The sequence below is a fragment of the Vulpes vulpes genome, chromosome 8 (assembly GCF_048418805.1).
Source record: "Vulpes vulpes isolate BD-2025 chromosome 8, VulVul3, whole genome shotgun sequence".
Lineage (NCBI taxonomy): Eukaryota > Metazoa > Chordata > Mammalia > Carnivora > Canidae > Vulpes > Vulpes vulpes.
This window is the reverse complement of record NC_132787.1, coordinates 55,466,331-55,588,226: the sequence shown is the minus strand read 5'-3', so window position 1 is coordinate 55,588,226 and position 121,896 is coordinate 55,466,331. Positions and strand designations below refer to the sequence as shown.

Genomic DNA, 121,896 nt, shown 5'->3' with positions numbered 1-121,896 from the left:
TTAAAAATAGACCTGCCCTACGACACAGCAACTGCACTGCTGGGGATTTACCCCAAAGATACAGATGCAATGAAACGCCGGGACACCGCACCCTGATGTTTCTAGCAGCAATGTCCACAATAGCCAAACTGTGGAAGGAGCCTTGGTGTCCATCGAAAGATGAATGGATAAAGAAGATGTGGTCTATGTATAACTGGAATATTACTCAGCTATTAGAAACGACAAATACCCACCATTTGCTTTGAACTGGAGGGTATTATGCTGAGTGAAGTAAGTCAATCGGACAAGGACAAACATCATATGGTCTCATTCATTTGGGGAATATAAAAAATAGTGAAAGGGAATAAAGGGGAAAGGAGAAAAAATGAGTGGGAAATATCAGAAAGGGATACAGAACCTGAGAGACTCCTAACTCTGGGAAACGAACTAGGGGTGGTGGAAGGGGAGATGGGCAGGGGGTGTGGGTGACTAGGTGATGGGCACTGAGGGGGGCACTTGATGGGATAAGCACTGGGTGTTATGCTATATGTTGGCAAATTGAACTCCAATAATAAAAAAAAAAAATCACCTTTTGAGGGGCACCCGGGTGGCTCAGTGGCTGAGCATCTGTCTTTGGCTCAGGTTTTGATCTCAGGGTCCTGGGATGGAGTCCCACATCAGGCTCCCCATGGGGAGGCTGATTCTCCTTCTGCCTCTCTCTGTGTGTCTCTCATGAATAAATAAATAAATCTCAAAATAAATAAATAAAATCACCTTTTGAGATGAGCCACAAGTTAGATTTCTCTCTGATTCTTCATCTTGATGAAAAGATTGTGCTGAGGCCTGTAAATGGTAGGTGGAAAGGAGTGAAAAGACATCTAGGTTCTTATTTTAGCTCATTTATCAACTTCTGAGATCACTGACACATCTCTCAATCATGGGTGTGGATTTTGCATTCGATGAACTCTCAAGTCACTTGCAAAGATAACATGAACAGGATGGTCTCAAGTCCACCCTCACATGTGAGGGCTTTGTTCTTTGGAAGTCATCACAAGTCTCCTAGTTTTTCTCCTCAGAATTCTTTCTATGGTACCCTTAGTTCTATGGACAGCAGATGCAACAAGTGGATAAATACAAAACAAAACAACAACAAAAAAAACTCACAAACAATTGGTTTGATAGATCCATCTTTAATTTTGTCATTTTCCAGTTTTCTTACTATGGTTCCTTTTAAAGGAAAAAAAAAAAAGAAGAAGCCTTGGAAAAAATATGCCAAAAGAGGCCCTAGGACTATACATACCACATTCCAAGAAAAGATCCAAAAAAGGATTTGTACCTGGAGTGGATTCTGGGATGCAGTGTTTTGTGTATTTATATCTGTTATGATAAAAGGACTACTCTGCTTTTTTCTCTAAAGATACATGAAGAAAAATTCTTTGTGGGATGCCTGGGTGGCTCAGTCAGTTAAGCATAGGACTCATGATCTCAGGGTTGTTGGATCGAGCCTTGCATGGGGCTCTGTGCTCAGAAGGGAGCCTGCTTGAGATTCTCTCCTTCTCCCTCTCCTTCTACCCCTCCCCCCGCTCTCTCTCCTTAAAATAAATGAATAAATCTTTAAAAAAAATTAATTTTCCCCACATACTAGTCTCTTATGTATAAAAGTTGATCATGGTACCCACTGACCAAAACAAAACAAAACAAAACAAAACAAAAAAACTTATAAGCAACTTCTCTTACAAAATCAAGCTTGCTAACAGGTCCTGGTGTGGTAAGTCAGGATTGTCATTTCCATATTCAGGAAGTGCAAAGAAGCTAGGTTCTAGAGAGTGACTCGTTATTACTCAGAAAGGCTGAGGTAGAGGGAAGGTGAGAAGCTTCCACTCATCAGGAAAATCTGATGTGTCAGGCCTCACTACTATTGTAGGCTGGTAAAATATACTTTGTGAAGTGTCTCTGCCTCAAGCATAGGACACAGAACTTAGGACCTGCCTTAGAAATCCTAAAGGAGCAAATACGACCAAGGTTGGCAAAATCCGTATTTAAAGCAGGCGGCTATTGGTTGAGTTACTGATATAAACAGTGTCCATAGTTCAGGACTTATATTTCGAGTATTCACCTTCAAAATAAGAATGTTTGGAGTCTCATACATATTGCCTTTTACGGTTCTGTGCTGATGAAAAAGACACTGCTCTTTAAGGAGTGAAAGTTTTAATCTTGGACTTGCTTCTTACTGAGTGATACTGCACACCCTAAGGCACTCTCTGAGCCTCGCTTTCCTCAGGGCAGGGGTGGAAAATGGCAAAGTCCCCTCATATATTTCCCAAGGGTTGGTGATGTTGAACTAGAGGCAGAGGCAAAGAAGTACTTATTGCAAACAGAATCCAGGAACCTGGGTTCTAATATGTCAATCGATTTGAAATAATCAACCGTCTCAGAAGACTATATCATGTATTTCTGAATTGAACAAAACAATACATATTGGGACAGTCAGTATGGTCTTGTTGGGAACAAGTAAAGCAGCTTAAATGCATTTAGGCAGGTACTATCTCAGTGACAAAGGAACTATAATAATCAACTTATTTTTATAAGTTGATTTCAATACAAATTGGTCCAAATGGCATCCCAAGGATTAGAAGTCTAAGAATCTCCGTCTTACTTTTTAAGAGGGTTGGGACAGAGGGGCACCTGGCCGGCTCAGTCAGTGGAGCAGGAGAGTTTGAACCACTGCTCACCTCAATCACATTCATATACCTAAATTCAGGGTAAGGAGTGTGCCTCAAATAATTGAGGATTCAGATAGTCATGGCTTCTCTCTATTTCTGGCCACAGCATTTTGCTGATGGGATTTAGAACACCATTCTATTTGAAGGTTACAAATCCTTATTTATCAAATGAAGCCAATAACCAGGTGAAAATTAAATGTCCCCAAGCCATCATTTTTCATTTGTGAGGAAGGCTGCCTTTATTGGAGTGCACAGGCCATAAGTCATAAAAGCCTTGCTTCCTACAGAAGCCCCACCAATTTCTTCACCTCCTGGCACACAGGATGGGCTAATTCCCTGGCTTTTGCTGATCCAACCTGTAAGACCTTCTCTAAGTGGCCCCTGTCTGTCTTAAGTTTTTCAATTTCACTCTTAATCGGAGCAAATTTCTGAATCACGGCATCGGCCACCAGCAGCTTGTAGCGAGCAGTGTCCAGGCCTGCGCTGTGCTGGAGTGCTTCCTCCACAGGGACACCGACCACTGCTGCGTGAATGGCCACCAGGTTAGAGACCCCGGCTCGCCGGGCTGGCTCATAGGTCACCTCTGATGTGAAGTCTGTCACAGCCTTGCGGAATTTCTGCACGATCTCCTCTGGACTGTCTGTTATCCTGACGGTGGCCAGTTTATCAGGGTCCGATTTTGACATCTTGGCAGAAGGGTCACGGAGAGATTTCACCTTCTTCATGGATGCTAGGGAAAGATGCCAACATACACACACCAAAACCCAAACCAGAAGACAATTACAAAATAAGAAAACATCACACCAGGAATGTCAGGGTCTAGATCTTAAAAAGTGTCAAGAGGACCACGTGACTTTATTATTATAAATGAGTATGGCGGGGATCCCTGGGTGGCTCAGGAGTTTAGCGCCTGTCTTTGGCCCAGGGCGGGATCCTAGAGCCCCGGGATCGAGTCCCACATCAGGCTCCCAGCATGGAGCCTGCTTCTCCCTCTGCTGTGTCTCTGCCTCTCTATTTATGTCTATCATAAATAAATAAAATATAAAAAATTAAATAAATAAATGAGTATGGCTGACACAAAGTGTTACACAAATAGCAGTGTTCAACACAGTGATTTGGCAAACTTTTACATTATACTATGTTCACAAGTGTGTAACTACCACACTAAGTGTGTCCCCTACAACAATACTGCCATATCTGACTATGTTCCTCATACTGTGTCTTTCTTCTCTGTGACTTCTTCATTCCATAACTGGAAGTCCATACTTCCCCCTTCCCTTCATCCATTTTGCCTAGCTCCTTTTTCTTTCCCTCGGTATTTATAAGTCTGATGTTGCTTTTTGTTTATTCTTTTTTTTTTTTTTAAGATTCCATTTATGAATGAAATCATATGGTATTTGGCTTTCTCGGTCTGACTTATCTCACTTAGCATGAGACCCTCTAGGTTCACCCACATTGTCTCATATGACACAATTTCATCCTTTTTTATGGTCATGCAGCATCCATTACATATAAATACCACATCTCCCTATGCATCACCCAATGATGGGCACTTGGGTTCCTTCCATGTCTTGGCTATTATAAATAATGCTGCAGTAAACACAGGGGTGCATATATCTTTTTGAATTAGTGTTTTCGTTTTCTTTGCATAAATACCCAAGAGTGTAATTATTGAATCATATGATATTTCTATTTTTAATTTTTTGAGGAACCTCCACACTGTTTTCCACCATGGCTGCACCAGTTTGCATTCCCGCCATTAGGGCACAAAGGTTCCTTTCTCTCCACATCCTCACCAACACTTGTTATTTCTTGCTACATGACTTTATTATTTTTATCTGATTATATATATAAATAGCAAATACCCCCTGTGAAAAATTCAAGCCATATATATATATATATATATATGCATGAAAATAAAGATCACCTGAAATATGTAATAAAACTGTTAACATTTGATTGATCACATTTTCATGCATCTTTTAATGCTTATATGAACATAAAATTTATAATCTTCACAAATGAAATCGTATCAATCATACTGTATTAGCCATGCATGCCTTTTTAAAAAGTCTGGTCTATTTCTTTCCTCTTCCTCTCTCTTTCCTCTCTGCTCATCCCTATTAGCTAATTACCCTCTGCCCACAACCACTGCCCTTCCTGCCCCTAACAAATTTTAACAATCTGTGGCAATCCCTTCATTTCTTTATCCACAGTTGTATAAGTATACAGTAACACACGCACATGCACACACACAGAAGTGACTTGGTTATTGCTGTGATAGAATCAAGATGTTAAGCTGTGCTTTATAAATCAGTGTTATTAATAATTGCCTATTTTATGGCCATTGCAGAAACATATCAAGTTGAAATAGGTAAAATACTAATAGGCAAAAACATTAAAATATTACTTATGCTAAAAGAGGCTTGATTTTCAAAGCAAGGAAGTCCTATTTTTTGTTTGTGTGAACCACTGGAATAGCTTAGAAATTTATACTTGCCTTATGCTGCTGAACTGTTACTGGTCCAGTATCAGTTATACTGGATCCAGTATACTGTTCTACTCCTATAAAATGCTGTCAGCTTATTAAAGATGGACAGGGCTTAGGCTCAGTGATCTCTGCCCCTGCCACAAATCTACATTGCTACCAAAATGTTGATACAGATGCACAGATTCTTTCCTCAAGAAGATTCCAAACTAGTATAGCCTCATAGATGCTGGTGAGGTTTCTGATCCAGTGGGGGGATTGTCTATTTCATCAATGTTGTGCATTTAAGAAGGAAGAGTGTGAGAATGATCAATTCCCTCTTGTTTTTTCTAGCTCATTATTCAGCAGTTTCTCTCTCTTATGGTTTTCTTTTCTTGTGAAGGTCAACTGGCTTTGGAATCAGAAGAGCTTTGCCACTAACTTGATATATGACTTAGATGCAAAATTAGCCTTGCCAAGTTTTAGTTTCCCCATTCATAATATAGGGAAGGATATATATATAGAGAGAACATATAATCCATTATAAAGTATTATATATCTTAATATATTAATATATGACATGAAATAGTCATACATTAATTTATTAATATATAATCAAAGTAAAGTATAACATAATTTGCTAAATATATATAATTGGTAAATTATATAATGATTTATAATGAAAATGATTATTCATTTTTAATCTTTCTCATATATACATTTCAATATAAAGTATTATATAATTTACCAAATATATATGTATATATATAGGTATTATGTAATTTAGTGATTTCAACTATTTTTCATTGTTAGTCTTTCCCATATGTTTCAATATAAAGTATTGTATAATTTATATATTATGTAACTTAATGAATTTGATTATTTTTCATTTTTAGTCTTTCCCATACTTTTCAAATTTTTTTGGCCATTTTATTCAATAATCTAACATGGTCTACCTGTCCCACAGTATAGAGAAAGATGAGAGATTCTAGTTCCAGATCCTGAAGCCTGTTCACAAGAAAGCCAAGTTTGGTCCCAAGGACATTGCAAGCCTCAGTCCATTATCCAATCCAGTCCTGTCTTGGAAACCTAGCCTGATTCAAGAGTCCTATGTTTGTTACTTACTTAGAATGGACCTGGGCACGGGGAAGACCTCTCCATACTTCTTATTAAACCCTTGTGCTAGATCTTGAACGAGCTCCATGTGCTGGACTTGATCCTCCCCAACAGGAACGTGTGTGGACCTTTAATAAAAGACAGAAAAACTCAGCAAGGCTTCTGCTTATACTGAAATGATATTGCAAGCAGCTGCATTTCCTGTGCCTATTTCACTGTTGGTGTTCAACAAATGTTCACCAACTAGAGAGGGGATGTTGAGACCCAAGTCTTTATCTATGTATCAGACAAATGCCAAAGAGACATTTGTCTACTGTAGTTCTGTTTCTTCCATAGCAGAGGAATACAGCCATCAACACCAATGTGACAGGATCTTGCTGGGAGGGAGGAATGGTATCTTAAATAGCATATGCTCTAAGCATAATTGTATTTTAAAACCACTCTTCATTCCCTTACCCAGTCAGTACATATTATTCTAGCCTTGACCAGATGCTTTTTACTTCAGAGCTTGTGCTCACACTTGAAAGCCACTCCACCCCACTCTTCAAATAAAAGATGGCAGAAAGTTCTTCAGGCAAGAGTTTTTTCCTCCCTGTCATACAGGGAGTAACAAGATCTTTTTGGAATATGCTCCTTCGTCTTCCAGTACGTGGCAATCACAGCACAATTAATATGCTGCAGGGAATTTAAAAGAAATGAACATATCTATTGGTACAATGTAGACAGATCTCAAAAACAATGTTGAATGAAAAAAATCAAGTTGTAGAAAGCATGTAGAGTACACTGCCACATAAATCTGAAAAGTATGTATGAAAATATATTGTTTACAGCTGCATATATAAATATCATAACATACTGGAAACTCCTCCACAAATCCATGACTGTAGCTGCCTCCAGAAGAGGAGGGAAGGGAATAGGTCAGGGAAAAAGAACAAAAGAGACCTGAATTTTCTCCTATAATATTTTATTGAAAGATAAATATGTGAGACAAAAACATCAGAACATGGGAGCTTTATTTATAGTTATTTTATTTTATTTTTTTTTTATTTATTTATGATAGTCACAGAGAGAGAGAGAGAGAGAGAGGCAGAGACACAGGCAGAGGGAGAAGCAGGCTCCATGCACCGGGAGCCCGATGTGGGATTCGATCCCGGGTCTCCAGGATCGCGCCCTGGGCCAAAGGCAGGCGCCAAACCGCTGCGCCACCCAGGGATCCCTATTTATAGTTATTTTAATCCCACATATAAAAGTTGCAGTGTTGGATCACTATGAGATATATCAAACAAGGGTAGAATTAACCATTACAGAGAAGTCTTTTTTTTTTTTTTAATATTTTATTTATTTATTCATGAGAGACACAGAGAAAGTGGCAGAGACTAGGCAGAGGGAGAAGCAGGCTCCATGCAGGGAGCCTGATGTGGGACTCTATCCCAGGACTGGGGGATCATGCCCTGAGCCAAAGGTAGACGCTCAACCACTGAGCCACCCAGGAGTCCCTGCAGAGAAGTCTTGAAGAGAAAAACTTTATTACTGGGGAGAGAGATAGTTGTATATTGTGAGTGGAAAAATAACAGCTTTTCGAAACAGCCCCAGAAAAGGACAATTATTATTATTATTATTTTGTTATAGAGAGGAAAACCTTCTACCCCAGTGGTTAAGTAGTGGTTCTCAAAAAACCAGTGGAGATCTTATTTCCCCTCTGGATTACTATCTGCAGGCTACTGGTCAACTTAATAAAGCTGCCTACATATAGACTAGCTATTTTTTTTTAAGATTTTATTTATCTATTCATGAGAGACAGATAGATAGAGAGTGAGAGAGAGAGAGAGAGAGAGGCAGGGACACAGGCAGAGGGAGAAGCAGGCTCCATACAGGGAGCCCGACATGGGACTCGATCCTAGATCTCCGGGATCTGCCCTGGGCTGAAGGCAGCGCTAAACCGCTGAGCCACCTGAGCTGCCCGAGACTAGGTATTTTAATATAGTAAAACACTGCAGAACATTTTGAAAAAACTTGCAATATCCTTCATTATTTTGCAATTATTTTTATTTTTGCAAAGTGCTTTCCAATCTTTGTTCTTGTCTATGTGGATGCTTATTTTTACTAACTGCAGTATAATATGCATACCATCTTTTATGTTAACATGTTTCCCATGTTTCTATGTGGTCTTCATAGCTTCTATGTGAACTTTCTAATAGCTGCACAAGAACATCCCTGTCCTATAGTTTCAGAAGCATAAGGAATTTATATGATTTTATTGCAGATTCTTTTGAATATCATATAGGGGGGAATTTTGACTCAAGTGAAACAAGTAAAAAAAAATATTTTTTACAATAACCCAGAAATCCTGTGGAGATGAATCTGGTGAATGCACGTTTGGTACTTTCTGGTCAAAAGCAGGTTATAATTATTAGCTAATGAAACTAATATTTGTGTTCTAAAATAATTCTGACTATATTTCCAAAAGAAATGCTGATAAATGTTTAAGTTTAGAGTAAGCAATAGGTTTGAAAGCAACTCTTTGACACTTTTGCATGGAAGTAGCACATTTTATCTATTTAAAAAAAAAACTCTGAACACTAGTAATGTCCCTGCTGTGTGTGTGTGTGTGTGAGAGAGAGAGAGAGAGAGAGAAAGAGAAAAAGAAGAGAAAGAGAAAGAAAGAGAAAGAGAAAGAGAAAGAGAGAGCGATGCAGTATAGCATTCATTTAAGAGCACAGGCTTTGGAGATAGGCTTTATTTTATTTATTTATTTATTTATTTATTTATTTATTTATTTTAAACTCAGATGATATTTTATTTTTTTAATAATAAATTTATTTTTTATTGGTGTTCAATTTGCCAACATACAGAATAACACCCAGTGCTCATCCCGTCAAGTGCTCCCCTCAGTGCCCGTCACCCATTCACCCCCACCCCCTGCCCTCCTCCGCTTCCACCCCCCCTAGTTCATTTTCCAGAGTTAGGAGTCTTCATGTTCTGTCTCCCTTTCTGATATTTCCTACCCATTTCTTCTCCCTTCCCTTCTATTCCCTTTCGTGGGGATAGGCTTTAAATCCTGACTCTACCACTTTCGCTTTGTGTGACTTTGGGTAACTTAAATTGGGAATATTTACCCCATATTGTTGCTGTGGAGATGAAATGAGACAATTCATGTATAGTGCTTAGCACGGTATCTAAAATCTGGTAAGCTTTCAAATTATGGTAGCTATGTAGGGAATATAATTCTAAAACGGTATATTATACTTCAGAAATGTGTTCAAAAGGCACCTGGGTGGCCCAGTCAGTTAAGCATCCAATCTTTTTTTTTTTTTTTTTTTTTAAGATTTATTTATTTATTTGAGAGTAAGAGAGGGCACGAGCATGAGCAGGAGATGGGCAAAAGGAGAGAATCTTCAAGCAGACGCTCCACTGAACAAGGAGCCCAAGGCAGGGCTCAACCTCATGACCTGACCTGAAACCAAGAATGGAGACCTAACCAACAGCCACCTGGGTACCCCAAGCATCTGACTCTTGATCTCAGCTCAGGTCTTGATCTCAGGGTTGTGAGTTCAGGTCAAAAAAAAAAAAAGGGTGCATAAGATGCAATGTCCATGCAACTAGAGATTCACTCATTACCTGACTCTGATTCCAACTTCTCTGTAGCTTGGCCCCAAAGAGGAACAGTTTGTGGGGGGTGGGGGAAGCCCACGATCATCTATTTGGCAAAGTGGAAAATTAAGACCTGATGAATATTTATTTACTTATGTGTAAATTTACTCTTACAAGAGAGTAAAAAAGAAACAGAATCAACAGAGAGCAATATGTTGGCTTATTTTTCCCCTTCTGTCCCTTAAATGTTAATATTTCTAAAAACATCGGCTCTCTGGTTCTCTCCCACCACTGGAGTGCTCATCAGCTTTCATATGGGGATCTACATGTCCCTTCCCCTCTGATGATCCTAGGGCTCTGTCTCTAGCTCTGCTAACTCTCTGAAGGGTTAGGACTGTATCTCTGCTTTCCTGCTAAATATTGGAATTAGATATCCCCTATTTACTCCCAAACTCAACAGTGAAGAATCAACATTCTGGGTTGGAACTGTAATCCGAGATAATCTATCTCAATTTCTTACTAAAATACCATGAAGACAAAGAAAATATAAACAACTGAAAACTAGAAGCAAGAGTCAAAACTAATGACGCAATTTGAGAACTTTTTGTGAACTGTAAAGATCAGCAGAGCTGAATGAAAAGAACCGCTGGTTGAGCTTCTTGTATTGTGGAGTTAGAGCAAGTGCCCCTGTTGCTGGAAACCTATCCCAGCTGGAGATGAGGGCACATCCCAGCAGCCAGGGTCCCTCCAAGTGGCCAGGGTGACACTGACCCTTCTCTCTTCATCAGCCTAATTCTTTAGACATTGGTTCCTGGCAACAGAAGGTAGCCACACAGGCATTGGAAGCAGCAGAGGCTGGTCACGGGGCATACCATCCTCACAAGAATGGGAACAAGAGCTCTGTAAAAGCAGGGACTTGTTTGTCTTGTCCACTACCCTATCTACGACCTAGAACATATTCTGGCTCGGGATGGATGACACTAAAGGAATAGGTGTCAAACGAAAAAGCAAAGTGTGGAAGGTGAGGGCCTGAGCAGGATGCGACGATGACATGGGAGCAGGGTAATCCGGTGACTGCTCTTTATCATGTAATACCTCTGTTCTGAGAGTGAGAGAGCCAGACAGGTAGCAGGAGAAATACCTCAGACCAGTGGTCCTAACCTAGCTGACTGGTACCTGCACTTGGACACACCACTCTGCCCTCCTGGTAGATTCTGGGCAGGGACTTCAACTAGTATAAGTAGACAGAAGGTGCACACAAAGGCATTTCGCAGATTCTGTCTACTGGCAGAATAATGATTTGAAAACTGTTTGCTTGTTCCAATATGGATTTTAAAAACCCAACATAAAAAATGAAGCAAACAGGTAAAAGAACCCAATATGGGGCCGATGAAAAAATACTGTGAAACAAAGGAAGGGGAACTTTACCCTTTAGACTCTGAGGAAGATCAGGCACCTATAAAAGTTCATTTTACAGGAACCTGAATGTTTTGTTTTGTATTTTAAAGAAAATTGCTTGGTTACCTCAATAGGATTCAAAAAGGCATGGCTGTCACAAAAGAAAAGCAAGAAGCCGCAAAATGGAGAAAAACATAGTTGGTGACAGAAAACTGATAAAATGAAAAGAAAGTGAGTCGAGGAAATAAAGAAAACCAAACACAAAATAGAAGAATCAGGAGCAGTAAGGAGTGAAATCCAAGGGACAGGTCATATTAGTGATGTGGGTGAGAAACTTGAAGCTCTTCAAGAGCTCCGGTGGGAGGGAAAAAAAGAGAGAAATGCAACAAGCAAATGTCAGGTGGGATGACCTGTCCTCTGCTGGAAGCCAGGAGGCCTGTGGAATAGAAGCAACAACCTAAACATGAAGGGAACTCAATGGAATTGAAAAAAATGAGTAGGTAAACAAAATGGAGTATATACACTGAAGAGGCACAACATATTTCAGGAGAAAACACTAGACTCACAACAGAACATGATCCAGGGAAATCTCTGAATTACAAAGTTAAAGAAAAAGCCCTATATACACAGTCAGAAAATAAAAGCAAAAATAAAAAAAATCAGGTTAATTAAAACGGAACAATGTTTACAAGGGTTGGTAGAAAAAGGTATTGAAAACCTAGCCAAGCTGTCTTTTTCTGTGTGAAATATAAAAATGATGATGAGGGACACCTCAGTGGCTCTGCTGAGCATCTGCCTTTGGCTCAGGGTGTGATTCTGGGGTCCTGGGATCGAGTCCTGCAACAGGCTCCCTGCAGGGAGCCTGCTTCTCCCTCTGCCTGTGTCTCTGCCTTTCTCTGTGTGTCTCTCATGAATAAATAAAATCTTTTAAGAAAATCAAAATGCGGGATCCCTGGGTGGCTCAGCAGTTTGGCACCTGCCTTTGGCCCAGGACGCCATCCTGGAGTCCCGGGATCGAGTCCCACTTCGGGCTCCTGGCATGGAGCCTGTTTCTCCCTCCTCCTGTGTCTCTGCCTCTCTGTCTCTCTCTCTCTCTCTATCATAAATAAATAAATAAATAAATAAACAAACAAACAAATAAATAAATAAATAAATAAATCTTTAAAAAAAATCAAAATGAGGAGCACAGTCCAGTGGCCAATAGCATTTGAACACTTTCCTCATGATATACATTTTGCTAAGCATATTTTATGCATTATTATTGTACTTAATCCTTTTTTACAGATGAGGCAGGTTGAACAGAAAGAAATTCTCAGGTATGCAAAGGACTAGAAAAAATTCTGAATCAAATCTAAGGCTCCAAGAACTCAAAAGCAGAGATGCAGAAGAATAAAGACTTGCTGTAAACACTAAAAACATAAAGTCTAAATTTAGGTTACAATCTGCAATAGAAAATAATGTAATCTAAAATCGATCCATTTATAACAAGAGTCTGTTGAAAATCCCAGGTTAGCTAACAGAATCAAAAAGGATTGTGAGTGTGTCTAAAGACTGAGAGTCTAAAAGTATGATTGATAACCCCTTGTACCACGTGATAATCATTTTTTACCTGGAATGATTAACAAAAGACTCGAATATTTTTGCGAAGTGAGAGACAAGCAGACAATGGCCCAATAAGATACGACCACAAAACTTGATCCAAACCTCTGGAGCCTCCAGCCCAGGAAGCCAACTACCACTTCTGCAACAACTGGCCCAGAATGCTCAAGACTCCATTCATGAGTGCCAATGCCGTGACTCTTTGTCCTCACTTCCTCCAACTCAGGACCAACCAGGGAATGTCAACCATACTCCTCAAACTAATCACAGAAGAGGCCCGCTTCTAGTTAGCCAGCCTCTAGCTTCCCTGTGGCAACAACCTCAAATCAGAGCACTCCTGAATCTTCCTTTTCATCACTACAAAGCCTCTCTGCCTTCAAGTCTCTGTGACATGGGAAATGCAAGTCTCTGTGACATGGTGGAGGTTTCCTTGAGATAGCAAGCTCTGAATAAATAGCCTCAATGGCTGGTCTTTGTTTAAAGATGATCACCACTGAAATTAAAAACAGAAAGCAAAAAAAAAAAAAAAAAAAAAAACAGAAAGCACACCTTCTGAATCATTGGAATAGGTAAAAAGAAAGAAAACTCAATAGATACAGCATTACACAGAAAACAAGGAATCAAGAAAAATAGTAAATATTTAATGATACAGAAAAATGTAAGACAAAAACACTAGGATATAATTTTAGGGGGGAAATACATATAACCTATACTCACACAGAAGGAGAAGCCATGGTGGTTAGAGCAGGACTCATGTCAGGCAGTTCTAGGGTCAGATTCCTGCTCTGCCACATACCAGGTGCATGTTCCTGGACAAGTCATTTAACATCTTATGATAGTTTTTCCCTTTTAAAAGAAATTGCCTACTCCTGGAGTTGTTTGAAGAGAGAATATAATAATGCATGCAAAATTTGGAGTCAAGAGCCTTGTACATGGATTGCAAATAAGAGATATTAGCTTAAAAAATTGATTTGAAGGAAATGAACTAAGATGGTGTTAATAAGATCAGAAATAGAAGTGATTTTTAATTTTTTCTTATTAAATGTAAGAAAGAACGCTGAAACTGCATTAGAACATTGAAATGAACCAGTGATAAACTATTGACTCTCCTGCTGCTAGACTATAAAGACAGAAAGTGAAATCCTGTATCCTGGAGAGCATACAGGGTAAACATCTAAGGCGGAGTTTGGCTCTGTTGAACACAGAGCCAACTTTTCTCTATTCTACTAGAATGTTCCTCCCTTAGCTCCTGCAGCCTGACTCCTTTGTTTCTGGTCTAGACTCAAATATTACTTCCTTAGAGAAGCCTTCTCCAAGCATACTCTTCAAAGTTGGTTTCTCCCTCTTATTCTTTCCCTATTTTTTGATTTTTTTTCCCCTAAGTATTCTCTACCCACAACGTGGGGCTTGAACTCACAACCCCAAGATCAAGAGTTGCATGCTCTTCTGACTAGGGGCCCCTCGCTTTTATTCTTTTCCACATATCCTATTTATTTTCTTTATAATATTAATCCTAATCTAATCATTTTATTGTATTTGTTTATTTAATTGTATGTTGTTTTCCCTACTGCTAAAAAATAAGTTTTTGAGAGCTTGTCTGTTATGTTTTTCAATATATTTCTAATACCTACTAGAGTTGCCTGGCATGTATGAAGAGCTCATTCATTGAGTAAGTAATCACTTCTTGACCTTTTGGCTAAGATCAAGTGTAAATATTTATAGAATAAATGAATGATCTTAAGAGGAGGACACTACAACCCATGTAGAGAAAAATAATAATAAAATCAGTTAGTCATCAGTATAGAAGATAAGAGCACGGACTCAGAAGTCAGACTACCTGAGTTTATATCACAGCTCTACCAGCTACGAGGTCAGTTACCTGAGCCAAGCTTCCTACTTTCCCGAGCCTCTGTCTGTAATTGGGGGGTCATGATGGTGCTTACCTCATGATTGTTTTGAAGATTAAATGAGATAACCAAGCATAGTACTTGACAGCAAAGCTCAATATACATAAGGTATTGATATAATATATATTCATTAATACCTGACCTGATATGGACAAAATGGTAAAAAAGTGATATTATCAGGGACATCAATGTGAGGTACATTATGACTTTTTTCAAATCAGGATCATTTTCCTTTTTTGATAGGTGATTGGTACCACAAATATAAATACTAATATATAATCTCAGAGATAGTGGCAGATATGGGGTAGTGATCCTGATATAGATAGAACACATTTTTGACGGTTCACATATCTGATTAGAAATAGCACATCAAATAGAAATCCCCAAATAGAAATAGCACTTCATAGAGATTCTGAGAACCACTTTCATGTAAGACGAACAGAGACAGAATAACGAATGGAAAAGCAAAGTGTAGGGGCCATGACAATAGATCAGGAAGTGGTTTCTCTTCATCTAAGGTCATACATGGATTTAGGAAATTCAACATAATAAGGCCTCTCTTCCACACAGCCTGATCAGGAATTCACTGGCTTCATAAGTGGTAAAACCAAAAATATTCCTTTTTATGTTTCCCTCAGTGCCCATAAGCCCACATGCGCTCATTTCTGAGGTATAGGTGCAAAACCCACCTTTCTAAGTCTCTCTCCTTTGACTGGACTTTGCTACTCCTGCCTTGTGATTCTAGTGAGGCTGACGTGCAGAGGTCACTTTGATTCCCCCAAACCAAATTAGCCAACAGGGCAGGTTAAAAAGCAATTACAGTAGCCCATAGGAAATCACAATGGACTGCAGCTAACACAGAAAAAACAATTACCATAATCAATACACTTTAGGCACATCAAAATGAATATTTCCACATGTCAAAATGGTTCCAGATTCACAAAGCAACCAAACTAAACAGAAAACACATTTAGTTTTCATAATGACTCTGCGTGCGTCTTTGTTTTCTGTGAAATCCTTGCCTCTCTTCTTACAGTTCTGTGAGGTTTTGCTTTTTTTAAAAAAAGGGATTAAAACATTTTAATTTTTTTCACCTGGTCTTATTGCTCCACTTGGCTTTTTCATCTGATTTTAGTTTGTTTGTTTCTAGTCTTTCCTCCCTCTGCTCCTGCTGCTCTTTTCACCTCCTATAATTTATCTTGGCCCCTACTTCTCATCCACTGAGTTTACACTTTACATGAATTCAACCTGTCTTTGATTCTGCTCACTTATGGGCCTTATTCTCTTCACATTTTCAACCTCTCTCCTCATCGTCTTCCTTTCACTTCAAATAATTTAGAGCCACTCTTTTAAAATTTATACCCTACATAATGATATCCATATTAATATCTTCTCTTTTTCCCCATTTTCTTTTTTTTAATTTTTTCTCTCCTTTCTTTCTCTTCTTTCTTTTTTCTTATCCACTGTGCTTCTTCCTTAGACACAACTTAAAACAAAAGCCTTTCATACTTGTGTTATAACTTCTGTCACATAATAATGGCCTCTGATCTTCTTCTTTGGTGACTAACTCATTTTTTTCTTCTGCTTGGTTCCTTGTATCCACGTTTACTTGGGATCCACCCCAGTCTCCGGCAGAATTAGTGTCCAGATGAATAATCATCACCTACATATATATCTGCTTACACTCATCGGTTCTCTTATTTTTCCCCCTACTTTGGCTGTGTTTGTGAGTTTTCAGTGCTGCCTTTAACCAGCTTGGATGGAGTGGAGTTTGGTGTCATTTTTCATTTCATGAAGGGTGAATTCACTGTCACTGGCTGCTTATTAGATATGCTGTAACGACTCTCTAATTTAGGAATTGTTTCCTGAACACCTATGATGTGCATGACCTGGTGCTGGGTCCTGTGAGAGATACAGTGATGGTTTTTACCCTCTAGGGAGTTATAGCCTCCAAGAGGAGAGAAAACACCATAGAAAGCTATAAATTCTTCTGGCTAATCCTCTTTCAGTGTTCCTGATCTCCATGAATGGCAACACCATCAATTCACCTGCATAAGTCTGAAATGTGGGGTCACCTGAGACCTCCTTCTCATACCCATCCAATTCATTATCGAACTCTATCCATTTCAGCTCCTGAAGTCTCCTACATTTGCCTACTGTCATCATCTTCGCTAACTCCATCATGGTCCAAGCAGACCAGTGAAAGAACCTCTGAATAGACTGCCCCAGTTGCTCTTGTCCCCCTGCAAGTCATTTTCAATATTTTAATCAGTCACTTTTAAACATATAAATCGGGTCATCTCACTCTGCCCTGAAAATCACAAAGAGCTTCCCATTGCTTTCAGGAGGGTGTTCTGGATTATCTGTTGACATCTCAGCACCATCCTCTCTTGTCTATGCTATTTCTTGATTTCCAGGGGTTAGCAGCTTGGAAACCACATTTCCATAGGCTTCTGGTTTACTGCAGCACTTGCCCCAGAGCTGGAAAGTGAAAGAGAAAGGGAAGACACTACGGTTTGGCAGTTATTGGTGAGTACGTGGATGGCGGCAGATGGCTGGAATGAGGTTTGGCCAGCAGCTTTCAGAATCTCATAAAAATTTGGTACAGATTGGCCTCACAGAGAAAGGATGTAATTCAAGAACCAGAGGTCTCATTTGGGATACATGTGGTATAGCAACGGCACCTATGGGGGCAGTCTGTGTCAGTATTAGGAACTGATTATCTCAATTGTCCTCAATGAATGGTCTGGTCCTCAGACATTACGGCTGACTTCCCTCTTCTCTGGAATTACCAAGTATGAAGTTCTCTCTATACTCTGTTTTCGGTTGGCTTTGGTTCTGCTTACTCACAGTTCCTGAGGTCTCTTTTGCTTTCGCTGTCCTCTTGCCCCTTCCCATAGTTCTCCATTTGAGTTCTCAAGAAAGAGAAAATGACTAGCCCAGGTAATCGCTCCCATCTCTACTTGAGCAGACTTAGTGGTACCTCTCTAAAACTTCATTTCTTTATCTGCAAAATGGGGATTATATCACTTACCTATCTTGCAAAGCTGTTCAAAGAATTGGAACAGATAATGTGTGTGTAGCAGCTAGTGTGCGGCACTGGCAACTAATGCTCATCTCACATTAATTCTTTCATTCTCTTTGCCAGAAGTCCATGCATAGTAGTGCTTTTCTCTGGATTAGCAGCATTATAGGTACTTAACATGTATTTGCTGTATGTTAATAAAAACTGTGTGTATGTGTAAAGAGAGAGAAAGTGAGAGAGAAACATTTACTTAATATATAGCCAGCCAGGTATTTAAAGTTGGATATTCAAAAAAATAATGCAGATGTAAAATAAAAACTTGGAGCAAATGCTACTGTTGAGTATGTTATCTCTTTTCAAATATCTGCTATTTTATTATCTTCTCAAGTTTAAGATGGCTCCAGCTTTCCATTCCTGGGTTTCATACCAAGTTCTACCAAAACAATGAAATAAATCTTTCATACATCTATCTGGAAGGCTCCTTACATTCCCTTCCTTCATGTTTATTCTCTAGCCCACCATGTACCATTTATTCTAATGCTGATTTTGACAAAAGAAGCATGAAATCTATACATGCTTTGCATCAACATTTCATGAAGAGGCCACATATAGATGTGCCAGAGGGAGAAAATATGAATGTTTTTTAAATCCATCTAAGTTGCTCTTTTGTATCTATTTATATTTATGAGTAATATTCACACACATTCTGGCTATGACCTTTTCCAAAATCCAGAACTATCTAAAACAAGACCAAACGAAAAATACTCCAAGTGCTTGAGCTGTGTTATAGGGAAAACAATGGTACAGGCTAAAAATCAGACCTGGGTTTGAGTCCTACCTCTGCTACTTATTATGAAGCAGTTAGACATTTCTAAGCTTGGGAGGAAGCATAGTGAAACAGATAAGAATGCAGGTTTGCAGGATAAATGCTGCAGTAAACCAGAACTGATTTTACTATACTTGTCTGCATGCTTTTTAGTGATCCAAATTACATGAATGCCCAGGAAATGTGAGATACATGTGGTATGGCAACAGCACCTATGGGGGCAGTCTGAAGGTGGAGGGCAGGAGGAAAGAACCCAAAGGATCAGAGCCTATGAGTTAGAGCATGTGTAGTCAGTGGCAAGAGGTCTGGCCTAAGACAAGATAGAGCCAAATATAGGGCTGCTTCTCTTGAAAAGGAGCATGTAGTTATCTGTTCCATGTAGTGATTATGACATTGCAGGTAAACAGTTGCTAGGCTAAGGTAGAAGCAGTCGTCTTGAATGTACATAATTACCTGGTTTTAATACTTTAAATAACTTTTCTCTGTTTAACAAATTATTTGTAAAATATCAGAAACCTAATGGGGATAGATAACAATCTGCTACCATAGACTTCCTTTCACAAAATAGGAAAAAGAAAGGTATTTCATGGCATTTTTAGTATATTTGCTAACCACCAAGTGGATCAGTAAGAGTTAAAGAAGGAATATTAATAGTATGAGAATTTCTTTGCTTTCTGGGAGTTGGCTAGGGGATAACTGAGGTTGGAAAGACACTTCTTATCCTTGAGAGCATAAACTAACTGTGAGACCTGCTGATGTCAGGGCAGAGTGAGTCAGGAAGCTACTTAATGTTCTTCCGGTTTACGAGCCACATTTGAAATAATTACTATTTTCTGTATGAGAAGACATTCACAACCTCAGGCCTGGCTTGAAAACAGACAGAATATGTGTCAGATTTGGGGATCTGGAGCTACTTTTGCCAATGCCAGCCTTTTATCTTTTTTTTTTTTTAATTTTTTTTTATTTATTTATGATAGTCAGAGAAAGAGACAGAGAGGCAGAGACACAGGCAGAGGGAGAAGCAGGCTCCATGCACCGGGAGCCCGATGTGGGATTCGATCCTGGGTCGCCAGGATCGCGCCCTGGGCCAAAGGCAGGCGCCAAACCGCTGCGCCACCCAGGGATCCCTAATGCCAGCCTTTTAAAATGTTGCTTGTGCTCTCGAAACATTTATATTGAGCAATGCTAGGTGATAACAATTCGTACATAATTTAATAACCCCTTGAGCTATGTCCCATTAGCTCCTACTTTATAGATAAAAGAAACTGTAGGATTTTACTATTCTGCCAATTGTATCTTGGGCAATTGCTAAAAAAGAAATTCGTCATCACTGTTGCACATATGATCTTGTATTGTCTTGGTTGTCTATGTGATGATCTTGCCCCCTAACGTAAATACTGGCTCCTTAAGGAAGGTCAGCACAGGCCTCAGGAGACCATAACCATACTCTGATGCTCCAATGTCCACTGACTGGCTGTGCAGCTTTGGGTAAATTGCTTACCCTCACTGGGCTGTGTGTAAAGGTAGGGGATTGAAGGAGAGCCCCAGCAAAGTACCTCCCCACTCTGTGCTCCATGGTATCACAAAGAGGGCAATCACTCGCTCAATTTTAGTCTTTTTCATGACCCTGAGCTTAGAGGACTCTTGCATTACAGCTCTTGGAACTGTTAAGAAAATCTGCTGTGCTCATGTGCCTCTGTATCCTGGTGCTAAAAAACCTCAGCCTTTGCTTCTATAAAGAAGTCCCCCTTGAAAGTGGAATTTGACATAAGACTATGATCATTAAAGACAATCATCACCAGTCAAGACTAAGTGACAGCTCAGCTCCCAGTCACAGCACTGCCTGGCTCATATTTCATTTTAATCTTTTAATAATCTTGTGCAGGATAATTATTATTCCCATTTTACAGCTGAGAAAACATGCTACTTTGCTGGGAAATATATGAGACCTTTTTTTCTTACTTTTTACAAAGACTTTTTTTTTTTTTTTAGATTTTTATTTATTTATGAGAGACACAGAGAGAGAGAGAGGCAGAGACACAGGCAGAGGGAGAGGCAGGCTCCCTGCGGGGAGCCCAATGTGGGACTGGATCCCAGGACCCTGGGATCATGACCTGAGCCGAAGGCAGATGCTCAACTGCTGAGCCACCCAGGCGTCCCTATATGAGACCTTTATTAGTCTTTCATTTGCTACTCTGGAGAAAAGTGTCACAGATTTCCCAGGATAAGTCAAAAGTTACTTAACTATAAGTAATAAATGCTGCTAGGAATCCAGCACTCAAGTTAATACAACAAACAACACACAATCCTTATGTATGTGTTTTAATCAGACTTAAAGATAGTCTACGTGTATTAAAGGGCATTCCTGATTTCTGAAGCTAAGCAGTTGTTCTTCTGGCTGTTTCCATCATAATGGCACAAGGACTCTGGGTTTATACAAGGTATATGGTTATCTCCATGCTATTATCATATTTACATGCAAAGAATTCTAGTTTTCCTAGAGAAGAATAGCTTTCACAGGGTCAAGGCTTTTTGGGAAAAACAGACTGACATAGTTTCTCCTTTTCCTCAGAAGCCTTCATAGCAGCAAGGTTCAGCTATGCGCACATATTAACTGAGAAACTTTATCTCTAGAAGGCCAACTAAGGGTACCAAGGGAGGTGATATGGGGATGGCAGGGAAGAACTGGGAAAGGGATGGGATCAGAAGCCCCAGCCAGCAGTACACAGAGGGCAGGCCTCAGCATCCTCTGGTTGCAGGATTTGAAACCTGTAAAGGACAGCATTGGCTGATGAGATGGATTATGGGTCCAGGAAGAGTAGGGCATCCTATATCATGTGGAAAAACTTGCTCTCTACTGCTGATCCAATATAGTAGCCACCAGTCCCAGGTGGCTATTTCCATTTAAATGATTAAATACAATTTAAAATTCAGTTCTTCTGTCAACATGGCTAGCAGCTAAGGTCTTGGGAAGCACAGATTCATTTCCATAATTGCAGGCAAGTATCTAGTAAATAGCCTTGCTTTAGAATCTAGATTATATGAGAAATCAGCACTTAAAGGCCTTAAAGTTTATTCCCAGGGAAGTCTACATTACATAGTGGTTAAGAGTACAAAAACTTTCTACGCTCAAATCCTAAGTCCAAGCTTTGCTAGCTACGTGTGACCTTGGGCAAGTTGCTAACCACTCTGTGCCTTAATTTTCTCATCTGTAAAGTGGGCGTTATAACCGTTCAACTTTTACAAAGCTGTTGTGAAGGTTAAATGGGCTAATGTCTGTCAGGCACTTATAACAATTTTCAACACATAGTAAGTGCTATGTACATGATAGTCCTTAATGTTACTAGTTTCACAGTAAAACATACTTCTATAATTTTGTGCCTGTGACTGGGTAATAGATGCAAGCTGATTCACACAATCTTTTCCATATCCCCCTTCCTCACGAACCAAATCTTTTGGGGATAGGTTCAAAAGCTCTCTTGCCAGCACAAGTACATATAAGACCAGGGGTGCACTGTGCTTCTTACTTGTATAACAGGATGTCCGCTGCCTGGAGCACTGGGTATGTGAGCAGGCCCACAGTTCCACCATGCTTCTGTGTGGCAATCTTTGCCTGTGTGGTGAAAAGAAAGGAGGGAAAGAAATCCTACATGAACATAATTATACTGTTAAATTAGGAAATCTTTAAAGCAAGCCAAGAATAGTCTGAAGCTACTGTACTTCCATTATATCTCAGTTCAGTTCCTTCTAGCAACACTAAAAGCCATGTGGCTGGCTTGGCTTCATGACACAGGCTCAGGCAGGGATGAAGGAAATCCACTTCACCATAGCCCCTGTAATAGATCCTGCACTGCCACCATTTCTTATTCATTTAATTAAAGCAAGGATAGAAAGGTCTCTAGGTTCCAAATCAGATAAACTTCATATTTCACAGGTAAGGTTAGAAAATGTAATGAAATTAGATTTCTCACAAATTAATTAATTTGATAAGTTAACATCAAATGCCATATTGTTATATCTGTGGAAACCTCCCAGAAAGTCTCCCACTGTGCTACTGACAAAAATGTAATGGCTCCCCAAAATCACGCTTAAAAAAACAAAAAACCAAAAGTCATGGCACTTAAAAAATGAAATTAAGGGAAATTGTAACCTAACCAATTATGAATCTGTTTTGACTTGCAGGTGCTGACAACAGAGGGGGTAAAGTGATTCCTGTGAACAGGACAAGTTATACAGACTAAAATATTTCCTTAATGGGGAAGCCTATAGTAACACCAGAGATGATACTAGAAGTGTTTAATTAATGGATGCCAACTACAAGCTTCAAGTATGTACCCCCAAACATAAGCCCTAGTGATGTCAATTCTCTGCCACAGCTAAGCATTGCTAACAGGTAATTTGGCTCTCTGGGTAGAACTACTTATTAGGGAATACTGTGTGCCATTCACTGGTCATTGCTTCCAAGGCCTAAGCATATGATCTCTTGGAAACTGATAAATGGTTATTTGGGTGTGCAGATATTCATTTAGTTAATATGAATCACCTCCCTGAGGTCTATTTCTGAATGAACTGAACAACTAAATATATAAACTTGGATGGTTCTGAGGACCACATTCATGGGCTCACAACTCGGGCTCCCCAACCAGCATGCAGATACACCCTTTGAGTCTGGCTCTGAAAAGCAAGTTTCTCTCTTTAACCAGCTTAATGTCAATGTCCCATAATTTAGGCACACACTTAACTCTTCTGGTAACTTCAAGTAGTTTGGGGCTTATAGCAACAAATGCTATAGGCTACTCCAAGGAAATGTGGAAGTTTGAACATATAATTCCTTCACTACATCTCTTCATTGTAATGTCCATGATATAGCCCAGTTTGCAATGATCACTGGATAAAGATAATATAAGTTTAATCTGGAAATGAGCAAATGGGAAAAGAACCCAATTTTTAAAAACTGCTACTGCATTTGATTTATAGTCTTTTTATATTAGAATACTGGGCTTTGAAATTGCAAAGGAAGGGGGAAGATGGGAAAGCATTATTATTTACTGAGTGCCTGTGATATGCCCCAGAGGCCTTCCACCTGTGTTACCACTGTGACCTCAGCAGCCCTGACCACCTTTCTACCCTACAATTCCCCCTAGTCAACACCAAGCTAGGTGCTCTTAGACCTTCCTACAGTACTAGCACCCCTCTCTCTGATCACTCCTTACACTCTTGGATTGCTGGTGTAATTGCCTCTGCCAAAAGAGACTACAAGCTTCATGAAAGTAGCTGGGCCCATCTGTCCTGGTCACTGCTGTAGCTCCAGCACTGGTGTGGTATGAGACTTGCAGGAAGCATCACCAGTATTTGTTAGTGAAGGAATGACCAGAGAAGGCAGTAACATGCTCTGGGATAAGGCTGCCATTTGAAATCCATGTTTTTCCCACAAATATCACAGTAGGTGCCTGGGTGGCTCAGTGTCTTGGTTTTGGCTTAGGTCATGATCTCAGATCTGCTATGGAATCCTGCTTTAGCTCTGTGCTCAGTGGGGAGTCTGCTTCTCTCTCTCTCTGCCCCTCCCCCTGCTCACACTTCTATCTAAAAAATAAATAAATAATTCTCTCTTTTTCAAAAAGATTTTATTTATTTATTCATGAGAGACAGAGAGACAGAGAGACAGAGAGACAGAGAGAGAGAGAGAGGCAGAGACACAGGCAGAGGGAGAAGCAGGCTCCATGCAGAGAGCCTGATGTGGGACCTGATCCTGGGACCCTGGGATCACGACCTGAGCTGAAGGCAGATGCTCAACTACTGAGCCACCCAGGCATCCCGATAAATAAATAATACTTAAAAAAAAATTATAGGCTGGTGGGAATGCTTCTCCTGAATATAGGTTTCCCCTGCTACCTGAAAGTTCTCATTATGCCACTTTGCTTTTCTGAAAGACCTATGCTAGTACCTGCTTTTGCTAACTGAGAGAAACCAGAGGAGTATTTTCGCCTTTATGAAATGGTACTTGCTTCTTGGCTCTGCTCCGTTTCGGCTTATGGAAGGTTTCATAGGGATATTCTAGTTTTGGATAGTGGGAACAACCTGAGTCAGTGCATTCTCTAGTCATGTGTTATCAGTAGGTACTCAGACACAATTTTAAAGTGGGAACATTTCCCCTTAAATCAACATTTGGTTCTTATGAAAAGGATTTCCGTATTCACCTTTCTTGGCTAAAACCAAAACATGGTAGAGAACATTACAAAATTTTGCATCCAATTCCTGGCTGGTAATGATTCTGTAGCATTACCACTTAACCTCTTAGACACAGTCACTTTTCTTTTTCCATTTTTAGAATTCTTTAATTATTTAATTAATTATTTATTAAAATTTATTTAAATTCAATTTGCCAACATATAGTATAACATCTGGCGCTCATCTCAGCATGAGACACAGTCACTTTAAAGCTCTGTTTCTCTCTGCAATGGATATGGAGACTTCTGAACCAGATTTTGGAGAAGACAACGGCCCTGAACATATGCCGGAAAGAAGTTTGAAACCAAAATTCAGTGTTGACGCACTTAGGAGCTACCTACCCTCAGGTCATCCAATTGCAAAAATAAATGGAAGAGAAGTACTATGAATTATCCAATTTATCTTTGTCAGTTGAGCTTCCTAGAAAAAGTACAGCCTTAATTTTTCTGTGGGTTTGAACTGTTGCCTGGACTCAACCTGTTTAAATGTTAAACAAAATATGTTGTTCCTTCTTCCCACAGTGAAAACATTTGAGCCTTACTGCTGGCTCATGACAGTGGCGATGGCAGGCAGTAATCCAGAAATTGTGATTGTTTGTTAATTATAAGTGGTAGTTCCAAAGTCATTAATAAATCTGTGCAAAGGTCATTCTGATTCAACCTCCACAGATAAAATCAAACAGTTAATAATTTGGATATTTTTATTCTGTTTTTAAGTTGGAATCCTGGAGAACCAACCCTCTTGCTTTCCACTTCATGCACTGAGGTAGAGAGGTTAAGATGCTGTCCTAGCCACTGGTGAATAACAGACTGGGGAGGCCAGTAAACTCAGGATTCCCAGAGCAGAACACAAAAACAAACAGAAGAAAAAAACAGTTGTAATGGGGGACTTTGTTTTTGTTTTTTGTTTTTTAAATTTAAATTCAATTTGTCAACATATAGTATAACACCCAGTGCTCATCGTAATGGGGACTTTGAACTGCTTTTTGTTTATTAATCAGATCACTGGCATTTACCTTCCACTGGTGTAAATGCTGTAACCGGGGAAGTCTGACCATGCAGGTAAGGATCCAGCTTAACTGTGTGTGTTCGGACACCTAGAGAAATAAAACAGGACATTAGCAAAGGTGGTCAATGTTTTCTTGACCAAAGAAAGAGGCAATACAAAACAAACAACAGGTATTACCTCAAGTGGCTGAAAATACCTTAAACAAGGTAATTAAAAAAAAAAAAAAAAGACAAGCAAAAGGGACTGATTCATTAATGCACAGGATTTTAGATGAGGAAGAAATTTTTAAAACAATACAATTACTGTTCTAGTGCTTAAATCTTCTTCATAATATCCCAGACTCTGCTTCAATATCCTCAGGGAAAGGAGCTCATTGTGTCCTAAGGCATCCATGGAAAGGTAGTGGCTTTAAAGTTAATGATTGAATCTTTTAGACCTGGAGTAATTTTAAATTTAGGAATTGCTTTATCATCCCAAAGGGTGATATTTTAAAGTTTCTATTTCTTCCTTCCTTTTTCTTTTTTCTTTCTTCCCTATTTCCCCCTCTCATCATGATCATTGACTTCCTTCTTTCTTCACTTCTTTTTAAAAAGAGGTCTAGTCAACAGAAAATATAACTTTTTCTCAATTTTTTTTAATCAAATTTAATCAAGTAACCAAACCTGGCAACAGATGGGATGATTCTTGGGTCCAGGCCAGGTTAGAACTGATGACCTAGAATTTAAGGCCTATATATCGCATTTCTGGACTCTGGGGATCCCAAGCCCTTCATCCATTGTGGCTTTTTTTGTGTGTGTCCATATGATTTCCTTAAAATGCAGAGACTGTTGCCAACTCTGAAAAATGGCCCCAAATGTGTTTTTTTGTGGGTTTTGCAAAGGGAACATAAAGGAACAGAGAGCCGAGTCAGCCCAGGCCTATTTTACTAGCAAGGAATCACCATCTGGTGTCAGATAGTTTCTCATTTTTTTCCTTGAGTCATGGAGAGGGAAGAGTTGTTTTTCACATGTTTGACAAGGAATTGCTTTTAAAGTTTTGCAAGTCGCTGGGCTGAATCCGTCATCTTTCTTCCAAGAGGCATTTGGGTTTCATTGAGAGCAGCACTGTCCATGCAAATTGCTAGCTGCTGCTGTAAACAAACAGCTATCAGACAAAAACAGTAACCCTGGATGGAAGCAAGAAGATTATAGTTGCTTCCAATCAAGCAAAACACGTTCGCATTAGAACTAATAAAACAAGAGTTTTGTTTTTTGTTTTTTGTTTTTTTTTTTTTTTGGCATGAAGAAGTAGGAGAAAACTTTTTCTTCTTCTTTACTGAAGTAGGGAAAGAGATGAAAATACAGAAAATAACCATGTATATATAGAAAGATACAAGGTGACTTCTTTCCTTCAACTCAGGCTTCAACACTCAGTTTTGGTGATATGCAAAAGCTACCATCATGCCTTCCTGAAATCAAGTATTTTCCGTGGAGTAGCTTTTTATTTGAACATATGGAATGAAACTTATTTAATCTTCTGCAGAGCCCTTCCTGGCATTTCTAAGTAAGGGGGCATAAAATTAATCCAAATGATTCTTATACAGAAAAAGGTAAAAAGACAAAGGCAATTTTCATAATTTATCATTAATAATTACATAAGAAGGGAAGTTTTAAAGTTTTAAGTATACTTCAGGATTTGGCTCTCTTAATTTATCCATATTCATGACAACTGCTTGGAAAGGTTCAGATTTCTATCTGGGGAAAAGTGAAAATGGTATCTAAATATAGTAATTCCTACTAAATGTTGCAAAACAAACACAAAAACCAGATGATCCATTTTAGCCACAGGAAAAAAAAAAGCATGGAACACAGAAGGTGGCTTGTTGACCACCCACAAACAAGTTAGCAGTGATTAAAGATTCTGACCCCCTAACTGTACCAAGTAAAGACATACACATCCTTCAGTTGCAGGCAGTTTTGCCTGGTTTGTTCACTGCAGTAAAACAAAGTCTGGCACACTGTGCTCAATAAATATTTGCTGAATGTATGAACAATGGCAAGGGCTACAGGAAGAAAGGTAAGGACCAAAAAGAATCCCTTTGATTTAGCAATAGATTAAAAAAAAAGATTTTATTTATTTATTTGAGAGAGAGAGAGAGAGAGAGAGCACAAGCAGGGGGTGAGGAGGGGCAGTGGGAGAAGCAGACTTCTTGCTGATCAGGGAGCCCAACGAGGGGCTCAATCCCAGGACCCTGGGATCATGACCAGAGCTGAAGGCAGACACTTAACCGACTGAGCCACCCAGGTGCCCCAGCAACAGATTTATTGGTGATCCAGGCAAAGCAGTTTCAGGAGAGGGACTGGGATGGAAGCTAAATTATAGAGGGGTGGGTTGAAGTGTGACAAGGAGGCAGGATACAAAGACAGAGACACAAGAAATACAGCAGAGCATTTCAGAGCTCTACCTTTGAAACAAGGCTGCCTGGATCTGAATGCTAGCTCAGCCATCACCGTGCTGGGTGACCCTTGTAAGTAACTTCATCATGCTGTGCCTCAGTTTCCTTATTTATAAAATGAATACTATAAAACAATACTATTCACCTGACAGTGCTTAGAACAGTACCCCTAGCCCACAGCAAGCATTCAGTAAATGATGGTTGTTATTATAAATAACTTTTAGAAACATTTCTGTTTTAACTTTCTATTTTGAGATAATTGTAGATTCACATATAGCTGAAAGAAATAACACAGTGTAACCCAATATACCTTCACCCAATTTCCCTCCAATGGCAACATCTGCATAACTATACTACAATATCACAACCAGGAAATTGAACTGGATACAATCCATCTACCCTATTTAGATTTCACCAGTATTTCATGCACTCATTATGTAGGTATATTTAGTTCCATGCAATTTTATCACATTTGTAAGATTATTTCTTTTTTTCAGGAAGGAGAGACATGGGAATAACTAGGAGGGATTAGAGAATTTAAAAAAAAAAAAAACTTATTTTGTTTTTTAAGGTGGGATAGATCTACTTTCTATGAAATGTCTTCCACTAAAGCAAGGGGAGGCGAAATAAATACAGCAAGGATTTATCTTATGGGATGGGAGTGGAGAGCAGAAAGTTAGAGAATATCACATCTAATAGGCTCTGTCATCTCTGAAAATAAAAGGTGGGTGAATTGAAACAAATGGGATGAGAAATATACTCAATGGAATTGCTGGGTTTGAGAGCAAAGAACAAAAAATCCTCTGGAATAGAATTATGTAAGGCTCGATGTTTTGTGGATGAAAAAGGACAGTTGTTCAAAAAATACACTCTTGGGAAAGCACTGCAGTTCTTCAAGGTAGACTAAAATGTTCTCCATAAATCATAGGTTTTTAAAAAAAATTTTCAGAAAAAATTAAATCAGTCGATTGTATTTGATTTCCTTGAGTCAGTAAAAAAATCTTAACGGGATCCAAGAAGTACTAGACATAAAGCAAAAAATATTGAAAAATTAAATTACATCAAATTTAAAAGAACTTGTCTTTATCAAACACTACCATTTAAAGAAGAAAAGGGCAAATCACAGTGTGGAAGGAGTTTTTTAAACCTATACAGAAAATATTGGTACACAGAATATGTAAAAAATTCCTACAAATTGAGGCACCTGGGTGACTCAGTCAGTTAAGTGTCTGACTTCAGCTCAGGTCATGATCTGGGGGTCCTGGGATCGAGCCCCATGTGGGGCCTCATGTGAAGCCTCATGTAGAGCCCCATGTCACACTCTGTGCTCAGTGGGGAGTCTGCTTGTCTCTCCCTTTCTCCCAGCTTATGCTCTCTCTCTCTCAAATAAATAAAATCTTTAAGAAAAAAAAGAGAAGGCCTACAAACTGATTAGAAAACAGCAGATAATACTATGAAAATGAGCCAAATGCATTAAGCTCAAATTAAATTCATAATATGACACCATACATACTCATAAGGATGATTAAAATGAAAAAATTAAATAATACCAAGTATGCCAAGGATACTGAGTAAATATAATGGTTATACACTAATGTGGGAATGTAAATTGGTATACCAATGTTGAAAACTGACTGTATCCACTAACATTTAACATTCATACAACAAATGACCCAGGTGTTCTATTTCTAGGTATATATCTTTTAAAAAATGTGCATATGCACCAAGATATATGTGCAAGAATGCATTGTAACAACCCCAAATTGTAAGCGATCCAAATGTCCACCTACATAGACTAGATAAATTGTGGTATATTCATACAATGGAATACTATAGCAATGAGGATGGATGAACATTCAACAATGCAAATGAATTTCATAAACATAATATTGAGTGAAAGAAGCCAGACACAAAAAATTATATACTAAATAATTCAAATTATACCAAGTTTAAAGACAGTTTATCTTGGCGGAGGGACAGTTAGTGACCAGAAAGAGGCATGAAGAACATTCTGGGTATAAGTTCATGGGTGTGTTCAGTTTGTGAATGTAGATAAAAGGCTAGGAAATCTAACTACATTTGGTCTCAAATAAGATAAAATTTTTTGGTGTTAAAACAAGGTAGAGGGCCTTCTGGAATGGCAGAGTAACAACCTCTGAAAATTGCTCCTTCATTAAAGTAATGAAAAATTGTCAAAGTCAATTTTTACAGAACTCTGGAAAATTGACCAAAGGCCTGGAATAATGTAAAGAGTACTGATTTAAGAAAAATATCTGAATCTCAGTAAAAACGGAGTTTTGTGGCATTTTAATTCACCCTATTCTCATCATTCTTGCTCCATGTCTATGGTAGCTATGAAAACCAGCAGCATCATAGCCACTGGAAGGGGAAGACTGGGTTTGGCACTTCTCAAATAGACAATTGTCATTTACAGAGAATTGTCACTACTTGAGCTGTCTGACAGCTCCGTGGAAAGAGCCCATTTGCAGGCATTGTTGTTATTCGACCTCACTTGAGAGCTCACTCAGTGGGAAAAACCCTACCCATAAGACATTTTCCAGACATAATCAGCAGCAACGGTTTAATATTGCAGTTGCCTGAGGTACTGATACCAGGAGGGGAAAATAAGGGACTAGCCAAAAACTTATAGGAAAAAGCTGGGAAATAATATGCCCATTGGGTACTTTGGAAAGACTCAACATATTCGTGGGCATTTAAAAGGACACATGCTCATGCAGGGCTATGCACATATCCAGGAGAGACCTGAGGAGACCCTAATCTTTCACCTCTGGCTCACCTGGAGGCCCTGTGTAAACCCCTCAGCAAAGGGTCAAAAATACAGGATCGAGGCATTTGTAAATGTCTGTTCAATTATTACCCGAATACTAAGCTAACCCAACAGAAATTGCAGTGGCCAGACGTGACAGTGAAGACAGACTTTACAGAATTGCTGCAAAAAAGTCACCAAACAGCAATGACAAAAATGAACTGTAAGTGTGTGGGGGAATTTTACTAGTGAATTCTAAGAAACACTTAAAAAAATAGGGGCACCTGTGTGGCCCAGTGGTTGAGCATCTGCCTTTGGCTCAGGCCATGATCCCAGGGTCCTGGGATCGAGTTCCACGTTGGTCTCCCCACAGGGAGCCTGCTTCTCCCTCTGCCTATGTCTCTGCTGCTCTCTGTGTGTCTCTCATGAAAAAGTTAAAAAAAAAAAAATCTTTAAATAAATAAATAAATACCAATTCTTCACAGTCTCTTCCAGAAAATAAAAAAAGGAAGGCATGCTTCCCTACTCATTCTAAGAGGCCAGTATTACCTTGATACAAAAACCAGGCAAAGGCATGACAACAAGACAACTACAGACCAATACCCTTTATGAACATTGATACAAAAATCCTTAACAAAATACTAATAAACCAAATGTAGCAACATATACAAAGAATTATACAACATGATCAAATGGGATTTATTTCAGAAATGTTAAGCTTGGTTTAACATCCAAAAATCAGTCACTGCAATACTACAGTAATCTAATAATGCACTACTGGTATAAGATAGAATATATAGATCAAAAGAATAGAACTGAGTGTCCAGAAATAAATCCATTCATCTACAGTCAATTGGTTTTCACCAAGGGTGCCAAGACAAATGTGGTGGAATAAGTGAATTATCTACACACACATATTTACATGCAGAAAAGTGATGTTGGACCCCAACTTCTCACAAAAAAAGTTAAAAAGTAACTCAAAATGGATAAACATAAACGTAACATGAAGTATTACATAAATGTAACAGCCAAAACTACAAAATGCTTAGAAAAAAACATAGTAGTAAATCTCCATGACTTTGGGCTGAGCAAAAAGGTTAGATAGGACACCAAAACACAAGCAACAAAAGAAAAAAATAAACAAATTGGACTTCATCAAAATGAAAAACTTATGTTTTGAAGGACACCATTAAGAAAGTGAAAGGCAATTCACAAAATGGAAGAAGATATTTGCAAATCATGTATCTCATAAGGGAATTGTATCCTGAATATATATATAAAAAAAGGTTTTTTTATAACTCAACAATTAAAGAGAAATAAAGCCAATTTAAAAATGAGGAAAGGGGGCAGCCCCGGTGGCTTAGCGGTTTAGCGCTGCCTTCAGCCCAGGGTGTGATCCTGGAGACCGGGGATGGAGTCCCACGTCGGGCTCCCTGCATGAGGCCTGCTTCTCCCTCTGCTTGTGTGTGTCTCTGTCTCACTCTCTCATTCTCTGTGTCTCTAATAAATAAATAAAATCTTAAAAAAAAATAAAAATAAAAATGAGCAAAGGATTTAAAAAGACATTTCTTTAAAGAAGATATACAAATAGCCAATAAGCATATGAAAAGATGTTCAACATCATTAGTCGTTAAGAAAATATAAATCAAAACCACATTGAGATCCCATTTCACACTCACTAGAGTAGTTAAAACAACAACAACAAAAAGATAGACAGTAACAACTTTTGGGAAGGGAATGAAGAACTCAGAATCCCTATACATTGGTGGTGGAACCCTCAACACAGTGACACAGCTACTTTAAAAACAATTTAACAGTCTCTCAAAATGTTAAATACAGAGTTACCATATGACCTTCACTCCTGGTGTATACAAGATAATGCAAATGTTCATGGCAGCATGATTCATAATAGCTAAAAAGTGGAAACCACCCAAATGTCTGTTGATGAATGAATGAACAAAATGTGGTATATCCGTACCATGGAATATTATTCAACAATAAAAATGAATAAAGTACTGATAATGCTAAAACGTGGATAAACATTGAAAATGTTATACTAAATGAAAGAAGCCAATCACAAAAGAACACAGCTATATGATTCCATTTGTTTGAAATGTTCAGAAAAGGCAGATCCACAGGGGGCAAAGTAGATTAGTGCTTGCCAGGGAGTGGGTAGAGGGGGCAATGGACACAGGATTTCTTTTTGGAGTGACAAAGTGTTCTAAAATTGATTGTGGTGACAGATGTACCACTCTGTGAATATACTAAAAGCCAGTAAATTCATACTTTAAATGAATAAATTTATGCTATATCTTAATAAACAGTTTCAATAACTGTGCAGGTGCAGTTCATCACAACTATCCCACGAGGCATCAGCAGTTAATTATTCTGTGGCCATAAAGGTAAGATCTTTACAGGAATCTAGATTTTCTGATCTTTAGCATGATCTCTATTTTCCTCCATAAGGGGATATGTGGTCCTCAAATCAAAGTCAACTTTAGCATGATCTCTATTTTCCTCCATAAGGGGATATGTGGTCCTCAAATCAAAGTCAACTCCAGGTTTCTTTCAAAAACGGTTAGTGGGAAGAATGGGTTCTCATCAGTGAAGAAAGACAAAGATACCAGAGCTGCCATGGTGTTTGATGAGACACCCTTCTCACTTCAGCCCATTCCAATCAGGTGTTCATGTCTACCATTCCACTACAACCGCTCCCCACTGCCAGCAAGAGTAGTGGCTAGGATAAACCATTAATATTATATTGATATTAATATATTAATGTTGTCTTAATATTGCAGACACCCAGGTTTTTGTCCTTGATTTCTTACTTCTTTTCTTTTCTACACTCACTTTTTTTTTGCAATTTCATCTCATATCATGGCTTTAGATGCAATCATTGTTTTAAATACAATCTATAGAACTGATGACTTTTAATTTATAACTCCAGCCAGATCTCTTTGCTGAAGTCCAGACTCATATATCCACTATCTATTGAGTGTCTTTATGTGGATATCTAGTGGACACCTCAAACTTAAACATCCAAAGTTGAATTCCCACTCCTCCACCCTGAGCTTGCTCTGTCCACAGTTGTCGTCTCTGTTGGTTGCAACCCCATCCTTGTAGTTACTTGGGCAAAAATCTTGGAGACATCCTCATGCCTCTTTTTCTCTCACACTCCACGTTTAATCCATCTGCAAATCTTGTTAATTCTACCTTCAAAAGATAATTAGAATCTTACCACAATTTACCACTTCCACTGGCACTCTGGCCCAGGCACCATCAACTCTCATCTGGATTACTAAAATAACTTGCTAACTAGTCTCCCTGCTTTCACCCGAGTTCTCATACAATCCATTCTCAACATAGCAGCTGAAGTGATCCTTTTAAAACATAGATCTCTGTTCATAACCATGCACTTGTCATTTCCTCTCAGTAAACTCAAACTCCTTACAATGGCCTATTAGACCAGGCACAAACATCTCTTCCCCTTCTACCCTGTAACATCTGTGATTCCAATCCTCTACCCTTTCCCCTTTGCTCCCTCTTCTCCAACCATGCTGGCCTCCTTTTGTTCCCTGAACACATTGGGTATGTTCCCACTTTAGGGGCTTTGCACTTTTCTGTGATAGGAATTCTCTTTCCCCAGATATCGACATGACTAATCTTTCATCTTAAGTCTTTGCTCAAATACTATCTTAAAGGGGCTTATCCAGACCACACTGTTTAAAATAACATGTTTCCCGCAATGCCACTCCTAATATATTTCATTTTTTTCTGTACAACCTATCACCTTCTAATATATCTTATATTTGGCTAATTTATTATAATTATTATTTATATCATGTCACCCCAACAAAACATAAGTACCATGATGACAAAGATTTTTTTGTCTATTTTCTTCACTGATACAATATGAGAACCCAGCAGAAAAACCAAGACACAGTAAATGCTCAATAAATATTTGTTAAATGAATGCATGAATGAAATTAAAGATTTATTAATGTGGAAATGTCTAAATAAAGTGTGGCACATTTATATAATAACAGTATACAGCACATACAAGAAATGAACTAGATTTATATGTATAAACACGAGATCATGAAAACACACTGCTGTATGAAAAAAGAAAATTGCTAAAAAAAAAAAAGAAAATTGCTAAAAGGTACTTACATAATTTTTTAAAACCACACAAATACAAATATTATATTGTTCATGAAATTATATGTGAAGACAAGTATGAAAAGTTGGCTAGATTGATATACACCAAATCCATGATTTTGGTTGCCTGGGGAGAAAGAAAAGGGACAAAGGCAGGAGTGGTACAGGAGTAGGCAAGGGGAAGTATTAAAGGGGCCCTCACCTTTGTAATTTTTTTTTTAATATAAGAAAATTAGGCAAATATGACAAAATGTTAACAATATTCACCCTTGCTGTTGGAAACATGAATGTTTGTTAATTATTCTCTGTATTTTGCTGCATTTAATTTTTTTCAAAAATATCTAATTAACAAAAAGAGTATGGAATACCATAATTCCCAAAATTATAGCTGCTAGATATCAATCAAACTCATTCAAGCAATTTGCTGGTTCAGTAAATACTGGATCAATGTCTAAGATATTCTCAGTGTCCCTTACAATTTTACTATTTCCCATATAAATATCTTCCCAAGAATCAGGTTCTATAAATTTTGGTTAGAACACTTAGAAGACTATTCAGATTCACAAATTCCTACTTATCATATCCTCTTGAAAAGAGCAATTTCATGCTGAGTTATTTTTATTGGACTCTTATCATCCCCATGGCAAATCCCCTTAACAGAACCTTGTTTGGGGATCTAATCCTAATTAAAAGAATTATGTTATCAATTAGAAACTCCCACTTACTCTTTTCTACTGTCACTATGTTTGCAATGAACACCTCTGTGTACACATTTGAAACTCCAGGTATATAGAAATACTATATACTTTTCTATACTTTTCTTAGCCCAATGCTTCTAAAGCTAAGTAAGTAGTTTCTGTCAACCTGCTGTTGAGTTAAAAGTCACCCCCATCAAATTCTATTGCTTATTGTGTATATGTGTGTACATATTTTTTTACATCTATTGCATTATATTAGCTATTTTTAGGCTATGCTGAGTAACAAATAATCCCAAATATAAATGGTTTATAGCAATGGCTTCTTTTTCATACACATTACATATTGGTAGCTATAGGCTGGCTGTGGGTTTTTTTTAAAGATTATATTTATTTTTTCATGAGAAAGACAGAGACACAGGCAGAGGGAGAAGCAGGCTCCCTGTGGGGAGAGCCTGATGCGGGATGCGGGACTCGACTCCAGGACCCCAGGATCACAACCTGAGCCAAAGGCAGACACACAACCACTGAGCCACCCAGGCGTCCCTATAACTGTTTTATACACCTTCTCATTCCAAGATCCAAACTCCCTACCTGGAACATACCATTCTTAAGCTAGAGGAGAATAGCAGGAGAGTTAGAACAAACATGGAATTGTTTTTAAAGATTCTGCTTAGGTATCATGTGTGAAATGCCCACTCACTTTCCACTGGCTAAATCAAGTCATGGGTGAGTCAGATGGCAGTGGATGAGAATAATCTTTACATATGGAGGTTAGCAAACTCCTGCTCAAAGGTCAAGTCTGGCCTATGGATTGCTTTTGTTCAGCCCATATCTTTTACATTTTTTTTTTATTTATTTATGATAGTCACACAGAGAGAGAGAGGCAGAGACATAGGCAGAGGGAGAAGCAGGCTCCATGCACCGGGAGCCCGATGTGGGATTCGATCCCGGGTCTCCAGGATCGTGCCCTGGGCCAAAGGCAGGCGCCGAACCGCTGCGCCACCCAGGGATCCCTATCTTTTACATTTTTAAAGGGTGTCAAATAAAATAGAGAGAAGGGGGAAAGAGAGAAGGAGAAGGCAAAAGAGGAGGATTTAAAGGAGAAGAGGTGGTGGTGATGCCAGTGGGGACAGAGACTGTGTGTGGCCTGCAAAACCTAAAATATTTACTGTCTATATCTTTAACAAAAAGTTGCTTGATCCCTGTTCTTACAGGAAATTAACATGGATAATTAAAATAATAACAATCTACTATAAGCAACTTCCCAAATTAGCTACCTGAGGAAGGATAAGAGAGCTAACCTGCACAGAACTTCATGGCAGACAGTTTAATTTTTTTTTTCGTAAAATCTTTTTTTTTTTTTAAAGTAAGCCTCTATTTTAAATTTCCATGTGAGTATATCTGATAGCCCCAGGAATTTAGGTACAAAAAAATAATGGAGGTTTTGGGGACTATATCAAAATTAAAACCTTTTTTTCATCAAGAATACAAAATATAAAGGCAAACTACAAAATGGGAGAAAATAACTCCTACCACTCAAACAAACAAACAATATGATTTTGAAAATGGGCAACTTGCATAGACATTTCTCCAATGAAGATACTCAAAGAGCGAACAAACATATTGAAAGATGCTGAACAGCACAGCACTAATCTTTACAGAAATGTGAATTAAAACCAAAATGAAATATCACCTCATATTCATTAGGATGGCTGCTATCAAAAACAACCCCCTCAAAAAACCATAGAAAATAACAAGTATTGGTGAGATAGAGAAATTGGAGCCCTTGTACACTGTTGGTAACAAAGCAAAATGGTCCAATTTCATGGAAAAGAGGAAGGAGTTCCTCAAAAAATTACAAACACAATTATATATGATCAAGCAATACTTCTAGGTATATATACAAAAGAATTCAAAACGGTCTCAAAGAGATACTTGTACACTCATACTCACAGCAGCATTGTCCATAACAGCAAAAAAGTGGAAGTGACCCAAATGTCCTTTAACAAATGGATAAACAAAATGTGGTATAAACATATAATGGAATATTATTTAGTCTTAAAAATAAAAGCAATTCTGACACATGCTACAACATAGATGAACTTGAGGACATTATGCTGAGTGAAATAAGCCAGTCATAAAAGACAAATACTATATGATTTTACCTATATGAATTACCTGGAACAGTCAGACTCATAGAAACATAGAAGTGGGGGCAGGGACTGGGGGAGGAGGGGAATGGGAAGTTGTATAATGGGTATAGAGTTTTCGATTTCTACGATAAAAAGTTCTGGAAGTTGGTTGCACAATAATGGGAATATATCTAACACTTTTGAATGGTACACTTAAAAATGGTTAAGATGGTCATTTTTTAAAAAAGATTTGATGTATTTATTCATGAGAAACACAGAGAGAGGTGCAGAGATACAGGCAGAGGGAGAAACAGGCTCCCTGCAAGGAGCCTGATGTGGGATTTGATCCCAGGACCCCAGGATCATGACTGGAGCCAAAGGCAGACGCTCAACCACTGAGCCACTTAGGTGCCCCAAGATGGTCAATTTTATGTGATGTGTATTTTAACACAATTTTTAAAAAACATTATGTAAAGAAAAAAATACAGATTAAACATATTTCTCAAGTTAGGAAAAAATGGCTAATTTTATGTTATGTGAATCTCCCCTCAAATTAATTTTTTTAAAGATTTTATTTATTTATTTATTTATTTATTCATTCATTCATTCATTCATTCATTCATTCATTCATGAGAGGCACAGAGAGAGGCAGAGACACAGGCAGAGGAAGAAGCAGGCTCCATGCAGGGAGCCCGATGTGGGACTCGATCCTGGGACTCCAGGAACACACCCTGTGGCAAAGGCAGACACTCAACTGCTGAGCCACCCAGGCATCCCAAGATTTTATTTATTTATTTGAGAGAGAAAGAGCAGAGCTAGAGAGAGAGAGCATGAGTTGGGAGGAGGGGCAGAGGGAGAGCGAGAAGCGAACTCTCTACTGAGCAGGGAGTCTGATGATATGGGGCTTGATCCCAGGACCCAAGGCAGATGCTTGACCAACTGAGCCACTCAGGTGCCCCAAACTCAAATTGTTTGAAGAAATCAGGTGGAGGAGCTGGTCAGAGCTAAAAAGGAAAGCTCTGGCTTCAGATATGTTGAAGTTAAGATTTGGAAAAGATACCCAGATAGAGATGTCTAGAAGGTAGCTAGAAGTACAAGTCTAGAATTAAGGAGAAAGGTTGGAGCTAGTGACCAAAATGGGAGAGAAAGTGGCTAAAAGTTTTGGAAGGAGGTAAGACTTCAGGAAGGTGGAATATATATATAGGGAGATATTTGTATCTGTCACTATCAGAGGAGTAGAAGAAAAATATGTTACTGCCGTATCACTGGACTTAAAAGAAAATCCTAAAAGGAAGAAGTGGTCAGTATACCAATGCATCAGAGAAGTAAAGAAGCATAATAATTAAGAAAAGACTAAGCCCAGATAAGAGATCACATTGCGCTTCATTAAAAACACAAATGCTGAATTGTGTTCTTAATCCTGTGATATAAAACAAAGAAATAGAAAATATGTTTGTAGGGATGCCTGGCTGGTTCAGTCCATGGAGCATGCTCCTCTTGACCTCAGAGTTGTAAGTTTGAGCCCCATTGTGGGGTGTACAGATTACTTAAAAATAAAATCTTAAGGGATCCCTGGGTGGCGCAGCGGTTTGGCGCCTGCCTTTGGCCCAGGGCGCGATCCTGGAGACCCGGGATCGAATCCCACATCGGGCTCCCGGTGCATGGAGCCTGCTTCTCCCTCTGCCTGTGTCTCTGCCTCTCTCTCTCTCTCTATGTGACTATCATAAGTAAATAAAAATTTTAAAAAAATAAAATAAAATAAAATAAAATAAAATCTTAAGGGACGCCTGGGTGGCTCAGTGGTTGGGCATCTGCCTTTAGCTCAGGGCGTGATCGTGGGGTCCCAGGACCGAGTCCCATATTGGGCTCCTTGCATGGAGCCTGCTTCTCCTGTCTCTGCCTCTCTCTGTCTCTCTCTGTGTCTCTCATGAATAAGTAAATAGAATCTTAAAAAAACAAAAATAAAAGTAAAATCTTAAAAAGAAAAAGAAAATATGTTTGTAAAAGATGGCTCTCCCTAGGTATTTTTTGTTTGTTTTGATTTGAGTAAATAATGTTCAGACAAGGAAAAACATTAATTTCAAAACAAACAAAAATAATGAAAATCTTACATAAGATGGTTTTCATATTCTTATCTTAAGCTCTTTTTAATGCTTGGCTAAAATTTCCTGATATTTTTGGCACTTAAAATCCTTTCAATCTAATTCAAAGCACTGTCCTAAGCAAATTGCTCTCTTTCATACTTTCCTTGGAGTGGGGTCAACAGTTGGAACACTTGGTTTTACAGTGTTTCTGACTGGTTTAAAATCCATAACAATCGAAGAATCACAGGGAATGTGTTACATCAACAAATCAAGTGATTAGTTTACTCAATTTGAGAGTGGTTTGCTTCTTGGTTTCACTGCAAACAGATGACTTAAAGATCAGATGCGATTTTTCAGGCCGTATCTATTTTGCCTGTGTCATTTTAATTGTCTGAATGACAGCTACATTGAAATCTCTATAGTGTTTCTACACAATTCCATAGGCTTTGGAGCAGTATTGTGTGCAGTGGGGTAGGGCAAGAGAAAAGGCTAACATTTGTGGATATTATACATTATATTATTTAAATATCCCTGTTATAGACATTAAAAGCGGGGTTCAGAGAACTTGCCCAGTGTGTGACAACAAGAGGTTGCAGTGAGATTCAGGCCAACTATATCTGGCTGCAAAACCTGTACTTTTCCCACTATTGCTATGATAGCAAAGCAGAACTCTTCTTGAAAGTGCAATTAAGATACGACTTAATCCTGTGGTCCAGGATGGAGGTAGGGAAACTACTATAACTCGCTCATCAAGTCGCATAGGACTATAGATGCGACTATAGTTTCTACTAGCACTAGTAGAAACTTCTTAGGGAAAGAAACACATGAGGAGATTGATTATATAATGATTTCCCTAACTTCTCTTTATTATTTATGCCATGAGCCATTCAGATCCCTTTTCCTCTCCGTAGAAACTCTGAAGGCAATGCAAATTTTATAAATTTCTCCTCAGGTCCATTAATCCACAGGAATATTTGTTGCTTCCTTTGTCTTCTTCAGAATTTTTTAAATTTATTTTTTAAGTAATCTCTACACCCAATGTGGGGCTCAAACTCACAAACTTGAGATCAAGAGTTCTGTGCTCTACTGACTGAGCCACCCAGGAGGCCCTACTCCCTTTCTATTATGAGCTGTATGTTGCACCTGTTGTTGGTAGCCTAAAAAAAACAACGTTGAGAAGTCAACAAGTATAAATGTGTACTCAAAAAGGCTTCCAAAATGACTAGGATAATTGAAAACATGATACTGGCTGTCCAAGTTCAAGTGTTGCCGGTCTCACATCCCTGAGATAAGGGACGGTGGGTCAGGTACAACTTTTGTTTGTATACAGTGAGCCAGGATTCATGTGAGAGCTTGATTATTATTTATTAATAGCCAGTATATTATTATTGATTTTAGTTTCCTGGAAAAACAACCCATAACTCTAATTAGAGAATGAAGCCTCATTTCAATGCTGCAGATTCTATACTCCTTCCTCAGCTCTTCCGTGGACACTTCTGGATGCTTTGTAATATGATGTCTGCTGGTCAAAACTGTCCTTTACTCCTAGCCTTGGCACATAGCCAGCGCCTAAAGCTATGAACTACAGCTTTTATTTTCCATGTGCACGGTGATTAGTTCACAAGGAAAGTAACAACTAAAGATGTTCTCGAGACATGCACCTAAGAAACAGCTGTGGGAATCAGAGTGGATGTGTGCTCAGGCCTGCTGGATATAAAAGACCACTGACTTTGGCATTGGGATGGAAACCTCTGCCAAACACACAGGCAGGCTCTCTCTCCCCCTCCTCTCTCTCTTTCTCAATCTCCTTCTCTCTCTCCCTCTCATACACACACACACACACACCTTTCAGAGGGGAGGCTCTGTAAAATTCCCCACATATGGCAAACATATTTTAGGGGAAGCACCATGACTAGAGGCCAGTGGGAGAGAAAGAAAAAGAAAATAATGAGAAAAATCTTCAATAAGTCTAAATTGTTTCAGTCAGACTGCTGAGAAAGAATGCAGAGGATTGGAGATGAAAATTATTGGTAAAATAAGCATTATAACACAGCTGAATTCTTTCCCTTCTTCAAATGATTCCTAGAACTTACTCCCATGTACAACAATAGCACCTGGGGGAACTAGTCTTTATATTTAGTTCCAAGTACTTTGCTTAATACAGTGGATATGCACAAAAAGAGCACATTATATAATGTAAAAAAACATTTCTTTCTAACTCACAATTTCAAAAATTCTTGATTTTACTTGTAAATAACTGTGTGGGGTGTGGGGAATGCAGGTATATCTAATTTTAGCTGGCATTGGCTCACAACACCTTCAGTATAATTGTTTTCTAACTTCCTATCCTCTTGGTTACATATTTAGTGATCAATCAAATGCTTACATGCATTATAAAACTCCCAATAGAAAGGAACCAACAGAAAACTATGTTAAAATGTAGACAACTGATCTCTAAGTTATCTGCTTTTTAAGAACTGGTTTATCACATTTTCTCGAAATAAAACCAGAACTACCCCCTCCATTCTTGCTTTAAAGAGTTATTAGTAAAAGTTGATGAGATCATCTAAATAAAAATAATCTGATGATTAAAAAGTGGTGGAGTGGAAACAACACTGGCCTGATGTTCTCAGGGATGTCATTCTTTTTTTAAATTTTTAACTTAATTCTAGTACAGTTAACATACAGTGTTACATTAGTTTCAGGTATACAGTATAGTGATTTAACACTTCCGCGTATCACCCAGTGCTCATCACAAGTGCCCTTCTTAATCCCCATCATCTGTTTCACCCATCCCCCACCCACCTCCCCTCTGGTAACTCTAGTGTGTTCTCTAGAGTTAAAAGTCTGTTTCTTGGTTTGTCTCTCCCTCTCTTTCTCTCTCTCTCTCTCTCTCTCTCTTTTTTTTTTTTTTTTTTGACTCTGCTCATTTGTTTTGTTTCTTAAATTTCACTTTCTTTCAATGACTTCTTTCACTTGGCATTATACTCTCTATATCCATCCACATTGTTGCAAGTGGCAAAATTTCATTCTTTTTACGGCTGAATAATATTCCATTGTACCTCCCTCCTTCCCTCCCTCTTTCTCTCTTTTTCTTTCTCTCTCTCAAGGCCTCATTCTTGAAGGGCTTCCTAGAAACTGAATTTAGATTTTTACCCTGAGGGTAGGAGAGAGGTGCTTAGGTATCTGAAGTAGAAACATGAGCATGGCTACAATGTGGGGGATAGACTGCTGCCATGAGAGCCTGAGGCAGGAATGAAGGGGTGAGACAACTGTCTAGGCAAGAAATAATGAGGGCCTTAAGGTCAGCTCTGCTGCTCCTTTGCTATTAGCTACTGAGGCAAAGGCATAGTGTGTGACAGCATAAAGTTCTGAGGACATCTTCTAAAAGTGGTGCCTTAGGAAGGAAAAAAAAGACTGTTTTTGCCACCTGGATGACCTCAGGTGAAATTAAGAGATACATTTGCTAAGCATTTACTAAGTACCAAGCACCTCTCAGAGATGGTTTTAAAGACAATTTATAATTTACTCAATCTTTTCATATCTTACTTTATTCCTCTGTGAAACAACAGTAATGCCTAACTCATGTGCTCTTTTGAGGATTAAAAGTGAGGTCATATACATGAAAAGGCTTTTTAATCTTACACATTTAAAAATATTAATTTTCTAATTAACATGACTTCTAATTTTTTTTCTAAATCTAGCAATGCTATGAGTATTTTATTTTTGGTCCCCATCTATTAGAGACTCCACAAATTGCTAAAGAAAGTTGTTAACTACTGATTTTTGCATGGTAAGACACAAAACATCAACACCATGAGGATTCTTTCATCTATAGAACACTGCAAATATGAGGCCTGCTGTCTAGAAAAATCACTGTTTCAGGGACACTAGCTTATCTGATTATACTTCTACTTTACTTTTTTTACTTTTTTGCTAGGAAGCAAATCCAGTGCATGCCTTCATACTTTCAACATAAAGCATTAGGAAGAACTTCCCACCGTCTTCCATAAACAACTAGAAGCTTTACGGCCACTCTGAAGGAACTCTATGGGCACTAGGGCAAGCAGAGTTTCTTTTCTTTTTTTTTTTTTTTTAACTTTTTAAAACTTATTTATTCATGAGAGACACAGAGAGAGAGGCAGAGATACAGGCAGAGGGAGTAGCAGGCTCCATGCAGGGAGCCCGACGCGGGACTCTATCCCGGGTCTCCAGGATCACACCCCGGCTGCAGGCAGCTCTAAACCGCTGAGCCACCAGAGCTGCCTGCAAGCAGAGTTTCTATTCAAACTATTAAAAATGGTGATGAGCACCATGTGAATGGTAGGTTGTAACCACTAAATATCAGCCAATATACATTAGCACAAAGCGAAAGCAACAACATAAAAAAAGTAAGGTTTATTTTAGGTTCAAGGGAGCTAATTTTCTAGTAAATAAAAGAAAACTCAATTAACCTACCAAGGCATGAAAAAAGTAGAAGTATAAAAATTTAAGTTTTTAATTCTTTTCAAGTATGATTAACTTTATGAGAAATGAAAGTAAAACTTGAGCAACAAATCAAAAGATGAAAAGAAATGCAACGTGTAGACCTTTGTTGGATCATTATTCAAACAAAGCAAATATAAAATTACATTTTGGGAGAATTGGCATAATTTGAATATGGGCTGGGTATTAGATGATCATATGGAATTCTCATTAGCTTTTTTAGGTGTGATGACACTATTATGGTTATGTAAAACAATTTCCTCAATTTATACAGAAGCACACTGAAATATTTAGGGACTGAGATGCCACGATTTATGTTATCTGCTTTAAAATACTTAAACAACTGGGGAACCTGCGTGGTGCAGACAGTTAAGCATCCGACTCAGAGTCATCATCTCAGGCTTGTGAGACTGAGTCCCATGTCAGGTGCCCCCTTGAGTGCCACACTGGGCTCCACGTTCAGCACGGAATCTGCTTAAGACTTCATCTCCCTCTGCCCCTCCCTCTCTTGAGTGTACTCTCTCTCTCCTCTTTCAAATAAATATATAAATCCTTTAAAAAAGATACTCTGACAATAAAAACAACGTTGATGAGACAAATCACAAAATGCTAGCAAGTGATGGGGGTATAGTACACTATTCTTCCCTAATCTTCTATACATATTTAAATTTTTCTTTATTAAATATTTAAAAATGGAAAGAAAACCTGATAAACTACCCAGTCCATCCACTGCGTTGTATTAAGGTTGCCTGAGTTAAGGAAGGAAATGGCCCAAACCAAGTATGTTTTTTTTTAGGTTAGGAAGACACCTTGAGGAAGTCTTTCATATGATCTTTGTGGGACAAATTGTAGAATGTGCACAGATGAGTACTTCTCTCACATTTTACTGGCAAGCTACCCGAATTCCCTGGACGGAGCTGCAGTAGGGATGGGAGAAGGGGACCTGCAAGGCAGTGCAGAACTGCCTGAGGCCACTGTAGAAGCAGGCAACACCAGTGACCTGCACTCTCTGACCTAGACCACAACTACTATGGGAACCAATGAGCTCATTACATAACAACAACAACAAAAATCAAAAGGAAGGTGACTTTCAGGATCCTTCATTTACAGAGTTTTTACAAAGTCTCCCATACTGTGGGCAACTCTTTCAATTGTTAGTTTGAACAACAAAGTTCCATGTTGAATAAAAGACCTCAATTATTTTTTTTACCTCAATTATTGCAAATTTTAGATGCTTACGGAGGTCACTGCCAAAAAGCCTTTAAAAAGGAGAAAAAAATGATAATGTGGTAATCATTCCCGGGGGTAAGAGCTCAAAGTGCAAGCATTGGTTGTGGCTATAAATGAGCCTTTAATTTTAAATGTCACTGTTTAACAAAGCAGTCTGGCAAGGGGTTACTTTGTAGAGATGTAGACATTTTCACCTTGCAGAAGTATGGAAACATGTATTAGGAATACAATTTTTAGAAATGGTATTCATATAAGGATCAAAAAGGAGCTTGTATCAAAAACAGCTTAGTTGAAGTAAAGATCTATCAGGTAACTTACAAAGATCTATCAGGTAACTTATAATGTTGAAAACTGACATGAAGAGTATGAATAAACAGTGTTTCCTGAAATAGAACAGGCACATTTCTTCAGACGGTGAGAGTGCTCCCAAGGTGGGATAACTAGCTTGGAAAGGGTAAAACCAGTGGGTTAAGGACCTGTAGGGTAAGGCTAGTGTGTAATAAACCTCCCTGAGTATTTGAAGAGTAGTCAAGTGGAAGACTGAGTTGATTTACTATGTATTTTTAAAGAGCATAAGTCAAATGAATGAATGGAAATTATAGGTAGGCAGGTGTTTGCTTAACATATGCAAGTATATTTATATACTTAAAACAGGTAGGTCAGTCCAAGATTGAATTTGAAAAGTTATGTGTAAGTAAAGGCTTTCTCAGAAAAAAAAAAAAAAAAAAAAAAAGTAAAGGCTTTCTGATCAACTACAAGGAAGGAAATTGAGGTAAATTTTAATGATCAGATTCTATTATTTTATTATTTTATTTCCAAGCTGGAAACAAGTTTTAAGTTAATAAATGTATTTATTTTTGAAGATATTAATTTATTACATATTTTTTAAAATGGTCTCTCTCTATGTATCATTACACTAAGTTCCCTGGGTGATAAAACATATATAAAAATGATGATTTTCCAAAGTTTATGACTAAGAAAGGAGATATACACATGTATAACGCATACCATGCATGTATACATGTTAATATGTGCCAAAACATGTATAACATACTGTTCGTGAGTTGGGGCTTTGTCACAAGATTAAAGTGGATATGTAATAAGGGTATGATCCAGTTAAATTTCTCATCTTCTTTTCTAAGGAATCTCTGAAGTGCCTTGTCTCTAGTCCAGGCTATCTGCCCATCCAAGAGTAAACTGATTCATCCATAGTGACGATATCAGTCAAATATTTTGGCTTTGTTCTGAAGCCTCTCTTGGCTTGGAATCAGGAGACTGAACACTGTCTTCCAATTTCCCAGCTAGTTCTCTCAAATCTTCTCAAAAGCTATTATTCAAAGAATGAACAATGGGAGTTATCTAACAGGTCTTCCAAATGCAATACCCAGTAAAGCAACATTGGCATTATGCAAAACCACTGGTTGCTAAATTCTATGTCTGATTACCAGGAGATGATTCAACAGTATGAATTTAGCAGTTTGAATGCAATTCAGTACAGAAAAACAATTTCAGACTTACAAGTACTAATGAGATAGTACGATTCGATACATGAAGCAAGAATAGTGGAGGAAAAGGTAACAATACTATAGCATTATGATGACATTTAAAGATATGAATACAGGGTAAACAGGAAAATAAATCATCGCATCTAATGAAGTAGCTCTTAAATCATTTAAAAAGAATCACAAACAGGAGCTACCTAAACTTTCATCCAAATTTTTCCCCAAATAATTTGAAAAGATAAGTTTTCATGGTTCTAATCTGAGAAGCTGACCTGAGATTGTTGGAAAAGGATACTCTTCTCTGGGTTTATGCCACAGGCGAGAAGAACAGCAGTCATGTCCAAGATGCTCTGCCGAAGGACGGCCGGGTCCTGGGGGACAGTGATGGAGTGTAGGTCAACAATGCTGTACAGCACCGAGCCATGCTCTTCCTGTAATTTCACCCAGGTCTCAATGGCTCCCAGGTAATTGCCAAGGTGGGGGATTCCTGTAGGCTGAATGCCAGAGAATACTCGCTTCACAGCATCTTTCTGGAATAGAGGAAAACAAGCATTTGCTTTCAAGGCAGAATCTATGAATCCTGTGCCCATGTTACCATAGAAATGATGACGAGTTCTATTTTTTACGACTGCAATCTGACAGTCATTATCCTGATGCATTTATTTTGTGCCTGTGCAAAGCACTGTTAGGTGCTATTAGGGACAGGAGAGAATACTTAAAATGTGGTTGGAATTCTTTGTACACTCAAAAATGTACAAATACAAAGGCGCAGAAGAAAAAGGCACATCTCCAAGAGATGCAATCTAATTGGAAATAGAGGATAGGTTTACAAAGAGATATGTAACAGTACAATGTGGCAATACTGTTTTTTTAATAATAAATTTATTTTTTTATTGGTGTTCAATTTGCCAACTTACAGAATAACACCCAGTGCTCATCCCATCAAGTGCCCCCCTCAGTGCCCGTCACCCATTCACCCCCACCCCCCGCCCTCCTCCCCTTCCACCACTCCTAGTTCGTTTCCCAGAGTTATGAGTCTTCATGTTCTGTCTCCCTTTCTGATATTTCCTACCCATTTCCCTTCCCTTCTATTCCCTTTCACTATTATTTATATTCCCCAAATGAATGAGACCATATAATGTTTGTCCTTATCCGATTGACTTACTTCACTCAGCATAATACCCTCCAGTTCCATCCACGTTGAAGCAAATGGTGGGTATTTGTCATTTCTAATGGCTGAGTAATATTCCATTGTATACATAAACCACATCTTCTTTATCCATTCATCTGTCGATGGACACCGAGGCTCCTTCCACAGTTTGGCTATTGTGGACATTGCTGCTAGAAACATCGGGGTGCAGGTGTCCCGGCGTTTCATTGCATCTGTATATTTGGGGTAAATCCCCAACAGTGCAATTGCTGGGTCGTAGGGCAGGTCTATTTTTAACTCTTTGAGGAACCTCCACACAGTTTTCCAGAGTGGCTGCACCAGTTCACATTCCCACCAACCGTGTAAGAGGGTTCCCTTTTCTCCGCATCCTTTCCAACATTTGTAGTTTCCTGCCTTGTTAATTTTCCCCATTCTCACTGGTGTGAGGTGGTATCTCATTGTGGTTTTGATTTGTATTTCCCTGATGGCAAGTGATGCAGAGCATTTTCTCATGTGCGTGTTGGTCATGTCTATGTCTTCCTCTGTGAGATTTCTGTTCATGTCTTTTGCCCATTTCATGATTGGACTGTCTGTTTCTTTGGTGTTGAGTTGAATAAGTTCTTTATAGATCTTGGAAACTAGCCCTTTATCTGATAGGTCTTTTGCAAATATCTTCTCCCATTCTGTAGGTTGTCTTTTAGTTTTGTTGACTGTATCCTTTGCTGTGCAAAAGCTTCTTATCTTGATGAAGTCCCAATAGTTCATTTTTGCTTTTGTTTCTTTTGCGTTCGTGGATGTATCTTGCAAGAAGTTACTGTGGCCAAGTTCAAAAAGGGTGTTGCCTGTGTTCTCCTCTAGGATTTTGATGGAATCTTGTCTCACATTTAGATCTTTCATCCATTTTTTAAAATTTTTATTTATTTGTGATAGTCACACACACAGAGAGAGAGGCAGAGACACAGGCAGAGGGAGAAGCAGGCTCCATGCACCGGGAGCCTGACGTGGGATTCGATCCGGGGTCTCCAGGATCGCGCCCTGGGCCAAAGGCAGGCGCCAAACCGCTGCGCCACCCAGGGATCCCCTTTCATCCATTTTGAGTTTATCTTTGTGTATGGTGAAAGAGAGTGGTCTAGTTTCAATCTTCTGCATGTGGATGTCCAATTTTCCCAGCACCATTTATTGAAGAGACTGTCTTTCTTCCAATGGAGAGTCTTTCCTCCTTTATCGAATATTAGATGACCATACATTTCAGGGTCCACTTCTGGGTTCTCTATTCTGTTCCATTGATCTATGTGTCTGTTTTTGTGCCAGTACCACACTGTCTTGATGACCACAGCTTTGTAGTACAACCTGAAATCTGGCATTGTGATGCCCCCAGCTATGGTTTTCTTTTTTAAAATTCCCCTGGCTATTCCAATGTGGCAATACTGTTACTGTCATAATCAGTTTGCAAACATAAATAGTGGAGTACAGACAGAGTTCCCAAGAGGAAAAGATGATTGGATCTGGGGGTCAGTGAAAAAGAGTTCAGACACAGAATTGAATTTCTCTGGAGAGTAAAGGGGCGTCAAGGCTTTTTCATTCATTTTTGTAGGTAAGGCAAGGAAGTCATAGCATTAGAGATGAAGGGTATTGCTATTTACTTAACTCAGTTTTCTCTAAATATAATTGATGATATTACAACTTAGCGTGCAGGATCTTGGACTAGAAATCAGAAAACTTATACACTATTTCTAATATTACTTCTTGATAAAGTTATTTAACTTTATGTGCTTCAGTTTCCTTTTACTTTTGATAAAATCATACTGTATTTCTTCACGTGGAGTTTTTAATCCTTTTTTTTGGAGTTTTTAATCCTATATAATTTTTTAAATTATAAAAACATTTTTATTATGGGCATGTTTTCCCACTGGTTTGTACTTTCTTTTTTTTAATTTTTAAAGATTTTATTTATTTATTTGAAAGAGAGAGCAGAGAGGTATTATGAGTGGGGGGAAGAGGCAGGAGGTGGGGGGTGGGGGACAAAGGGAGGAGGGAGGAGCAGAGGAAGGAGCAGAGAGCCCCACGTGAGATCATGGGGATGGGATCATGGCCTGAGCAAAAGGCAGATGCTTAACCAACTGAGCCACCAATGTGCCCCTCATTTGCACTTTTTAAAATATATATATATTTTAAAATATATATATTTTTAATTTTATTTATTCATGAGAGAGGCAGAGACATAGGCAGAGAGAGAAGCAGGCTCCATGCAGGGAGCCCGATGTGAGACTCGATCCCAGGACTTCTGGATCACGCCCTGAGCCAAAGGCAGATGCTCAACCGCTGAGCCACCCAGGATTCCCTGGTTTGTCCTTTCTGATATTGAAGTTGTAACAGGAAACTGAGAAGGAAAAAAGTAATACAGGATGAAAAAAAATGCTATTGTTTTCTTGAATAATTTTTTATTCTGTAATGAAACATAATGAATATACGTCAGTAAATGTGCTGTCATTAAAAGGTTCTGAAGAAATAAAATGTGTCATTATCATTTTTAACAACAACAACAACAAAATATTTATGGCAGCCATAATTTCCCGAACAACTATGTTGCATGCATTTATGCTCATTATGCTTGATATACATTAGTGCAATTAGTCCTTACAATATCTAATATGGTAGGCATTTTATTACCTCTAATTTGCAGATGAGATAATTGAGGCTTACAATCTTTAGAGATTGCCCACGGTCCTACAGCTAGTAAGTGATAAAGTTGGGATATCAAACCAGGTATTACTTACTTCAAAGCCCAGGTATGTTCTTTCCACTAGCTACTATCCAGTAAGGCTTGCTCACAATCATTGCATTAATTTTGCAACTTTTCTATAGGCTTGCAAATTTCCAAATAAATAAGTTATGGAGAAAAAAAAGGATATTCTTATACATGTATCTTTGTGTTGTGTGTGCCAATTTTTCCTAGTACATATGCTGGGTCATAAGGTATGCATTTTGTATCTTCAAGTGTACTACAGTAAGCTAAATCACTCCTAAGTATGGAACCTACTGCAATTTCTACCATCAATTTCTTTTGGTCCTCATCCTCATCAACACTGCCAGTACTTTTACTGGCTAATATGATGGATAAGAAGTAGAATCTTATCATGGTTTAATTGCATTTCTTCGATTATTAAAGTCGAGAACTTTTGTGGTTATTGGCTATTTTTATTTCTTCTTCTGTGGGGGGGCCTACTGAAGTTATTTTGCCTATTCTTCTCAAGTTGGATAATCTTTTTATTGATTTAGGTATTTTTATATATCCTGGATACTAATATTTTATCAATTACATGTATGACCAATATATTCTCTCATTGCATAGCTATTTGTCTTCTTTATGTTATCTTTTGACAAAGAGACATTCTTAATTTCACCAAATATATAATTTTTGACTACAGATGTTTTAGTGGCATAGAAGAAATCTTTTAATAACTTGAGGTCATGGAGATATGAGTGTATTTGCCTATACAGATACATAAAGCATTTGTATATGCACATGTGAGTATGCTTTAAAGTTTTTTCTTTTACTTTTAAGTCTGTATCCACTTGGAGTTCTTTGCATACGGTGTAAGGTAGGCATCCAATTCCTTTTCTTTCTTTCCCCCATATGAGGATATCAGATCGTTCCAGTACCATTTATGGAAAAAGTTGGCTTTGACCATTACTCTGGAATGCCACTTCTGTCACAAATCAAGCATCTTGCCTCTTTATACTTGTGTCTATATCTGGTCTTTCTATTCTTTCCCATCTGTTTATGTGTCTGTCTCTGATCAGTACCATAGTACCTTTTTAGTAAGTCTTGGGACATAGTGAACCAAGTCTTTTTACCTTCATCTTCAAGAATTAGCTTACCCAGGGGCGCCTGGGTGGCTCAGTGGGCGAGTGTCTGCCTTTGGCTGAGGGTGTGATCCCGGGGTCCTGGGATTGAGTCCCACATCAGGCTGCCCATGGGAAGCTTGCTCCTCTCTCTGCCTCTGCCTTTCTCCGTGCTTCTCATAAATAAATAAAATCTTTAATGAAAAAAAAAAAAGAATTCGCTCACCCATCCTTGGCTTTTTATACTTCCCTATACATTTTAGAATCACCTTAAAAAGTTCTTTTTTTTTTTTTTTAAGATTTCATTTATTTATTCATGAGAGACACAGAGAGAGAGGCAGAGCCACAGGCAGAGGGAGAAACAGGCTCCATGCAGGAGCCCGATGTGGGACTCAATCCCAGGACTCCAGGATCACACCCTGGGCCAAAGACAGATGCTCCACCGCTGAGCCACCCAGGCATCCCACTTTGAAAAGTTCTAAGAGGGATCCCTGGGTGGTGCAGCGGTTTGGCGCCTGCCTTTGGCCCAGAGCGCGATCCTGGAGATGCGGGATTGAATCCCACATTGGGCTCCCGGTGCATGGAGCCTGCTTCTCCCTCTGCCTGTGTCTCTGCCTCTCTCTCTCTCTCTGTGACTATCATAAATAAATAAATAAATAAATAAATAAATAAATAAATAAAATAAAATAAAAAAGAAAAGTTCTAAGAGAAAAAAAAAAACTTTGGGGTTTTCAACTGAGATTGCATTGAGTCTATAAACTGCTTTGGAGAGAACTCGTATGTTCATAATATTAGGTCCTCCAATCCAGGAAACCATATAGCATATGAAGATCTAAGGTAAAATATGGTGATTATAGTTGATTACACTGTATTGTATAAGTGGAATTTGCTAAAAGATAGAACTTAAATATTCTCACCAAAAACAAATAAATGAAAATAAACATGTAAGGTGATGGTGTATTAATTAACCAGGCCCTTTCACGAAGCATCTGTATATAAAATCACCATGATGTACATTTTCAATATCTTACAAACTCATTTGTCAATTATACCTCAAAATAACTGAGATGTAAAAAAAAAAAAAAAGAGAGAAAATGACATAATAAAAAAAATCTATATAACTAACACTAGCTTTTTTTTTTAATATTTTATTTATTTATTCATGAGAGACATAGAAGAGAGAGGCAGAGATATAGAGGGAGAAGCAGGCTCCATGCAGGGAACCTGATGCAGGACTCAATCCCAGGACCCTGGGATCACACCCTGAGCCAAAGGCAGACACTCAACCACCAAGCCACCCAGGTGCTCCAACACTAGACTTTAAGAGCCAATCTTCTTTAGATATGTGAGGGCTAAGGCTATTTAAATTTTGCCCTTTACTTCCCCAAGAATTCTAAATCCTACAAATACAGTCTGTTTTTCCCATATCTGTTTATTTTCCTAATTCTGAGATGACAGCTCTAAAATAGGATGCTACATTCTACGGATGCATCATAGTTCCATGGTCCAGAATTACACTTGATCCAAGGATGCAGGAGACCTGAAAGACTTGTGGCTCCAAGGATATGAAAAATATCTTCTAAGTAACTGAGAACAAATATAATCTTACCACTTAAAACCACATGTGCACACACATACACACAGCCTTGAGATGACTAATATGACTAATTCTCCAAATCATAATTTAGAAACATTTTTGTAGAAAACAGTTTGTGGTTGCAAACTGAGGCTAGGGGTCCAGGACGAGAGAGAGGATAGAATAAGCACATTATCAGTGAGGCTTCTTCAAGGATCTCTCCTTGGGATCTCAACCAGCCCTGGACTCCTGATATGGGAATAAGCAAAAGAGCTTTCAGTGAGGTAAAAAAATGATTAATGGGCTTTAGGGACTGATTGATGAAGAGAGAAAGCAAAGCAGAAAAACAAGCTCTGAACTTAATAAATGGAGAAGAAGAAAAAAAAATCCAGAAATACTTGACTTAGGATGAAGAGGGGCTGTTTATACTAATGTAAGGGATTATGAAGAGTAGGAATATCAGGCTGAAAAAAAGACTACAAATATTTGCATATACATTCCTCCATGGTCAAACTAAGGAATTATTCCCCAGGAGAAACAGAAAAACTAATTCTTAAGAAAATGAAAAGAGAAAAACGCTATAGAGGACAGACTGTGGGGAAAAAAAGAGCTGTAACCAGTGGGAATGGACTAGACATGATCTAATATATCTTTTCCATTCTCTAATTTCTGTGATTCTATCCATCCACGCGGAGAAAATGATGTTATCAAGAAATAAGAGCAACAAGAAATGTTTTGTTCGATTTTCAGGGAGCTATTTAAAAAATACAGCCTCTAAATGAGAACTGGATTCCTGGTCTTAAAAATATACAGAGAGCATCCTGCTCTTCTGCGGTGAGTTTATGTTCCCATCTGTTGCCCCTGCAAGAGTCAGCAGGCAGCCTGACTGCATGGCAGGGGAGCGCTGCCCAGGACCGTGAAATCACGGGGCTGGAATGTGGAGTTTGGGTGGTGGGAGGATGGGGGTTCTGTGTTCAAAAGCACTGGAGCTGGAAAAGCATGAAAATGAGAGGAGCATGGGCTTCCCTGTGGACAAGAGACAAGCCACAAAGAAAACAGCTTCAGGACTATCTCACAGGCACTCACTCATGGGGACTTCTGGAGCATCAACCTAGGATTCCATCACAGTGCAGAGGATTAAGAAGGAAAAAAGAAAGGAGCATTTTACAAAATAGGGCTCCATTTTTATTTCAGGTGCTATTTCCTTAACAAATGCCACTTCCAATCAACGTATTCATTGGCTTATTCTGTAACAGAATCAGCATTACCAATGGGCCACACCAGTCCCGGGATTTGATCTATTCCAGAAGAGAGAGTGGGTGTTCAAATCAAAGGGAGAACATACAGTCTGACAGATGTAGCTAACACCATTCCTGTCTTAAGGGACGACAAAGCACATCCAAAATTCATGATTACATTCATTTTAATGACTGCACCCAGAAGCAATTGAAAAATTGAAAGCTGCTAATTGTAGCAAAAGATAGTGTTTGTGATTAGCTAAAAAGAGCTCTGTCTTTAATTCCAAGTGAATAAAATACATCAAAAGGAGGCTGCCTACTAGCTTTGAAACACTTTCAACTTGGGTATGGTGTTGGGAAGCAAAGGTTTCGAGAACAAATTTCAAGACTCTTATTACCAAGTCCTGCTTGTAGCCAGCTGTAACATCAATTGTGCATTCGCCTCACCTGTTTTAACTGCAGTCAACGGTCCACCAAAGCCTTGGCTGAACCACAACCGTGTCTAATTGGTTCCATAAAGGGCATGTTATCACAGAATATGATAAAAAAAAAAAAAAGTAACCAATGTTATTAACTAACTGAGCTGAAAATCTCTTTCTGTAAGTCTATTTATTCTGATCATTGTGTAGTAATAAAAATAACATCTTAGGATTCTCACTCCTTAGCTCTCAATGTTTCTCATATAGGTTACCCTATGATTTCAATCCTAGGCTCATTGAACATCTCAATGTTTTTTGCTGTTGTTTATTTTCGAAAATGGCTCTCCTACCAATTAGTGATTTAAGAGCTGGAGCAGAAAAGACTCAGCAGCAAAAAAAAAAAAAAAAAAAGAAAAAAAAAAAAGAAAAGGAAAGAAAAGACTCAGCATAAAAAATACCACCTCAGCCCTGGCTGGGAGGAGCCAGGTGCTCCTCTGAAGCTTTCTTTGGCCACAGCTCAGCATTGTTCTGCCACAGTCAGCTCTTTCTTCCAGAAAATACGAAGAGCTCTGGGTCTGGGGAGAAAATGCTGACTCGGCACCAAGAAAAATGGGTTCGTTTCTGCTTAGAAATGAAACCAGATGCTCAGACCTGGGAATCAGTGTAGTAAATATTAATTCAATGTAAGAGAAAGTAGGTCTTATATCACCCACAAACAAGAGACAACACGTAAGCTGATCATTAAAATTGAATGGAAAAAGATTATTTTAAAAAAGAAAAAATAGGAGGGACGGGCCTAGTCATCTGTGAGGTCCTTAAGGGCACGGATGATAAACATTTAATATATATTGTTAGGCTGTGCAAGAGTTTAAAAGGAATAAACTTGACTTTTAACAAGTTTCTTGCAGACTTACTTAAGCCTCTTCCACATTTCAAGAGCTGTGCATCTACTGTCCTGTGTGGTCCTCCCATCATGTGACAGAGGGCTCACGCACATATATTTCCCTCTTGTCACTAACTGTGGCAGTCCGAAACGCTCCCGGGTCACCTGCACATACCTTCCCTCGCTTCATGGAGGTGGGATTTCTGGCCTTACTTTCTAGGGAAGGACACTGCTGGGGTAAATCACAGGCAGGGCAGTCAGCCCCAGAGCCAAACTCTTGCTGTTGACCTCTGTTCTATCCCTTCCTCCACCCTGGCCCTGGTCTGTTTAGAACTTTGTCCCTTGGCCTTTAAGCACCCTCAGCCGACCAACACCTCCCTTCCACAGGCTTCTCAGAAGGATAAAGTGTGTACCAGAGATGTTTACCAAAATGCCAAGGACACACAGCTGGTGGTACAGCTGGGACCAGAATCCAGAACCCCGGAGTTCTGCTGCAGACCACAGAACGCTCTTCCCTAGGTTTGGACATTTACCATGTTCTTTTCTTCTATAGCTATTTGTTTTGTACCTCAACATTTCTCTGGGCTTATATTCTTCAGGTCTTTCTTCCTGTTTTGTTTTGTTTTGGTTTTTTTCCTACATGTGAAACGCCAACTCAGCAAATGTTTCTCCATCAGATAAAGATGATAAAATACAAAGTCTGGGGACTTTGGCTTCCAGGAAAGATTGCATTGTCACCCCAGGGCTGCTAAGCTGTATTTAAATGCAAAGGTTATATGCAGGTACAAAACAAACTGGCCAGTCCCTTTCCCATTGGAAAGGCTATTGGAACAAAATCAACCTATTATCTGAAGATGACAAATAATTATCACATGATGTGATATGTGGTGAGAAATACTTTTAATTCCTAATGATAGCACCACTTGCTAAACCAAATAAGCAAGGAAAAAATAAAAATAAATAAAACAAATCAGCGAAGGTCCAATTTTTAAAATAAACACCTTCACCACCACCGTACATTGTATCTTTATGTTGAATGGAGCAGTAAACACAGGCCGGAGATCAAGATATACTAAGCTTTTAGGGGCACCTGGGTGGCTCAGTGGTTGAGAGTCTGCCTTCAGCTCAGGTCATGATCCCAGAGTCCTGAGATTGAGTTCCACATGGGGCTCCTCCCTCTGTCTGTGTCTCTGCCTCTCTCTGCGTGTCTCTCATGAATAAATAAATAAAATCTTAAAAAAAAGAAAAAGTACCAAACTTTTAAAAATGTAAAGAATAATCCAAAATGCTTAAGATCAATTTTTCCTCATAAGAAAATTCAAACGTTGATCTTAAAGTATTAGATCATCCTGGGGAGAAATAAGTTTACCATTACCTCCTATGGTCAACTAAAGGCTTTGCCTCCCAACCACTGTTACAGGTCACACATGCACATCAGGGCCTGCCTGGTGTCCCATCTTCAGCTGATTGTCCACTGGTGAGAGATTCATCCTCTTGCCCGCAGGTGAGAGATTTGGCTATGCAGCCCAGAGTCCTTAGACTGTTAGGAAATGTGTGAGGAGTAAATTAGGGTGACGTTGAAGCCCTTCTTTTTTAGTTACATACATTTTTCAAATGTAATATTCTCGGTAGATGTGCCCAACGTGTAAAGCAGCCTGAAAAAAAAGCTGGGTCAGTGGGTAGATAATGGGAAGGAGGGAGGGAGGCCCAACCTGCTCTTCTGTCCTCACCCCAGCAAGCCTCTGAGGGCACTTCCCAGACCATAGGTCTGAACACCCTTGGATTCAAGACACTCTCTAAGTATTAATATTTTGTTGAAAATAAGAAGTTGTTGGGGCTCGTGGGCAGCTCAGTCGATTAAGCATCTGCCTTCTGCTCAGGTCACATTCTAAGGGTCCTGGGATCGAGCCCCACATGGGGCTCCCTTTGTCCCTCACCCCTGCTCATGCTCTCTCTCTCTCAAATAAATAAATAACATAATTTAAAAGGAAGAAATTAAGAAGTTGTCTTCCTCAGGGTAGTGGAAAAGATACAGGAGAAGAAACTTCTTTTAAAAAGAAGGTCTGAGGGCAGCCTGGGTGGCTCAGCAGTTTAGGGCCGCCTTTGGCCCAGGGCCTGATCCCAGAATCCTGGGATCGAGTCCCACATCGGGCTCCCAGCACAGAGCCTGCTTCTCCCTCTGCCTGTGTCTCTGCCCGCCCCCCTCTCATGAATAAATGAATAAAATCTTTTAAATAAATAAATAAATAAATAAATAAATAATAACAAAAAGGTCTGAGGTAACAATGCGAACACCATATATGCTGACTTAGCTCTGTGCATAAGTCTTCTCCCTTCTTCTGGGTTAAGGTTCAAACTCTATGTGGCCAGGAATGCGCTTCCCAGTCATCCTCCATCATCCTCTGTGAGGAGCTGACCTGGTTACTTGGCAGTCCTTAAAAGCTCATTCCCATCTGCATTCAGACAGTTCCATCACCCTGGATGCCTTTTACCCCTTTCTCTACTGGGCAAATCCCCTAGGTCTTCAAGGTCTAACACTCTCTCCCTGATTAGAAACCTCTCAAACACATCTTCTCTTCTCCCTAACACATAGACACACACACACACACACACACACACACACACACACACACAGTCAGCCCCCCATCCCCCTCCCTCATTCTTTTCCTTTCTCTTTCTCTCTCCTTCTCTCTCCCTCTCCCCCTACCTCTGTCTCTCTCTCCTCCCTCCCCTGCCCCTTCTCTGTCTCCACCCACTCCCAGGGCAGAACAGATCCCTCCTTCATTAGTTCTTCATTATTGCACATATCACACTGGCAACTTGGTAAATATTTTCTTATTTGCTTAGAAAATGTTTTCCTACCTAGAATATGAGCTCCTCTAGGGCAGGTGGTGTCTTTTTCATCTTTATATCCCCCATATATAGCAGTGCCAGGTACATTGTGAGCACCTAATAAATGTTAGTGGTATAAATGACAAATCTTCCCCCGGCCCACTTTGGCTTCAGAATATAAAGGGCAAAATAGCTATAAACAAAATGAACCAAATGTTCCAGTTATACTTGGTACCTGAACAAGTTATGTTCTAAGAGTTTGTTTAAACATCGGTTTTCTGAAACTCAGAAACTCAATTCTTTAAGTCCCTGAAAGGCAGTCCATTGAAGCCTTATTGAGCCCACAGTATTCCTGACAAATGGGTTTAACATCATCATTTCAACTCTACCTAAACATCATTCATAAAATTATTTATGTAGGAAAGTGAAACTCAAGCCCCATTTTGGGACACCAAAATCCTACTCAGTGGTACCTCTGATTTTGATATACAAAGGGCTTAAGATGGGTGATCTGGAATAAGGAGGACGTTGCATTTGTATAAGAAGTAGACTTTTAAAATTAGATTGCATGACTACCTGAAGGCGGAGCAGTATGCTAAAGTTTGCTCAAGCATCCATTTTCTAAGATGGTTATTGACAGCATGAACCACCCTGGAGACAGGTTCCCTGGGCCACAAAAATGGTTGGGAAAGAGCAGAGCACAGGGAAGGCAGAAAGAAGGCACTGGAGCAGATGCTGTCACAGTGTGTTCCCTGGTACCCGCAACATAACTGTAACAGGGGACTTGTTATAAATGCACATTCCTGGGCCCCACCCAGACCTACTAACCTAGAAATTCTAAGAGTGGGCTTATCCCATAAGAAATAAGAGTTACACGATCTGGGCTCTGATAAGCCTTCCAAATGATTCAGGTGATTGTTCCAGTTTGAGAGGGGTTTGGGGGTGCCAATATCAATTCTTAAAATTCACTTCAACTACATTAAATGAAGTACAGATGAACATGCTATGGACGAAAGAAAGAAGATACTGTCTAAGCCAATAGTTCCCAATATTGGCTGCACAGTCATCACCTGGGAGCTTTAGAAAATACCGATGCCTGGTCCCATCCTCAGAGATTCGTATTTAATCATCTTGGGATTTAGCATGAGCACTGGGAGTTTTAAAAGCTCCCCAGGGGATTCTACCGTATGGCCAAGATAGAAAAAGCACTGTTCAGAGCCAAGTACTAAGGAATTCTTCTCCAAAGTCGCCAACCTGCTAGGAAACACACACAGAGACTATAAAAATGTGAAAAGTAAGTTCATTTGCTTATAATTTACATTTCGAGGTAGTAAAACCCCTGAGACAGTTATTTACTAATTCATGGTCAGAGGCCATTTGGGCATCAGGCAGTTCTGATCTCACATTTGGCAACCAGGAAGGCTAGCAGATTATGAAGGTGAGGTTATGAAGCCGGAGAGCGAGGTTCCTGTCTCACGGAGTCAAAGAGTCTCACTGACAAAGGAGAGTGAGTAAAGTGATAGAATTTTATTAAGTAAGGATACAGAAAAAGTGCTCAGGAGTGAGAGGGGTCCCGACAGTGCTGCCAACGTGGGCCTCCACTGACAGTCTTTTATTCAGAACCGACCAGGGAACTTGTGGCCTTATCATTCTTGTGATGTCTGGATTTGAGAAAGGACTGGTGATAATCTCTTTAATGGCTTACTTCTTCTTAGGGTCTGGTTATTCTTTGTTGGTTACAGGTGACTGTCATAAAAAAAAAAAAAAAAGACACCTCCTCCAGACACACCCAGGGCAGAGTGGTCTGGTTTGTTCCCTTGTCTCTGGTTTCCTTACACCTCAGCATTTTTGAGATTTCCATGAGCCTGATTCCATAGCCCCCTACCTATCTCTCCCTACCTAGTCTTACCTGTCCCTTACTCAGTTAGAACTTCTACATTGGTGAGAAAAGACAGCTGTAACAGTGAGCACACCATCTCTGATGCCTAGGTAGACCGACTTGGGAATGTCCAGTTCCAGTGGCTGGAACCCAAGGGACTGGGGCTTATGACTCAGGGATTCAGAAAGAATATGAAGCCTGGCCTTTACCAAGAAAATAATCCCACTAAGAAGATGCTGACATCAGAATTGTAACGGGTAGAAAACAAAATGATCTCTGCACAGAGTGTTCTTTTCCACCCATTTTCCTGCCTGGAAAACTCTAACTCCTTCTGATCCCTATGAGGGAGTCTGAATTCAACACTGAAGCCAATAGTTCCCAATATTGGCTGCACAGTCATCACCTGGGAGCTTTAGAAAATACCGATGCCTGGTCCCATCCAAGCAGTTGTTGGTAGGTCTTATGGTTACTCAGTTGACCAAAACCCAGGCAAACAACAGATGGTGTTGGCTACATGAAGCAGGGATGCCAGAAATTCTTATACCTGGTATAGGAAATAGCTCCATGACTAACCCAAGTGTCCTGAACCTTTGGGAGGGACATAGTGTAAATTTCTTGCAAGGTATCACCTTATAAGTGGAGAAAAAAAAATTTCTAAAGTTATTTTCCTGGCATAAAGATAGCCCCTTCCAAAAAAGAATCTCTGTTGCTCTCCTGACCACTAAGTAGGAAGTCTCACTCTGCAGCCACCCCTAGCTCCCTTTCCCATCATCCAGCCCATAGACTGATCGAATTCCCAGGGTTGTTTTGAACACATTTGCTTGTGTTCAGACGCTTCTGACAGCCCACATAGTTCTCTTGACTTCAGAATAAATTACAAAAATGACAAAGTCAAGCAGTAAAATAGGACTACGATAACATTTGGTTATTAACCATGGTACCAAGCAGGCTTGCACCAGGTTGCCTGGTTTAAAGTCCTAGCCCTGTTACTTGTCTGGCCATGAGCATCTATAAAATGCGTGGATTGTAGGGCGAGGGTGGGGGAGACTGTGACATGTTTATTAGTGTAAAGTGCTTAGTGCCTGGCGTATAGTAAGCTCTCTATAAGTTATCTGACCATTTATTGAGGTCAAAATTTTAAGTGTCTATATATTTTGACCCAACCATTCAATGCATAGAAATCTGTCCTAAAGAAATTTTTTTTTAAAGATTTTTATTTATTTATTCATGAGAAACACAGAGTGAGAGAGACAGAGACATAGGCAGAGAGAGAAGCAGGCTCCACGCAGAGAGCCCGATATGGGACTCGATCTCCTGACCCGGATCACACCTTAAGCGAAAGGCAGATGCTCAACCGCTGACTGCCACCCAGGCATCCCTGTCCTAAAGAAATACTTATACAAGACTGTAAGGATACCTGGCATTCCCTACATTATTTAAGTGTATTCCCTCCTGCAAATCACAGGACCTCCCCATAGGGAAACCGGGAGTAACAATAGCAGGCCCCTCGATGTCCAAGAACAACAATGCTCAGCCCACCAGGGTTCTGCGTAAACATTAAGTAGATGAGTTCTGACTAGGAGGGAGAATACACCCTTTAACAGTAGTGGTTGTGACCCCAGGCGATGGCAGTATGACTTCCTTTTTGATACTTTTGCATTGTTTAACTTTCCAAGGGCAAGAACACTTTCTGTAGCCAAATTTTAAAAATAGTTGTGTGCATACAGCCTGATTATATTAATTGACATGTAGTTATAAGAGGCTCGTTCTAACAGGAATGTCCATTATTACCATTCTCGTTTTATATGATGGGAAATAAAGAAATAAAGTTAAGTGATTTATTAAGCTAGCACATGAGTTATTTTTAAGATGGAACTGGATGGAAACAGCAGTAGAACAGAAAAGGCAGTTTGGGGAATTGGACAGTGCCAGGTTCAAATCCCTCCTGCACCACCTATGAATCACACCAATTGTTTAATCTCTCAGAACTCCAGTTTTATTATTCGAACAATGAGGTTAACGATGATAATTAATGGCTAACATGTATTAAGTGCTTCTAATGTGCAAAGTACTGTAGCAAGAGCTGTGAATGTAATATCTCACTTAATCCTCACAAAAAACCTTATGAGGTAGGTAGGTAGTATTATCATCTCTGCTTTACAGATGAAGAAACTGAGGCACAGAGGGGCCCAGTGAACAGTGCACAGCTAGTGAATAGTGGACTTGAACCTAGCTAGATGAACCTCAGCTGTATACACTTAGAGGGAGACTATGAAAATACAGCAAGGCACCAGGAAACTATTTGCTTTTACCCCTCTGATCCAGTCAATGATGCTACCTTCTAGAATGTATGACCTAAAACCTGCTTGAATTTTAGGCTTTAGTGAACTTCTAAGGGGATATGTGCTTCTCTCTCCTGCACTGTTCACAGTATAAAGATAATTGCCCTATGTACTCCTTGTTTTCATTCAGAAGTGGTGGTCCATACCAGGGCAGGTGACAGGGACAGTGGTTCTTATTCATCTGGGCAGCAGCTTCAATGCTAATTCTAAACACAGGTGGTGAGAGAGACAGCCAACAGGAAGGGGGAAGGAATCACTGCTGACATGTGCAACTGGGAAGATTGATGGTTTCCCTCCCTCTTTTTCCCCAATGCGTCGGCCTGGGGGCAGAGACGCAGGAGCTGCTGTGCTGGGGACAGTAAAATACACAGCACAATGTCTACCTTGCCGCAGCCCTGATTAATGAGGCTGAAATGACACAGAAAACAGGCAGTGCTTCGGAAAGAGAATTCACAGGCCTTTCTTTCTTTAATGATTTCAACAAAAGCAGTTCCCATAAACCGCTGGGTTTGAACTGGAATACCCCGTGGTTAGAGCAGAGCGGGGGCATATTTGGTGGAACCTGGTGCAAAGGGCGGGAGCATGAGGGGAGTTGGTAACGAAGGAAAATCACTCATGATAGGGTAGGTATGAATTATTCACTAATGCCTCTCTTCTTTCTGCTTGGCTGAAAAGCGTCACAAAGTTACACGTAGGATAGCCAGTCATTTACTTTCCTAACTTAATGTAGAGAGGATGACAAGAGGATACACTTGAAGAATCTCACCCTGTTAAAACCACTCTTCCTTTTTTAGGAGCTGGGACACAGGATCACTGTTTTTCCCCTCTCTTTTACTACAGCTGCATAATGTACATGTTAAAGCAGTCTTTTCTTTTTTAAAAGATTGATTTTAACACATTTAAAAGATTAATTTTAACAAATATTATTCTAGTACTTAGAACAAACTACCCATTGGCATATCCATTTGGATTTCCCACCCACAGCTCTTCCAACTTAATATTATGTCCAAAACCAAATGTACTGACTCACAACCTTCCAGTCAAACTCCCTGCCCCCACCCTGCCCCTGGACTTGCTGTGTTTCTGTATCTCCGTCTTGGCTAATGACACAAGCTTCTACTCAGCCTCCCAACCTCAAGAATCACCCCTGAGTCCTTCCTTTTGCTCACCAGATCCTGTGGGTTAAAAATACTGGCTCCTCCCACTACTAGGTACGTGACCTTTGACAAGAATTTGTGCCTCAGTTTCTTCATCTGAAATCAACATTATAGTAGTACTACTTCCGGATTATTGCAAGAATTAAATAACTTGGTACACAAAAAGTGCTTAGAATGGACCTGACACATAGAAAGTGCTCAATAAATATTATCTATGCTTGTTCTTAAGTGTTCCCACCACACACATACACACAAAATTACAATTATGTGAGGTGACAGATGTCTTAACTAACTTTCTTGTGGTTATCTTTCCCAGTGTATACATGCATCAAATCATCATGTTGTATGCCTTCAACTTACACAATGTTATACACTAATTATATCTTGGTAAAACTGGAAAAAATATTAGCTATTATTATTAACATCATCTAGTCAATTACTAAGTCATCAGGATGTTATTCAATACAATTTCACTTCTCCATCCCCCTTAGTGTGGTCCACACCCCATTCATCTCATCTGTTCAGTAGCTTTGATCTGACGACCTGAAATATCTTTTTGAAATATGAATCTCCACTGGTTCTTCCTTTCCTACAGGGTCAACTCCAAATACCTGAATTTAGTTATAAAATCCTTCATCATTGGACTTTACATACATATAAATTACTTAGACATGGTGGGGGCACATATCTCCATGAATGAGCCTTAATTAAGCAAGTGAGAAATCCTATGAGAAATTTGGGGTTAATGTTTAAATTTAACATTTTATGACATGCTATTTTTCACTAATCATCCTAGCAGTAGAGCCAATATCACATTCAACTGAAATGACAAGAGTAGTCTTTAGTATTTATAATTTAAAGCCCGAAATGAACAACAACAAAAAAGTTTTACATGACATTATTCTAGATAAGATCAAATTAAGAGTATTTCTATTGCTTGATGTAGTGGGTTGAATATATCTCCCTCAAACTCATGTCCACCTCAACCTCAGAATGTGACCTCATTTGGAAATGGACCCCTGCAGATGTAGTCAGTTAAGACAAAGTCATACTGGATTAAGGTAGGCCCTAAATCCGTGACTGGTGTCCTTATGAGAAGAGGAGAGACACAGAGGGGAAAAGGCCACATGACATTGGAGGCAGAGACTGAAGGGATGTAGCTACAAGTCAAGGAATGCCAACGATTGCGGGGAACCACTAGAAGCTGGAAGAGTCAAGCAAGAATCCTTCCCTAGAGCCTTCAAAGGGAGCAAGGCCCTGCTGATACCAGAGCTGTAAGAGAATGAATTTCTGTTGTTTTAAACTATCCAGCCGGTGGCACTTTGCTATGGTGACTTTAGGAAATTAAAGACTTGGCTAATGCAGTGAACTGATACGGTGAGTCTTTCAGGATCTGTAATCTGCTGGAGCAACGCAGCTGTAGAATATAAGCATTCGTCATTGGCTATTGGGACTGATCAGACCACAGACACATAGGTAGTGGTGCTGAATGCAGGAAGCATTTTTGCATAGATCATGACAAACAAATAGATGAAGTTGCTGTTACTTTGTTCTGGGAAAATTGAGTTTCTAGGATTATACTTGCATTGATTTTGTAAAATTATTGTACATGGTTTGCTCTGCTCCATTTATTTCTTACATATGAACAGTAGTTTTGAAATTTTCCCTATGCTGTAAACACTCAGAAAAATGCAAATTTAAACTTAGCAAGTACTATATCCTCAATAAAAATATCATGTACCATTTATTGATTAAGTAGTAGGACATGCACTATTGAGCTGCTATGATCTGTTGTTCTCCTCCAAAAGACTTTTTTTTTAAATTTCCTTTGAAACCTTGACAGATTTCTTTTGGGCATAATTACCCCAGCCCAAATGGTTTTGAGATATAGATTTTCTTAGATCATAAAAACAATTTCTTTTACTTTTAGAGACAAAGTGAATGTGTCCATAATTTCTCTTTGAAGCTTTTTAGAAAAAAATTCTTAAAATGCCTTGAATATAATAAATAAACATGGGGGAGAAAGAGGGAAAAATTCACATTAGGAAGTCAGTATCAGCCAATCATTAATTCACTATCCCTCTTTATGCTTGAAAGATTGTATGGGGCAGCCCTGGTGGCGCAGCGGTTTAGCGCCACCTGCAGCCCAGGGTGTTATCCTGGAGACCCGGGATCAAGTCCCACATCAGGCTCCCTGCATGGAGCCTGCTTCTCTCTGCCTGTGTCTGTGTCTCTGCCTCTCTCTCTCTAAATAAATAAATAAATAAATAAATAAATAAATAAATAAATAAATAAATAAATCTTAAAAAAAAAAAAGAAAGATTGTATGGATAATCTCTGGAAGCGCTTGATGACAGCCCATAATGTTAGAGAACAAATAGCCCAACATATTTTTGACATCCCACATAACTTACTGAATGACACAGCTTTCAGCCTCTTAAAAAAGTTTTATTTTTAAAGATTTCATTAAGTAATCTCTGTACCCAAAGAGGGCCTCAAACTTGCAACCCCAAAATCAAGAATCCCCTGCTCCACCAACTGAGCCAGCCAGGCACCCCTTCTCTTAAACAAGTTTCAAAAAAACTTGGCAATCTGTATGTCGATGCAAGGGACTGTATGGTCAAAGAGGTGTCAGTACTGGGGGCATTTCAGAGTTTTCAATACCTCACACTCACTAATAAACCTTAGAATTTTGCACAATCAAGTACTGCTCCTCTAAAACTTTGCCACCACATTAAATTTTCTATTCATGTTTAGAGGCCCAATCATGGTTCTTATTTGCATATACTCTATGCTTGTGTATGTATAAAATAATTCTCCATTCCTTAGTCAGTTGTCTCCTTATGCCTATTAAATTCAAGAATGTCTCTTTAATCAAGATAGCCTTTCCTTTTCTGATTGTTTACACAAATTGATGACATTGTTTTCATTCTGTTATTAAATTGTCTCATCATGGATTATTGCATAAGCTGAAGAAACATGTGTCTCATTTATATGATAATGCAGCTAACTGCAACAAAATGAAGTTTGGTTTCCAAGTCCAATGATTTCATTTGGAATTTGTGCATTTTTAGAGTAATTAAATTGTGAATGTACAAACCCAAAACGATTATTCTCTTTTATATTTTAGCTTCATTTCCAATGCTCCAAAAACCTGCCTTTATTCACTGAGTACTGTTCATGTCTCTTTTGCAGTAAACACTGTTTTCCAATAAACTTCCAACTCTTCTATTATTGTTATATATTTCATATATTTTTACATATTTTATACTTTTATATGGGTATATTTTTATCCTGTAAATACGCTTTGACTCAAAATTATAGTTTTCAACAACTTCACCACAAAATCAGCACTCGGGCTCAAACTGTAATGAGTTTATTTTTTTATTTTATTTTATTTTTTTAATTTTTTTTTTCCTTTTTTATTTATTTAGGATAGTCACACACACACAGAGAGAGACAGAGACACAGGCAGAGGGAGAAGCAGGCTCCATGCACCGGGAGCCCGACGTGGGACCCGATCCTGGGTCTCCAGGATCGCGCCCTGGGCCAAAGGCAGGCGCCAAACCGCTGCGCCACCCAGGGATCCCTGTAATGAGTTTAAATGCAATTTACTTCTGCGTTTTTGGGACTCTTCTCCCCTAATGGGGAGTTTTTTATGTTGTACATAGTTCTCCTCTATGACTAAATCCTCAGAGGTAAAATAATCAGTCTAAATAATTAGACTATCACTTTAATTTTCAATAACTTCAATCACATGGTTTGAAAGTGTACATTGAAATGTATTTTCTCCATCTATTTTTATAACCAATTACTCTATACCGAGAAATTATTAATGATAAAACACTTGGTATCACAAATGACTGCCTGACAAAATTGGCGAACAATTTGACATTTTCGTGAAAAATGACACAGACTTTTGTTTTGATATTACCACCAAAAAATCATAGTTACTGAGAAAGTAACTGCAAATATTCATGCCTGAACCATCCATTAGGGAAGAAGAGTGAGAAATGTCTGTACCAAGAGAATGGAGAGCTGTTTTGTGTGGATAGGAGGAACCCCGACTGGTAAAGATGATACTGTTGAAATGTCATTGATTGAGATCCACGGAAGGGATTTTGTTTATTTTCCATCTGGATTAGAATTAAGAAAGAGAAAAACAGTATTGCTGCAAAAAAAAAAAAAAAATTGACCAGTTACCTATTAGATGATCTATGTAACAAACTCAAGGTATTTTTCACAAATTCTCTCATGTTTCCATCAATTTTACCTTTTTTGCTGGCCCCCACCCCACCAGCACTCTGAGTTCCTAAGGCCCAGGTCTACTTTGACAGCTTTTTCCTTCCACCATTCCACCATTTCATGAGTTGCAAGACTTCTGTCACTGCCCTGAAGAAACCATACTCTTTCTAAAACCCTAAGCCTTTGCACGTTTGGTTCTTTCTGACTGGTATGCCTTCCTCCACCCAATATATTTCAATTTCTCTTTTAAGAACCAGTTCAGATGTCACCAAGTTTGTGAAGTGTTCTCCACCTTCCCAAGGAAAGGTGAGCTACTTACCCCCTATAAGCTCTTACAATTCTTTGTTCTCCCTCTGGTATAGCACACGGTTGTACGTAATTTACTTATCCTACATGTCAACTCCCCTTACCAGCCAGCGAAATCCTCAACAGTGAGAACTATGTTTTTATTCCCAGCAGCAACAGGGTGGCGGTTCAACCCATGTGTTTGAATAAAGTAGAAGTGAACACTGACTATATGAGCTTATAGAATGCAGGAGCTGCAAGTCTGGCGTTAAGTTCCACGGCACTCAGTAGCCCAGGGGAGAAGATGATGAGGCAAGAGCATTTACCAAGATCAGCAGGATATTATAAGAGTATCCCTTCCTAACCACTATACAAGCAAGGCGAGCTACCAGGGACCTATAAAAATAGTGAAAGGGAATAAAGGGGAAAGGAGAAAAAATGAGTGGGAAATATCAGAAAGGGAGACAGAACATGAGAGACTCCTAACTCTGGGAAACGAACAAGGGGTGGTGGAAAGGGAGGTGGGTGGGGGGTGGGGTGACGGGCACTGAGGGGGGCACTTGATGGGATGAGCACTGGGTGTTATGCTATATGTTGGCAAATTGAACTCCAATTAAAAAAAAAAGAAAAAGAAAAAAAAAGAGTATCCCTTCCTGGGTTACCTAAGCAAGTGTTAACAGTACTCACAATCATCACAACAATTTTACAAATTCTTCATGTGCTGCAATTTTAGTTGAATCTATAATAATATACTCTTCGGATAAAATGTGCTGAAAAAATTATTTTTGTGAACTCCTTATAAAGTTGTTTAGTTCTCCTTAGAATGCAAGTGATCTTATTTTAAGGTTTAAAGTGGATTTCATGTGATAATTTTCTGATTTTTTTTTAACAATGCACTGCTAAAGAGGCATTCACAAGTATACAGGGAGTTTGTAGTATAAATCCAATTGGATTTCTGACCAGGTATGCCTTAGGTCCTTAGGTTGAGTGTGTCTAACCTACAGCGCAGTGAAATTTCTGATATCTCCTTTCCTGGAAGAGAAGCAGTGCGTGCCCCTGCCCCCACCAGGCACCCAGGAGCACACCTATCTGGCAGGAGCAGACTCATAGCAGAACACTGCAGGATCAGGATGTTTTGAGTTACATGGAGAGATTTATGAGAAAACCAAGTGGAAATGTGTTTATGTTTTTTTTTAATCCGAATCTTTAAAAAGGATAAATTAAAAATCTCAAAATCAACATCAGATGTTACGTGACGACTTCAACATGACAAACAATCTCTTAAAACAAAATATTTTGAAACTGAGTTCCTCCACTGCTCACCTGCTGTTGCTATGGTTCAAGGGGCCAGGGCTTCCACTGTGACAGTTCCTAACTATCAAAAGCAATGTGGAGAAAAATGCTTTGGTCCTACTGGTGTCCCCATTAATAATGAAAAAAACATCTAACTCCTGAGGTGAACTGATAAGGTGAGGAAAAATACATGTTTTAGAATCAGGATCATTTCAACATCCCTTTGTTAGACAATGATCAATTTGGAGTATTAGTTCACTGATTTAAAGTCAAAACAAGATCATGCTATTTTTTTTTTAAATAAAGGATAGTAAAAAACTTCTCCCAATGCCAAGTAAAATGCCAAGTTGCATTTTATTAAAAGCTTCATTTTAAGGAGATGCTTTCTACATACCACAGGTGCTCATTATAGGATTATTGGATGGCAGTTTCATCACCAGTTTCCTTTATATCTCATAGAAAAATAAAAAAGTGGAAGTCTTTTTTCTTTTTCAAGCAGTCTCTGTCCTCCTTTCTCTTCAAAGTCTTTTACCGAAGAAAAGGCATATGCCATTAAATCTGGAATCTTGATGTTCACTTATCACATCTGATTCAGGATTCCTAATATGGGTTCCCAAGCCTCTCTAACACACATGCTAGTCATTCAGTTTTAAACAGGAATAACTGAACTATCTCAAAGTTACTGGAACATTCAGATGAGGACACAAAAAGCAGGAAGATGCAGATTCCTCAGGGGCTGCAAATATGAGCCCAAATATGGCATTTCTGAACTTGGGCCAGATTCCAGAGCCAAAAGCAGCAGAATAATATGTGCTAGGTGTAACAACTCACCCTTTCATTCACATTGCCAAAGCAAAATACCACTGCTAACCCTCATCCTGCAGAAAGCCAACACAAAAAATTTGGGGTGTATAAAAAGGGTACCATCTACTTAATTAAATCCTGTTTCCAAACCATAGACTGTTATAGGCTTAGTTTAATGATTATATTTAATTTCACCTAGGGATTAGGGATCAAGTGTAGTTTAATTCAATAAAATAAACTTTCAATAAGCACATACTACATAGCAGACCATCCATTCAAATATTTATTGAGCACTAATCATGCACTGAACATTGTGCTAAGCAGTGGGGATATAAGAATAATAAAAAAACAGTCTCTGCCCTTGAAAACTCTACAGTCCAATGACGACTGTACCAAGCCCAGCTAATTCACTGGTCCTTTTTCCTTAGAGAGAATTTTAAATCTCTAGTCCACTAAAGCCCCAAGGAGCTTCCCTCCTTTTATCAGATGACCTCGGTTCTTGCTTTACTGAGTTTGGTGTCATATATCTTCTCTATATCTCCAAATATTTCCATGTAGATAACCATCTTCTCTTTTGGTTTCAAAGAGAAAAATCCCTCTGAGACCAATAGTTTCCCATAGTGCTGATTTGGTCCTTTCTTCTGTTCTTCAGACTATTTCTCCATCAAGTTTTCTATTTTCCACATTTAATCTTTATCTCTTTACACAGTCTTTCCTACTGTGTAGAAATATAAAGGGGTCTACCCCTATCTGGAGTTATTGCTCCCTTTATTCTGCTCTTCCTAAATATTCTGGAGTATGAAAACCCCATATTCCACCACCACCTTAACGCCCCATAATCTACACCCCCCAACTTCTCACCCACCAACTAAAACTTCTCTAAAACCAATAATGATCCCCTAATCGTTTAATCCAATGGCTTTTTCCATCTTGTTGCCCTTCAATGATAGATTCAAAGAGATGAATCTATCATCTGACACTGTTTATTATCATCCTTTCAAACACTCTCTCTTGATTTTTATGAAGCTGCATTGCCTTGATACTTTAGCCTCTGGTTTCTCCAATTTCATCTCTGTTTTCCCTGATTTTCTATTCTTACTCACCTCATAGCAGCAGTTTTCAACCTTTCTGCTGCTATGACAAGTAATGTTCACTGAAAGGAGAACCTCCTTTCTTCCCCTGTTCTCATTCTCTACCTGGATCAAAGATCTGCTCCTTGAACTGATTAACTTCAAGGACCATGACCCAGCCATGTTTGTTTCCAGAGGAGTCTTGCCCTTTGTTTCATCCCCACAAGCCTATCTCGGAGCCAAGCCTGGCTCCCTAGACTGTCTCACCTTCATTCAGGAGATAATGTCCATCTCTGGCATCCTACTTCAGGCAGCTGGTAATTCACATCTCAATGTTCAGGTCTGGGTTTAGGCCAAGAGTCTTGGTCTAATCAAGATTACCAGAACTATACATTGGCGTATGGGGCCCATGCTGAGTTGATAATAAAATAGTAATTTAATTCTCATATGCCACTCTCCAGATGTATGTATGTATGTATGTATGTATGTATACATGTTTGTATGTATGTATGTATGTATATATGTATCTATCTATCTACCTATCTCGATCCCTTGGAATCTCCTAGAGAAGGAAACCTGAAGTTTGAAGAAGAATTGGTGCATTTCTGCACTCCTGGACCTCAGGCCATAATGTCATATTTTCTTCCTTGTCACTTTATTAGATTTTTAAAAAGTCAAATCATGTATACATAAAAAAGAAGTTTAAAAAATTCTTTCCTTATTCATATTATACCCAACTAAAGAAAATGCATTAAGACTCTGGAGTATATTACACACATACTTTCATTAAAAAAATATGAAAAATTTTACACATGTAGGTACATTTTTAAGCAAAATTGGGATCATTTAATACATTTCTGTAAAAAAAAAAATTTCCGTGACCTTGCTTTTTTTTTTTTAAGACTTTATTTATTTATTCATAGAGACACAGAGAGAGAGAGAGAGAGACAGAGGCAGAGACACAGGCAGAGGGAGAAGCAGGCACCACGCAGAGAGCCGGACGTGGGACTTGATCCAAGGTCCCCAGGATCACGCCCTGGGCTGCAGGCGGCGCTAAACCGCTGTGCCACCAGGGCTGCCCTGTGACCTTGCTTTTATTCCCACTTCACAATATGCCATGGTCTTCTTTGGAGAAATATCTGTTCATGTCTTCTCATTTTTATTTGGATTATTTGGGGTGTTCGGTGTTGACATGTATAAGTTCCTTATATATTTTGAATACTAACCCTTTATCAGATGTCATTTGCAAATATCTTCTATTCAATCGGTTGTCTTTTGTCTTTTTGTTTTGTTGATTATTTCCTCTATTGTGCGAAGCTTTTAATTTTCATGTGGTCCCAATAGTTTATTTTTGCCTTTGTTTCCCTTGTCTCAGGAGATACATTATAGAAAAATGTGGCTATAGCTGATGTCAGAGACATTATTATCTGTGCTCTCTTCTAGGATTTTTAGGGTTTCAGGTCTCACATTTAGGTCTTTAATCTATTTTGAGTTTATTTTTGTATATGGCCCAGTTTCATTCTTTTGCATGTTGCTGTCCAGTTTTCCCATCTGCTGAAAAAACTGTCTTTTTCCCATTGAATATTCTTGCTTTTGTCGAAGACTAACTGATCATTATAACTATGGGTTCATTTCTGGGCTCTCCATTCCATTCTATTGATTTTTGTGTCGATTTTTGTGCCAGTACCATACTGTTTTGATTACTATATGTTTGTAGTGTATCTTGAAATCTGGGATTGTGATACCTCCAATTCTGTTTTTTCAAGATTGCTTTGGCTATTCAGTATCTTTTGTGATTCCATGCAAATTTTAAGATTATTTGTTCTGTGAAATTTGCTGTTGGTATTTTGATAGGGATTGCATTAAATGTGTAGATCGCTTGGGGTAGTATAGACTTTTTAACAATATTTGTTCTCGCAATCCATTAGCATGGAATATCTTTCCATTTCTTTGAATCATCTTCAATTTCTTCCATCGTTTTATAGATTTCAGAGTACAGATCTTTCACCTCCTTGGTTCAGTTTATTCCTAGGTATTTTATTATTTTTTGGTGCAATTGTAAATGGGATTGTTTTCTTAATTTCTTTCTGCTGTTTCATTATTAGTGTATAGCAGTGCAACAGATTTCTATATATTGGTTTTTATAGCAATACACACCTACCTCAAGAAGCAAGGAAAATCTCAAATAAATTACCTAACCTTGTATCAAAAGGAGCTAAAGGGGTACCTGGGATTGAGTCCTGCATCAGGCTCCCCATGAGAAGCCTGCTTTTCCCTCATCCTATGTCTCTGCCTCTCTCTCAGTGTCTCTCATGAATAAAACATCTTAGAAAAAAAAAGAGCTAGAAAAACAGGAACAAACAAAACCCAAAACCAGTAGAAGAAAGGAAATAAGCTTAGAGTAGAAATGAACAAAATAGAAACTAAACAAGAGAACATAACAATGAAACCAGGACCTGATTCTTTGAAAAGATCAACAAAATTGATAAATCTTTAGCCAAACTCATCAAAAGTGGGGGGGGGGGGGGGGGGGGAGGACAGGACTCAAATAAACAAAGTCAGAAATCAGAAATGAAAGAGGCCAATGGATACATGAAGATACTCAATATCATTAATCATGAGGGAAATGCAAATCAAAATCATAATGAGATATTCTCTCACACCAGTCAGAATGGCTAAAATCAAAAACAAAAGAAACAGTAAGTGTTGGTGACGATGTGGAGAAAAAAGAACCCTCTTAAGGCTGTTAATGGGAATGCAAACTGGTTCAGCCATTTGAAAAACTGTATAGAGGTTCCTCAAGAATTTAAAAATAGGAAGTGAAGAGAACTCAGCTGGGTTTTGTTGAGTGCACTCAGCAGAGGGAGACACTGCAAAGGGATTGAGAATTTTTGCGAAGGAGTGATTTATGATGACTGACCCACTGGACTGGGTCACCCACCCACTGGAGTGGGGTGGCAGACCATGAGAAAGGAGTCAGGTCAACAGGCTGGGGGAGGTGTTAGAGTTGGAAGATGATCGGCATGTGAGTGCCTGATGAAGTGAGGGGGGGAATGTTGGGGGGTATCAGTAGGTGGGTTTTAGAAAGTGGGGCGCTGAAAGGTAACATTTGTGAAGCTCTGCAACTGTGAAGACAAGATCTAGAGTTGAAGCCATGTGTGACTACTCAGAATTTCTGACTATGAGCAGCAAATCAACTGGGGCTAACTGAAGTAGAAGACTAGCTAACAGAAACAACCAGCTAGGATGTTGCCACTGACCCTGGATACTGACTGGGTGGCCTATCCCACTGCCACCACGAAGCTCATCCTCTACCCCTTCCTCTTTTGGCCTCCCCTCTGTAAGATCCAAAGGCCAAGGAAGGTGAGAACTAATGCTGGAATTTGTGTCCTGTGCCTTTCCTTGCTCATTCTACCTGAGGGCAGAGAAATGGAGGACCCTCTCCTCAAGCTTCCTTAGTGATGGAAGTGGTTCTGCCTCCCACCAAGCTCACCGAGAGGATTCTTTAAAACTAAGAAGAGGTCTGGATAAATAATGGCAGTCAGAGAAAGAAAAAAAAATTTTTTTAAAGAACAAAAGGTAAAAGATAAATTTGGTTTTTGTTTTGTTTTGTTTTGTTTTGTTTTGTTTTTAATCACATGAATTTGTGAACAAATGAACTGAGGAGGAGATGGCCAGGCACTGTTCTAGATACTGGTAAGACAAAGGTGAATGAACAGGTCAAACCCCTGCTCTCCAGGAGCTCCTCTTCTAACAGGGGATCTGGTTCTCTTCACTCTTTCCACCAAACAAGGTCTCTGCCGCAGTGCCAAACCCAGCAAGCCAACAGTATGATCATGAGGATCCCCCATGCTGCAACCTTTCCTGCTGGCTAACGCCCAAATTCTTCCTGCAGAACCCAAAATCTTTTCATCTACTATAAATAATAAAGGGTTTAAAATGCTAAATAATTGGTTGAGGTAAAAATAACCAAAAACCCATTTATACTAAAACACATCAAATAATCCAACAACAGTGGTAAATAAATTAAGAACCCAGCTATGCCAGGCTCTTCCCTGCCCTTACTTGCCTATCACAACACACCTATGACATAGATACTATTTCTAGTTCTACTTTACAGATAAGTTGACCAAGGCATTGAGGTGTTAAGTAACTTGGGTAGGAGGTGGCAGGGCCTGGAAGTCTGGCTCTAATAATGACTTGATATTATAGTCTTTCCATTGTTGTTGTTTTTGTGTTTAAGTCAGGAAGGGGATCTGAGAGCAGGTAAACGCTAGAGGAAAAACAAGCCACTGAGTACAGAAAGGGAAAGGCTAGCCTGAAAGGGCCAGACAGATAAAAGCCACCAGTATGTGCCCAAAGCTCAGCAGGATCATGCTGCTGTAAGAACTGGCAATCTTGCTTTGCCTGATTTATGGTTTGGAGGAGATTTTGTCTTCCTTCCTTCCTTCCTTCCTTCCTTCCTTCCTTCCTTCCTTCCTTCCTTCCTTCTTCTTCCATTCTTTCTTTCTTTTTCTTTCTTTCTCTTTCTTTTTTAAGAGAGAAAGTGGGGGTGAGGTAGAGGGGGAGAGAGAGAGAGAGAACCTTAAGCAGGCTCCACACCCAGCTGTGTGAGTTCGACACAGGGCTCTCACAACCTTGAGATCAAGACCTGAGCCGAAATCAAGAGTCAGCTGCTTAACCGACTGAGCCACCCAGGTGCCCCTTGTTTGTTTTTCTTAATCTAGGAGAACTGCTTGCTGTTCTTAATACCAGAGCTGAAGGGAGAACAGAGGGACAGGAAGATTTTCAGAGTAGAGTCCCTGAATATTACAATGGGAGTATGGACAGTTTGTATGCTTTGGAGCAAAATAAATAACTCTGGATATACTGGATAACCTGAACAAGGTACAAAACTGGAGCCCCGCTGTCCATGATGCCCCTTTAATAAGCTGGCTGGACCCCAGCAAGGGCTTCTCCAGCCGTCAGCATGGGAGATTTGGGAGCTGCCCTAGTTTTTAGGGTGCATCTTGGGAACCATTCCTGTCCACAAGGAAAAAGTCACATCTGTGGTTAGGGTTTGGCAACTCTTCCTGCCATCCCTTCTCTGTGTAAGAGACAAAATGGCAACTGTTCTACAATTTGCCTACTGCACAAACTAAATTCATCCCTAAGTACATCCTGCAAAGATTCAAACCAAAGCTTGCTTTATCAGTGCTTAGAGTTAGATGGCCTCCAGCTACCTTAAAACACAGCCATATGCTCCCTAATATTACAGGTCCTATTATGCAAGGCTCCTCCCCAATCCCAGAGGAGACCAAACGACATGCCATTGCTTGCTGTTGCTTCCTATTCACATTTTTAAATAACAGAATAAAAAGAAAAAAATCCAGCCACAATTGACTCCAGTTGGTGTGAATAATGAGATGTGGTTGTCAGATTCCTGGAAAGTTGCCAGTATGGTCATTAGCTGGCCGATACCAGGCCCACTTACAAAGAGGATAAGGAATACAACTTTAAATGAAGTCAATTTTAAGGAGACTTTAAGTTTGGTGTTTGGGGGTGGGATGAAACAATCTATGAATTAAAACCCACTTTACATGAAGTGCCCTCCCTAAGAAAGGGGAGATAGACAGGAATGAGATGGAGCGTCCTCAATTTTGGAAATCAAGCCTTGCCCAATTAAAATCTGGTCCTTTTTTGAAGTCTATGATGGAAGAATCCTAGCTTTGACAAGTTGGCAGTAATCCTTGTGATCTATTTTACTGGGATATATATTGTCACTGCAAAAATAAAACATTCTACAAAACTGGAGAGCAGACCCTGCCTGTGATCATTAGACAGACTGGACCAAGTGCCTCAAGCCTTTGATGCCCTTGACATATTATTTTCTGGATGGTGTCCAGCAACCCAATGCAGAATAGCTTTTTCTCTACTGTATCCAGATGGCAAATGGAAGAGATCAAATTCAACAGTTTCAGAGCTAACCTTAATGGATGTGAAAGGCTGGATTCTCTACTAGCTGTTCAGAGATCTATGATACAAAAAAAAAAAAAAAAAAAAGCCTTTGAACAAAGAGACAAATAATTGGCTTTTTTCTCTCTTTCTTCAAAACTAAACCATGGATGTGGTAATCTGGTTCAAATCCATCTTCTGGTTGAAAAGGACAGCCAAATATCTGATCAGTTCTAATCATTGACACTCTCATGACACTTTGTGTGAAGTTCAGATGAGCGTTGTTCTTAATCTTCTGGACATCTTTTTTTTTTTTTTTCCTGCTCTTTAAGCAAATATTTTCAAACTTGCTCTAGCTCTATTTCCTCCAAAACTTTAATAAAATCTAAATGTTTAAGCAGTAGCTTCTTATAGTAAGATTTCATACCCCTACTAAAGGCTAAATTGCAGAACTGGCTAGCATGGGCCTTACATAATTTGTTTTCGCATATGCATATGTTAGAAGTTCACTTATAAAGTCATTTATACAGAAAAGAATAAGGTATGAAGGTCTACCTCATTTTCTAGATAAGAGGTTTTACATTTTGAAGTACCACAAATACTTCACTATAAAAACAATTGCACATAAAAATCCAATGGTGTTGATCATAAACCAGCTTTGTAACTGGTTAGTGGCAGAGAAGGCAATGAGGAAGAAGGCTCAATATTTGCAAGAAGGGAAGTTTACCTTCTGAGAGTTAAAGTAGGAGTTCTTAGCCAGTTTATGGACTTCTGAAATTGCACACAAAGTTTTGAGAGTTTATGTACATATTTTTCTTGGTAGAAGGTCCACATTTTAATCAAAGGAAATAGTTACCTCCCCCAAACCAAAAAGTATAAGAACTCTGAGGACAAGACTTAATAGAAACAAGATGAGGTACATTAACATATCTAAAGAAAGAATATGTCCCCTAGAGGGTAGAAACCTAGAAAAGCAGCTCTCGGTTGGGAAAACCTTGGCCATGTGTTTTCAAGAGCTGTCCATGGGAAATGGTGCTGTGAAACAGACCAAGAATATGTTGTTCAAGGAGCAGATATGTCCCATAATGGAGATGAACCTTTGCGTTATTGTAACTTGATTAAACTAGCCAATAAGGTGATCTAATGAATTCTCCTTGTTTTGTTTCTCTACCTATCAAGCTACCTTATTTAATAATCTGGTTTTCCAATTAATTTTGCATCCAAGTAGAAACTACAGTAATCAGCAAAGAAAAGTAGCTGGTACTCCATTATTCTAAATTCATATATGATATGTGGTGTGCATGGAGGTGTGTGCATAAACTTGAGTGTGTGTGCATCCACATGCATGTGCATTGGTCTATGAAACATCTTCCTCATTCGGCTTCTGGGATATCACCTTTTTCTACTTTTCCTCCTACCCATCTGGTTACTACTGTCTTGGCTGGTTCTCCTCATCACCCTAATCTCTTAATATTGAAATGTCCATAGGCTTACTACTTGGACCTCTTCTCTTCTCTTTCTACAAATATTACCTAAGTGATCACACCCAGTCTCATAGCTTTAAAGCACCCAGTCTCTGCACTAAAAACTCACAGATTTATAGCTTTATCTAGACCTGATCCTTGAGCTTTGGTCTCATAAATCTAACTGCTTACTTGATATCTGCACTGAGCTGTTCCGTAGGCGTCTAAATTACACATGTCTAAAACTCAACTCCTCACTGCCCCCCAAAGACTTGTTCTTCTTACAGTCTTTTACCATCTCAGTAAATGCCAAATTCATTCTTCCACTTGCCTGGCCAAAAGTCTTGGAATCAGTCTTGACTCTTTTCTTTACCTCCTTTAAAATAAATATCCAGAATCTGACCACTTCTCATGAAACCATTTTCACAACTTACCCAAGTCCAAGCCACCACTGTCTCTTGCTTGGATCTTGTACTCACCTCCTAACTGATCTCCTTGCTTCTATCCTTGCTCCTCTGCATTCTCTTTTTAACATAACAGAGTAAGCTTTAAAACCTTCATTAAATTATATCATTCCTCTAAACAAAGTCCTCCGATGGCTTTCCAACTCAACCCATGTAAAAGACAAAGTCATCACAATTGCTTCTGAGGTTCTATACAATTGAATCCCCTACATCCACCTTCCTATTTGCCATGAAGCCAGAGACTTCATGTCCTACTATTATTTTGGGCAGCATAATTCAACTGAAGGTTAGAACTCTTGCTCTGTCCCCTTCTTAGCTATGTGCATTTTGCTGCTCCTATGATAAGTTACTTAACATCTATTTTATAGATCCTCATCTGTTAACACACTTAGTTTATTATTATTTTTCTAAGATTTTATTTACTTACTCATGAGAGACATAGAGAAAGAGGCAGAGAGCAGGCTCCCTGTGGGGAGCCCAATGAGGGACTCAATCTCAGGACCCGGGGATCACGACCTGAGCCAAAGACGGACAGATGCTCAACCAACTAAGCCACCCAAGTGCCCCTAGCAATGGGTTTATAAAGAGTTGGTATGAGAGTTACATGACTTAATATTTGCAAAGTATTTAGAGAAGAATCCAACACATAGTAAGTACTATATAATATTTGCTAAACAAAGGAAATGCTCACTCTTCTTCAGCCACACTAGCCTCCTTGCTGGTCTTCAAACATGCTAGATTAGCCCTTTTCCATTCTTGTTTCCTCCACCTGGCATGCTCCTCACCCAGATATCCCCTTTACACATGTTCTTACCACCTTCAGGTCTTTCCTCAAATGTCACCTTTTTGGAAGCCTTCACACTGAGCACCTAATCTTAAATGTAGTTACCAAATCCAGTCTCTGCTTTATTTTTATTTTCCATATCACTTATCATTTAATATATTATATATTTTAATTACTTATTTATTATTTGTTTCTTCCTCTGAAATGTAAGATTTTTGTCTATGTTCTTCATGGTCTATCTCCAACACCTTGCAGATTTTAAGTGTTCGATATTTGTTGAATACATCAATACAAATAAAATATTCATGACCTTATTACTCCTATGCATTAGAGATGAGGACACAGTTCACCAGGTGACAAACCCAAATAATATTCCACTGAACAGTCTTTTAATAATTCAGGAAACACTGGGCATAAATGGGCCAAAATGTCTTACATGGCTACAAAACTTGGAGAAGAATAATTGTTTACACTTATTCAGCCCTTTGTTGTTATGTTCCCATCTCTTGAATACTCTCCTATGTCAATTAAAGGCTTAGGAAGCTGGCTTTCTTTCTTCTCTAAATTCCATTATCCAAAAGAGTTAAAGTTACCCATGCAATGCACTAGTATTCAATACACTCGTTTGGTCTTTCCAATTTCAACCATCTAGTCCCATGGTCAGCTACTGAACCTTGTCATCACCCATGATTCCTCCATTTTTTATATCGTAAATGTCAATATTTCACTGAAATCTTCCACTTTTCAACTCTCTGTGTTTTATTTCCACTATACCTGCTCCCCAAGCTCATTTAGTAATCAGAGCCTCTGATTTTCCCATTTTTTTCCTGGTGCAGCCATCCCTATTTGCCCCGTCCTCTTCCCCACCCACCTGCCTCCAAGGTGAATCACTTGTACTCTGCTCTCATTTGCAACCTTAACTGCTCTTGCTATTATTAAGTCTCAATAGCCACATAAAAAACCAATCCTGGATCAAGGCTAAAGAGCTTTTTGTTCACTTATAAGGCCTTGGTGGCTAAGCACTTTTGGTGAAAAAATCTCAAAGCAGTGCAGAATTTACCTATAAATCTAATTTATGGTTCTCATCTTATTTAGGTTCTCAACTCTCAACACTGTTTATTGAATCCTTTTCTTTTTAACTTACATAGCCCTCACAATATGCCTGGTACTGTTCTAGACACTTATAAATATTAATTCATTTAATCCTCAATAGTCCTCTGAGGCAGATACTATTATTGTCTCTGTTTAACAGATGAAGAGATTAAGGCACAGAAAGGCTAAATGACTTGCCAAGCACATAATGCTAGTTAGGGACTTAAGTAGTAGAGATGAGTAGCTCTGAACTCTAGAAGTCTGACCACAGAGTTCAAGCTTTTAACTTTTTTTAAAAAAAATAATACCAATTCTTTGTGTGTGTGTGTGTGTGTGTGTGTGTGTGTAGGATTTTATTTATTTATTCATGAGAGACACACAGAGGGAGGCAGAGACATAGGCAGAGGGAGAAGCAGGCTCCATGCAGGGAGCCTGATGTGGGACTCGATCCTGGGACTGGGCCAAAGGCACAAGCTCAACTGCTGAGCCACCCAGGTGCCCCAAGCTTTTAACTTTTAATTCATCATATAAGATGAAGAAAATGAGATACAGAGGTTCAGTAACTTGCCCATGGACATGTGGTTAACAAGTGGAATAATTTAGATTTGAACCCAGTCATTCAGACTTTAGAACCCATTCACCAAACCCCTAACCTATATTGTCTCCTCAGGTGAGCCCCCAAGAAAATTATACCAAACAGTTTTTGGATTTCCTATCCCATTCCCAGCAAACTGATCTAGACACATAGTCATTTCTCCCCCAGTCTCAGGGTTGATCTCTCTCACCTAGTGTTTAATCATTTGCTCTCTGGATTGCATTTCTTCTGTTTCTTTCTATCTCTTTCTTATATGTCCAACCTCTGTCTCTTTACTGCCTCCTATAATCATGCTCAAGTCACTTCCATCCTAAAAGATCTACCACCAAAAATATTGCTTGGTCAGACCATTCTTTATAGCTCCCTTCCCCATCTCTGACATGTCCTTCTCACTCAGGCTCCTCAAAACTGCAATCCTCACTTCCTCACCTCCTGTCTCACTATAATTAATCTTCTGCACCAATAACTCTTCTAAAGCTGTTGTTGCTAATATCTTTAGTGACATACCAATTGTACATGCCAGTGGATAATTTTTAGTCTTTATTGTACCATACCACTATCTTGCTCTTCATTGTGATTTTGAAATCATCTACCCCCTTGAAGTCCCTAGATCTGCACTCACACTCCAGTGATTCTTCTCCCATTTCTGTCTCTTTTTCAGATGCATCAACTTTGGGCTCTCTCCTAGTGTCTGAGCCTACAGAGGGTTAAAAACCCTTGATTTTTAAAAATTATTTTTCCCACTTTACATGCTTTTCTTGATCTCACTAAAGAAGAAACAAATTTAAGTGCTATTCAGCTGGCAGTAATCCTATCAGTAGTCATGGCTTTGTTACTCCTTTTTGAGGAGTCACTCCTTTCTCTCCCCATCCCTTCTAACATGTGGTTCAAATGGAAGCTGGTTGACCCTATGTCCAAATCTAAAGGTGGACACTTGGCTTTCAAGAAGACAGGTATCATGGAAATCTGACCCCAAAGTCTACTATTTAGACAGAAGAATAAGACTAGAGCATAAGCTGTGCCACTAGTTGAGTCATAGATATGTTAATATATTCCCAATCAAAATTAAGGACACATGGTCTGCTAAAGAATTTCTGTTCCATTTTAAAATGTGAAAAACAATGTGGGAGATGTCATATGGATGCTGAAACACTGGAATTTGTAAGACATTTTAAAGATTTATGGGTATAATTGGTCCCTGATTTAACAAGATATCTGGCCACTACAGTCACAGATTTATCTGGAAGATGCTGCAATCCAACCCCTTTTAATAAACATGACATTCTGTGACAGTTCTAGGATTATGCTGGTTGATTTTTAAGGTTTTATTAAACAAGAAGCGTGAATTAGTAATAAATATAACAATAAAACTTTCCATATCAACTACTAAATAACCATTGGCCACTTTAAAAAGAAGAAAACATAAATTCTTTGTAACATAGATTTAAATCCTGCTTGAATCACACTGCTTTACTTTTACTATGGTGGAAAGAAAAATGAAACAGCATTAGATTGGAAGCTTACAAAAGGCCTCATTGTCTACATAGTGTACTGCAGTGGGACTTAGGACTATAGATAAATAGATAAATGTAGAGCATACCAAGATCGATAACAGCAAAGGTACTAGGCATAGTCTGACAGGTTGCTTTAAAGACACTTAAGATGGACAATTAAGAAGAAAAGGCAATGCTGATACAATAAATGAGCTTTTCATTTCCTTCATGAGTTGCAGAAACTCTTGATTTATAATATTAGAAAACACAGTATCACTTGTTGTATAGATAATATGGCACATTTATTGAACCAGTTTTCTGAGGCAAACCTATGCTCAAAATAAAATCTTCTCATCTTAATCCTGAGTATGTCTATACTTTTCTATATACAGAGGTAACAAACTTTAATATGATATACAGAAGTAGCAAAGTGCAGTACAATTAGCTATGCCTGTGAAAAATAAATTTAGAGCTAGAGTGCAATAAAAGTGGTTATAACAACCAGTTGTAAATTACAGCCTTCTTGGAAAATCCCTGAATTAAAATCAGTATTATCTTCCAATCACTTATAAATATCTGGATACTTAGGGCAATAATAAGATCACTTATGAACTGCAGCAAACACTGTATATCTTCTGAATTAGATACTTAAAAATATACACAAAAAAGTATGGTTTAAATTCAACAATATGCTAAATGCCAATGGTATACACTGTCTCTTGTCTTACCTCCTTGGCTTTACTTTTCACTGAATTCATTCACTCAAATACTTATTGAGCTCTTTCTGTTACAAGAATTATTATGCCAAAGACTTAAGTAATAACTCATCTTCTCACACATATAGTTATCATAGCCAGGGCTAAACAGGAAGAATCCTTCCCTCCCCAGCTTTTATGACTGATGGAGGTCTCCATGAACATACTTTTGGTAAGATCTGCCTGCTGAGTGGCAGCCTAAGGCTGCACCTGTGGAACTCTGGTATTAATTATAAGCCATTTCCTGCTGGAGTGTTCATAAAAGGTCTAAATAAAAAAAAGAGCATGCTCTCCATCTGTCCTAAAGCAAATGCCTATAAGCAGAGACAGAATATAAGGAAGGATGTGCTAATTTCTGTAAGGAAAGTACAAAATCCTATAAAACTTCAAAATGTGAGCAATTATTTCCAGCTTCAGAACAAAGTTTCCTAGAACCAATATAGAAGTTCTGTTGTTGTTGTTGTTGTTGTAGTAAATTATAGTTAGCTAACATACAGGATAATATTAGTTTCAGGTGTACAATGTAGTGATTCAACACTTCCATATATCACCTGGTGCTCATCATGACAACTGCATTCCTTAATCCCCATTATCTATTTCACTCATCACCCTATCACCCCCACCCCCACAACCATCAGTTTGTTCTCTATAGTTGAGTCTGTTTCTTGATTTGCCTTTCTCGCTTTTTTTCCCTTTATTTTAATAAATTCCACATATGAATGAAATCATATCTTTGTCTTTCCCTAACTTATTTTGCTTAGCATAATTCACTCTAGCTCCATCCATATCATTGCATTATTTTTGATGGTTGAGCAATATTTCATTATATATACATATATATGTTCCATTATACACACACACATATTCAGAATATATATATATACATACATATATGTATTTATTATATATATGTATTTATTATATATAGTTATATATATATATATTCCATTCATCAGTCAATAGACATCTGGGCCCTTTCCATAATTTGGCTATTGTAGATAATGCTTCTATAAACATCAGGGTGCTCCCTTTGAATTACTATTTTTGTATCCTTTGGTAAATACCTAGTAGTGCAATTGCTGGATCATAGGGTAGTTTTATTTTTAACTTTTTGAAGCATCTCCTTAGTGTTTTCCAGAGTGGCTGCAGCAGTTTGCATTCCCACCAATAGTGCAAGAGGGTTCCCCTTTCTCCTCAGCCTCACCAACACCTGCTGTTTCTTGTGTTGTTGATTTTAGCCATTCTGACAGGTGAGAAGTGGTATCTCATTGTAGTTTTGATTTGTATTTCCCTGATGATCAGTGATGTTGAGCATTTTTTCATGTGTTTATTGGCCATCTGTATGTCTTCTTTGGAAAAGTGTCTATTCATGTCTTCTTCCCATTTTTTAATTGGATTATTCTTGGGGGGTTGAGTTTGAGAAGTTCTTTATATATATACTTCAGACACTAACCCTTTATCAGAAATGCCATTTGTAAATATCTTTTCCCACTCCAAAGGTTGCCTTTTAGTTTTGTTGATTGTGTCCTTGCTGTACAGAACCTATTTTATTTTGAAGTCCCAATAGTTTATTTTTGCTTTTGTTTCCCTTGCCTCAGGAGACATTTCTAGAAAAAAGTTGCCATTGCCAATGTCAAAGAGGTTACTGCCTGTGTTTCCCTCTAGGACCTTTATGGTTCCAGGTCTCACATTTAGCTCTTTAATCTATTTTGAATTTATTTTTGTGCATGGTTTAAGAAAGTGGTCCAGTTTCATTTCTTTAACATGTTGCTGTCCAGTCTTCCCAGCACCATCTGTTGAAGAGACTATCTTTTCCATTGGATATCTTTCCTGCTTTGTCAAAGATTAAGTGACTATATAGTTGTGTATTCATTTCTGGGTTTTCTATTCTGTTCCACTGATCTATGTCTTTGTGCCAGTACCATACTGTTTTGATCACTATAGCTTTGTAATATAACTTGAAGTCTAGAATTGTGTGCTTTTGTTTCATTTTTCTAAAATGGTGGAATACGGACAAGAATGGGAAGAAAAGCCTTTCTAAGAAAAGACAGTGGCATTAACAAAGAAGTAAAAGGGAAAAGCTCTGAGAAAACTTGGAAATTTTATGAACACCAAAGCAAAAGATCCATGTAAGACAGCAATGGCCTAGAGAAGTGTTTTGGATCTAGACTGTGGAAAGTCCTGAATGTGGAGCTCTAAGGGAACTAAACTTCATTAGAGGCCCCCAAAGTTGGTGAGCAAGGGGAAAACCATAATTAGAGTGCTGCTTTAAGGAGATTAATCTGGTGAAATTGATTTGGGAGGGGAGGTGGATGGAAGGGTGGGAAAGTATGGTGATGGGGGGATCAAAGGATTATTAATATTAATAAGGAAAGAAGAAAGTTCACTGAGTAGAATTATATGTTATTGAAGAAATAATCATCATCCAGTATGGAAGACCCTCACTAGGTCATGTGCTCTGGCAAAAGGACTTTATATATTTATATATCCACATAAATTCCTACAAGGCATTATTATGAATATCTTACAGATGAGAAACTAAAATTTAATGAGGTCAAATAACTTGCCTGGCATCACACAGTTGGTACAACCAGGCCTAACTTATCCCAACGTCACACACCTTCTGTTTTATCACACTTCCTCTTAGGAAAGGGCCAGTAAATTTTAAAAAGACAAGTGCAGTGTTCATGTGACTGCTTGTTCTCTAGACACTTGCTTCTCTCGTTTACCGAGTTTCACAGCTTGGTGGCATGAGGATGGCTGGAAAGCTGCCAGTCAGTCATTGGAGAAGCCAGTTTCCTACCTGCAGAGAAGGATCTTCCTTCACAACCAATATGGCCAGGTGGCCAGGTAACTAGTATCCACAGAGGGCCAACCTGGCTGGCAAGGGCTCCACATAGTCTGGTCTGTAACATCTTCCTTGGGGCTCCATCCTCATCCTGCACACTTAGCCCCAGCTCAAGAGACCTCTTCTCTCTTGCAGCAAACTTATGGACTGGCTGCTTAGCCCATTCTCCCCATGGGAAGACAGGAATCCTAATCAGGGATTTGAGTAAACAGTTCCATATCCCTTTTCCTTTAGGTTCTCCTGCTTCCCAAAAGGGACCCAAGGTAACATACCCAGCAAAGGGTGGGGCTGAATGACTATAAAGTAGAATGGCCCATGCAGTCTCTGATCATGGGGAATATTAGGAAAAGTTCACGAGGAGCCCTTTGTTTGGTGTATAAAATAAATTCTGTTCAACGCTGCTCATTTTAAAGCTTCAAAACCATCTTAATTGATGTACTAACCAGAAATAATTCACTTTAATTCAATTAGTGAATTAGAGACTCCTTTAAAAGCTCCTTGGAATAAGGATCCTTTGGAATAAAATTCTTATCACTTCTTTTAGAAATGGCCCATGACACTAATTACGTTCATCTCTCCCATCTTCCCACTTTGCATCTCTGCTACTTTTGAAGAAAGTACTCTTGCCATAAATCCCAACTAGACCCTAGATAGTGGTCTCTCAGTCATCCATCAGCTTCAGCACTCACCACCTCCCCTCTGCCTGCAGGGCTGTACACAGGTTGACCTTTTAGCTATAGACTGTGTGTAAACAGAACTTCCTACATGCACCTTGGGACTCATGCGTTTAAAGCCCTCATTTTACACACAGTAATCCTAGTGGCAGTAGCCAAATAGAGACATGGAGATAAATTTACAAGACAGCTTTGCTCCTTCTTCATAATTCATCGAGCCAAACAAGAGTGTAGGAACAGTGACAACAAAGGATGATTTATAATTTCTACTCTGCATGTCACCATGGCAAGATATATAAGTGGCTTTCATGGAACAGATTTAAATGTTGCAAGGCAGTTATCAGCATATTATCATGGGTAATTTGTTTCAGAGTATAATGGCATTTTATTACAGTTAGGGTACAAACTCGGAATCAGGCTACTAGAGTTTATATTTTGGCTCTAATATTTGCTAGCTATGTGAACTTGGGCGAATTGTTTAACCTCTTACTATTCTCATCAGTAAAATGGGGCTTACTTTAGCACAAACCTCATTGAGTTGTGAGGATTAAATAAGCTAAGTGTTTATCAAGTGCTTAAAACCATGCTTGGTACATGGTAAGGATAAATGTATATTAGTATCATCTCCTCCATCATTATTGTCTTTATAACAGATAAAATTATCATAGTCCTATCAGACCAGGGCCCCAAAATAACTTAAACACTAAATGATTTTAATACAAATACAAAAATAAAATCCACTGGACTAAAATTTTAAGGAATACCAATATTTACTTATTTAGATTCAACATCATTACTGATTTAAAAAATTAGAAGACACAATTAAAATTTAATCAGTGAGTAAAAATTTTAGATGACTAACTAGTGAAACTTGGTCTGTTGCACTCAGATTAAAAGAATATGTGAAGGATTTGAGACTACAAAGTGCTATATTAGAACAGGATATTACAGAAAATAATAGATTCTACTTCAAAATGTTTGGCAAGGTGAGATTTGTTATTTTACCTTATGCTTTCAAATACCTTGATGAAAAACCTACAACTATTTTGTTCCTAAAAACCTGGGATAAGAAGCAACGTAATCAAGGTCATTTATTAGGGCTCTATCCACTGAGGACTTGCCTGGCACTATGACAAGTCACAGTCAGAACACCAGGACAGGAATACGAAGAAGAAAATGACAACCCCGCACACTGGTTGGTGTCCTGGCCTAGAGGGATTGAGAAGCATAAGTTGTGAGAATCGACATGGGTTAGAAATCAGAGTGGCTTAATTCTGCCTTTTAGGAGACAAAAGGGCAGTCAAAAGGCAACTTCTTAACAAACCAGAAGTAGGTTCAATAGATGCAAGCATAACTGCTATGAAAAAAAGAAAGCTGTAGATGAATTTTGATAAATGGTTAGAAGCCCGATAGAACTTAGATGTCGGGGTGGTGTGAAGACCTAGGTATGACCTTGAGTCATTTGGTAAGCAGGGGAGTTAAGAAAAAGTGTTACGTCTCTGACTGGGAATAAAAGGGAGGGTATTGCTAAGAAATGATATATAGAGAAAACTGTAAATGCTTGAGTAGAGTTAAATTAAGTCAAGCTGGAGTCAATGTAGCACCTCTGTGCCTATAAATTATCTCTCCACAACTAGTGTCTCACACTGGCAAAGCAGCTTCCACCCTCAATGAGTAAATCGCTCCTGTGGAAATTCAAGATGAAGCCTTAGGCCTCATGTTGCAGTCTCTAAAAGAGAAATTCCTGAACCTTGAGCAGTAGTGGTAGAATGGAATCAAGAGCAGAACTGGATATGTCTTTTCTTTATGAGAAGGCTAGAGGCCGGTTAGTTATAATAGTGACTGAGAAGGAATCCACAGAATTATCTTTGTGCAGAAAGATCCATATATATTATGTAGGAGTGAGCTGTGTTTAGAAAGAAGGAAGGAAGGAGAGAAGGAAAATTGACTACTATTACCTTAAGTACTTGTGCAGCTTAAGATAAATAGAACATATGTTGCATTTTATTGATAAAATACATACATATCAAAGTGAATACTCTCAAACTACTTATTTTCAGGGCAGCTCCTAGAACATAATTCATCCATCATATATGGTCCTCAGCCAACTTGCATATGTTAGGAAGCCAAAGTATTTTTCAGACTTCACCATAAGAAATTTAAGGTTGTGTGGCATCATCTCCAGGGCCCTGCCTGTGTGTGGAGAGTGTGGTATGGGGCATTGGGCAGTGAGGTCAAACAAGCAGGACTTTAGCTACTCCTCTACTCTTGAAATCAGAAAGGCTCTGCTTTTATGTTTTACCTAATAGGGATTGATACAAGATTTTATTTGATAAGGGAATACTACTGGTCAGGTGGAAAAAGCATAGACAAGGCTGAGTTTGAATCCTGGTACTGCCATCTACTAGCTCTGACTTGAGAAAGTTACCTTATTTTTCAGAGCCTTAGTTTCCTCTTTTATAAAATGGGTAGAATAATATTTACAGGATTGTTGTGAAAAGAAAATAAGATATAGTGTATATAGCACTATATCTTATAGTATAAGATATATACAGCACAAGGCCTTAACACATAGAAGGTGCTACTTAAATGTCTATTCCTTTTCTGAAAGACAAAGTTACATATGGATATGGATTTTATATATATATATATATATATATATATATATATATAACATTATATAGGGATCCCTGGGTGGCACAGCGGTTTGGCGCCTGCCTTTGGCCCAGGGCGCGATCCTGGAGACCCAGGATCGAATCCCACGTCGGGCTCCCGGTGCATGGGGCCTGCTTCTCCCTCTGCCTATGTCTGCCTCTCTCTCTCTCTCTCTCTCTCTCTCTCTCTCTGTGTGACTATCATAAATAAAATAAAATAAAAACATTATATATATAAAACATTATATTATATATATATTATATGTGTATATATATATATATATAGTGTGTGTGTGTGTGTGTGTGTGTGTAAGCCTCTGCAGACAGTTCTTCTGTAACCTGCAGCCATGCAACAGATATACTAAGGATTTCAGGGAGCAGCCTTACTCTAGCATTTCCTGGCTGTGGATGCCACAATAGTTACTAGAAAAATCCTCAGCCTCTACATACTGTTCCTCCTCTATATTTTCATCAGTTTTCATTACCTACTATCAGTAGTTTCCATTACCTACTAAAATATGTTTTTAAAGATTATTACTTCTAATAAACTAAGTCAGTTTGCAAGGAAACCAATCTAAAGAGGACTTTAAATGAATGGACTCCTACGCTGATTCACCTTAAAGGGGCATTAGAGTGGATTCATGCAACACCACTTAAGGAAAGCACAGGCAGGTGAAGTAGCCCCATCAAACTACCCCTGTTATTCTCTTGCAAAATGATGGCTAGAAAAGCTCCTGATAGCTCTCCATGATGAATAGCATTTGTTGCAAGCAGGATGGACAATACATGGCGGAGACAAGCTAAGGGAAAAGTCACAAGGAACACTGCCCCATTTTAATGTCATTAAGACGACAGAAACCTACAATAACAAATATTAATTGCAAAATAGGGAATAAAATCCCAATAGTAAATTTTAGCATCCTAATTCCACAATTAATTAGCATTCTGATTTTAGGCAAGTTTTTTAAATGAAGTCAGTTTCCTCCTGATTTAAAAGAAGGTACTAATACCTGCCTTAAAGTCTTCTTTTAAACAGTATTGCTTCAGTGGTATTCTTGCCAAAATCCATAACCTAATTGTGAGAAAACATCAGACAAACTCAAATTGAGAGACATTCTAGTAAATAATTAATCAATTCTCTTCAAAAGCGCCAAGGTCATGAAAAACTGAGGAAGTGCCATAAATTGGAGGAGACATGACAACTAAATGCAACATGGGGTCCTGGATTTGACCCCAGACCAGTAATAGATTAGTGGAAAAACTGGTGAAATTTGAAATAGGTCTTTATCTAATATTAAACCAAATTTATTTCTTGGCTTTGATCATATTATGATTATGTAAAAGCAAGCTTGGTGAAGGATGTATAGGAATTCAATGTACTAATTTTGCAACTTTGTAAATCTGAAGTTACTTTCAAATTTAAAAAAGTTAAAAAGAGAACAATTGTCTGAAAAGCCCAGTCATGAGAACTGAATACAAGAACAATAATTTAATATGTTGCCTATTTTTTTTTTTTTAAGCATGATCCCTTCATCTACTGGCTAAGCTTGGTGGCCATTAACATTAAGAACAGTATGTTAATACTGGCCACACCCAGGTTGGGTGTGCTAACAGTGAAGTGTGTTGTTCAACTGCAACAAAATGTGGACATTTTATACTGAATGATTACAAATATTCTTGCCAAAGTCTACTAACCATCAATATTTCACTCTTGGTAAAACACTATCATAAGTTAGTGCTTCAAGAAGTGTGGATTCTCTGTTCGGACAATGATGACAGGCTTAAATTTACCTAATGCCATCAGTATTTAAACGGAGCATGTCAAATCTTCATTCCTCTGACTCTCTGACTACTCTCATTTTGTCAAACTTCAACAGTTTTTTGTGAGGTAACACCTGGCAAAATAAACTGATTTCACATAAATTGTAGACAGCTCACAATGAGTATGGCTTGAAACACTGTTATTCCTGGTTTTTCTCTACTTTTTTATTTTAAACTTGAGTCTATCTCTAGACTGCTTCTCTAGCCTTGAGGGGCAAATGCCTACCTTTGAGATAACTAAAGGTCTTCAATGCCAATTTTTTTACTCAAGATTTTGCTTTTTTAAGGAAACATTAAAACAGCCTAGGAATCACAATTTTTATCAGTCCTAGTTTCCAACACAGTACTGCTATGGCTCACCCACTTTCGCCTCTCACCTTGGGGAATAACTGCATAATCAAAGTAGTAATAAGCAACTTGGCTATTTCTTAGTTTTTAACATAAGCATCCATCTGATAAAAATATATTTTCTATTAGATTATATATACTCTTGCAAAATAATTTTTGTTTTCCATAAAGGTTATGAGATATCATAAAAATGTCTAATGCATCTGGTTTAAGAATCCAATTCTTCCTTCACATATTTCTGCATCTGTTCACAAAAATCGCTTTGACTTCAAAGGATGCTTTTCAAGAGAAAAAGAATACATACAGGAAAAGTGCCCATAAATTCTAGTAGTCCTTTTCTAAGGCTATTTTAATAACAGCACTGTGGGACAAGTATCTCTTTAGGTCTTTAGAGATCTAAAATATCACAGATGATATTAATGACTATGCATTTATATGGGGATTTATGCTTTAACACTTTATTCTGGGTCTGAAAGTGATATATCTTCAATTTAAAACATGCGAAAAATACAGAAAGCTTAAAGAAGAAAACATAAGTCACTTCTAATTCACTCTTCAGGAAGACCAAAGCAAAACAAAAAGTTAAGACTGGTTGTTTCCTTCCAGTCTTCTTGTGTGTGCATATGTTTATGCAAATAATTATTTACAAACAATATTATAATTACATTATGAAAACAATTTTGTATCTTTTCTCAGTTGGGCTTTCAAAAGACTATATTCATCTCTCAAACCATCATATTTAATGACTGAAAATTCCATGTAGATTTATACTTTAAAAGAAACGCTCTCGCTTACATTTAATTCTTATTCTACTCAAAGATAAATCAGTGTCTGGAAACACTAATCTGTTCTGGAAATTTTATATTTTGAAACAATCTAGATGAACAATTGATTAACTTTAAGATAACCATATTCATTAATTCCATTGAAACAATAACAGAGGTTTAAGAAATTTTTTCTTTAGGGGATCCCTGGGTGGCTCAGCGGTTTAGCGCCTGCCTTCAGCCCAGGGTGTGATCCTGGGGTCCCGGGATCAAGTCCCACATCGGGCTCCCTGCATGGAGCCTGCTTCTCCCTCTGCCTGTGTCTCTGCCTCTCTCTCTCTCTCTCTCCCCCTCTCTCGAATGAATAAATAAAATCTTTTAAAAAAAGAAAAATAATTTTTTTCTTTAGCATTTAAAATAATTTAGTTCCCTAAAATTCCCTGGGCAATCATTAGTGGGCTCTAAGTTGTTTTCCTTTTCTCCTTGATTTTCTATTTCTCATGACATCCTCACCTCTTGGGTTTGGAATGAGAGGAAGTTCGGGTCTAAGGTTTAGTTACTTTGGTACCACAGGTTTTAATATGCTATTAGCTAGCTATAAAATAGTAATCAACCAATTTTGGTTCTGCAGAATCAAACCTTCAGACTTCAAAGAAAGGGATATTTAATGGACTTATCTAATTTTATAACCTAACTTTCCTGCCCGAAACTTTTAAAGTAGCCGTTTTGTTGACAAAGAGCGCTCTGGCATATCTTTTATCCTTAAAAAATCTTGTGAGGCCCGTATCAGTGAAAAAAACTTAGGCACAGAACAATTAATTTATGAGATGACTGGAAAGGCAAGTTGAACTCAAATCTTGGTTTTTAAAATTAATCTCATTGCTTTACTTTGGCTTCATAATCATGGAGCCATAGATTTTCCAAAGATTGAAAGAACATTAATGTGTCAATCAGTCCAACCCTTCCTCCACCCACTTTGCTAAAGAAAATAAACCCAGTGAGATGGACTTGTCATGTCACACAGCTATCAAGTGGCAGTCAAATCTCCTGATCTTTGATTTCCTAATTTCAAGTTTAGTGCTCCTCCCAACATACCAATTACCACACAAAATCCGCACACCTATGCATTTTGACCATGAATACGCAAGGATGCCAAGAAATCACCTAATAGTCACAAAATCTCAAGTTTCTTTCTAGTTCTCTGAAGATATGTCCCAAGAGATGTACAGCAAAGTGCCTGCCACCAAGATCGCACTTGGAAGACATTTAGTAAACGTCTGAATGAGTGAAGTAAATATCGAACGAATGAATGAATGAATGAATGGGGATATTTATACATATTTATATATAATTTATAATAAATGTATAATTTATAATATAAATATACATATATACACATATATACGTATATACGCGTATATACGTATATATACGTATAATATATATGCATATATGTATATGTTTCCCCCATGAGAGTAAAATCCTAAATGCGGGGAGGGTGGGTTGAGGCCGGCGTCCATGCGCTCTACCCGGTACGGCAACGGTGACCGCAGCGCTGCCAGGCGCAGCACAGGACGACGCGCTTTGGCGACCTGCTGTAACTCCTTCAGCGCCTGCTCGAGGCAGGTGTACTTCGGAGAATGAGGACGCAGCGTGAAAGATGCCCTGACACCTCACACTGAAGGGCCGCGCTGCCAGGAGGACGTCAAGCGGCTGCTCCGACTTTAATCGCCCAACTCCGCACAAGGCCGCTTCTCTGATCTCTCCGTTGGCCCCTCAGAACGGAGGGCTAAACAGTAACGCGACCACGAGAAGGCGGGCAGCCGGGGAAACACCGGCCCTAAGGTTGGGGACTTCACGCCGGACTTGGCACCCCGCGTTGCCCGGCAACAGCGGCGGTACCAAGCTCTCCCCGGGAAAGAAGCAGAACGCTAGTGCGCGAGCGAAGGCGCGCCCCTCCCACCAGGGCGCGTGACGTCACCGCGCATCCCCGCAACGTCGCCACGTCCGTCCCGAGTCGGAAGGCAGTCTTCGACGGGCCGGCCTTACGAAAGGGCTCGGAATTCTCCAGAGGAAACGGGAGAGAGAAGCCAGTGGAGGGAGGGGAGACGAGCAGGACCTAGCAGGATGGGAAGCTGGCGGGAGGAAGGCCATCTGTGGTTACCTGGGGAGTATGAGCAGCTTCGGGTCCTTTATGAAGTGCCCGGATGAAGCTCCAGCACCCACGCGCCTTCCGTACTGAGCGCAACGCCATCTTGAAGGGGGCGGAGCCGCATTGACTTGAGTGACGTCTGCCCGGAGAGCCGGTCCCGGAACGGCCGCCGCTGTGCCTGCTGCGGAAGTGCGGCTGCCTCCCGGGCGCGCGTCTGTGCCCGTGCGTGCGGGAGTCCGGCCTTTGCAGAGCAGGTGGGGACGGAAACGGGGCGGGGCTCGGCTTTAGTGCTTCCTCCGGAGACCTGGTCTGTGCAGGCTTCCTGCGGGGAGAAGTCTCTGTCGGGGATTTTTATTAGCGTTTTAGACTGGAAGAAAGTCAAGTAAATTGCCTTTCGGATTCTAGCCGCCCAGAGGCAGCTTTTAAGAAGTTTCTCTAGGACTGGGGCCTATTCGGTCCTGTTAGAGCGCAGTAAGTGGTGCTTTGACACTTTTGTGGCCTTATTAATTCATTCGATCTACAAACGTTTTTTAAACCCTGCCATCTGCTAGGCACTGAAGGTGCAGGGACCCCTGTCTTATATGGCCTGATGCACAACAGTTAATAAACGATGCGCCTTTAAGTGCTATCGAAGCAAACCCCAAGATTGGGGAAGAGGGGTGGTTAAGATTGTCGCGCTTAAGCCTGGTCCAGGGAAGCCTTCAAAAGGTGATAACTAATAGAAGAAATTGTTTGCATTTTGGGTTAAATTATGAGAAGAATTAACACTGCACTGCTGCTTCTGCCAGTACGCTCAGAAAGCTCCCAGACAGAAAAGAACCTATCAATAAAAATATAACAGGAAGAAATTCGTCAGGATTCTTTTACGTGTCTTCTTATGTTTATCCACTGACCAAATACTGAAAATTACATTTCCATAGGGAGAGGTACGAGATAAATGGAATAAGGATGCCCATACTCTTCTTAAAAGCAACTGATGAAAAAAAAAAAAAAAGCAACTGAAATCTTAACAGATTAAGACAAAGTTTGTGAATTAAAACCATACATTAAAATCTCTTAAGAGTGGTACAAAGTACTGGTGAAATTCGAGTGCAGTTGTTGGAGAGAGAAGCAGGGAAGGAATTGGAAAGATGAAGGGGATAAAACGTAAGAAAATCAAGCCTTACTCTTCGACAAGTAGTTGAGTTTGGTTTTGTCTCATAAATTTGAGGTCTGATGACCATTAAATAGGTCTGGAGCCCAGGAGAGACGTCCAAACTACAGAATGGATGCTAATTGAAAGCAAGGAACTCTTTGAGACCACCAGGTAGAGTCTGTGGAATAGAAGTGATTGGATGATGGAAATTAAAAGAAGTACTCAAAAGATATTTAAAACCCCAAAAAATGTGGTATTACTGAAACCCAGCTAAGAGACCTTGCCAGTGGAAGTGATGATTGATCATTATAAAGATACGCAATATCCCTTGTAGACATACAATTTTATAAATGCCTAAATGTTTTGTACTCCTGTACAGCAAAGCATTAAAATACAGGGTTGGTTGGTTTTTGTTTTTGTTTTTGTTTTTGTTTTTTTCACAGATGTTATTAATTAGATTAAATGACCTGGGGGATTAGTAAGGTTAGACTTCTGACATCCTCAGCCATCTGGATTATAAGATAAAACCTAGCAATAAAATGAGGGTTACAGCAGAGAGCTGTCAAAGGCCTGCCCACTTTATTTCCTCAAGCAGTAATTTTAGTCTTTTATCTACAAAGATTCACAGGACTGGAAATATTTCCATGGGAGATCTTTCTGTGGTGTACTCCCATTGAAGAAGGTGTATCAGAGCACAAGGAACATCTTCAATATCTATTTTTTAAAGTACGTTATTTTCAAACTTTGAAGTAATAAACTGTTTCTCAGCACAGTGGTGACTTAATGACTCTTGAGTGTCACTCAGCCAGCCAGGTTGTTCCTTGGACAGGGACGATGTTTTGTATTCCTTATATTTCCTCCAGGACCTAGCACAGTACTGGCACAGAGCAGGCACATCTTCTAAATCTAAATTTTATTTTGACAAAGAATGTAATTGTCAGAACTTGGCATGTTTTTAACATTCCAAGAGAGACAGCTGGCAGCAGAAAAGACACTAGACTTATTTAAAGCAAGGTAGTTTCATCTGCTTTTGTACTTTTTTTTACAATGGCATTCTGAAACCTTTTGGCGTTTGGGGAAGTATCATGAAAAAGCTCACCATTGTGTAAGCTCACCATCTTCTGCTCTTCGGGAGGAGAGGGAGAAGCAGGCTCCCAGTGGAGCAGGAAGCCTGACATGGGGCTTGATCCCAAGACCCTGAGATCACAACACAGACGCTTAACCAACTGAGCCACCCAGATGCCCCTCTCATGAGTATTTTAGATGGCGATCTTGAATCTTCAGGAAAAATATTCAGTGGACCTGTTAATGAAAAAGTGCATAATAGACTATTGTAATGTTTGCATACAAAGTGATTAACATTTTAAAAGTTTGCAAAATGCAGGGTTAGTTTGGTTACGTGAGAAGTTCGCTTATGGTATCTTTCATTGTCCAACAGTGTTAAGTGAAGCATCACTGTGTATTTATTGGCAGTATTTCACCACTATCATTTGGTAAGCCAAGGAATTTTAGTAAAATGAACTATAAATATTATACTTAAAGCAGATTTTAGATACACTTACAATTAAAAACTCATATACTTATGGCATACACTGTATGTCTACATTATGTTTAAGCTTACAGTTTTGAAAACTTGTTTAAAATTTGATTTCTCTTCAACACTTTTATTTCATAGTAAGTTCTGGTCACTTTGCTCTTTCCTTAACATTCCCTGCAAATCCCATCTTACTTGAAACAATAGATTAAAACCAGACTGGCAGTTGGGGAACGCTTTCTATTGCAACCATGTGTGTCAGAAGAAAGGATTAGGTTTCCTTGTCCAAGAACATCAAGGGGAACCTCCACCTCTGCAGACACACCTTTATTCCTCAGTAATGGAGAGTTTATACCTAGTTAGATTTAAATGGGATAAGGAAAGAGTTTAAATCCACTCTTAGCTCTAGTAGTATAATCAGTCCTCAACTCTCAAAGTATCTAATTTTGCTTCTCTAATTTAATTCTAAGTGTCAGGTTGGTTTTAGATGCTGATCAAGGTAATGGAGAGTTGCCCTACACATTTATTCACTTAAGGAAGAATTTTGCAGACTGCAAAGACTAGATGGCATCTATGTTCAAAACTTACTTAAAGCACAGCCTGTTCACCTCTGACCTTTCCTTTATATTGAATATGTTTTTCAAATATAGAGGAAGAGATTCCATAGTGGAGGTAAACCTTTCTCTTCATAATTTGGGATAGGACCATGCTATCTTATACTGGACTCATTCTGAGGACCTAAATCAAAGTGAGACAGAGTCCACCTTTGAGTGAGATCACTTCCAAGCATCATTAAAGTATGCGGGAAACCATAATAAGGACTGGGAGATTGTTTCTTTTTTCCCCCCACCTTTGGCTTAATTCTAGTTCTGCCCCTCATCTCATAGTGGTGAAAGTCATCCAAAAATACTAAGTACTTTGACAAAAATCACAGAATGAATAAGAGCAGGATAGAACTGTAATCTCCAGACAAGTGCTCTACATTAAGTGACACCACCAAAAAGCTGAAGTAGGTAAGGCTAGGGATGATCCAAGGTCAAGGTTTCACCTAAAGGCACATATTTGTGTCATGCTTCCAAGTCAGAGCAACTAAGTGACTGATTTTTTTTTTTTTAAGTGACTGATTTTTAAAGGGTTTTTGTACTCCTCTCTCCATCCCTAACATTAAAAAATGCTATCTTTCCCTAGCAGTTTTTGGGGAAGTGCTTGTTATACCATCTTCTTTGTGTGAGGATAATAATCAGGGGGCCTATCTGGTCTTTGGGAGAGGGGCTTGGGGGCTTAAGGGAGGCATTACTATCACTTTTCCCCTAGAAGATGCCATCTAGCAAAATTAAGAGACAGGCTGTGTGATGTGAGTGGCAAAATAGAATTTTTCTCAGAGCACCTTTTCCTTTTTTTTTTTTTTTTTTTTTTAAAGATTTTATTTATCCATGAGAGAGAGAGGCAGAGACACAAGCAGAGGGAGAAGCAGGCTCCATGCAGAGAGCCCTACGTGGGACTCGATCCTGGGTCTCCAGGATTACACCCCGGGCTGAAGGCGGCGCTAAACTGCTGCACCACCAGGGCTGCCCAGAGCACCTTTTCCTTAAAATTAAGTGCTAACGCCATAGTTTTTTCCAGATTCAACTTTTTCCTTTAAGGACTATCTTTCCCACTTCACAATTGTGGATGGGAGAAAGTGAGAAAGGTGGAGAGAGGGCAGACATAGGTGGATAATTTGCATGTATTGATCTTCAGAGAAATGACTCCATTCTGTGTAGAGTACTTAGTGTGGGGTACCAGATAGAGGACTGATTGTATGGGGATGGTGTTGGCCCTAGGACTCCTGTTCATATTTTGTATTTTCTCCCTAGGCTTTTTTTTTTTTTTTTTCTTTTTCAAACTGCTGTTTCAACATCAGAGTACAAGTCTTCAAAGAAGACAGAGAATTGCTCCCATAAGTATGGATCCAGAATGGGGAAAATAATTTTCTAGAAATGTAGGAGACTACTTTCAGTATTCCTTTTCCCCATGGTTCATCCTCAGTCTTAGGACATATGTTCCATGGAAGAAATGGAGTTTAGAAATTAGCAAATTAAAGTTTTGGAAGAGATTTTACTTTGTTGTCTCTCTTTGCATGCTATATCTGTTCTAGAAGGTATGGTCCTGAAGACAAAATCTATGTGTTACCTATACACTTACTCTATTTTTAAATCACCACCCTTTGCTCCCAGCTGCTTCATAATGGGTGAACAGGCTTCCCAATTCTGAGTTTATGTTTTACAAAAAGAACTAGGTCTCAACAAAGTTTCTTGGAGTGTCTTTTAGATAGGCTCTTTTCTGTTTTGTCTGTGTAATCAAAGTCCATTAGATCCCTTCCCACATTCTGTCCCTGTGGTGTGATGCTAGGAATAACTGAAAGTGAGACACCATGTTTAGATCTTGATCTTTCTAACAAACAACATGAAAAGGTATCTTGATGTGTCTAAAACAAGAGAGAGCATTAACCTCAGTGTCTCAGTCAAGTCCCATCTTAACCAGTTAGATTCTGTTGGACTTTTCCAAAACCCAGGGACAAGTTACAATCAGCTGTAATTTTCTTCACTTTTTGTCCTTAATAAGTAGGAGTGAGCATGAACTCAGAGAAGATTTAAATGCAGCCCCGTTACTGATCTCAGTGAACCATTTAACCTTCATGTGCCTCTTTTTTTCCATATCTGTAAACTGAGTAAAAATAGAAAGAATACAAAGAAAATAAAAACACCATTTCGAAAAGATCATCTGTACTCCCGTTTTTATTGTAGCATTATTTACAGTAGCCAAGATATGGAAGCAAAGTGTCACCTAATGGACAAATGGATAAGGAAGATGTCACACACACACACACAGGAATATTATGCAGTCATAAAAAATGAGGTCATGCCATTTGAGACAACATGGATGGATCTAGGATATATTATGTAAGTGAAATAATTCAGACTAAGAAAGACAAATACCTTATGATTTCACTCATGTAGAATCTGTAAAAAAACAAATGAATAAATGAAAAGCAGAAACAGGCCTATAAATACAGATAACAAGCTGATGGTTGCCAGAGGGGAAAAGGATGGGAGGATGGGCAAAATGGGTTAATAGGAGAGGCAGATAATAGGCTTCTAGTTATACCACAAATAAGCCAGGAAATAAAAGCCTAGCATAGGGAATATAGTCAGTGATCCTATAATAATGCTGTATAGTTACAGATAGTATCTGCACTTGTTGTGAGCATAGCATAGTGTAGAGAAGCAATCACTCTGTTGTACACCTGAAACCAATATAGCACGGTGTGTCAACCATACTAAAAAAACTAAAATAGAGCTAGTGACGTTCAGTACAACTCTTGAGGTTCCAGGAACTAGTTTCTGTTTTGTCTCAAATTAGATTCATTTAGAGATGCAGACATAGATAGTAAAGTCAGGATCCACATTTCAGAGCACATCTCCTGACCCCATGTCCATAGCAGATACTGACATGCAGATACTGAGAATGGGCCTCAAAAATTTCCCAAGACTGCTCCAGGCAGCTACTCTTAACCACATAAAATGGGCCCTACTTGTCATCCTGTCACAGCAGGGTTAGGTTGAAGAAAAGCAGGAAATATGAAACTTTTCTCACCTAACTGTGACCATGAAATGGCTTTCCACATATCATTTTTAGAGAGAGAAAGCACACATGTGTGAGCATGGGGAGGGGTAGAGGGAGAGAAATAGAAGCAGGCTCCATTCTCAGTGTGGAACCTGATATGGAGCTTGAACTCACAATGCTGAGGTCATGACCTGAGCCAGATCAAGAGTTGGATGCTTAACTGACTGAGCCACCCAGGCACCCCACCACATAGCTTTCCAAAGAGTAAGCAAGAAGAGTATCTTGACCCATTTTCATTCTTTCTAGCTACTTTAGGTGGCAGTTCACTTAGTTCCCAATCATATTGCTTTTGTTATTTCTCAGAAATATACTCAGTATTTTATAGTTGGCAATCACAGGGATTTATATGACAGCTGCTAACCAAGAGTTCTACAAGAGGGTTATCTAGCAGGTGCTGTGACCTTAGGAAAGTAGTCAGTATCCACCCACAGCCTGGCAGGTGTGAGGAATGAGGTGAGGGAGGTGATGGCATAGGGGCAATAGCCCTGTCTCCCTCTCCTCCCATCCTCTGATCTCATCTTTTGGTTCCTCCTATTTGCTGAACCACAGGACAAAGGAACATAATTTATCTGGTCCATAAAGATCAGTCCTCCCCCCACTCCCATCTCCCAGAAGCACAGAACAGTCTGCAAAATGGAAATATTCTGTACAGAGCTACTATCCATTTACAGAACAAGAAATAGAACTCTGAAAAAATGATAAAAATCTAGATCTTATTAGAATAACTTTCTACCCAGGCACTGCATTTGAAGGTGAGACTATGTTTTCATCTCCAACCTAGCATAGTACTTGGGACATGAGAGAAAGGCTCAATAAATATTGGCAAATTGATTAAATGGACAAATGGTCACGTGAGGAGGAAGAGGGAGATGTGCAGTGAGATATTTTAAAGATAGTGCAGGGAATTGGGGCAAAAAAAATTTAAGGTCTAAAATAAGCCCTGGAAGCATTTTTTAAATCTCTAATATATGTCTGCTTTCTTGTGGTTTGCCCCTTCCACTAAAAAGCAGAATGCATAAAATATTCTGATTAGTTGAGGGTTATTACTTAGGTTCCAGCTAATGCTTTATATATAAATATAAATTACTGCTTTTCCTCCATTCTGCTTCTCTTTCTGTTTGGCCAGATCCCTGGGGGACAGAGAAACATTCCTGTGGTGGGTAAAATAATTTCTATGGAAATTATTCAAAACGCAATTTCTGTAAACACTATGTGAAGATATGATTTATTTCTGGATTCACCCCGTGTGCTTGCATCATCTCCCTATTCATCATCAGGCTGTCTGCCAGTGTCTCTTCTCAAGGATTTGTCCGTATCAGTTTTGTATCTGAGAAGATCAACTTCCATCAGGGGAGTTGAAGCACTGGGAAATGAGAGAAGTGTATTCCAGTAGGCAATGGGTGTACTGAAAAGAACACTGGATTTTACACCCACTTCTCACACTGCTATAATTGGCAAAATGACACTGGAAAGTCTTTACCCTCTCAGCCTGCTTTTTACCTGGAAAAAAAAAAAGGGGGGGAGTGATTGAACCAGCTGATTCTCTGCATTCCTTCCAGCCCTTAACTAAATAAACTTATGCTCATGCAGGTGTGTCATTTTTCACCAACAATCTCCCAGTACTTTGATAAGATGAAATATGCTCTCATTTTAATTGATGATCCAGCTGGGACCTCAGTGATTCTTTAACTATTAATTATTACATTCTTAATAATTAATAATTATTATGCTATTGATAATAATTATTAGAACTATTAGTTATTATTCCACACTGTTAATGTATGGGAGACCCAGGAACTGTCTTGGATAATCTGGAGTTGGAGGAATCAAACTGAAAAGTGACTATCTTGAAGAGCATATTGTTAGTGAGGAAATCATTAGATAGTAAATTTGAAGGAAAGGTGGAATAGTGTTCTAATATCACAGGCATCTCTAGGGTGGGGACGCAGTTTGGCAGCTAGTGCCCAGGGAGAGACCCAGGAGGTAGAGGAGAGGGAGAACCAGATACTGTAAAGTTTGTTGGCTAAAGGTGCCATGACTTTGTTCACACTATTTACTTACTCAAAAATCATTTAACTGTGTGCCCGTAAAACTAAAGGACTGAAAATGCAATCTTGTGTCACTGCAGGCACCACATATGATACTCCTTAGAGTTACCGCGTGTATCACCTTTTCTTGGCTATAGTTTCCTAGTTCCACTCTGTAAACTTAGCGGGAACTTCAGTTCCTTTTCAGGAACTGAAAAGCTGACATTCTTTCCTTACTCCTTCCCGACCCCCACCTCCCATCCTTCCTTCCTTCTTTCCCATACTTATTGACCACCTATTATTAACCAGGGACTGTCTAAAGTACTGAGATCCACGGAGAATAAAGATGTGGATCCCATCCTGGGGAAGATGAATACTGCAGGGAAGATTTCTTGTCAACTTATTAAAATACAACACGGTAGGTGCCATTCTAGAGCATGCATATAGTAGTGTGAACTCAAGTCCCCCCGTTTAAAAAAATATTAGCAACTAGATAACTCAGTATGAGTCCACAGAGTCACTGACAGAACAAGGATGCACTTCCTAGGGCCTGTCTCCTGATCGACACGCACAGCTTCTCCATCAGCCCTGGCTACACTTAGCAATTATACTGTCACTGTCAGTTACCACCTCAGTAAGAGCAAGACTCACATGCCTAGGACACAGAAGTTCACGCAAAATAGGACTGGTTTCTCCTTGAAAAATAACATCCTTTCAGAGCTTGTTATTCTTCTTATCCAGAATTGCTTGGGGATCAAGGAGAGAAGGAAAAAGAAGGGGTCTCTAGCTCTGACCTTTACTGTGTTCTGACCTTTACTGTGTTTGGAAGGTCCCACCCCAATCCCAGTGCCACACCTCTTGTTAAAATATTACAGCCTCACTTCCTAGAACACTAGGCTCAAATCTCCTAGATTCTTAGACTTTTCTAATTGTCTGACATTTAACACCATGAGGCAGTGGGCTGCAGTGGAGTGGGGAGATATGATGCTTATAACATATAAACATGGACTCTTGAGGACTTGACATTCTATTATTTACACATAAGCAAATACTTATTGGGGTCTATCATGTACCAGGCACCATGCTGGGTGCCAAGTATACAAAGCTGACTAAGGTACTCTCTGCACTTTTCAAGATCACAATTTAATGAGGAAAACTGCAAGCAGCAAAAGAATTTCAGGGAAAACGTCTTTGTATCAAGACCTTTTCATTTCCTTTGAATCGCACTTTACAAGCAGTCCTGGCTCTACTCCCCGCTATTTGTATGACCTTAGACAGGCTTCCTAAGGGTCTGGACCCCAGGTCCCTCATCCAGAGATGAGGGCAAAGGAAAACAAGTTCCCCATGTGCCCCTACAGTTCTGAGGTGAGGACCAAGGAACTCTTGAAGGAGGGAAGGAATGGAATTCTGAATTGGAAAGAGGACCAGGATGCCCTTAGGAGGGCTGACTGCAAAAGGGAAGCATGGCTATGCACACGAATAAGGTGTACCGAACAGTGAGGTTAAAGAGAGTAAGGTATCAACACCTCTGCCTTCTTCTTCCCTTGAACCCTTCAGTCTATTCTTAATTAGCAACCAGAGCAACCCATTAAAATGTATGTCAGATTATGATCACTCTTCTCCTCAAAGCCCTCCAGTAGCTTTACATGTAATTTGGAAAAAATTCAAAGTCCTTACCGAGACCTACAAGGCCCAAATGGTCTACATTCTCTAACCCAGCCTCCCTTTCTGGCCTCTTTCCCCATTGCCTTCCCCTTATCTTGCTCTGCCTGGGACATACTGGTTTCCTCACCAGTCCTCAACACTTATCACCATCTAACATATGCTAATTTATTTGCTCCTCCTCTAGAATGTAAGCATCACAGGCGCAGAGAACTTTGTTTTATTCTGTATCTCTAAACCTTAGAATGCAGATGGTTAGTAACATACTTGTTGAATGAGTTTCACCAGTTTACAGATAAGGAAGCTAAGATCCGAAGGAGAGTGAGTGAGGTTGAACTGCTCCTTAGGAGAGTCCAGACTAGTAAATACTTAGATCTTCTCTCTCTCTGCCCCATGGGCTCCATGGTAGAATGATGGGCTCTAGTGATACCTACCTCCTATGCCCAGAACCACGGCAGAAGGCATTGTGCAGATGTAATGAATTTAAGAATCTGGAGATGGGGAGCTGATCCTTCTTGGCTTCTTTGACTTGATTAATATTATTAATTAAATGTTCACTCATTTATTAATGGGCCCAACCAATGTTTATTGTAAATATTGATATATCCCTTTTAGCAAAGGAAAAAGGAAGGAAATGAAAGGGGAACATTTACATCTTTATGTCACTTTTTAAAAAGCAGTGGAATGAAGTGCGTGCATGTTTTACTTTGAGGATTTCCAATTTATTTTATTTTATTTTATTATTATTTTTTTTTATGATAGTCATAGAGAGAGAGAGAGAGGCAGAGACACAGGCAGAGGGAGAAGCAGGCTCCATGCACCGGGAGCCCAATGTGGGACTCGATCCCGGGTCTCCAGGATCGCGCCCTGGGCCAAAGGCAGGCGCTAAACCGCTGCGCCACCCAGGGATCCCTTCCAATTTTTTTTTTAATTTAAAAATAGAAACAAATATTTTTTGAGAGTTACTCTGTACCAGGCATTATGGCAGACTCCGGACATAAAAGAAAATTCCTTAACTACAAACACTTAGAGCTTAATAGGGGTGACAAGTGAAAAGAGGATTGCCCCTCCTGAAAGCAAGTGGCACTAGGAAGGAGTCAGAGCTTTGCCGGAGGCCAGAGGGGACATCTAACCCTGCCTGGAAGACAGTTTTGGTGAGGAAGGGATGGCGAGGAGAGAATCCCAAAACTAACATCTCAGTGGAGTGGTCTGTTACCATGGTTTGGGTCCTTTGGGCTTGCCTGGCCCTGGCCTTGGCTATTTTGCTAACCAGAGCCAGCTGTTCTGTGGATGCCCTTTCCCCTAGTCCAACTGTCTGCCCCTGGTCCCTTTACTCACTGTGTCCCACGCCCTGGCATGACACAGCATTTTCAGACCTTTCCCAGGAATCTATTTAGAGCCAATATCCTGTATAGCTCATGAGGAGTCAAGGCCACAATGAGATAAGGGAGGGGCTTCTGACAAACACAGACAAAGCCAAGGGGTAAATATGCATGCTTTCATCTGCCTTCCCCAGACAGGATGCTTTCACACCACTTTCTGTAATTCAAACAGTATGTTTCTCCTTAACATACTGTGAAGATGTGATGGTTATCTATTTTTAAGCCACACGAGACATGTTCTCCGAAATGTGGTTAGCATCCCTCCTGGTACTCCCTTGTCACCCCATGCTCCCATATTTTACAAGGTCTCTCATACTCTATTCGGTCTCCTGCCTGTGTTCTCCACGCACCCCTCAAATCCTGCTAGAGCAGCAACCAGTCTTGCTTGCGGTTGCCTGGGACACACTCTGCACACAGATAGTGCTTAATAAATAGTCACTTCATTGAATCGGGGAGTCTACAATATAGGCGCTAGTTTGGGCAAATTTTGAAACATCTGAAGCCAAACTCTCATTTTGAAAGGCTGGAAGATGATTTTCAGTTTTAATTGATTATTTCTGTGGGGGCCGAGAAAAATTAAAGCCATTCCACCTAAAGTTTAGCATTAGCACAAGTACAGCCGTCTTAGGCCCCTGTGAATAAGAGCTGAACTTTACTGGAAAAACTACAGAATGTCCTCAATGTCCTCAGCAGGGAATCCCATATCAGAAAGACAACAGAGCCCACGCCCGTGGTAGAAAGTCCCATATTAGAATGAGAACAGAGCTCAATGCCCTTGAAAGCCCCATATCAGAATGTAAACAGAACTTGAGAAATTCCTCCACCCCTTCTGAAAATCCCCTAGACCAGCCTATAAAAAACCCAGCTGTAACCCACTTCGGGGTCCAAGTCCCTGCTCCACTGTGTCGGGTATACTTGGACCCAAGCTGGAGCTTGCTAATAAACTGTCGTGCGCTTGCATCAGTATCGGCTCCTTGGTGGTTTCTCAGATTCACAATCTTGGGCACAACAATTTCTAAGCAAAAAAATGTTTGACAATTCTCAAATAAATACTCACCAATGACATTTCAGCCTGATTTGACAGGTTGAGCAGGGATGCAGGTTGAATACATAACAAAAACCATATTTGAGTTGCCCTTTTACTTGTGGTTGTGTATGAGAAAGAGCACAGGATAGATGAGGGAAAAAAGCTTTGAAAACTCTGAAGTGGGTTGCAGATGTTAGTTTTGCCTTCCCACAACTGCAGCAGAAACTGCCTATGTACTCAGTCACGTGCAGACTTAAGCAGACATCAGTGTTTGGATGGAACTCGGGAATGGTAGGAGGAGTAGTTACTTGTTGCACAGAGCATTCGGCTGTTCTGGGGTTAGCCAGGGCGCAGATGGCTTTCCATTGCTGGATTTGGTAAGGGATGATGAGGGAAAGCAAGGAAAGCCTTGCTTTTATTTAATTGGTGATACAGTTTCCAGAAATCTTGGAACAATAACACTGTTGGGGTACCTACTTAGGGAAGTCAGCTGTTTATTAATTTTTAAAATTCAGATCAAACAAGTGGCAGTGACACATCCTGGTGCCATACCATTCCTGACTTCTCAGAAGCAGTTAACGCCAGTTGTCTTCTCTGGCAGGGATTGCTAGCCCTGGCTTTGCAACAGTCCAAGGAGCCTGCAGCTCTCCAGGGGAATTGCAAAATACTTCCAAATATTCTAAAATCGAAATTAAGTATTCATTTCATTTTAATTTACATATGCCATACTTTTAGAAAATGTCAGTACTGTGGAATGACATGGCCAACCATCATATGCTGCAACTCTGAGATACAGCTGTGAATTCTCACAATACAGTACTGGTGGCCCTGCCATCCCGTGTTGCCAACGTCTGATTTTCATCTTGGCCAGCTACGACAGTTAGCCGATACTTTTCTTTCTGTGGGTCTGTGAAGATTTTGTAGGTCCAGGATGGTCAGATATCATTTCATGAAACCTTAGTCTAGTGAGTTCTAGTGCCTCACCAAGAAACGCTTAAGCAAAAAGGAAAACAGCAAGAACTTTGAAGTGAGGCACTTGGCATGGAGAAGTGCAGAACATCTGCCTCCCGGACAATGATACTAGCATTCCTAATTGTTTGTTACATGTTCACTTTCTAAATCCTGGAGACCAGGAAATAGTTTTCCTATATCAAAATTGCATTACAATTGGAAAATGTGGATGCTTAGTTACTTTGTTACTGGGGAATACTTGACTGGTACTTATTTGAAAAAAAATCAAGAATTACTAGAACAATTCACACTGTGAAGTGTGAATTATTAAACACAATGAAGAACTATGTAAGACAAAGCCCAATTTGCTTTTCTTTTCCCTTCCAGTTCTACTCTACCTTAGACAAAACTCAACCATTCTCTTCCATGATGTAGAATGGCTACTGAAAAGGAAGGACATAGAAAAAAGAAAATTTTCAGGGGACAGTGGAAAACAAATGCATTATGATTTACTTCACAGGGAACTATAAGTAGGAGTTATGTCCAAGAACATGGAAGTTGTTTACTTGAAATACTATTTAACATTTTTTTTTCTTTGCTTTTCGACTTTCTTCCCCGGAAGAGCTATAGAAGTGAGTTACATATTTTTTTTCTCCTGCTACTTTTTTTATTGAAATATAATTAACATACAATGTTGCATTAGTTTCAGGTGTACAATATGATTCAACAATTCTATACCCTTCTCAGTGCTCAAGATAAGTGTATTCTTTATCCTCTTACCTACTTTGCCCATCCCCCCACCCACCTCCCCTCTGATAAGTTTGTTCTCTGTATATAGGAGTCTACTTTTTGTCTCTTTTTTTCTTTGTTCAGTTGTTTTTTAAATTAAATCCTACATATGAGTGAAATCATATGGTATTTTTCTTTCTCTGACTGACTTATTTCACTTAGCATTATACTCTCTATGTAGGTGCATCCATGTTGTAGCAAATGGCAAGATTTCATTCTGAGTAATATTTCATACACACCACATTTGTCCATTCATCTATGGATGGACACTTGGTTGCTTCCCTATCTTGGTGATTATAGATAATGCTGCAATAAACATAGGGGTGCACAGATCTTTTTAAGTTAGTGTTCTCATTTTCTTTGGGTAAATACCCAGTAGTGGAATTATTGGATCATATGGTATTTATATTTTTAACTTTTTGAGGAATCGTCATACTGTTCCACAGAGGCTGCACCAGTTCACACCCCCACCAACAGTGCACTAGAGTTCCTTTTTCTCCACATCCTCACCAACACTTATTTCCTGTGTTTTTTATTTTTAGCCATTCTAACAGACACGTGATATATTATTGGTTTTAGTTTGCATTTCCCTAATGATGACTTTGAGCATCTTTTCATGTGTCTGTTGGCCATCTGGATAGTTTCTTTGGGTAAGTGTCTATTCAGGTCCTCTGCCCATTTTATTCAGATTATTTGGTTTTGTTGTTGTTGTTGTTGCCGTCTTATTTTTTTAGTGTTGAGTTGTATGAGTTCTCTCTATATTTTGAATATTAGCCCCTTATTTGATACGGCATTCGCAAATAATCTTTTCCCAGGTTGCCTTTTGTTTTGTGGATTATTTCCTTCACTTTGCAAAAACTTATGTTTTGGTGTGGTCCCAATAACTTACTTTTGCTCTTGTTTCCCTTGCCTTAGGAAACTTATCTAAAAAAATGTTTCTATGCCTGACATCAAAGAAATCACTGCCTACGTGTTCTTCTGTGTCACGGTTTCAGGTCTCACATTTAGATCTTTAATCCATTTTGAGTTTGTTTTTGTGTATAGCATAAGAAAGTGTCCAGTTCCATTCTTTTCCATGATGCTGTCCAGTTTTCCCAGGACCATTTTTTGAAGAGACTGTCTTTTTAACATTGTATATTCTTGCTTCCTTTGTTGTGGATTAGTTGACCATATAAGTGTGGGTTTATTTCTGGTTCCATTGGTCTATGTATCTATTTTTGTTCCAGTCCTATTTTATAAAGAATACATGTACATGGTAACTAAAAAAATCAAAATACAAAGAAAAATACAAAAACAAGAAGTAAATGTTCTGTTCTTCAATATCTCACCCCTAGACTCCACTGCCAAAAGAAACACTGTTAACCATTGGTTTTGCATCCCTCCTGAAGAAGTCTATGCATATTACAAAGATGTTACAAACAGCCACATGCTTTCCTTTGTACAGGTTCTATAACTTGGTGTTTTTCCCTTATTGTGTCTTAAACCTCTTTACATATCAGTAAACATCTAAACTTCAGTTTATTTTATTTTATTTTATTTCTAAGATTTTATTTATTTATTCATGAGAGACACACACAGAGAGAGGCAGAGATATAGACAAAGAGAGAAGCAGACTCCATGCAGAGAGCCTGATGTGGGACTCGATCCCAGGACCCCAGGATCACGCCCTGGGCTGAAGGCAGGCGCTCAACTGCTGAGCCACCCAGGAGTCCCTATATTTCAGTTTAAAAGAAAATTGCAAGCTTCATAGTATTCCACAAATGAAAGTATCATTATTTGTTTATACAATCTCTTTTTGGTTGACATTTGGATTGTTTTTCAATCATTACTATTGCAAACAACACTTCAGTGAACACCTTTGTAAATATATACTTGCGCACATAAGAAAATAAATCTAGTATCTGCAGGGTAAACTTCTAAAAGTGGAATGGCTAATTCTGAGATTACATGTATTTACATTTTGATAATTATCTCCCAATTTAGCCTCCAACTTATTAACAAATGTATACACTCAGCAACAATGCATGAGAGTGTGTTTCCCAACTGTTTCCATGGCTGGAAATTTGTTACCCCTGGGTTCAGGGAGAGACTTTCACTTTTTGCTTTCGCAGACATCTGTACTATGTAAACATGATATAATGATGTTTCCTTTTGTAATTAAAAAAGATTAAAGATATTTAGATTACTTGTTTGTAACCGGGGAATAAGATTCTACTTGCAAATTATATCCCAGAACACCAGACCATTCATCAAAAGAGGACCACAGGAGGGGGTAGTTAGAGACAGAGCTCTGATAAGGCAGGCTCATAGAGGGGAAAGGAATATGCCTTATTGGCTGCCTACCTATGGATGAGCACTGGGGAAGTAACCCTGTGGTAACAAGATGCAGGAGGCTAGAGATAGCTATAAATCTCTAACAATGTTACTATCTCCCCCATGAGATCACAGCCCTAGAATGAGAATTGATTTTTACAGGATACACCTACCCTGCAAGGTACAATGGTCAATTACTGCACTTCATTCTCCTCTCTTACACCCTAACGACAATACAATCTGCACTTCTCGTTTTAAATTCTTCTGGAATAGAGTGTGCTCAATTCCTCTTTTTTTCACACAGACTGGAAAACTTGGATCTATGCCCATGTGTAGACATTTTCTTTAGTATCCCACCCTCAGAATCATTACTGTAGAGAAGTTTTTCTGGGCAGGAATTCTTTGCAAAACAATATCCAGATTCGAGGGGGAAAAATCTGAGTCACAAGAATGTAAAGTCCTGTCTGGTGGACTTTAAAGACAAAAGATGTTTCCATAACATTCACTATCTCAGATGCAAAGAGTAAACAGGAAAATAATGTCAACATAAAATGGAATTTGTGGAACTCAAACATGAGTATCCTGGGCAAGCACAGCAGGAATAGAAGGATTAAAACTATAGCCTTCAGTGCGAAAGGAAAAACTCTTAGTGTGCCTGCTGCTAAGCAGTAGTTCTTTTTGCTGTATTTTAAGAAATTTAAAAATAAGTGCTTAATCGCTAATGGTAATGTAGAATTGTATAAACCCAGTGAAGTGGAATTTGACAATTCTAGCACTTATTCTTGGTTATGGGCTGAATTGTGTCCCCTCCCAAATTCATACGTTGAAGTCTTCATGCTCAGTACTCCAGAATGTGATTGTGTTTGCAGATAGGACCTTTAAAGAAGTAATTAAGGCAAAATGAGGTTCTTGTGTGCACCCTAATCCAAAATGACTGGTGCCCTTATAAGAAGGGAGATTTGGACATGGACAATACACAATAAAAGGAAAGATCACATGAGCACACAGCAAGAGGGTAACCATATGCAAGCCAAGGAGAGAAGCCTCAGAAGAAACTAAACTTGCTGGCACCTTGATTTTGGATTACTAGTCTCTAGAACTGTGAAAAAATAAATTTCTGTTGTTTAAGCTACTCAGTCTATAGTATTTTGTTATGGTAGCCCTAGCAAACTAATACAGTCTTGGACACATAAAAGGGAAACAACATAATTAAAATTTTTCATTGTGATAATATTTATGAGAGCAATAAAAATGGAAATAACTTAATTCCCTTCCACTGGAGACTAGTCAACTATGGTATAGCCACACAGTGGGGTATGATGCAGCTATAAAGAACAGTGAGGAAGACCTCTGTGACCTGATATAAAATGATTTCCAGGATATACTCTTAAGTAAAAGAAAAAAAAAAAAAAAAAGCAAGTTGCAACAGAGTTTCTGTAATATGTTAACCTTTGTGTTAGAAGGAGAAATAAAAATATTTTTGTAAGAAATAAACACAGGAAGGACAAATCCAAAATGATAGGCTACCCACCAGTAACCTTGAGTGGGTGGAGATAAGGGACAGGTAATGAGCTAGATAAGATGGGGAGGGGGCATGGTATCCCTGTGTCTATCTTTTTATGTAGTTTGAATCTTTGAGTAAATGTTTTACAAATTCAAAAATAGGGATCCCTGGGTGGCGCGGTGGTTTGGCGCCTGCCTTTGGCCCAGGGCGCGATCCTAGAGACCCGGGATCGAATCCCACGTCGGGCTCCCGGTGCATGGAGCCTGCTTCTCCCTCTACCTGTGTCTCTGCCCCACCCCCCCCTCTCTCTGTGTGTGTGTGTGACTATCATAAATAAATAAAACATTTATTAAAAAAAACAAATTCAAAAATAAATTAAATTGAAAAGACTAAAAGAAGCAAACCCTGAAAGTGAATACAACCAGAAAAAAATAAACCTAACCGTTTGTCAAACTGATAATATAACCATGCAGGTTAACAGAATTAAGGTAACTTTTGGACAAAGTAACCTGAATGGAATATATTCTACGGATCAAAAAAGCTGTAACAAACTCTAGAATTTAGGTTTGTTATTAGGATTGATATTGGAGTACTGAAATTACTTTATTTGTGTTGTAGGATAGAGCAAAAGCAAAAATATGTTGAGATACTTAGGAACTCGGGTTCTTCCTGTTTAAGATAAATATACAATGGGGAAAGGCAAGGAAGGACACTGATATTCGAGGACACCATTATGAACTCTGTGTCGGTAGCAGTGGGTGCACCTGAATATTAGGTCTTGCTTTCTAAATACTATTCTTTACTAAAAATGACACAACTCCCTGAGCACATGGCCAGTTCTAAGTTTAGAGTAGGGGAAGCACAAGATGAACCCAAAATATATAGTATCAGAAATTAAATCAAGAGTGTTCAAAGACTAAAAAAGTCATGTCTAAAGGGCACAGAAACAGTCCTGAAGAAGCTGCCAATGGCCACATTTGAGACAATTTGAGCATCCCAAAGAATAATATATATTAACATATATATCATATAATAACATATCATACATTAATAATATATTACATTATATATTATTTTTTAAAGATTTTATTTATTTATTCATTTGTAAGAGACAGACAGAGAGAGAGAGAGAGAGAGGCAGAGACACAAGCAGAGGGAGAAGCAGGCTCCACACAGGGATCCCAACATGGGACTCGATCCCGGGTCTCCAGGATCAGGCCCTGGGCTGAAGGCGGCACTAAACCGCTGAGCCACCCGGGCTGCCCACATTATATATTATGATGACATATAACACTTTGAATTTTTTAAAGTCCCTATGTCCGTAGTGATACTAAAAACAAATTTAAAAAGCAAGGCAGGAGGAGGGAGGAAAGCTCTTCTTTACAGAAGAATGCCAACTAATATATACAGAAAGGATGATAAAATTACAAATTTACCATTTTCCAACCACCAATGCAATAAATGATGCAGATAAAGATCAATAGTGGTTCTTAACTAGACTTATTATGGGATTATTTCACAATATATACATATGTTGAATCATTATGTTGTACACCCAAAACAAATATAATGTTATATATCAATTATATCTCAATTAAAAAATAAAAGACTAAAAAGAAAAGATTGTCAATGGTGAACTATTTGAAAGCATAGTATTCATATATCTCAAAATACTACATCATAGATTGCTTATTAATTGCAAAGAGAAAAGGTATCTTTACAATTAATAAATTCAGCATATTCCACTCAACCAAGTGATTAAACTTAGCATCACCGATGAGACAAATGACATTAGGTATTGCTGTTGTGATACAGCAGGATAGTGTACAACACCACTTATATAGTATACCTGTCCAAAATATTTAAATTATATCAAATTTTGAGGAACCTATATAAGAATCCAGATTGTTAAATATCCTTCAAGACTACTGGGATGAGGGATCCCTGGGTGGTGCAGCGGTTTGGCGCCTGCCTTTGGCCCAGGGCGCGATCCTGGAGACCCGGGATCGAATCCCACATCGGGCTCCCGGTGCATGGAGCCTGCTTCTCCCTCTGCCTGTGTCTCTGCCTCTCTCTCTCTCTCTCTCTCTCTGTGACTATCATAAATAAATAAAAATTTAAAAAAAAAAATCTTTAAAAAAAAAAAAAAAAGACTACTGGGATGGGCTTTTGAAAAATGTCAATATCATAAAAGTGTTTAAAGACTTGGGAGAGGGGACTATTTGAGAATATGGGAGATAAAAAGACATGGAAGCTAAATGCAGTCATAAACCTTGGTTTGATCCTGGATTGAAAAAAGGATAACAAGGAAAGGATATTTTTGGGATAACTGAGAAAATCTGAGTATGGATTCTATATTAGGTAATATTATAGGAGTGTTAACTCTACTGGTGTAATAGCAATAATATGTAAAGATAATATAATCATTTAATTTTTCAGATATATGCTAAAGTACTCAGAGTTGAAATGTCATGATACCGTAACTTACATCAAATGGCTCAACAAATAAATAATTTCATGTTGTTTTATAATTTTAAGTTTCACATTTTGATGTGTGGTCTATATTGAGTTAATTTTAGTATCTTTTTGAGTATGGATCAAAGGTAATTTCTTTGCATATGAATATAACATTGTGCCAGCACTATTTATGGAAAGACTATCTTTTCTGTTCTTAGTTGCCTTTGCACCTTGGTCAAAAATCAGGGAACTGGGATCCCTGGGTGGGGCAGCGGTTTGGCGCCTGCCTTTGGCCCAGGGCGCGATCCTGGAGACCCGGGATCGAATCCCACATCGGGCTCCCGGTGCATGGAGCCTGTTTCTCCCTCTGCCTGTGTCTCTGCCTCTCTCTCTCTCTCTCTCTGTGACTATCATAAATAAATAAATTTTAAAAAAAAATCAGGGAACTATACATAGGGCACTTGGGTGACTCAGCTGGTTAAATGGCTGACTCTCGATTTCAGCTCAGGTCATGATCTCAATCAGGGAGTCTACTTGAGGATTCTTTCCCCCTCTGTCCCCACCCCGACTCTCTCTCTTTCTCTCTCTCTCTCTCTAACAAATAAATCTTTAAAATAAAATAAATGGACTATACGTGTATGGATCTATCTCTGGCCTCTCTATGCTGTTCCATAGATCTATTTGTCTTCCTTGACACCAATACTATAATGTCTCGACCACCATGGCTTATCAGTATGTCTTGAAGTCAGGTAGTGTTAAGTACTCCAACTTTGTCCTGCCTTTTCAAAGTGTTGTAAGTATTCTAGAGCTTTGTCAATTTCATATAAATTTTCAAATCATCTTGTCAAATTCTGCAAAAAAACACCTGGGGCTATTCTGATTGGGAAAACATTGAATCTATCAATTTGGAGAGAACTACCATGTTGACAATTTTGGAACTTCTGATCCATGAATGCAGTATATTGCTCCATTTACTTAGGTATTTTCAAGTTTCTCTCAGTAATATTTTGTAGTTTGCAGTATACAAATATTAAACATCTTTTGTTGGATTTACCCCTATTTCACATTTTTGATGCTATTGTAAATGGTATTTTAACATTTCTAATTGTTGTTGGTACAAAGAGATGCGATTTTATTTTTTATATTGATCTCGTGTCTTCCAAGCTTGCTAAACTTACTAATTTGTTTTAGTAGCTTTTTTGTAACTTCCCTAGGATTTTCTGCATGGACAATGTCATCCATGAATAAAGACAATTTTACATCTTTCTTCCCAAGTGGACATCATTTATTTCTTTTTCTTCCTATTGTACTAGCCAGAACCAGTGTAATGTTCAGTAGAAGTAGTCCAGCAGACATCTTTTACTTATTCCTGATTTTGAAGGAAAAGCATTTAGTCTTTCACCATTAAGTATAACTTCAGCTATAGATTTCTTTGTAGATGCTATTTATCAAGTTGAGAAAGTTTTCTTCTATTCTTAGTTTGCTGAGACTTTTTTCAAAAATCAAAACTGGATTTTGAAGTTTGTCAAATGCTTTTTCCTCTGTCTATTGAGATGATCACCTGTAGATTTTCTTTAAATTTGTTTTCTGTGAATACTTTAAATTGTTCTACAATAGCGTCTCACTTGCATAACATCTGACAAAACTCTGTATCATCCTTACTGCTATATCTCTGTGCATAAAGTGTCATCTGGCTTGGGCTTCTTCTAAGATTTTCCCTTTATTACAAGTTTTAAGTAATTTGATTATAATTAGGGTCTTTTCCTTCATATTTCTCGTGCTTGAAATCCATTGAGTTTTTCAGAACTATGGATTTATATTTTTTTTACCAAATTTGAAAATACTTCAGACATTTGTTTTTCAAATATTTTGTACCTCCCTCCACCCCACTTTCCTTTCATAGCTCCAATTTCACACATACTTGGCTGCTTAAAGTTGTCCCATGGTTCAATAACATTTCTTTCTTATTCTTCTTCTTTTTAATCTTTTGTGCATCAATTTGGCTAGTTTCTATTTCTGTGTCTCCACATTCACTCATCTTTCCTTCCATGATGTTTCATCTGCTGTTAATCCCATCCAATGCAGTTTTCTTTTCAGACATGTTTATTATCACCTGTAGAAGTTCAATTAAAAAAACCTTTCATATCTTTTTTAAGATGTTCAATATTCTAGTTTTTTGAACACATGGAATGCATATATCATTACAGTTTTACTGTCTTTATTTAGTAATGCTACCATCTAGGTCATTTGGGGGTATTTTTTAATTGTTTTTTTCCCCTCCTCATTATGGGTTTTATTTTAGCAATTCTTGACATGCCTGGTCATTTTTTTATTAAATGCCCAACACTATGAATTTTATCTTATGAGATAGTGGATATTTTTATATTATTAAAAGTATTATAAAACTTTTTTCTGGATTATAGCTAAATTATCTACAAGCAGTTTGATACCTTTAGGTCTTCCTTTTAGGTGTGTTTGGTGGGACCAGAACAATATTTAACCTAGGGTTAGTTTTTCCCCACTGCTGAGGTAGGAACCTTCTTATTACTAACCTCAGCCTCATGAGTCATGAGGTTTTTCTACTCTGGGTAATGGGAATGGCTACTGTTCTGGCACTGTATGAACCCTGGGACAGCTTGTTCTTATCCTATAAAGTTGTTCGTTCTGTAATCTCGGGTAGTTTCCCTACTCACATGACTGATCAGTTATAGACTAAAACCATGAAGGGCACCCACTGCAGATCTCAGGTCTTCCGCAATTTTCTCATCTCTGGTTCTCTATGATGAGAATTCTAGGCACATTGGCTTACCTGGATGCCCAGCTCCATATCCTCAAGTCAGGGAGACCACCAAGTACTTCTCTGTATGTCACTGTCCGTAAAGTCTCTTCAAGCAGTAAGCTAGGCAAGCCTAGGGTTCACCTTGTTCTTTTTCCATCACTCCCAGACCATTGGCCTTTACTGCTTATTTCCAATAGTCTTGAGAGCCATTATTTCATACATTTGTCCAGTCTTTTATTTTTAATAAATCTAGTCTCTGGTATATCATCTCCACCAGAAACAGAAATCACACATTATTTTTTTTTTTAATGCATTTTAAATTTCCCCTGAGGCAGCCTCCAGCTGATCTGCTTTCCTGGGCTTATCTCCTACTTCATAATTATTGTTTTTGTTAGTGCTCTGGTTACAAAGTTGGATATGTTTTTCTCCATTTCCCTTTCATTTGAACATGCAATTTTATGGTATGCAGTGTTTCTGAGGAGTAAGTGTATTGTGGTATAGCAGTTATAACCTGAACAATTAAAGAACCTATACTATGATTGGCATATATTTTAAGCAAATGCAGAGAATATATGCAGACATAATTCTACCAACATTTTCAAAAATGAAACTCAATGGTCAGATCTTTGAGAGTAAGTTTCATTTTGTGTAAATCATTGTATTTTCTTTCCCATAGCACCCAGCATATTGATACTCAAGGCCGTTTGTTGATATATGGGTAGTCCAGGAATATATTATTTTCATTCTTATGATTATGATTAGCTTTTATATATTAACTGTCTACTGCAAATTAGGTGTTCTCCCAGGCATGTTATACAATATCTAATTTAGTCTTCACTATTGCTCTATGAATTAGAGATTTTGTCCCTCTTTATAAGCAAGGAAATGGTTCAAGGAAGATTTATCTTGTTCAAGGTCCCACAGCTAGTAACTGATGCTATTGAGAGTCTAAACCCAGGTCTGACTGATTCCAAAGTCCTAGCTCTTTGTACTGCTTTGTCCTCTGCTTCATGAAAGATGACAAAGCTTAGTGGTTCTTTTCTCTAAGAGGAACTCTCTTATTTTCTTTCATTCTCTTAAAGAAGAGGATTTTTAAAAAGCCACTTTAGGACAAGACAGTCCAATGTGCTACAGAATAGGTTGAGGAAGCCTGCACCTTGAGATTTTGGAATTTACTCATGGATCAGATTTGAGTCCAGGATGATTTCATGTGACTTTATTATACCTGAAAACCAGGAACAGATTATGTTCAATAAACACAGTAAACTAAACATATGCCAGAATCCTTGTTTTCTTTTAAAACAACCTTACAATTTCTGCCAATAGAGATATACTTATTCCTCAAGCACACTCCAGTTCTTTCAGTCATGACAGGAAACATTCACTCAGAGACTCTTTCCAGAGTTATGCAAGGGCTACTCTTAGGAAGGGCCTAAACTCAATGAAAAATGGATTTTTGATCTCAAATTGTTTTCTAAATAATGTGGTATGGGCTGAGCAGGCATATTCTTCCTGAAAGGAGGAGGATATAATTATTTTGACCTCACAATAGTGCATTTTATGGTCTTCTACATGTTGCTCCTCTGTAATGAGGAAGCTAGATTTCATATAACTTGGGGTTTGAGCTTCAACCTGGTGGGGCCATAAGCAGGGTCTGGTCAGTGGAGGAAATCAAGGAACATGAGCCCAGATTGCCATCACCAAGGGAAAAGAAGCCCATATTCATGGCCGGGGCCCAAAGTTTATCTGAATTGCCTTCCATTTCTGTCAAGGTTTAGCATCAGGTCACTGGTGCCTATCACTGTAGCAATGAGGGATTATTTTTATTAAGCATTTCGTGTTTGCCTAAGGGCTTTAAGTCATTAATCATTTAACTCTTGTTCCCCATGAGACTTTTGTAAAGTAAATGAGAAAGAAATAGCACAATTCTTATTTCACAGATAGAGAAACTGAAGCATTTCTGTTAGCCACTATTACCCACTGAAAGAGTTAAAGCCATGCATTAGAATTTGGGGGAACCAAGCCAAGCATCTGATGAGCTTTTGTTTCACCACAGAAGTGAGGTTTTCTGTTTTTACACAAAACGAACTTGCATATTTTTCATTTTGGAAGCAACATGATCGATACCCGAGGTGTACTGGAGGAAAAAACAGACTTCACTTCCTTTCATATAATATGAACCTTTTACTGAGTTCCCACAAAAATTTTGGAGTCCAAATATGCATTTAAGTTTAAGTAGTAAAGATTGTAAGGCATTGCTAATCTTGAGTTTTCTTTTCTTTTCTTTTTTTTAAGATTTTATTTATTTATTCATGAAAGACACAGAGAGAAGCAGAGACACGGGCAGAGGAAGAAGCAGGCTCCATGCAGGGAATCTGATGCAGGATTCAATCCCAAACCCCAGGGATCATGCCCTGAGCTGAAGGCAGACACTCAACCACTGAGCCACACAG

The 121,896-nt window shown here is 38.9% G+C and overlaps 1 protein-coding gene across 2 annotated transcripts; it reads right to left on the bottom strand.

The window, feature by feature from the left end:
* Window positions 1-1,153: 1,153 nt before the first annotated feature.
* On the bottom strand, window positions 1,154-96,471 carry WARS2 (tryptophanyl tRNA synthetase 2, mitochondrial). Of its 2 annotated transcripts, XM_025994656.2 has the most exons (6): window positions 96,230-96,471; window positions 47,630-47,887; window positions 25,875-25,955; window positions 22,159-22,244; window positions 6,295-6,413; window positions 1,154-3,432 (listed from the first exon to the last, which is right to left on the bottom strand). In XM_025994656.2, exons 1-6 carry the CDS (start codon window positions 96,317-96,319, stop codon window positions 2,984-2,986), a joined length of 1,083 nt encoding a protein of 360 aa, XP_025850441.1. In that variant the 5' UTR covers window positions 96,320-96,471; the 3' UTR covers window positions 1,154-2,983. The 2 variants fall into 2 exon arrangements, with proteins under 2 accessions (XP_025850441.1, XP_072622876.1); XM_072766775.1 differs by lacking the exon at window positions 96,230-96,471 and having other exon boundaries at window positions 47,630-48,046.
* Window positions 96,472-121,896: the final 25,425 nt, after the last annotated feature.

Coding starts and splice junctions, on each gene's coding strand:
- WARS2 (XM_072766775.1), bottom strand. CDS start 48,016: ATGCATCAGGATAATGACTGTCAGATTGCAGTCGTAAAAAATAGAACT. Junction 25,956..47,629: donor TCCTTTTCCAACAATCTCAG/GTCAGCTTCTCA, acceptor TTATTTCTCTAG/GTGTCCGAACACACACAGTT. Junction 22,245..25,874: donor AGCATTTACACCAGTGGAAG/GTAAATGCCAGT, acceptor TTCACCACACAG/GCAAAGATTGCCACACAGAA.